General features: G+C 49.3%; 4 protein-coding genes across 5 annotated transcripts; 2 read left to right on the top strand and 2 right to left on the bottom strand.

Moving 5' to 3' along the window:
- The first annotated feature begins 1,811 nt into the window (after window positions 1–1,811).
- CORO2A (coronin 2A) lies at window positions 1,812–57,130 on the top strand. The gene is made up of 12 exons (XM_080940199.1): window positions 1,812–1,899; window positions 26,527–26,727; window positions 43,441–43,557; window positions 46,431–46,580; window positions 47,734–47,913; window positions 48,556–48,672; window positions 49,970–50,074; window positions 50,587–50,683; window positions 51,614–51,726; window positions 51,967–52,057; window positions 52,975–53,246; window positions 54,388–57,130. Exons 2-12 carry the CDS (start codon window positions 26,527–26,529, stop codon window positions 54,517–54,519), a joined length of 1,575 nt encoding a protein of 524 aa, XP_080796325.1. The 5' UTR covers window positions 1,812–1,899; the 3' UTR covers window positions 54,520–57,130.
- Window positions 57,131–57,969: 839 nt separating this feature from the next.
- Window positions 57,970–79,294, top strand: TRIM14 (tripartite motif containing 14). The gene is made up of 6 exons (XM_080940079.1): window positions 57,970–58,202; window positions 59,799–59,894; window positions 68,117–68,350; window positions 69,984–70,146; window positions 74,665–74,757; window positions 77,052–79,294. Exons 1-6 carry the CDS (start codon window positions 58,002–58,004, stop codon window positions 77,585–77,587), a joined length of 1,323 nt encoding a protein of 440 aa, XP_080796205.1. The 5' UTR covers window positions 57,970–58,001; the 3' UTR covers window positions 77,588–79,294.
- Window positions 79,295–81,108: 1,814 nt separating this feature from the next.
- Window positions 81,109–95,072, bottom strand: NANS (N-acetylneuraminate synthase). 2 transcript variants are annotated; one of them, XM_080940066.1, is made up of 6 exons: window positions 94,925–95,072; window positions 91,814–92,029; window positions 85,950–86,049; window positions 84,965–85,119; window positions 82,999–83,265; window positions 81,109–82,047 (listed from the first exon to the last, which is right to left on the bottom strand). In XM_080940066.1, exons 1-6 carry the CDS (start codon window positions 95,054–95,056, stop codon window positions 81,838–81,840), a joined length of 1,080 nt encoding a protein of 359 aa, XP_080796192.1. In that variant the 5' UTR covers window positions 95,057–95,072; the 3' UTR covers window positions 81,109–81,837. The 2 variants fall into 2 exon arrangements, with proteins under 2 accessions (XP_080796192.1, XP_080796193.1); XM_080940067.1 differs by having other exon boundaries at window positions 81,109–82,090.
- Window positions 95,073–104,885: 9,813 nt separating this feature from the next.
- Window positions 104,886–125,620, bottom strand: ANP32B (acidic nuclear phosphoprotein 32 family member B). The gene is made up of 7 exons (XM_080940005.1): window positions 125,210–125,620; window positions 116,825–116,974; window positions 113,302–113,424; window positions 108,819–109,047; window positions 107,017–107,141; window positions 105,939–106,008; window positions 104,886–105,327 (listed from the first exon to the last, which is right to left on the bottom strand). Exons 1-7 carry the CDS (start codon window positions 125,261–125,263, stop codon window positions 105,260–105,262), a joined length of 819 nt encoding a protein of 272 aa, XP_080796131.1. The 5' UTR covers window positions 125,264–125,620; the 3' UTR covers window positions 104,886–105,259.
- Window positions 125,621–141,292: the final 15,672 nt, after the last annotated feature.

The following is a 141,292-nucleotide window of genomic DNA, read 5'->3' on the forward strand; positions in this document are numbered from 1 at the left end:
CACAGATGAGGCATGCCAGGTTCCAGGAATCCCCTCTCATTCACAGGTCCATTTGCCCATATTTCCCAGAGAACTCCTGCCAAACAAGTCTGTCCCAGAAGACCAATGGCCTGGTACCCAAGAACAAGAGCTTTTAAAGAAATGATTCTGAAACAGACCTTCAAGAGAGGATCATGGAAGCTCAGTGGGTGATGTTGAGAGAGGACCACCAGAGAACCCCGTTCTGCCTTTACTGAGTTGGGACATCCAGATGAGTCAGCCTGTTTCCAGATAAAGCCAAGTCAGAAACACCTTAGTGAGCCCAGCATGGTGGCCCCAGCTTTTAGGAGGTAGACAGGAAGATGAGTTCAGGGTTTCTTCTTAGTTCATAGACAGTTTAAGACCAACCTGGGCCCTGTGGGATCCTCTAAAAAAATTAATAAAGCAAATGGGCTGGCAAAATGCTTAAGAGGGTAATAGTGCTTGTCACAGAAGTCAGACAGCCTGAGTTCCGTCCCAAGAAACCATGTAAAATGCTGACTGCAGCTCTCCTACTTGGAGATGGGAGGCAGGAGAACTGCCTGATAGCTCAGGGACAGACAGCCAGGAGTGTGAAGTGTGGCAGAAATAAGATAGGAGGAAAGAACCAGCCTCTGAAAGTTTCCTTCTGACCTACACAAAGTCACATACACAGACACACATACCAAAAAAAGAAAAGTTTTAAATGACCCTACACAAAGGCACATACACACAGACACACGTACAAAAAAAAAAAAAAAAAAGTTTTAAATCACCATGAACCCTTGTGTGCAAAGGTTTGTACGATTCGTGCAGCTCCACGCAGGCTAGTTTGGGGATGCAGTGAGAAATTTGGATGTGGGAAACGGCCCAGGGCACTGTGGTTCAACAGGAACCAGAGGAAGGCTTTAGCGGCCGCTGTTCTAAACGGATCAAGGACTAACCAGAGCTGAATGTGGTGGTGTAGTCCTATAATCCCAGCTACTAGAGGCTGAGGCAGGGAGATGGCTAGTTCGAAGTCAACCGGAGCAATTTAGTGAACTGCTTCAGAAAAAGAGGAGCAGCCTCACGGTGTGCCTCAGTGGTAGGATACTTGCCTAGCAAGCACAAGAACGGTCCTAACGCTCAGTCCCATCGTCACAAATGCATATATACACGTACACATTAAATCAGTTATAGAGCCTGCTAAGAACTCAGCTTTGTTCTTATCTGTGAAATGGGAGAATCATGACTAGATTGAAGGCGGTGGTAGCTCAAATGCAATAAATTGTGTACACAATACCTACTAAGTACCGTGCTAGCCCCACCACCACCACCACCACCAAACACATCCCTACAAGACACGAAGAACTCTTTCCAAGACTGTGGCGTGGTTATTATGAAAGACATGACGTCCTGGCTTCCACAGTCACTGAGCACCGGGCTGAAAGTGGGAGAGGCTGGGAGGCAGCGCCCCCTGCTGGCAGCAGCGGGAAGGCTCGCCCTCCCGGATGCGCAGCCGCCCTCGCTCTCCGGTTCTCCCGCCGCCTGCGGAGCTGCGGTCGGGGCGCTCGCTGCGGGATCCAGCCTAGAGCCGCCTGGGAGGCAGGCGCGGTGACCGCCTCCATCTCAGCAGGGGGAATAAACTGAGGCTCGGGACCCGAGTCCCACCCAAAGCCTTCGGCGAGAGCGTGCAGGTGACGAGAGCGTGTGCACGCGGGACGGGATCCGAGCTGCGGGCGACAGGCGGCACACAGGCGGGGCCTCCCCGTCCCGCCCCGCCCCGGCTCCGCCCGGCCCGGTCCCGCCCGCCGGGCTGCGCGGGGAGGCGGCGGCGCTGGGCGCGGGGACTCGGCGGGCGGCGCGAAGCGCGGAGCGGGAGCCGGAGCCGCCGCCGCCGCCACCTGCTCGGCAGCCAACAAGGTAGGGCGGGACCCGGCCGGGTGGGACGCTCGCAGCGCCCGGTCTGCGGCTCGGTGGCGGGAGGGATGCTGCCCCTGGCGTCGCAGAGACCTAACCTCCAGACCCACACACGACCTCACACAAAGCTCTGCACCACTCCGGTCCTCAGTTTCCCCAACGGGATAGTGGTGCAGCCGCCCCCTAGGTGCAGGGAGCCCCAGGTTCGGGCTCCAGAGGTTAGGGGCCAGTCTGCACCGCCCGCGCCTCTTGCCGCGGTGAGCGGCCCGCCCTGGGCGCGGCAGCCAGTCCCGACAGGCCCCGGTGTGGCCCAGGTGCCCCGTGGACCCGAGTCGTGATTGTTCCTGTCCTGGCTGTGTAACCCGCGGGGCTGGGGGGGGGGGGGGGGCTTCTGCTTCCAGTCCCGGGAAGCGGTGGAGGAGGAAGCATCCCAGCGTCCCTGCCGAGGCGACCTGGGCGAGCGGGTGGGGCGAGCACTCTGCTACCCTGACCAGCCTCACCGCCTGGAGCTGGAGGAGGAGCCCCGCTCTGGTGGTGGCCAGATCTTAGCCTCAGACCTGCCTGGACCCGAGCCGAGCAGACACCCACCTGCATTCGGGCAATAGGGAAGGACATCCCGGTCCTCGCCCTGGCCAGCTGCAGGGTCTCAATTCTGTGTACCAGCCTGGTGGGATAGGGTTGGCACTGCCACACTAGAACGTCAGAGAGTTCCCTTGCCAGGAGGACAGTGTCTCCTGGGGTTGAGGGACTGAGCATGTGGCTAGGGGTGCAGTGGCACAAGGGTCTTTGAAGACCTCTGGTGTAGGGCTGGAAAGTTCTATGAGGTGCCTCTTGATGAAGATCCCGTGTTGCGTTCTTCTCGAGATGTGGAATCTCACTAGCTGAAACTTGGGGATCTGTTCCCACAGCAGCTGCAATCCTGCTAGTGTCCCTTCTGCCTCAGAGCCTGTGAATGGTCCAGGGACTTGTTCCTAACCACCTGTGCCTCGGCATGGGAATGTGTCCTCACCCTTCCCTCACCTGCGGACATCTCTTGAGGGATGTGGAGGGAGAGGAAGGCCTGGGCCCATCCCTGGACACTTCTGCCTCATTTCCTGACATCTGCCCCAATTAAGGAACAGGTTCAGCACCTCCTGGCCCACTGTCCCCCTCCCGCTCACCCAAGGGTTTTCTTGGGTCTGAAAGAGGAGAACCCCCTCCTTTCCCCAGCCCCAGCAGGTGGTGAGCCCTGTATCACCTAAGTGTACAGGCAGAGGGCTGTGTGGGCATTCTAGGGTGCTGTGGGGTTCCAGGGGCGAGGCAGAATGGTAGGGACCTTGCCCAGTGGCCCCAACCTGGGGCTTCACTGCAAATGAGTGTTATTAACCCCTCATAAAGGGAGACTAAGTATAAGTGTGGCTGCCAGAGCCCAGCGCAGGCTTGAAAGCCTAAGTACCACCTGAGTCCCCTGTCATTGTGTTCGTTTGTGATCTGGGAGGCTGAGCAAGGCGGGTTCTGTTTATTACAAAGTCATCCTGTACTTTTAAAATGTACTGTGGAGTTGTGGATTCTCTGACCTGAACGAGTCTCTAGAAACCATCTCGTCCAACCTCCTTAGTCTATCGCCTGTCCCCGAGGGGGGTGTGACTGGTAAGAGGCCACACAACAAGCCAGCCAGGAATCCTGGTTGCAGGAATGGCGTGCCGAGAAGCCAGGATGCAGCTCAGTTGGCAGAGGAGTTCCGTCTCCAAACCTGAATACACTGAACCTGGAAACTCAGGCCTGGAATCCCTCCACTTGGTGGAGGAAGGGGGATGGGGATTCATACTATCCTCTGCTACAAATGGAGATCAAGTATAGCCTGGGGTGTATGAGACCCTGTCTCCATTTTTTAAAGGGGCGGAGGATAGAAGACATATCATAAATGAAAGTCTCCCGTTGCTTTGTGAAAGTAGCATAGAAACGTAGAAGGTCAAGAACTGTGCTGGCAAAGTTGCATGCTTTTACCTGATGTGTGTCATCTTGTAGGGTAATCTGCAAGCCATAGAAACAGAAGTCTATGAAATGGGTCTGCCTGCCCTTTGCTCCGAGGCCTCTCCTTCAGAGACTTTACCCTAAGGAGGTGACTAGAGAGACACGGGTGTATTGTATTCCTGACTGAGGAAGTGTGCTGAGGCTTCTAGGACATTGAAAAAAGGCAATGGCTAAGTGACAAGACTACCTCCCTGCCACTGCCCAAGTGGCCTGGAAGAAAGACCCTGAGGCAGGGTGACACACGTACCCCTGAGATCCCTGCCCTGCTGGTCTCCACCTTGCTTTCTCCATCTGGGAAGTGACTGAGTCTACACTGCTCAGCAACGGAGCCTTCCACACACAGAGCAGAGGGCTCTGGACATCCAGAGACGGCTGCCCTCGTTTCCCTAGAGATAAGTGTGCTCCCCAGGGGAGGGCGGCCAGGTCCCCCCAAGAGGCTCTGCTTGAAGCTTTTACTCTTTTCAAATAACCCTGAATCAGACCTTGGAGAGCTTTCCCTCCTCCCTGCCAGTCATGAGAAGACCCCAGATGATACTACAGTGTTCATCCGATACAGGGGCCTCTTCAGAGTATTGGGAGGTATTTGACACACTCCATCTGAAGGGCCAGGAGACCCCTCTCTCTCTCTCTCTCTCTCTCTCTCTCTCTCTCTGTCTCGATGCCTTCTGAGCAGCTATAAGGTGCTTACACATTAGCTTAAACCACTCCAGAAAGGCTTATAGCAAACTTTTAAAAATAATAATTATTATTATTATTATTACTATTGCTATTATTTCATGTGGTTCAACCTAAGTGGAAAAGGACATAATTAAAAATGTAATTACGGTTCCTTACTGTAATGTGAGTGAGCCATGAGGTGTGGTAGGTGTGATTAGATTTGAAGTAAGGAGGCTCCAGAGGCAGCCTAATCAATAAGAGTGACAGCCACCGCCGGGCTTTGCTGAACACCACTTGCACCCCCGGGGGTCCGCGGTGTTTACCAAACACCTTCACCAAAGAGTAGCCAGAAGGAGTTTGCCGTCTATCGATGGGGAAGGCAGGTGACAAAGGAAAGGAAACGTGAACAGGAGGGAGTAGAGGATGCGTGACCAGAAAAGAGGACAGCCATTCTAGGCCGGTGGCTTAGGGACTCTTGAGAAGATGGCTTGGCCATACAGGGTTGAACTGTGGGAGGGAGAGCCAGTGAGAAGCCCCTGAGGTAGGACCCTGCTCAGAAGAGCAGGAAAGCAGGAAGAGGTGAGAAAGGGCAGAGAGAGGCTATGGTCTCTCTCTGTGGTGGATTACCCAAACCACCCCACCCATGTGCAGGGTGCAGTCCTACGAGTTAGTGAGGGAGGTACTATTTTAAGTCTTTTTCAGTCAGAAAGCTTGAGGTGCAGAGGCTCAGAAACTTGCAACACTCACTGTCTGGCGGGGGGGGGGGGGAGCCAAGGCATCTGACCCAAAGCCTCCCCCCCCCCGCCATGCTGTTTCTTGAACGGCCAGGGTACAGTCACCTCTGTGTTCTGCTGTTTCCCCTGGGATTGCTGTGGTTTAGCTGTTCCTGTCGCTGCCAAGTTCATTGGTTGAAACCCCTAGGGTGATGGCACGAAGGGGCCGGTTGGATCAGGGAAGCCGAACACTTCTGAGGAGGGTTCATGTCCCTGCAAAAGAAGTCCCAAGAGACACACCCCTTCTACCCTGGGGACACACGGACCGTCAGACACCCTTCCCTGAACCTGGAAGCCAGCCCTCCTGAACCCTCCTAGTCTGCAGCCTTATCTTGGACTCTAGGCTCCAGTAACAGTGAGAAGTACATTGTGTGATTCACAGGCCACCAGTTATAGGACTCAGGTGGCTGTCACAGGAGTCCAGACCTAGGCGACCGGGGTGGGCCTGTGAGGTGTGTTTGCAACTCCGTGTTTGCAGACCAGTGGAGGGGTCCAACTGGTACACAGGCTGGCCCAGCTTCCTGACTCTGTTCTGTTGGTACAGCCTATGCCCTAGGCAGGTGAAGGGTTAGACCCCTTAACACACGAAGCCTTCTGAAGCCATAGGTGCTTGGACAGGTTGGAGGGTAGACACCAGGACCTGTTTATCTTTCCCTGTGTTTCCTTTGTTTTGGTTTTGATTTTTTTTTTTGGGGGGGGGGGGAGAAAATGTCTTACTCTCTACTCCAGGTCAGCCCTAAACTCAGCACTGCAGCCCAGGCTAGCCCTGGACTCACAGCAGGCCTCCTGGCTCAAGCCTCCCCAGGATTCACAGGTGTGAGCCACCCTGTCTATAATTTCATTTTAAAATGGATCTGTTATGTTGTAGGTAGATTGTATCTCAATAAAGTTAACTTACAAAGAACATGCGCTTGGTTTTTCTGCTATGAATATTTGGTGATGGGGGATAAAACTTTAGAAAAGGGCAAAAAAATAGAAAATTAATGTTTCATGTCCTCTTGTCCCAAAGAACAGTGTGAGCACTTGGGGTAGGGGAGAGCTTCCTTCCAACCTTTTGGACACCACCATCCTTGTTCTGTGGATGAGAAGCTCAGGCCCATGTTGGTTAAGGCCTCACTTTTCGTACCTTGCCGTCTGCCTGCAGAGTTCAGATATGTCGCTCTTCTCTGTCTGTAGGCAAACCCCAGAGTACCAGAATGGGTGAGTTTCACTGAGTCAGCTCTACCACCCACATACCCACCCTGCTCCCATCTGGGGAGGTAGTGGGACCTTGTCCAGGGTTTCAAGAATGACTGGGGTCTCGTTCAAAAGAGGAATTGGGGCTGGGAGAGCCTTTATGGGATTCTCTTGACAGCTGCTTCTAGCTTGGCCTTGGGCCCACAGCCTGTAGACAGCTGGCTAGTGGCTTGATCCCTGGAAGTACTGGGGTCTAAAAAGAGGCCCAGGCCAGAGTCTCATCCCTCAGCCTCGTTAGGAAGTGACAGGTGACAGGAAAGAGATGGGCTTTGCCAGGCCACACTACCCTAACCCCCAGGACTTTTCTCCTGCAACCTGACTGTACTCTTTTCTCTCCGTACTGGGCCAGCACGTTCTGACAGACAGCCGCTAGCTGGCCTCAGGCCAGGATCTTTCCCTTCCCACCTGCAAAGTAATATAATGGCACCAGCCACTGGCTTCCGGGACATGTGTGGCAAGTGCTCAGCAGGGCATGGTATGTGGGTGCTCCGCAGTTAGGCCACTCCTGCGGGCTACTCTGGGGTGGTGGCCAACCTGGTGGACTGAACTTCCTTCACAGTGAGCTGGACCACACAGGTCCCAGCCTGTGCAAGAGGCAAGCTTGGGCTTCAGGCTGAGAACCAGAGTTCAAGGTTGTAGATGAAGGACCCGTGGAATGGAAGGAACACTTACTCTAAGAAAGAGGCCTGGCCTTGCCTCTGTTGCTCTTTGAACAAACCCTGTCTTTCTTTTTGCCTGTGTCCCTGCCCATCAAAGGAGGACTTTTTCCCTCCTGTCTTATTGATCATGTTACCGCCATCCCAGCAGACATCCACTGGGGGGTTCTGAGTTTGGAGGGAGGGAGGGATAAACCAGAACCAATATAACCCTCAATGGCTTATCAGTCCAGGGCGAGCCATAGCTATAATCAAAAGGCTGGGAATCTGGGATCCTCCAGCTAGGACCTCCCACCCAGCCTGGGTGGGGTGGGAGCCTAGGGAGACAGCCTGGAAGAGGCAGAGCCTTTTGAGCTGCTTGTGGGGTGTGGAGTCAGTCAGCTACCTCTGAAGGTCAGTACCTCACCCATCCCTCCAGACTTTGTTCTTCCCTTACAGAAAGGGGGTGATTGGGCTGGAATGTGGCTTAATTGAGTGCTTATCTAGCTGGAAGAAACTCTTAGTTCAATTTCCAGCACCCCATAAACCGGGTGTGGTAACTGTGTCACTAATCCCTGTACCTGGGAGATAGAGGCCGGAGGATCTTAAGGTTCAAGGCTGTGTGGCAAGTTTGAAGCCAGCTTGGGATGCACAAAATTCAGAAAATGAGAGATTGCTGCCCAGTGCCTGCTCTGCCAAGTATACAGGTTTGATTAGAGCTCCAGACCCTAAAGGACATGGAAATACTTTTTAAGCACCAGGTACCCCTCCATTGTGATTGTGGGGCATCTGGGCAGGAAGTGCTTCTAGTCTGTTGTGAAAAACCAGTCAGGGATCAGACCAGCCAGACAAATAGCCACCACTGCCCTCGCACCACCCGACCGAACAGTTCCAGGGGAAGTCAGCTTACCCTTCACTCGGAGGGGACCCTGATGGCAGCCGCCACTCAATCATGGATCACAGACCCTCTGGGGAAGAGAACCATCTGTGCCAACAGGACCCATTAGGCCCAAAGTACTGCTTCCCACCCTTCCCCCACCCCCTGCACCCACCCACCCCACTCTGGTGAAAACCTCTAAACCCTGCCTGAGGAGGTGTAGGAGCTGCCAGGTTCAGGGGTGAGGTGTCATCTCCCCACAGTGAGGACTGGTCTACTAAAGAGAGGCCCAAGGTGGCGTGCCACTGGGAACAGAACAGTCTTTTCTGGGGGCAGAAGGGGCGTGTCTGAGTTCGGACACGAAAAACACAGTGCACACATAAATACAGAATGTTCAAGCCAAGCTTGGTGGTGCAAACTTTAATCCTAGGTACTTGGGAGGCTGAGACGGGGATTACACGTTCAAGATCTGCCTAGACATTAGATCCTGTCTCCTAGAGGTAAAAACTGGGCTGAACATGTATCAGTGGTAAAGAACGCACCTAGCCTGGAAGAGGCCCTAGGTTCCATTGTTACTACGAAGGGATGGAGGGCAGGAGACTGTTCACACATCTGTCTGGGGCTCTTGAGTGGCTAGTTTGTGTCTCTCCAGCTCTGTACACATTTCCCCACTCCCCTTGTGGTGCTGAGTCTGTAAGGGTTACAGTGTAAGACCCAGTTGGTATCAGCAGACCAGAAGGTGGAGTACCCTTCAGGTCAGGAGGGGATGGGGCACATGGAGAGGTTTGGGTGCCATTCCCAGGGACAGCTTCATGGAGATACCCAGAGGAAAGGTCTCACGGCTCTGGGGCTACAGACACAGTTGGCACTAAAACAAGACTGGCCAGAGCCAGGAGGTGAAGCATCTGCCACAGTGGGGCCCTCCTCTGAGTGGTACTGAGACAGCTAACACAGATCCGGGGACACCCAGGGGCAAGCAGGGGCCACAGCCTTGGGGTCTTTGATGCATGAAGAACCCAGGATGACATCAGGCCCACACCTGCTCATACTAGGTGTCGTCTCTTCTTCATCCAAAGCAGACTCCAAGCTAGGCAAAGGGGGATGTCCACACCACGGGGCAGCTCAGGCTACCCAGTGGCCTGAGGAGTTTGGAGAATTTGGAGAGCTTGCTGGCCACTCGTTAGCCTCAGCCCTGTTGTAACCATTACGCACAGTGGCTTGGCCACTGGCCAGTCTGGAGAAAGGTACAGAGCTCAACTTTCTACACAGTACTGCTGGAGTCTCAGCCCGGACCAGATCAGCTGTTTGCTCCCTAAATCGTTACTGTTTTTCTTTTCTGGTTTTCCAAGACAAGACCTCATTTCTGTGACCTCAGCTAGCTTGGAACTTGCTAAATAGACCAAACTGGCCTTGAACTCAGTAATATCTTTGCCTCTGTCTCCTACGTGCTGGGATTAAAGGCATGTACCGCTGTGCTTAGCTACTTTTTCTTTTTTATTTCTCTTTTGTTTGTTTTGTTGTTTGTGTTTGGGTGTTGTTGCTGCGCTGAATACAGAGTTTCTCTGTGTAACCCTGACAGTCTGGAACTCGTAGAGATCCTCCTGCCTCTGCCTCCTAAGTGCTGAGATAAAAGGCGTGAGCCACCCAGCTGCTGTTTTTCTTTTTCTTTTAAATAGTACTTTTCAATATTAATCTTGAATAGAACCTTTGTTCCTATATTCACAGCTTTCTGGGTATGAAGTACAAGCCCCAGAAACACAGTGGATCAAACAGGTTCAGGTCTTGCTCTCATAGACTCATGGTCCAAAGTTGTCAGGAAGAGTCACTGCACAGGCCCACAAAATCTGATGTAGGTAGAGGTCTGCAGAGGGAAGGAGATAAAGAGCGGACGGAGCAGAGTGGCTGGCCCTTCACCAGAAGACTGAAGGCTCCCCTCAGGAAAAAACTTTACTACCAAGCTGGGAGTGCTGGGGCGAGGGTGGGCAGTGGCCCTAGTGGACAGTGATACATACTGTTTTCAGGGGAAACAGCCTGGAAAGTCCTGAAGCAATGGGAAAGAAGAGGATAAAAAGAGGTATAGGTCTGCAGCCCAGCTCCCTGAGCAAGGTAGGGCTGGAGGGTGGGAGGCTTAGAGTCAGGCATTTCAAAAACCAGAGGGACAGAGGGAGCCTCTGTGGGGCCTTAGGCTCAGTACTCTTACTGTGTAGGAGACCCAGCTTGAACTACCAGGGGCCCTGTCTCACAAAACAGAACAGAGGACAGGTAGGCTTAACACCCGGAGTGGAAAGTTAGAGATGTTGTAAGAGGTGTTTCAGACATGAAATGGGAAGTTGGAGGCCTGCCCATGTTGGGTTGGCTCCTGGAAGTCGGTGAGAAGCATGGAGGGTGTTCTGTTCATCTGGGCCGTTTAATACAGTTCCTCGTTGGCCCACTGACAATAAGATTATTTTGTCGCTACTTCATAACTGTCACTTTATTAGTTATGAATCATAATGTAAGTATTTTTGGAAATAGAGGTTTGTTGAAGGAGTCCCAACCCACCGGGTGAGAACTTCTGGCCTAGACCAGGCTTAGCCTGTCTGTGCCTGAGAGATGGGAGGTCAGGGCCAAGAGATTATTCCAGGATGAAACACACTTTGCAGAGGTGAAGAGACTCAGGGAGGCAGCAGGGTTTGTTGAGGCCAAACAGCTAGCAGGGTGCCGCAAGTCCCTTTTCTGAATTTTCCTCTGGGACAGAAAGCAGTTGCTGCCTGAGTCTACATTGTGGGAGTCGGGAGATTGGGAGGAGGGAGACTGATCGGGAATGTCCTGTGCCATGTCAAGCTTGCAGAGCAAGAGACTTGTTCAGCCTGCATGGGGGGCTGAGTTCATACTCTGGTTTATCCCGGGCAGGAAGGAGGGTTGGGCTGTTCTGGCAGATAGAGGTTCTTTGCTTGTTTGTTTGTTTGATTGTTGTTATTATTTACTTATGGTGTTGAGAATGAACTCAGGGGCTCTCGCAGGCTAAGTACAAGGCTCTGCTATGAGCTGACCCAAGGGCAGCTTGCCCACTGGCACAGGCTAGAAATGCACTAGCACACGGAGCCAGACTCCGGTCAGCACTGGCACTGACTTGACTTCGCTGTGGAAGACTCTTTCGGGCCGCTGCCTCCTCTCCCTGATGCTCTTCCTCCTAACCCCTCCCGATATCCTCATAAGCCACAACTTGGCTTTTGGTGCCCAGTGGAGAGACAGTGGGGAGGTTTGGAGCAGGACACTGCCCTGACAGCAGCCCCCAGGAAGGTTCAGAGAAGCAGAGGATTAAACAGCCCAGACGGTGCAGGGAGGAACTGAAGAGAGCCGTGGAAACAGGCCCAGGGCCATAGCTGCCCAAGCCAGAACCCCATGGAGACTCTCAGGGTTTCCTGATGCAGTTGGCAGCAGAAAATGATGGTCTGCGTCCTGAAGGCACCCTGGTTCTCAGCCCACGGATGTCACAAAACATCCTATGCCCCCTGACAGCAACCCCAGCCCGCTCTGATGGGTCCTATTTCACAGGTGAGGGCTCACAGGGTGTTCAGGAGATTCAGGGATCCACCTGCAACGCAGCAAGAAGGCTAACTCAGCAGCCTGAGCCCCAAAGCAGGGCAAGGGCTGCCATTTTGGGTCTCTGTTCGTGGAAAAGAGTGTACCTCCCTCCACACGCACCACACACATGAGCTTTTGTCACACGTGAAGTACAAGAAGCAGCCTGGTCCGTGTGTCCTGTCGTAGCATGAACACCCTCTGTGACACTGTCATCTACCCCAAGGGCTTCCCAGAGTGAGGTATGCAATATGAGATGCCTGCAAACAGGCAACCTATAAACTGTTTCAACAAGAACAGAGCTTGGCGCTCTGTGTGGGCGCCGTGGAAGAGCACCATGGCTTGCACAGGGCCCTGGGTTCCACTCCCATGCCGAAAAGGAAAGATTTAGGGTCACTTATGATTGTCAGATGTGGACCCGTCTTTCCAGTGAGTATCTTGCAGATCTGTCCTATATGACCCAGGAATCTCTAGGGGTGACTGGGACTCCTACTCTTGGTCTGTTTAGTAGGATATCCCAGTTAGTTAACCTGGTGGATCCAAACTAACCCAGCAGATTGACAGAGTATATTAACTTCCCATTATATAACTTAACTAACTCTTCCCCAGGGGGGGCGAGTTTTTCTACGTTGTTTAAATGTATTTTCTTTATGGTTTTGGTGTGTATAGATACACATGTGGGGCTCACAGGACAACTTGCGGGAGTCAGTTCTTTTAGTATGGAGGTCCCAGGGCTTTTAAACTCTGGAACTCAGATTGTCAGGACTGGTGGTAGTCACCTTTGCACGCTTAACCATCTTGCTGGCACCCTAAGGGAGAGTGATTTTAAGATAGCTGAGTGTGATGATGCATACCTACAATCACAACAGCCAGGAGCCGGAGGCAGGAGGATCACAAATTTGACGCTAGTCTGGGGCTACATAGTCAGATACTCTTCCTCTCCCCCTCCCTCCTCCCTTCCCTTCTGCACAAACAAAACTAAAAGTAGGTTAATTGCCCCGCCCGCCCACCCATGGGGGCTTGTAACTTAGGGACAGCATTTGAAGGGCAGATTGGCAGCCACTCTGAGTAGCTGTGAATGTCCCTCATATTTCTGTCTTGTCTTTTCATATCTCCTGATGGGCTCTGGAATTTAATATAAAATACTGGTTGCTGGGTGGTGGTAGCGCCAGCCTTTAGTCCCAGCACTTGGGAGGCAGAGGCAGGCAGGTCTCTAGGTTGGAGGCCAGCCTGGTCTACACAGAGAAACCTTGTCTCGAAAAACCCAAAAAGGGCTGGAGAGATGGCTCAGTGGTTAAGAGCTCTGACCGCTCTTTCAGAGATCCTGGGTTCAAATCCCAGCAGCCACATGGTAGCTCACAACCATCTGTAATGAGATCTGATGCTTTCTTCTGTTGTGTCTGAAGACAGCTACAGTGTACTTAAATATGATAAATAAATAAATAAATAAATAAATAAATAAATCTTTTTAAAAAGAAAGGAAAGAAAAACCCAAAATAAAATAAAATACTTGAGTGCAGTCTCAGGGGTTCTGCCCTTTGGAATGATGAAAATTCGGAAGCTGGAGCTCAGCAGTTAAGAAAGAGCACCGGCTTCTGATGCTGAAGACCAGGGTTCAAGTCCAGCATCCACATAGGAGTTACAGACTCACAACTGCCTGTAACTCCAGTTCCAGGGGATCTGACCCCCTCTTCTGACCTCCGAGAGCATCAGGCACATACATGATACACAGGCAAAACATCTGTGTATAAAAACAGTTATTATTTTAAAGTTTGAAGGTGGAGTGGTACTCAAATATAATTCCAGCACACAGGAGGAGCAGAGCTTCAAAGTCACACTTTCCTTCACGGTGAGTTTGAGTCCAGCCTAGGATGTATGATAACGTGTTTCAAACAAACAAGAAACTCACAGCCTGTGCTAAACCTCTGGTCTCCTCTTGGCTTTGCCTCCATAATTGAGATGGATCTCTGTTACATACTTGCATACGTGTGTGCAAGTGTGTGAATGCACATGCAGACACACATGCACTGCCTACTGTGAGCATACAGTCCTTCCTAACATTGATCTATCAGCCTTGGGAAGATGCTGGTTGAAGCAGTGTGTTCAGGTTCACCCCATGGCACTTAACGCTGCTGGCCCTGCCAACAGGAAAAATCCTTGGTTTTGTCTTCTCTCCTGGCCCAAGAAACCCCATGTTTCCAACCCAGGCCACTCATCCTTCAAAGGCCCAAGGGCAAAGCTGGGTGAGGTGGCACACACCAGCTAACCCCAAAATGGTGGAAGGCTGCAGCTAGAACAGTGTGTGTTCAAGACCAGCCTGGGCCACATAATGAGGCCCTTTCTTTAACAGGAAAAGAAGCCCTGACCCCTGGGAGGATTCTGATAATGTGAGTGACCCCTGACCTTTCCACATAAGGCCTTTTCTCCTTTGCCAGCCATTCCTGGAATTTGTCCCTCCACAAACAAGTTCCCCTATTACTTAGAGTGGTAGAGATAAGAGGGAAATAAATATTTGGTGCTGTAACCAGGCACAAGATGAAAGGAAACTCTGTTTGCTATCTTAGTAAGACTTCCAGGCCTGATTTCTATTCCTGCCCTGGTAGTCACTAGCTTGCTGACTCAGTTTCCCCCTCCTGGATCTTGCTGTGTGATCATTCTGAGTTGTGGAGAGCCAATTGCATTGAGGGTCCTCAGCCCCCACCTAGGGTATGTGGAGCCAGACAGGGTGAGGTGACAGCTTGACACACCACAGGAAGACAACTAGAAACCGGAGAGGAACCAGGAACCAGTCCCACAAGGAAGTGTCCAGCCTACATCCGAGCCATCCCAGTAGTCCGTGGTCAGGGGCCTCCGACGTCGGTGAAGCTGTTACTGTGGAAGCCACAGATGGCTGCTGGGGCTCAAGGGACCGATGGCAGCAGAAGCCAGAAAATTGCCCTCCCAATGGAGTGAGTTCTCCATCACTGGCAGGATGCACACTCAACCCCTCTGAGTTGGGCAGAGGAAGGTGTGGAGAGGGAGGGAGCCAAGCTGGCCCCGACTGAGCCTGGTTAACTCTGGGACTCTATGTGCCTTACTCTTGGGAGGAAGAGATAGTGGGTCTGGCAGGGGATTAAACTCAGCAAGAGTTAGAGGTTCTGAGTCAGCAGTGGTGGGCTGCAGGATACAGCAGACTTTCTCTGATTTCATCCAGTGACAGGGACACGTGACACCCCACCCTCAACACAGGCGCATGGTGACATACTGAGTCCTGGTGGGATCACCGTGTTTCCTAAGTAAGTCAAGCCCTTTTCCGCCTGGTCTCCCTTTACAAGACTCCCGGCAGGCTCAGGGGGGCATGCTGGATGCTGTTCGTTCTCTTTCGTTAGATGGGGTACAGGAGCCAGGGCTTGCCCTTCTCCCAAAGTAGACAGTGGTTAGGATGAACCATTACTGCCTGGACCTGGGGGAAGGTTCCTCTGTTGTGTCCTGCAGACGCCTCAGCCACCAGGATGCATGTGCCAAATTCCCCTGCAGAGAAAGCCCTTAGTAGCTGGGAAGACAGAGACAAGAGCAACCTCAGTGGGGGGCGGCCTGTGTAAGAGCACATTAGGAACCGGCTCAGAGGCCCAGGAAAAGCTGGATGTTGGGAAATTCTCAGGGGAAGTGGGTGGGGAGACCGATGCTGTCTACTCCACGAAGGAAGACTGGGTGTGACCCAGCTCTCTCCCAGAATGGCGAAGAGAAAAACGGACGTCTTAGATCCTAAACAGGACGCGGAGCAGCCGTCCTTCAAGTAGGGTTCCCAGACCAGCTACTTCATGGCCGCTGGAACTTAGAGATGTGGGTTCCCAGACCCCGAGTCAGAAACTGTAGGGTGGGATGTCCGTATGGCTAGAGTCAGCTCTCCAGGGGTTTCAAATTTCAGACCCCAGAAAACACATGTAAAGCGCTGTCTCACACACCCCACACACACTTAACCCGCTATCCTGGGACAGAAACACCTCCTCCTGGCCACACTTGTATCTTTTTCCTGAACTCTTCACCCTCAGCTTCTAGCTGATAACAATTATAATCTGGCAGGAGACGCCACCCCGTTTGGTGCCTGTCCTCCAAGCCTCCAGGCCCAGCCTGTTCAGAGGATCTGGGCGGAGCTTGGGAGGCTGAAACAGAAGATGCTGTCTGTCAGCTGTTGCAGGCCTGCCTGAGGAATTAAGTCTGACCAGCAGCATTTATCACCATGGTGACAAGCAGGTGAGAGAGAGAGAAGCAGGGAAGAACTTCCCACCACCTTCCTTGTGGGGGCTGAGAGTTGAGGTGTTTGGATCTGGGGTCTGTGGTCGCAGGCCACTCCGAGCATAGCCAAGGATGCCCTCAGACCTCTGCAGCAGCTGGAGCAGCCGGTCCACAAAACCTGCTGCTTTCTCCTTAGACCAGCCTGGCTTGAGGAAAGACAGTCCCCTCTCAGCCTCTGAAGGCTAGCTGGACAACACCATATGACATCTACTTACAAACCTTGATGACCCCTTCCTCTCCAGCCAAGCCCCAGGCTGACCTTCAGCACCTTGGCCAGCTGCAGCACTCCCTGCCCCATTCTCTAGATACAGGCCCAGACCCTCCGGCTTCTCATGTTCACCTCCACGCCGTGACCCCTACACGCATCTCACATGCCATTCTGGGCCAGGTGGCATAAGCCCTACCTCTCACCTAGGATCCTTCCATTTCTGCAGGGCAAGCTTCTGCCTTGAAGCATCTTCCTAATGTCACTGGCTCCTGCTTCAGGTTACAGCTTAGGGACTGGGGCTGTAACTCAGTGGTAAGGCATTGGGCTAGCATGCTTGAAACCCAGGGTTCAGCCCCAGGGAAGGAATAAACAGATTTCAGCTCAAGTCACTTGTTCACCAAGAATACGCTTGACGGTTTCTGGTGTCTCCCACACCCCAGTCAACTGGACATCCACAGTTTGATCATTCCTATTTTGTCCTTACCTCTGGCCCATAGCTCAGTGTTCAGAGGGCAATGACAACCTCCCTGATTGTGGACCACTGATCCCTACACCAGACAGTGATGGCTGACTTGTGGATTCATAGGGGGCTATGGCTCAATCCCCGCCTTAGAGCGGAAGCTACAGGATCTCTGCCCTTCTCTGTCCCATGCAGGACCTTGAGCAAACATTTTCCCTGTGTAGACCTGTGGCCTTTTCTGCCCAAAGGTAGATCTGGGGGATATGTGAATCGTTAGACAGGATGCAGAGGGTGGGGCCTGTAGGTTTGGGCCTCCAGGAGACAATCTACGAAGCTTCCTGGTGGCCAGAAAGTCCCAGATAAAGAACTTGAGGGCTAGTAAACCTGCATGGAGTTTGTCTTGGGGGCTCCTTGGAGTAATAAAGAGGAAAAGGTTCTGTTCTGGTTTTCTAGGAAGTTGAGGCAGCAAGTAGCCAGCTCTCCGTGGGCTGGGGTGTCTGACGGGCAGTGCACTGTGTTCATGGGCTTTGGGAGTACCTGGCTGTGTCACGGGCTGGCTCCAGACTCCGTACATCGCCCTCATTGGTGGGCAGGTCAGGCGTAGAACAACTGATCGCATGAATGGAAAGACAGACATTGGATCTGCCCAGGGTCATGGAGTACATCAGTGTGAGAATTAAGCCTGCCTAGCACACATGCTATAAGAGACAGTTCCAGCCTCTCTGCTGAGAGGGCCTGTAAGAGTGACCTTCCTGGCCAGGTTTCAGCAGCCTCTGCCTGTGGGTCCTTCGGTCTGTGGGAGAGAGGGAAAGGGCAGGGAGTTTTCTCTTTGAGCCTGGCAAGACAGTTTGCTTACGTCACCCTGGTCCTCCAGAGCCTTGGGGCAAATAAGGAGATAGGTGTGTCGTTGGCAGTGTGTGGGGTGGAGCCATATGCTTCACACATAGGACACTACAATCAAGCCGGGTCCCCAGGCCTCTTTTAACTTTCTGAGACAGATACACAGGCTGGCCTTGACCTCACTCACTCTGTAGTCCAAGCTTCCTTTTATTATTTTATTATTTTATTTTTGTGGCTGGGTGGTGGTGGTGGTGGTAGTGAACACTTTTAATCCCTGCACTCAGGAGGCAGAGGCAGGAAGATATCTGAGTTCAAGGCCAGCCTGGTCTACAGAGTGAGTTCCAGGATAGCCAGAACCACACAGAGAAACCCCATCTCAAAAATGAAAAACAAAAAAAAAAAATTCTTTGTTGTGTTGTTTTATTTTTTTCTAAAAAGGATATTGTAATTTAATTACCATTTTCCCCCTTCTCTTTCCCCCTCCGGACCCTCCATATACCCATCTCAGCTCTCCTAATTCACGGCCTCTCATCACTAGATGGTATTTCATGCATATATGTTTTCGTATACGCCCATTTGCATATATGTTGAGTCCACGTGATGTTCCTTTGTGTATGTTTTCAGGCTGACCATCTGGCACTGGACAACCAGTATGCCCCTCCCTGGGAGGACCACTCCCAGCTCTCCTCCGTTGCTATAGTTCTTTGTGTAGGTCTGAGGTCTCATGGGCTTTTCCTCCATTCCGTTTAGAATGTTCACAGGTGTTATCTTCGTCTAGTTTATGTTTGAGCAGTCATGTCGAAGCGAGCTTATGGGTGTAGCTTCTAATGTTACCAGGAGACATAATCTTAGAACTAAGTCCCCGATCCTTTGTCTCATAAGATCTTTCTGCCCCCTCTTCCACGATGATCCCTGAGCCTTAGGTACAGAGATGTTTGGTAGATGTATCCATAGAGACAGGGCTCCACAACTTGGCATTTTGATTGGCTGTGGTTTTATGTGGTGCTCTCAGTGTGTTACAAAGAGAAGTTTCCTTGATAAGGAATGGAGAGTACTCTTATCTATGGGTATAAAGACAAGAGTTAAAGATTGCCGTTAGAGAGATTAGGCTGGGTCTGTAAATTAGTGGTTGTAGATTTGCCTCCAACAGCAATATGCTACTTTATCTATGTAATAACAATGGTTTCTATGTAACCAAGTATCTGTGTAATGACAGTGGTTTCATTAGCACTGAGTAGTTGGCTAGGTCTCCAGTACCAGGCATCATTTCCCTTTTTTTAACCAGGTAAGTCCAACTAGAGAGCTGTTGGTTACAGCCAAGGTATCTGTACCACTACTGCTCAGGGTACGCTGTGGTGGTCATTGAAGTGGTTCATAGGTATCCTAACTTGGTAGGAATGTTTGTTGCCCTAAGTGGTGTGTGTGTGTGTGTGTGTGTGTGTGTGTGTGTGTGTGTGTGTGTGTGTGTGTCTGTGTGTGTGTGTGTCTGTGTGTGTGTGTCTGTGTGTCTGTGTGTGTGTGTCTGTGTGTGTATGTGTGTGTTTGTATGTGTGTATGTGTGTGTGTCTGTGTATGTGTGTCTGTATGTGTCTGTGTGTGTGGAGAGAGAGAGAGAGAGAGAGAGAGAGAGAGGCAGCTGTCCCTTGGAGCTACAGTTACAGACTGTCATGAAAAGTGGGTACTGGGAACTGAACTCAGATCCAGTGGAAGAGAGCACACATTCTTAACCCCCGAACTATCTCTTCAACCCAAGTTCTTGAACTTTTGATCCTCTTGGCAAGCAGTTGAGATTACTAGCAGGGTTCGTTTTAGAACAACCTGTTGAGAAGCGAATGCTAAGCAGGGCATGATGGCGCTTCCTACTGAGAAGAAGGCAGAGGCAGAAGGATCTCTGTGAATTCAAGGCCAGCCTGTCTAAGTAGTAAGTTTCAGACCAGTCAGGGCTACATAGTGAAAACCTGTCTCAAAAAAAAAAAAAAAAAAAAGTGTAGGGGTGTAGGGGGCGGAACAGAGCAGGGAGATGCTAAGTGTAGGCCAACCAACAGGTACTTCTCCTCCTGCTTTGGCTACCCCTCCCCCAGTATGAAGATGAGTGCTTCATACAATAGAGTGATCTGGAGAGGGGGGTGCTATGTTGGAACCTGGAGCAAGAGAAGGACAAGAGGCAGGGGCATCCTCAGAGCCCAGGGAGTGCCAGCCAAAGACCTGGCCCTTGTGTTTTTACTCCAGACCGTTCAGGGAGAAGAGGTATGTGCCTAAGACATAGTGCTCAGGGGTATGGGGAAGACAGCACAAAAAGTGGGGGTACATGGGACCCACCACCCAAGTCCAGCAGCCTTTGAGGAATAAGGGGGATTTGTGGTGAGGTTTATGGGAACTCACATGTGAGAGAGACAGACCCCAAAAACACAGCAACTAGAGCTGCAGGGAATGAATAGCCAGACTCAGCTTGTGGAATGCCTTGGTCATCTCTGGAGCTGCACTGCCAGCTAACCCCAGCTCTGGGCAGTTGGGAGGGGGAGGAGGAAGAGGCTCTCTCTCCAGATGAGCCTAATCAAGAAGAAAGGCTCTCTCTTGGCTGCCGCCAGCTTCAATCTGAGCTTCCTATGGGCCTGAGGGAGGCATCTGTGCCAGACCAGAAGGATGGAGGGGGAGGGGAGGCAGCAGCCAGACCTGAGAACTGGGCTGGGTTCTGTGTGCATTTGCTGGCTGCAGGATGCCTGTACCTGCACTGGGATGCTTGGTATCATGGAGGGGTCCCAGAATCTGCCCTAGGCTGTGCTGATAGACAGGCCAGGGAGCTTCCCTAACCGGGCATCTCCCAGAAGCCCTCAGGGCACAGGCCTCCATCTTTGAACTCTTCCCCACCAGTAGGCTTGTTCCTTTGCTTTGAACCTATGTGTGTCTGTGTGTCCATACTTTGGTGGAGTGCCAAGGGTCAAACCCTCAAGCTGTTCATGCATCGAGGCCACTTTTCAGTCCGAATATTCTCAGATCCGAATGCTCGGCTCTGGACACCTGCCTTTCCTGAACAAAGTCAAATAATTGGCCTGTTGCCCAAATGCTGCGGTTTCCACTAAGGTTTGTTAGATGAGCGCCGGTGTGTGTCAGTCAGTCCTGTGCTGTGATTCATGTGTGACTCTCAGGCCAGCACTACGGAAGCGTTGGATCTGTTTCTGAGCGGCTTCTCATTCCAGCTCAGACACCATCGAGAGCCTTAAGCTCTCGGTGTCTTAATTTCCTCATCTGTAAAGTGAGGGCATCTCATTACCATGGGTTGCTGCAGGGTTGTGTGTATACCTGGACCATCCCCAACACACGGCACGAGGGTAAGCAGTAGCCTCTCACCACAGGGTGTTGGTGTTACTGATGAGAAAGAGATGTGTCTGTAAGCTGCGAGGAGGGGGCAGAGCGGTGTCATTAGACAGCAGGGTGGTGACATCCTACGATCACTCTGTTCAGAGTCAGGCGTGGTTACTAAGCACTGGAAGACTGGTATGTCTGCCCAGTTGAATTTTAGGTTTTATTTAATGTGAGTTTTCACATTAGTGTAGAAGTTGTATGGTTCAAGACCCAGTGGTCTTCAGCCTTCCTGATGAAACCTCGTGTTTCAGAGCCCCCCTAACCATAAATTATTCTTGTTTGCTACTCTATAACTGTAATTTTGCTGTTATGAATCGTAATGTTGTCTGATAGTCTCAGGTGACCCCTGTGGAAAGGTCTTTTGATTCCCCAAATGGGTCACAACCCACAGGTAGAGAACACCTTTCTAAAGGCCTCTGTTTTCGAGTCCTTAGAGTCAGGATGAAAACCTTACAGTCTGCTGGTTCCCCTCCCCACTGGGTTACTTTATTACACTTTGTGGGGATGGTGCGGATTGAGCCTGGAGCCTTTATTTCTTTTTTATTATTATTTTCTTTTTACCCCAGGCTGGCCTCCAATTATGGTTTTAGCCAAGGATGACCTTGAACTCCCAATCCTCCTGGCTTTACCTCCTGAGCACTGGGAACGTTGTTGTATAGCACACACCAGGTTTTATGTGGTGCTGAGGATGGACCCAGAGCTTTGTACATGGCAAGCCACATCTCCAGCCCCCTGGTCTATTCAGAGTCAGCCCCGGTGCTGTATTATTTAAGCTGTGACGACTACGCATATATTTCTAAGATCAAACTGACAGCCATGATGTGTTGCCATCACCCCTAAAGACAGCTACTGACGTCACTTAATATTGTCATTGTGGTTTCTCAGCTGCTACAGTCTGGGTTTCTGTGGCTGAATGCTGTGAATCAGGATTCTGGCTTGCCACGGAACTCCATGTCACCCCTGAAGTCTCTTACAGTCTGGACCGGTTCTGTTGGCCTTATCTCTTGTTGAAGAAACCAGGCAGTTTTTCACATTTTTGTTTTGCTTTATTGAGACACGGTCTCTTACTCTGTAGCCCAGGCTAGACAGGGTCTCTCACTCTGTAGCCCAGGCTAGCCCCGACTCACAGCAACCCACCCCCCCACCTTCGCCTCCCGAGTGCTGGAATTACAGGTGTTTGCCACCAAGCCTGGCGGACTCTCTGTCCTCTTTGTTGTTGGGCTTGAGGGATTCTGTTTGTTCCCTTTGTCATGCCCTTTCCAGGCCCACATTCCAGAGATCTCTGTCCTTCAGGCTGCTCTTACCCGATTGATACACGAATGTTTTCCATCTTCATTAAGCCCTTGAGTCCAGTTTGGCTTTTCTCTTGTTGACTGATTTTGGTCACCACCGCATCTAGTAGCTTGAGCTTCCTCTCTCTTCAAAGCATTTTATAGATTGGGTCCTTCCTTTTGGCTCTTAGTCTTTTTGAGTCCTTAGAACTGTTAAACTGAACACGGGGATTTCCTGTCTTCTGGTGCTCGACGTTTGCCTCCTGGTGAACACTTTTAACCCAGCTTGTTGTAACGGTGTGCAGGGGAACTCTGACTTGCTTGGTGCTGCTTTGGGTTTTGGCAAGGTCTCTTCGTCAGGAGCGGGACACAAAATGCCTGTTGTTTGAGCTCCTGTACAACTGAGACCAACCCGTGTCTTTAGGGCTCCATTATATCTTTGAGCCTCGGACTTGATTACAGAGCATGAGCCCATGGAGAAGACTAATTAAGATACGGCGGGTTCTGCCCTGCATCCTCAAGTGCCAGATTCTGTCTGGGTAGGGTGGGGCAGGGCCCAAGAACCTAGGGAGGGTTTTGGCAAGCTCTCTGGTAATGTCACTCTTTGGAGACTATCATGAGCTGTGGTGTCCCCAGTCCCTATAAGTCTCTTAGCTTTATACTAAACATATACAGGCATCTCCTGGGGACCTGGGGCTGTGCTGGATTTGGTTTTGTTTTTGTTGTTGTGGTTTTGTTTTTACTTTTTTTGGAGGGAAGACGATTCTGTGGCTCAGGCAGGTCTTGAACATGTGTTCCTGTCACCTCAGCCTTCCAGGTGCTGGGATTAGAGGCTTGAACCTCTGTGTCCAGCTGGTAGTGGAATGCAGTCGACCCCGAGGTTCTGTGTCTCCAGCCATGCCGACCCTGTTATCAGCCTTCAGGTTTACCCTCACATCTCAGACCTGGCGTTTCCAGAAAGGGGTGACCTCAGAGAGCAGTAACAAGAGAACAGTGACCCAGACATTCATCCCTTGCCCTCCAGCCCTGGCACTAAGCCCTGAGCCAGCCCTGGGTAGGGACTGGTAATGGAATGAAATCATAGTCACCTCTTTACAAACCTTCTGGAACTTTCTGCTTCAGAATGTTCTAGTCTCTGGTTTAGGATGCTGGGCTCTCTCGTTTCCATAGCTTTCTCTTTCACAGGAACGTTGTCAAAGTCAGGGCTCTCGGGGACTCACCCATCACCTTTGGTTGAGCAAGTACTTGTCCCTGTCTATCTGGAATATCCTCAGGTTTGAGGTTTTGGGGTTTAGTTTTTTTTTTTTTTTTCCAGTCCTAGACATTGCACCTAGGGACTTGCACATGATAGGTAAGTGTCCTGCCTCCAAGCTGCCTCCTCAAACCTTTCTTGTCATTCCGTTTGTTTCCTGAGATGCTAATCTCACTATGTAGTCCCAGGCTAGCCTCAAGATTGTGGCAGTTGTACCTGAACCTCTCTAGATGTCAAGTTGCCACACCCAACCCTTTTCTCCTGGCTTTTTATTTTGAAGCAGACTCTTACTACATTTTCCAAGCTGGTCTTGAACCTGAAATCCTTCTGCCTTGGCTCCTCCTTGTCCAGGGAACCGTCTGTGGTACAGTTGGTCACCTGAGGAACTACCAGGCCTCTTCTTCCTTTGAAATAGGGGGGCAGAAATTGAGGTCCTAGTTGCCTGTGACACTTGAGATCATTGCTGGCCTGGAGACAGAATTCGAAAATGTCTTGTGCCAAGAAGTTGTGGTTTCATTTAGGGCTTGGCCTCAGATTGAGAGACTCCGTATTGAGAAAACGTTTACCAGAAGGAAGCAGGACCTGTGGTTTCTTCCTTTTTCCTTGTGAGCAGAGAAGGCACCATGAGAAAGAACTGGGTACATCCCCTTGACCTGGGAGGAGCAGAGACTCCTATGGTTCTCCGATTGGCTCCACGGGCTAGCTGTGCCACCCCATCTTATATGGATTGGGCCCTCACTAGGGATTCTATGTGTATTAAAAAGAGACTTGGCAAGATGGCTTAGCAGGTTAAAAAAAAAAAGCATCCCTTGAAGTGTGGTGACCTGAATTTAATGCCTGGAACCCACACAAAACACCAGATACTGCAGCTCGCACATGCACAGTGCCAGGACCTCTACGGAGAGGCAGAAGGCAGAGGCAGGAGGAGCCACTGGAAGCTTGAGGGCCACTGTGGCACCGTGGGTGGAATAACACCCACCTCAACAGGCTGGGAAGAGAGAACCATCTACAGGTTCTCTGACCCCCTCGGGGAGATTTCTCGTCAGCTTGCTCATGCACTCTATAGGGTAAGAGCCAAGGGTTTTGGCTCTGTGTGGGGTGACCTTCTAATTGGGTTTTATTGTGCTTCTTTGAAGATCACTGTCAAATAAAGTGGTTTGGTTTGGTTTGGTTTGGTTTGATTTGGTTTGGTTTGGTGTGGTGTGGTTTGGTTTGGTTTGGTGTGGTTTGGTTTGGTATGGTTTGGTTTGGTTTGGTTTGGTGTGGCGTGGCGGTGGTGTGGTGTGGTGTGGTTCAGTTTGGTTTGCTTTGGTTTGACAGGGTCTTGTTGAGTAGCCCAGGCTAGTCTTTGAGTCCACTGTGTAGCCGGAGCTGACTTTAAACTCTTGGCCCCCACAATGGGGTTATGAGCAGCTGCCCCACACCTGTCTTGCCCTTTTAATCTCCTTCTATCAACCAGGCTATGATAGAAGGTGGTGCTTCAGACCCTCCCACAAAGCACTTCCAGGGAGCGGCCTCTGTGCCCACAAGGTCAGATTTTAAGAGGAAGAAACTAAAGAAAAACTTGAGCTAGCAGATGTGGAATGGTGACAGCAAACTCCAGCCCAGGCCACCTGTGCTCAAACCAAACCAGGTAATGTCCTACTCACAGTGAAGCCACCCACAGTGGCATCAGGGAGCACTCTGTTGGAGGGTCCCTGCCCCTTCCAACTTGAGTTCCAGATCAGCTACTTGCAGGGCTGGGAGAAGAAGGGGACCATGGAGAGTGGCAGGAAAATCTGTTGCTTACCGCACACTCCCCACTGGCAGCAGCATTCTTACACACACGTGCACACACAAGGGCACACACAAGTACACACACATAAGCACACACACACAAGCACACACACACTCACACACACACACACCTCACAGGAAGAAGATAGATGAGCTCTGAATTCCCACATTTGCTGCTCATATCAATACACTTTCCATCAGGTAGCGTCCCCTGAACCTCCATTTCCCATCCTCGAATACGGATAGTACTCCCCCACCTCAGGAGGGCTGCAGGAGATGAGACTGTCTCTAGCCAGTCCACAGCCAGACTCAGAGAAATTACTCCCAGAAGTGTTAACCCAGAGCCTACTAGAGCCATTTCAGGGAGGAGATTCCCAGCACCCAGCCTAATCCCATGGCATAAAGCCACAGGGCACACACAGGACGATGGCAAAGTGGAAAGTGTCCCATTGTCACTCCCAGGAGGGCTGCTGTGGAGAGAAGTGGGCCCCGCCTACAGTGCAGACAAGTGCCTGCTAGCACAGGAAGTGAGGCCGTTGCTCCCGAGTGCTGAGTCATCAAAGCCTTGTGCAAACAGGGTCCCTGAGTAGAAGGCACCAGACACTCCTGGGACAATGCCAGCACCCCAAAAGCTCTGTGATGAATGCCAGGCTCATGGCACACATGTCAAACAACGGACACTCCCATGCCCTGACCTTACTAGGTGCCATCCTCCCTCACTTCGGTGACCGCTCCTCCATTTCAGACAAACCTTGGCAATAGAAATAAGGCCTGGGCGGGGCAGATGGGTAATGACAGTCTCGGTCACGTTATTCTGGACTGGGTAGCTTCATTCATGGGGACCACCAGCTCCCTTTCCAGTGAGGAGATACAAGTCTATGAGACAGACTTATGATGTCCCATTCTATAGACAGGAAAATGGAGTCTCTAAGGGCTAAGTCACCAGAGCTCAGCCGTAGTGAGACAGAGACTGGCTGGCCTCAGAGAACACACTGGATCTCACTCAGTTGGTAGGAGAACTTGTCTGTTGAGAGAAGTTGGAGTAGGGGCTGTAGCAAACATTCTGCAGAAGTGGTTTTGGGGATTCATACTTGAAAAAACTGAAAGGCCTTAATGTATCAGCAAACAGATCAATAGCTATGACTAGTAGCCTCCTCTGTCACCACAGTGATCGTCTGCTTACCTGGCTTAGAGTGAACCTTTGTAGAATTGGCCACTATCACCAGGCTTGGTGGCACAACCTGTAACCCTAGCACTCAAGAGATCAAGGAAAAACAGTCATGAGTTCAAGGCCATTCTGGTCTAAGATTGTGCCTCAAAAAGAGCCGTGAAACCAGACCACTGCCCAGACTGTGCCTGTTAAGTCGTCTCAACTGTGTCCCATGATGAGGCAGTGAGCCTTATACTATCGGTCCCTCCATCCCCTGCAGATGTCATGGCAACCCCAGTACCGCAGCTCCAAGTTCCGACATGTCTACGGCAAGCCCGCCAGCAAAGAGAACTGCTACGACTCGGTGCCCATCACACGCAGTGTCCATGACAACCACTTCTGTGCCGTGAACCCCCACTTCATCGCTGTGGTCACTGAGTGTGCCGGCGGGGGTGCCTTCCTGGTCATCCCTTTGCACCAGGTAAGGACCCTATCGATCATGAGGCCCAGCTTCTACAGGCCTACAGACAGATGGACAAGGTAGGAAGCCCAGTCCAGATATGACTGAAGGCCGGGCCTGCTTCAGTTGTGTGAGCTTGTGTTATCCAGTTCTTAGGCTCTTGGTCTCCTTTGGAAAAGTCGACATTCTGAGAGTTGAGCTGGCCCAGCCACTTATAGGACCTTGTCTCTCCCAAGCAAAAATAGTGCTCACTCCAAATTTTCCTCTCTTGAGTGAAATATACTTCTTAGAAAAAAAAGAAAGAAAAGAAATATACTTCTTAGAACAATTAGCTGGGCTCAACTGGAATTGGGGAGATTGCCGAAGCCACCTCCCCTTGTCAAGAGGAGAGAATGGGAAGCTCAAAACCAACAGGGAAGAGGGAGAACACTTATCCCTAGAGCCAGCAGTGAGAACGTGGTTGCACCAGAAACCATTGCTGTCACCCAGTGTTTGGACCTACAGAGTGACATCATATAGGTCTATCCTAAAGGGGACCTTTGTGGGATCCGAGTGCTCAGCCTACCTTCAGCAGAACCCATGCAGAGGCCTGGGGGAGAAGGGATCTCAGGCTGGTCCTACACAAGTAGGAGAGGTGTTTAGGAAGCCTGGCCACGGGAAAGGAGCCCAAAAATTAGTAGGCAGGGAACCTGGGAAGTCACAAAGACTGACAATCAAGAGTCTGATGAAAGGCAAGAAGCAGACCTGGAGCACTGAAGAGGCAGTCAAAGCCCGGAGGGCGGTGAGTTCAGAGCTAGCCCCTCATCACAACGCAGCGGGTATAGGAACCAGTAACAGCAGACCAGCTAAATGAGGCCTCGTGCACCCACTCGTGTGGAATGTTTGCTGGCTCGCTTGCCTGCTTTTGACAGCGTCTCCTATAGTCCAGCTCTGGAACTCCCTGTGTAGCCCAGGTTGGCCTTGACCTCTTCCTCCTAAGTTCACCTCCTGAGTGTGAGTTACAGTTGTACACCACACTTCCAGATGATTTATTAGTCAAAGGGGGGTCAATTGCCTATTTTACTATTGTTGTCTGTTAATTTGTTGTGTATGTGTTCCTCTGTGGGGGAGTTATGGGGGTCATGTACATGCATACCACAGTGCAAATGTAGAAATCCAAGGACAACTTCCTGGAGTCAATTCTCACCCCCAGCCTCATGAAGTGAGGCAGGGTCTTCATTATTGTTTCTAGCACTGTGCAGCTTACGCCAGGCTAGCTGGCCATCCAACTTCTTGTGATTCGCTGTCTCCTCCTATCTCCTAGGATTTGGGTACTAAGATTACAGGTGAGCATCTAGGATGCAGGTGCTGGGGTTACAGGTGAGCACCTAGGAGGCAGGTGCTGGGGTTACAGGTGAGCACCTAGGAGGCAGGTGCTGGGGTTACAGGTGAGCACCTAGGATGCAGGTGCTGGGGTTACAGGTGAGCACCTAGGATGCAGGTGCTGGGGTTACAGGTGAGCACCTAGGATGCAGGTGCTGGGGTTACAGGTGAGCACCTAGGATGCAGGTGCTGGGGTTACAGGTGAGCACCTAGGATGCAGGTGCTGGGGTTACAGGTGAGCACCTAGGATGCAGGTGCTGGGGTTACAGGTGAGCACCTAGGATGCAGGTGCTGGGGTTACAGGTGAGCACCTAGGAGGCAGGTGCTGGGGTTACAGGTGAGCACCTAGGAGGCAGGTGCTGGGGTTACAGGTGAGCACCTAGGAGGCAGGTGCTGGGGTTACAGGTGAGCACCTAGGATGCAGGTGCTGGGGTTACAGGTGAGCACCTAGGATTCAGGTGCTGAGTCATAGATGATCATCGCTACATCCAGCAGTTTATTTGTTTGTGTAGGTGGGTTGTTTGTTTTTCTCTTTGTAGTTTTTGTAGACAGGGTCTCATCAAGTTACAGCCAAGATAGCCTTGGCTTGACTGGTACTTACTGTGTAGACCAGGATAGCCTCAATCACAGAGATCTACCTGTCTGTCCTTCTTGAGTGTTCAGATTGAAGGTATGGGCCATCACACCCTGCACATCGAGCTTTTTAAGTGTCTTCTGGGGATTAAATTCAGGTTGTTAGTCTTGCACAGCCTGAAGCCTCTGGACATTTGTCATCCTGCCTGGATTGTGTTGTTGTAGTTTCCCATTGGCTTTAATCACAGGACTTGGTAACACCAAGAGATTCCCTAATGGGTCTCCTAGCCAGCTAGACCGCAGCCTGAAAGCTACTATATAACTCCCCCCCCCCCATATATTGTAATTCATTCTCTCAGTCCTGTTCCTCTAGAGAACCCTGACTAGTACATACAGGTAGTGAGTGCTTTTACACACTGATGCTCTAGCCCCAATTTCCTTTTCTTTCTTTTTTTAAATAGCTAGATACACCTTGTATGTGCTGGGTAAGTGTTCAGCCACTATGCCTCCAGTCCCTAAGAAAGGCAAAATTTAAAACACTTGGAACTGAGTGACCATGTCCGTAAACACACCTGACACTCGGGGTGTGATCCGTCCAGATCGTCCAGATCGGGAGTCTCAACACTGATGCTTACGTTAAAGGGGGAGAAGGCTGAAGTTAGTGAGGAGACATTCAAGCTAAGAACTTAGGGGGTAAGCAATAGAGCAAGCCCAGAGAAAACTCAAGGGGGAAAAGATGAGAAGAGGCAGAAGTCAGGGTTGGAGAGGTGGCTCAGCAACCAAGAACCCATGGAGGACTCAAGTTTGAGTATCAACATCCAGTTCTGGCAACTCAACCTATGTCTGTGCCTGTAACCAGCCTCCATGGGTATCTAACAGAAACACACACGTAAGCACCCACGCATGCATGCACGCACACATGCACGCACGCACACAATACCTGCTCTCATGCACATGTGCACAAGCAAGTTAAAAAATAAATAAATAAAAAAAGAAACCAAGGAAAGATAATTCAAAGATGCATTAGAAATATATATATATATAAAATGGAAAGGTAAACTGAGCAGTCCAGAGGCAGCTCATCCGTGCAGGAGAGCTGCGGGAGCCAGAGAGCACTGATTGCTGTCGTCAGCGACCTGAAAGTGTGGCTGAAATGGACAGACTCCTTGCATTAGTGATTCAAGTAGGAATGAGCCACCTGGACAATCCTGTGGTCATTAACAGACAGAGCATTAGGGCTGCAGAGATGGCTCAGTAATTAAGAGCACTGACTGCTCTTCCAGAGGTCCTGAGTTCAAATCCCAGCAACCACATGGTGGCTCACAACCATCTGTAATGAGATCTGATGCCCTCTTCTGGTGTGTCTGAAGACAGCTACAGTGTACTTATATATAATAAATAAATAAATCTTAAAAAACACACACACAAACAGAATGTTAAAAGCCCTTCACAGAAATCTTGGAAAGGAATGGTAAATTGTGAAATTAAAAAAGGACATTCTCTTTTTAAAAAAAAAAAAAAATGTGTGTGCTGTGTGTGTGTGTCCATGCACATGCAAACCAGAGGCACTGGTTCCTCTACAAGAGAAGTGTAAACTATGGACCACTGAACCGTCTCTCAAGCACTTCCCCTTACCACATTTCAAGACAGGGTCTTACTCTGCAGACTAAATTGGCCTCAGATTCCCAGCAGTCACCCTGCCTCTGCCTCCAGAGTTCTGGGGTTACAAGTGTGAGTCACCACACCTCGCCGAGGGTACTTGCCTAATGAAGAACTCCATTCTGGTGGTTGAGGATGTAGCTCTGTTGGACATAAGGCCCTGGGCTCCATCCCCAGTGCTGGATAAGCTCTGCATGGTTGTGCACACCTGTAATCCCACTCAGGACTAGAAGATCCATCCTTTGCTACAGAAAGAGATTTGGGCCAGCCTGAGCTACATAAGACCAGTTCGAAAAACAAAACCAAAATTCACTTCCTGAAGCCAGACACCAGACACCTTGGTTCAGACTGTATTCCTTTGCACTTGGAAGACTGCAGCAGGAAGATTAGCACAAGCTTGAGGCTAGCCTAGGCTACATAAGGCCCTGTCCCACTCCCACCCCCCCACAAAAAAAAAAAGAGGAGGAGGAGGAGGAAGCAAGAGAGTGAGTTTAGGAGCATTGGTCCTGTTATTACCAAGCTGGGGAGCCCATGTATTGTCAACAGTATTTCACTTACACAACACATAGCTTCATACAGCCCAATCTCACATTGAGATTACAAAGTACAGATTCCATCATCCCATTCCCCTGAAGTTAAGAACAGTGGTACTGTAGGCTTTGAATAACCAAGTGGGCGTGGCTGTGAAATCAGACACCTCAAAGGTTTGGCCACTAGTGATGGTTCCTGGACCTGGGAGGGCTGTCCTGCTGATCCGTTGATTGATTAACCAAGCGTTCACGAGGCTGAACATTTCCAATCCATGCACTTTGGGGGCATATTTGTTGCATTTACAAAGTCCTACAAAGCTGGAGAGATGGCTCAGTGGTTAAGAGCACTGGCTGCTCTTCCAGAGGTCCTGAGTTCAATCCCCAGCACCCACAAGGCAGTTCACAACTTTATGTAACTGCAGTTCCAGGGGATCTGGCACCCTACAGAGGCATGCATGCAGGCAAAACACCAATGCCATAAAAATATATCTTAAAATGAAAAGAAGAAAGGAAGGAAGGAAGGAAGGAAAAAAAGAAAAGAAAAATGAGGCAACCATTAAAAAAACTAAAAAGAGTTCGAGGAAGTGATTACTCTAAACTGTTATAGACTCTTCCAGAAAAAGAGCCTCTCCCTTTGGTGTTCTGGGAGCTTGTAACCCTGATGCCAAAGCAGGTAAGGACAAAGAGAAACGTGCACATCAGCTGCGCTCCAGGCAGAAATGCTGCCTGAGTAGCAAAGATGGTACCCAGGCAGAGAGGACAGCTGGTTGGGGTGTGGCCTAGTTGGGAGCGTGGTTGCCTGGTGTGCTTGAAGCTCCAGCTTCAGTCTCAGCACCCGGTACCCCAGACACCGCTGTGGTGGAGCATGTCTATAATCCCAGCGCTTGGGATGTGGAGGCAGGCAGCTCATACTTTAAGGTTACATGGCAAGTTCAAGGCCAGCCTGGGATATGTGAGTGAGACAGTATTTCTAAAAGAAAAAAAAAAAGAGAGAAAAGAAAAGAAAGGGGTAGAGGGAGGGAAGGAGGGAGGGAGAAAGCAGTTACATCTGGGTCAAAGTGGGTTTATTCCAGAATCTAACGGTGGCTTGCTAGGAAAATCATCATTTAGCAGCTGAAAGGAGGTACTTACAGCTATCCCCATAGATGCAGAAGGAAGTTGGCCAAAGCTTCATTTGAATGGTTTCAGTCCGTAATTCACTGGCCCTGTTACAAATGGGCCACGGGCAGGTGACTGATTATATGGGAAGCACATGCTAGATAATTCTGCTCACCAGTAAGCAAATACCACAGTCCCACCATCCCTTTCTTTCTTAAGATACGATCTCTCTCAGACAGCAATGTGGAAGTGTAAGCTGAATAAACCCATTCCTCCCCCTGCCCCCAAAAAAGATAGGATCTCCCTCTATAGACCATACTAGACTCAAACTTGCAATCCTCCTGGCTCAGTCTCCTGAATACTGCAATTATAGGCATGCACCACCACTGCTCCCACCCAGGTCTCCTTGCAGGGCCTTTCCCCCAGGACCTGAACACATTGTATAGGGCTCTTCCTCCCCAAGACTCTACCACATCCCAGTCATGGTTCCCTGGGACTTCCTCTTCAGCACAGACCTTAAGGAGCCACTCCAGACCCAAAGTGTAGCCCTAGGAATAAAGATAATTGTGTAACATTGTAAACTACACAAGAAATTCGGAAGTGCGGTTGAATGAACTCCTGGTTTTCTTGTATGGGGTTTCCCAGTCATTAACCTTTGCCAGATCTCGATGAGCACTTGCATGCTTGTGCGTGCATTTGTGTGTGTGCTTGGAAAAGTTACAGCTCTAACCTTTCACCTCTAATAGTACCCATCAATCATATACTGTAAGAACAGGACCGTTCTTTTGTATAACTACTTCCTGGAAGTTGAAGGTGCCGTGGTAGAAGTGCAGCCAGTCCTTACACCATTTTTCAGTCTGATTGAGAACAAGACCCCAATTCCAGATCACACTTCATATTTAATTATCGTATCTCCTTGTCTTCATTTAAAGATCTTAAATGTTTTATGTTTAAGGAGCAAAGGATAGTGACTTTGTGGAACGTGACTAAATTTAGGTCGTCAGGTCGTTGCCTCGTGGTGGTTAGACTCCTGTGTATGTGGAGCAGGAAGACTAGACAGTCATGTTGTACCCTTCTGGTTCATTGCATCATGGAACACGGCTGTCGTCCTCCTGCCGTGGTTGGGCCGTTAGCTTTGATAAATTATACACGGGAATTTTTGTGAGCGTCTTGTTAAAAAGAAATGGCTCTTACTGGCTGATGAGATGGCTCAGTGGGTAGAGGTGATGATGGCTGCCTAGCCTGACAGCCTGAGTTCAATCCCTGGCACTGAAATCCTGGAAGGAGAGAACCCACTCCTGAGAACTGTCTTCTGACTCCCACGGGTGGCGTGCACTACAGCATGCGTCCAAACACACGATACATTTGTAAATATAATTGTAAATGTTTAAACAGAATGTAGGGCTGGAGAGATGGCTCAGTGGTTAGAGCACTGACTGCTCCCCCAGAGGTCCTGAGTTCAATTCCCAGCAACCACATGGTGGCTCACAACCATCTATAATGGAATCTGATACCCTCTTCTGGTGTGTTTGAAGACAACTACAGTATACTTGTATAATAATAAATCTTTTTAAAAATAAACAGAATATGTAGCCAATTCAAAGATAGCATTTGGAAGAAAGATGAATATAGGACTCAGAATTCAAAAATGAATTCACTTCTACATCACACAAACAACATGTCAGTCACTAAGCATTTCTAGTAGAATAAAAATTGTACGTGTGGTGCACACCTTGGATCTCAGCATACGGATGGCAGAGGCAGGTGGGTCTCTGTGAGTTAAGGTCCATGTGACCTACATAGTGAATTCCAGGACAGCCAGAGCTACTGTGAGATCCTGTCTCCAAAAAACAAACAAACAAAAGCAAAAACAAATAAACAACAACAAAAATTCCTACGAATGGACAAGCCGGCCTTAGAAAATTACGGAGCATTACAGAAGGACTCAGAGAAGGTGATGTGAGAGTTAAGTGGAGACACATCCTGTTCCTGGGTAACCACTCTGTAGCTGAAGTGAACCGTGAGCAGATCCCCCAGCCCCCACCTCCCCTGTTCAGGGACAACATTGTGTACAGACCCCGTTCATTGTCCTTTCCTCAGACACTCGCACAGAATGTTTCCTGCTTGTGTGCCCTGGTGTCTCAATGCTCGTGCTCCTAAAGCGGTCGGGAGAGGCCCGGGCTTTGTCTACTCCCGATTGGGTGGTCGACTCGCAGATTTCCACTGACTGAACACACATTGTTTACGCTACTAAACAGTGTGATTCCAAACGGTAAAGGGAAGGGCCTGCCAGAGTGTGGGGCGCTGAGAGAACAATTACAGCCACAGTCTCACTAGAACACTTGAAGGTGGAGCAGAGGGTTCGGGAGCTGGAGAAAAATGAGTCGAACCGAGACTCGCTGGTCACTGCTGGAAGACGGTGGGCTTGTCAGAGGTAGAGGGGCCCGGATGTTTCTCACCTCCTGCAAGCTTCTCCCATGCTCTAAAAGGTTCTGTCCACCAAAGGAGCCACATTCTTCACCAATTAATGAATTAATTAGGGCAGGGGTGGATCTGGCTAGTCCACACAGCTGTGGGTTTGATTCCCAGAGGTGGACAAAAGAATGAAGTCGTTCATTCCTGGGTTTTCCTACTCATATTCTTTCTACTGCGCGTGAATTGACGATGAGTATCCCAGCGTGTTCAGACAACGGGTATCAAGTGCGTGGGCCCAGTGATGACAGGCCTCGGGGAGGGGCCTGCTTCACACAGGATGCTCCAAGAAGACCTCCTTGGGGAGATACCCCTAGACAATGGCTTCAGCTCTAAAGAAACTGTTCAGGCTGAACCAGAAGCAAGAGCGAAGTCCCTGACCTGGGAACGAGGGGTATTTATGTCTGTTGAGCAAGTGTGGTGGAGCCACTCTGAGACTGTCATGAAGGTACTTTGAGCCACAGAAAGTTTGGGCTTATCTGACTCAAGGAGGAAGCCACTGGAGCTGAAATTCAGCCTGGTCCTCGATAAGATTTATGAATCCTTCGTGCTCTTTTCCTTCTTTATTTAAAACAACCTCACAGCCCACACTGACCTGTACTCTGAACCTGCCATCTCCACCCTCCGAGGTGTTGGAACTATGGGAGTGTAGTGTCACACCTAATGTCCTTTGGGACATTTGCAATCTCACACATAGCTCAAGGACATGGCCCAGACTTCCATGAACACGGGCACAACAGCTGGTGCCACCTGTGAACCTATCACACCTTTGTGGGACCATAAAGATAAAGAGAAGCTGCATTCCCAGCCTACCTCAGAGCTGGCATTGCTCCTAACGCCCAGCGAGAGTGTTTCAGATGAACTGCAAGCACTTTCACACACACACACACACACTTTTTACTTTTTATTTACATTGGTGTTCTGCCTCCATGTGTGTCTGTGTGAAGGCGTCAGATCCCCTGGAACTGGGGTTACAGATGGTTGTGAACTGCCCGGGTCCTCTGGAAGAGCAGCCAGTGCTCTTAACCACTGAACTATCTCTCCAGGTCCCACACTTTGACTTTGTGTGTGTGTGTGTGTGTCTGTCTGTCTGTCTGTGTGTGTGTGTGTGTGTGTGTGTGTGTGTGTGTAGGAAGTGGGTCTCTGGTCTCTCATCCCTTGTGATCCTGGAGGCAAGCAGTTACGTGCCCCCTTCCTTTCTGATACTTGCAGACTCATAAGCATGCGTATGAAATAATCCAGTGGGACCCTGGTGCCTTTTTCCTGATTATCCATACCGACAGCCCTGCAGTTCGGAGTCACAACCCTGATAAGGACGTCCAGGTCACTGTGGAGCCTAAGTGCTGCCCCACAGACCTCTCCCTGCTCCTCCCGTGCACAGCCACTCCTCACCACCCCCACTTCCTCCTTGACCCTGGCTAACTTCGGTCTGTTCCCCATTTCATTGCTCTTGTCCTTTGAAGGCCCTGTAACTGGGCCCCGCACGCCTGTGGCCCATAGAGTTTGAAGCCTTTAGCTTTGGAAGCTCAACCCAGGCCTTTGGCTCCGTCAGCAGGGGTAGCTCTGAGCTGCACCTGAACTTGCCTGTCTTCACTCAGGAGTGAGGTTCTCTGGAAACCCATCCAGGGTGCTGGGTCAGCAGAGGCAGGAAGGTACAGGCCATTTACAAGCATCTGAGGACTTCCCTCCCCGCCTCCCCCCACAGAGTTATCTCAGAGATAGCTGATCTCCCTCTCCATCCAAGTGAAGCAGAGTTAGAGAGCTTGTACCCTGTGTAGGCTGGGTGATTACCAGAAGACAGGCCAGCCCCAACGATGTGTGCGCACCATTCAGAGAAAGTTACTTACCCTCGCCTGTCTGCACAACTGCTGGGTATGTGATCTTGTGCCATTACAGCCCTCAAAGGATATAATTTTCAAGGTTTAAAGATGAAGTGAAGCTGAAAATTTGAAGTTGGAAGCTCAGTAAGACATATGAGCTGGGTTATTTTTTTTTTCTTAAAGAATTTTCTCTTAGAAATTAAATTCTGAGGTGTACTGTTTAAAAATGAAGATGGAAGATAAACCAGACTCAAGGCCACGTACAATCTGTCCCTAAGCACACATAACTCACTGGTTGTTGCTCTCTTTTGTTTTGTTTTGTTTTGGTTTGGTTTGGTTTGGTTTTTTGGGTGTTTAAACTGGGTCCCTGTGTAGCCCTGGCTGTCCTGGAACGCCATATGTAGACCATATGCTGGCCTGGAACTCACAAAGACCCTGCCTCTGCCTCCTGAGTGCTGGGATTAAAGGTGTGCACCACACCCAGCTTGTTGCTTTTTAAATTTGGTTTGGTTTGTCTTGAGCCCTGGCTAACCCGGAACTCCCTGTGTAGATCAGACTGGCCTCTGACTAGTGCTGATCTTCCTGCTTCTCCCCCCCAGACTCAGACTGGAGGTGTGTGGATTCTGCCTCCCTCCCTCTCGCTTCCTTTCTTCCTTTTTTTCTATTTGTTGCTTTAACATCCTTATTTGAAATGCTTTCCAGAAAACATACATTAATCTCTACAGGCAGTGTTTTGTCATGCTTTTTTTTTTTTTTTTTTTTAATATTTCTTGACTCTCAACCACCAGGAAAGACAAACTAGATCTTGAAGGGGCTTCGCTGTCTTCTGTGTCCTTAATCTCCTATGTTTTTTGTCTACATTGCCTCAGTCACTGTCTTAACAGGGTATTTCCCATTCACCCACAAAAAGCAACCTACTAGGTAGGAGGTAGGGATAAAGCTAGTGGAGAGTTTTTTCTTATCATACATGAGGCATTGAGCCAAAGCCCTACACACACACACACACACACACACACACACCCTACTTGGTAGTCTAAAAATACTGCCCACACCGTAATCCTAGCACTTGGGAGGCTACACAGGGAGACCTTGTCCCACAACAAACCAAGCAGGTCAAGTGTCTGGTTGATGCCAGTTCAGGGCTTTCTTCGTGAAGCTGTGTCTCTGTGATCACTTCCTGGGCGGCTGCTGAAGACAGCTGCTGGATCATACGGTGGTTGTGAACTCAGTGTTCTCAGAGACTTCGGGTAGGTGTGGTGGCACATACCTGTAACTTCAGCAGTGCAGAGGCTGAGGCAGGAGGATTACTCAGAGTTGAAGGTCAGGCCTGGGTTGCATAGTAAGACCTTATCTGTAAAACGAAACAAACTAAACTTTTCACAACTCATTCTCTTTTTGGTGGGTAGGTGAGTATTGAGAAAAGCTGTACTAGTGTATCCAGCCAGACCACTCACCATGTAGCCCCGGGTGGCCTTGAGGTAGAGGCAGTCCTCCTGCCTCAGCTTCATATGCTTCAGATACAGGTGTATCTGTTGAAGATCTGAAATACAAATTTAACTGGACAGCCTGCTTTCTTTTCTTTTCTTTTTTCTTTTTATCTTTAGGGTAGGGTCTTCCTATGTAGCCCAGACTTGCCTCAAGTTGTCTCTTTCCTTGCCTCAGCCTCCCAAAGTCTGAGATTACATGAGCCACCACACCTGGCCACCTCCAGTCATTCTGAACAGGCACTAAATGCAGAGAAAGGGATGGGAACCCGCCATTGCCCTGCTTCCTAGAACTCAGCAGCATAGCTGCCGCTTTAGGTTAGTCAGTGTAGGGTGTTTTTGCATGTTAGAGCCTCACCCGCACTGATCTGCTTGGAAGAAGTATTACCCCTTGTCCAGATGAGCTGTTGGGGCCCTGGGAGCTATAGATGAGAAGCCCAGAACTGGGTGTGGCTAGAAAGCCTCCTGGTCTCCTAATCCTCCTGCCCTCCCAAGACACCCTTCTCTCCCCCTGTCCCCCAGCCAATCCCCCCTTGCAGGAAACTGGCTGTTTATGCTTGACTCCTCACTGGTTCGGAGACTGCAGCCAGGCCTAGAGAAATGTGGGCACAAGGGTGAATGAAGGCAGCAGAACCCCACTGCCTGAACTGAAAGGGCAGGGGAGAGCAGGCTTGCCCTAGCCTGCTGTCCTAGGTGTTACCAGAGTGTCAGGCTGTCCCGAGCTGAGACTCAAGGCCGAGAAAGGGTGCCACCGTGCCTCTCCCCTGTGCACAGAGCGGTGAGCCTCTGGAAGAAGGCCAGAGGGTAAGTTTCACAACCTACCCTGCAGCCTTGGCAACTGAAGTCTGCTGGGGTACAAAGGGGAATAGCAAGGTGTGTGCAGAAGCTGCCTGAGGCCTCCAAACAGGAGCAGAAGGGATGGGCTTTGAGGCCTGGGCCTGTACCAGAGGCTCCCAGGGCACTGGGATGTGGACTTTGGGTGAGGTGTAGAAAAAGAAAGGAGAAAACAGACAGAGCCCAGGGGTTAGACCCCTGGGACACTGATGCACAGGGGCCCAGAGCCTGAGGTCCAGAGGATCACCATAACAGGCTGGCCTAGAAGAAATGGAAAAGACAGTTCACTGGGTTCTTAAACTGGTATCAGAATGGGGTGTGTTTGTGTGTGTGTGTGTATGTTTGTGTGTGTGTGTTTGTTTGTTTGTGTCTGTGTATGTGTCTGTGTTCCTGAATATATGTTTGTGTGTAGGTCTGTATGCATGTGGTGTGTGTTTATCTCTGTGCATGTGTCTGTCTTTCTATACATAAGTGTATGTTTGTGTGTGTGTATATATATATATATATACATACATACATATATATATATGTGTGTGTATATATATATTCATGTCTATCTGTGTGTCTTCTGTGTGCATGTATGCAAGTATATGCCCAAGTATATACATGTGTGTATGCACACATTTGCATATATCCGTGTATGTGCTTGTGTGTATGCACATGTGTATATTGGTGGGTGAGTGTGTGTGTGTGTGTGTGTCTGTCTGTCTGTCTGTGTTTGTATCTGTGTGTGTATTTGACTGTACCCCCACCATTGGAACAGTTTGTTCTCACACTAAGTATATCCCTGGGCCCTGGAACATACCAAGCAACAATTAAAGTTGGGTGTGTTTTGGGTGTAGCCCAGTGGTAGTAAAGGCAGCTTAGCATGTATGACACCCAAGTTCCCTCCCCAGGGCCCTGCAAAGCTGTAGGTGGATAGTTGTAATGGCTTCAGATGGATCAATGCAGGCTGCTTTGTAGAGCCTTATGCCCAGGCAGGTTCTCAGCCCGAACTGCACATCTCTCCTCACACCCACACTGGGAGTGGATTTTTTGCTCCCCCTATTCTGCAGAGGAAGAAGCCAAGGTCCTGAGCTGAGCTCAGAGGCCCAGCTTGAACAGTAATGGACCGGTATAGAAGAGGTTCAACCCCAGGAAGCAGGAGTCAGCTAAACTGCAGCTATACCGTGTGACTTCTTTGTTTCTTCTTCCACAACCCAGGCTTGGCTTTGCAGTTGAGAGGGGTTTGAAGCAGCTAGCTTTCTTGTTGTAGGTAGAGCCGTGCTCCCCTGGCCCACCATACAGCTCTCCCCCATCTCAGGACCTGGATCTGTAGCTGCCCCACCCCTACCCTTCTTAGACTCCCTCGGAGGGGTCCTAACTTCCCACCCTCTCTGCCTACTTTGGAGCAGGCCCAGTGGGCTTGTAGTCTACACAGGCCTGGAAGCCAGCTATTCTAACCAGCCAGGCCTGGCTGGAGTTTCAGAGAGGCAGAGCTGTCACCCCTGACTTAAAGCTTTAGACTCAATAAACCAGAAGCCTCTTCCTGGCTGATGGCTAATCTAGTGGATGGAAAGTTTAAAAAAAAAAAAAAAAAAAAAAGGCCTCCTAATTATTAATGTCCCTCCCAGACAGGCTTTTAGCAGCCCGGTCAATAGCTTCAGACAACTAATATCACTAATGCCTTGGGTCTTGAGTGGAAGGAGAGTGGGCTGATGTGGCTTCTGCTCTAGGGGCCCCAGAGGAGCACAGCTCTGATGGTCAACCTAGCCCCGAAGCAACAGCCACCACAGGAGGTGAGGGTGTGGTGTCAGCAGCCTCTTGGCTGCTTGCCTAGGGTTAGCCCAAGACCTGCCTGACAATTGGCATTTCCTGCGAAACCTGCGGGGCAGAAATGAGGGCATGGCTCTGGGCCAGAGAACAAAGATAAAGGCCCAGAGCCATCCAGCTTATAGCAAAAGGTTATGTACTGCCATGCCCTTTGACCCAGGAAATGGTACAAGAAAAGGGCAAGGATGTAGGAAGCGGAGAGGCCTAGGACTCCTTGGATCATAAGAAGTCCACCAGGGGTTCACTTCAGTTTGTTGAGCAGAGGCCCAGCTCTGTTTCTCTGAGTGGCAATGGCCTGGGAACATCGGTCCTCTAGTCTGCTTGAGAGTATTGTGATCCATTAGTGATGCCTGCCACAGGTATAGCACTGGAAAACCTGGCCTGTGTGCTCACCATTTCTACACGCCTGAAATGCTTTGAACTCTAGGACCAATTCTCAGGTACTCCTAGAAGGGCCATCTTTTCAGAAATGTCACAGCTCTGATCATATTGTTTAAGTCACTTCATAGTCCTGACTGACCGGGAACTTGATATGTAGATCAGATTGTGTTCAGCCTAGGGACAGTCAGTCCTTCTACCTCTGCCTCCCAAGTGCTCGGATTACAGAAATAAATTTCTTTTCTGTTTTGTGCCAAAAACATGGAAATTTGCTTTCCCAAAAGAATAACAAGAGTGCGGTCATGCCCATAACCTCAGCACACAGGGAGCAGAGTTGAGGACTGAAAGTACATAACTAGGGGCTGGAGGGATGGCTCAGTGGTTAGAGCACCGGGTGCTCTTCCAGAGGTCCTGAGTTCAGTCCCCAGCAACCACATGGTGGCTCGCAACCATCTGTTAGGGGATCTGATGCCCTCTTCTGACACGCAGATGTTCCTGCAGATAGAGCTCTCCTATACATAAAATAAATAAATCTTAAAAAACAAAATAAAAGTAGCCTTGGATATATGATGAGTTGAAGACCAGCCTGAGCTATAAGAGATCCTATCGCAAAAAAGGCAGAGAAAATGATTAAAAGAAGGCCATGTTTCCATTGTCTGCACACAGCTGTTAGTGCTGCCTCCTCCTGCTCTTCCTCCTCCTTCTGCTCCTCCTCCTCCTCCTCCTCCATTTCCCTCCTCTTCCTCCTTTCCCCTCCTTCTCCTCCTCCTCCTTTTCCCTTCTCCTCTTTCTCCTCTTTTTCCCTCCTCCTCCTCCTCCTTTCCCTCCTCCCCCTCCTCCTTTCCCTCCTCCTCCTCCTCCTTTTCCCTCCTCCTCCTTTTCCCTTCTTCTCCTCCTCCTCCTTCCTTCTCCTCCTCCTCCTTTTCCTTCCTCCTCCTTTTCCCTCCTCCTCTTCCTTTTCCCTTCTTCTCCTCCTCCTTCTCCTTTTCCCTCCTCCTCCTCCTCCTTTTCCCTTCTTCTCCTCCTCCTCCTTTCCCCTCCTCCTCCTCCTTTTCCCTTCTTCTCCTTCTCCTCCTTTCCCCTCCTCCTCCTCCCTTTCCCTTCTTCTCCTCCTCCTTCTCCTTTTCCTTCCTCCTCCTTTCCCCTCCTCCTCCTCCTTTTCCCTTCTTCTCCTCCTCCTCCTTTTCCCTCCTCCTCCTGCTCCTCCTTCTCCTCTTCCCTCCTCCCCCTTTTCTCAGTCTTGAGATACAGATTTTCTGGCAAGGGCATAGTTACTATGCTGAGCCTTTACCTCAGCTCCTCCCTGGTTGTGCATCACACTTCCTGTCTCTCTTAACCCTTCGCAGTCCTACAAGGAAGAGACTGTTACGGTTCAAGGCTGAGAAAGGGGGTCGCGGAGTGAAAATTAGGTGCATGACGTGGCTGGATTTTAATTTTCAAAACCTCACCCTGGAAGCCATTGTGCCACACCCCTACAAATGCCATGTGTCCCTGTCTTGTAAAATGTGGAGGCAGAAGGACCAGGAGTTCGAGGCCAGCCTGAGCAGCACAGCATGCATATGTGGTGGGCTGGGGAGCCCAGTGCACTCTGGGACTGTGCACTGAGTGGTCTCCAGACTGAGTAAAGAGCTGCTGACTAAGACTGGTCCCTTACAGGAAGCCTAGGGGACAGGACCTGCCTGTCCTGTCCAGGAGGCTGGTGCTTCCAACATTGGAGGCGGAGCCATCGATAGAGCGAGGCAGCCTGTTCTGCCTCCTCACACATCATCAGCAAACAACACAACTCACATTTGTTGAGTGTGTGTATGTGCATGTCCTTCCTCGGTGGCGGTAAGGACTGAGCCCAGGGTCTTCAGCATGTCAGACATGTGCTCTGCTTCTGAGGTATAGTCCCTACCCTGTTTCCCAATGTGTGTGACCGTCCCACTGTGTGGTCCAGACGTCCTTTCGGTCCCCAGGCCCGAGACGGCCTCCCGTCTCAGCCTCCTAAGTTGCTGGGACAGTGGGCATAAGCCACCAGTACCTAACTACTATCTGATTTTATGTTTAAGTTCAAGTTGGCCTCCCCAGTGCCGGGGTCACAGGTTTGTGCCACCTCACCTGTTAAGTAGCTGTCCATGCTTGTTTCTTTCACTTACACTAATGCCTTCAAGGTTCATTCACCGTGTTCCTTTTTCTAGCTGAATAATATTCCACCGCAGAGCCATACTTGGCGTTGCGTTTTCCACGTGTCACTCGGTGGGCATCTCGGCGGCCTCCTCTTTTTGGTTGTCATAGACACTGCTGCCATGGGTGCTGATGGATGAGTCTCAGTGGATTCATGCTTTCATTTCTCTCGGGGATACAGCTAGGTCCCTGCTGGGTCACATGGTACCTCTCAGAATTTGATGGCCAGGCCGTGTTCACAAAGGGCTGTGCCACATTAGTTTTTGCAGTTGAATGGGCAGGAAAAGGCCCAGACTGGACACCTGCTGGGTGCTGGACACTGGGACAGATCATTCCCATAGTCCTCAGACCAGCTGTGGAACACCACATCCTCCCCTGTGCCGAGGAGGATGGGAAGGTTCAGAAAGGTGAAGTGATTTCCCTGGGGTCACACAGCAGTTGTGGGAAGGCATGCTGCCTTGGCTCTTCCCCTTCTGTCTTCCTGCTTACTTGGAGCCTCCTGTGAGGCTGTGACAGTCTTCTGATGCCTGTGACACTGTTTTACAGACGGGAAAGTTGGACCCTCACTACCCCAAGGTCTGTGGGCACAGAGGGAACGTCTTGGACATCAAGTGGAACCCTTTCAATGACTTTGAGATTGCCTCGTGTTCTGAAGATGCCACAGTGAGTACATCAGGAGGAGAGGAATGCTGGGAGGAGGGTGAGGAATGCTGGGAGGAGGGTGAGGAATGCTGGGAGGAGGGAGAGGAATGCTGGGAGGAGGGTGAGGAATGCTGGGAGGAGGGAGAGGAATGCTGGGAGGAGGGTGAGGAATGCTGGGAGGAGGGAGAGGAATGCTGGGAGGAGGGTGAGGAATGCTGGGAGAAGGGTGAGGAATGCTGGGAGGAGGGAGAGGAATGCTGGGAGGAGGGTGAGGAATGCTGGGAGGAGGGAGAGGAATGCTGGGAGGAGGGTGAGGAATGCTGGGAGGAGGGAGAGGAATGCTGGGAGGAGGGAGAGGAATGCTGGGAGGAGGGTGAGGGATGCTGGGAGGAGGGAGAGGAATGCTGGGAGGAGGGTGAGGAATGCTGGGAGGAGGGTGAGGAATGCTGGGAGGAGGGTGAAGAATGCTGGGAGGAGGGTGAGGAATGCTGGGAGGAGGGAGAGGAATGCTGGGAGGAGGGAGAGGAATGCTGGGAGGAGGGTGGAAGGCAGGCACCAAGTCCCCGCCTTGTCCCCACAGTGCTAGGCCGAGGTGATGTCACAGGAAGGAAGTGGGAGCTGGAGGTGACATCGTGGGTGTGTGGGACTTGGGATCCATGGCACCTCTCTAAGGGCCTCAGTTTACCCTCCTATAAAATGACTGTATTGGCTTCTGCCCATCTCGTGAAGACGTAGTGTTCTTAGGGGAGCTCCACCCTTGGGGAGTTGGACATGCTGTGAGGAGACCATAAAAGATCAGGCCACTCCACATCTCAGTGAATGAATTAAGGACAAGGAAGAGGCTTATGTGAACGAACGCAGACCCAAAACCACCCCAACTCTGTGTGCCACTAGGGGTGATCCCAAACTCCTAGGTTCAAGCAATCCTCCTGTTCCAACCTCCTGAGAAGCTGGGAACATAGCAGTCTTCAATACACCCAGCCCCCAGTGAGTTTGGGCTCAGGTGCCTTGCCAGGAGCACATACTTTGTCCACACAATGTTCAGCATTATTTTTTATCCCTTTGGCACCTACTTCAAAGATGCGGTGCTTGTGACTTAAAACAAAGGGCCCAGTCATAAGCAAATAATTAAAGTATAGATGGTCCTGAGAGGCAGCTCAGCAGGGGGAGGGGGACTTCCTGCCAAGCCTGACAACCCCTTGTATCATATCATGGACCCACTTGGTGGCAAGAGAGACCAACAAGTTGTCCCCAGACTTCCATATGGCCAGTGGCAAATGTGTCATACTCGGTAAATAAAGAAAATGTACTTGGGTATGGACAAAAGCCACCGGCAGCATTTCTTGTCACCCTGCTGTATTCTGACTGTCACTCTGTCTTCCCAGTACCCTACAGACAAGCCAAGGATCAGAGACATACAGCAACTTTCCCAACATTACACAGCACAGGCAGCAGAGCCGGCTTCAGGCTGAGGCCTGTGTGACCTCAGAGCCTAGTCTCTGTCCCCCAGCCGTGCTGCTTCCCTTGTGAGAAATGACCGCATATAGCAGAAGTGAGGGGCTACTAGAAATGTCAGAGATGCAGGATACAGCCGCCAAGTTCCTAATTTAGCTCAGGACTGCCCAGCAGCTGAGGCAAAAAGAGAAAGAGAATTCATTATGGAAGGAAGCGGGGGGGGGGGGGGGGGGGAGGAGGGGGCAGAGAGAATTCATTATGGAAGGAATGGAAGGAAGCAGGGGGGGAGGCAGAGAGAATTCATTATGGAAGGAAGCAGGGGGGGAGGCAGGGAACACTGAGAAAGCTGGGTAGAGATGTACACCTGGAATCCCAGCTCTTAGGAGACTGAGGCAGGAAGATCTCGAGTTCAAGGCCAGCCTCGGTTGTATGCATGGCTTTGTCTCAGGGCCGAAGGTCAGGCCTGAGAACTTGGCTGGTCTCCAATTCTCAGGCTTCTGTAAGGCACGGGTGGGGCAGCAGAGCTGCCATCCTCAAACCTCCCCCTAGAAGGTCTGCTCCAAAGATCCCCTGAAGGCAGAAGTGGGGTGTTTTGTTATCGTTGTTTTAATTGGGGGGATGGTTTTTGAGACAGGGTCCCACAGTGTACCCCAGGCTGACCTTGAACTTACAATCTTCCCACTGCAGACCCCTAGTGTTGGGAATCACACCATACCCTACCAGGTCTTCCTGAAAGGCTTCTTTCTGCAAGCTGGGGGGGGGGACGACAGGATGCTGGTGGGGGGTGGAGAGGGAGCCTGGGTGACAACAACCCCAGTTTATATAAAGTGCTCCCTGCTCCTCCTCCCCAGAATAAAGTAGGTGCCACTTCCTTCAGGACAGACCTCCTCCTCCTCTGAAAGCCCAGAACCGTCTCCCTCTAGACCCGCAGAGAGAGCAAGGAGAGTTCATGGCCTGATGTTAAGGCCAAAACCAGGAAATGTCCCTGAGCTGCAAGCAGAGCCTCCGCGTGGGAAACCTGTGTATCTTAGGGATGGGGTCTGCACAGCAGCCGGGAACCCAGCGGAACAGAAAGAGCTGTACACACAGCACTTCCTGGGCTCCGTGTCCCTATGCAGCTGTCCCTGTGGTTCAGTGCTGTATTTTTCCACGACGGAGACCTTACCCTTTGTCCTGAAGGCCCTTCCGTCTTCAGTGACTCTACCTGCTCAGGTCACAGTGATGGTCAGAGCCCCTGGAGCAGGTTTGAGAGTGAGGCCTGCCTTCTAGTCAAGATCAGCCCAGCTTAGCGGAGGACTTTGGGGAGTCTCCAGTTTCACCTCCACTGGGTTGGAGGTCATCCTGTCCCATTTTTCCCTTTGCACTAGCAAATCTATGGCTTAGGATAGAAACAGCCCCGAGATGCCACCAGCTCACACAGCCCGTGTCTCCCCCTCCAGATTAAGATCTGGAACATCCCCAAGCAGCTGTTGACAAGGAACCTCACAACCTACAGGAAGGAGCTGATGGGCCATGCGCGCAGGGTGGGGCTGGTGGAGTGGCACCCCACAACTTCCAATATTCTCTTCAGTGCCGGCTATGACTACAAGGTGAGTCTGAGGCTCCCATGCACAGGAAACCACACACTGGCACTTCTAGAAGCTTCTCTGAGAACGCTATCAACTAGAAAGACTCAGGCAGCCCGCTACTTCCACAAGCCTGGGGACGTCCCTTTCCACACCTATCACCCTGCTCTCTGCCTCCATTAGACTGAGAGCCCTCCCTCATTTGTTGTGACCTCATGTCTACTAACTACGTCTGTTCAGACTTGGCTGGCAGACAGTCCCATCTGAGGTTCTAGGTAGAGAGGAGCAGGACACACTTCAGTCCACTGTAGTCAGCCTCAGGTAAGGTTGGGCTGGGCTCACCGGATGCTTCCCTGTCTCCACCTAGTGGCCTTGGAGACCATCCCCAGAACTGGAGATTTGGAACCTGTTGCAGCTCATCTCTGACCTACAAGGGAATGTCCCATGGTTCTCCTTGGGTCTTAGTGTCTTGAGCCCCAGTCTGCAGACAGAGTGGGTTGCACTGGTTTTTCTGCCGACTCTATTGGGGTTGACAGAGGCACCTCAGGAACCTCTCAGATCCGAAAGAGGCAGACACTGTTGGAAGGTTCTGGTCAGAAATGCTTGTTCATCTGTTGTGGAGGATGTATGTGTGGCTACATCTTGGAAGTGCACTCACAGCTTAGGCTGTGCCTATGGGCTCTTAGCATCCCTGGAGACGAACAGATAGTGAGCTGTTGCTACCCCTGACGAAACCTCATGGCCCAGGTCCTCCCAACATAAACATTTTGTTGCTCAAAGGCTGGTGGTGGTTTTCTTCCACTAGACAGCCTGACTCCCAGCAGCAGCATCCCAGCTGTGCGTCCAGCTGTGCGTCCAGCTGTGATTCCAGCTGTGCGTCCAGCTGTGCATCCAGCTGTGAGTCCAGCTGTGCGTCCAGCTGTGAGTCCAGCTGTGCGTCCAGCTGTGCATCCAGCTGTGAGTCCAGCTGTGCGTCCAGCTGTGCGTCCAGCTGTGCATCCAGCTGTGAGTCCAGCTGTGCGTCCAGCTGTGCGTCCAGCACCCCTCGGGAGTGCCCTGGCTGCCAGTGGCATCTCCCCTCCTGGGAATACTGTGTGTCACCGATGCCTGCTGTTGTGTGGCTTTGGGGGCTGGGAGGAGTGACCGCTGTGCTCAGAGCCAGCACTCTGCCAAGCAGGTGATGGTGTGGAACCTGGACACAAAGGACTCTGTCATCTCTGGGCCGGTGAGGACAATCAACTGTCACCAGGACGTGATCCTCTCCATGTCCTTCAACACCAACGGCAGCATGCTGGCTACCACCTGTAAGGACCGAAAGATTCGGATCGTTGACCCCCGGCTAGGGATCGTCCTCCAGGTTTGTGCTGGGCCGAGGTTTGGGGCTACTTTGAGAATGGGGTGACAGCATTGTCAGCGGCTGGGCTCAGCATCATGGGAGGTGGGGGGACGTTGAGATATGCTGTGTCCACTCTACAGATGAGAAAACTAAGTCCAGAGAAAGGAAATGACTAGGCACTGTAGAGAGGTGGGCTGCGAACCTGTTCTGATCTCAGAACTGGCCGTGTGCCTCATCTCTGCACTGGCCAGGGGTCGGGAGCCACCTCATTTAAGTTAAAATGGACAGTTCTAGAGCCAGTACACAGCCACGCCCTCCTGGCTCACTCGGGGCAAGTGCTCACTATCGAGCAGGACATGGTGGCACATGTAATCCTCAGACTGGAAGGGTGAGGGTTCAAGGCCAGCCTGGGCTACATCACGAGCCCCTGAATCAAGAAAAGAGCAGGGGCGGGGGCAGAGGTTTGCCTGACTATTCAGTAGCAGCTCTCAATAGAATGGAAGATTTCACTTGACAAAGGGAAGAACCTAAGACGGCTTCCTGGAAGAAGAGGCCTTTCAACCAAGGTTACAGCAGGAGCCAAGTGGGTTGGCAGGAACCCCACCTGTAGCTGGAAGGCCCTTCCCCACAGCTCTCCAATACTGACCACACCTATCCCTCCAGGAAGCCAGCTACAAGGGGCATCGGGCCAACAAAGTGCTGTTCCTGGGGAACCTCAAGAAGCTGCTCTCCACGGGGACATCCCGCTGGAACAACCGGCAGATGGCCCTGTGGGACCAGGTGAGTCTTCACCTGGCCTCTTGCAGCCCCTCCCCGCTCCTCCTCCCTTCACTCACAGGGGTACCTCTCTCTCCATTCAGGCTCACACTCACCACAGTGGGGGGAGTTGCGGGGGGGGGACAGCAGGAATGGGGGCCAGGGCCAAGTAACAGACATAGGAGAGCCAGCCTTATACATCTCCTTATTCAGGAAAGAGGTGGGGTCCCAAGAGAGGCTCTGGGGAGGCCCACTGTGGATGGAAGGTGAGCGGTGCTGTTCTCTTAGGTGTTTTCAAGTGCTGAGGACAGAAGCAGGACCTCCCACCTACCTGCAATAAATCTGTCTCCTTCTTTTGTTAATAAACGGGAAGCCGGGCCTAGCACTTGGAGATGCGGGATTGAGAGCTACATATTAAGTTCGTTCTGTCATGTGAAAACATGTGTACTAGGAAGCCTCAGTTTTGAGACTAGCCTCAGCACCATCTCTCAGCTCTCAGTATTAAAAGAGACGTGTAGATGTAGCTCAGGGATAGGTGGTTTCCCAATCCCTGGGTTTGACTTTCAATGCTGGGAAAAAGCAAACAAACCAGACAGGTCATGCTTATAATCCCAGACAAGGGAATTGCTCTGAGTTCAAGGCTAATATAGGCCACAGAGTGAATCCCCATCTCAAATATTTTTCAAAAAGATTGTTATGAACAAAATTTCAGAGGCTGGAGAGATGGCTTAGTGGTTAAGAGCACTGACTGCTCTTCCAGAGGTCCTGAGTTCAAATCCCAGCAACCATATGGTGGCTTACAACCTTCTATAATGGGATCTGATGCCCTGTTCTGGTCAGTCTTAAAACAATGACAGTGTACAGTGTATTTACATAAAACAAATAAATAAATAAAGAACGAAATTGTTGACAAAGATGACTCGGGGGCTAAGAGTACTGGTTGCTCTTGCAGAGTTCCAGCGTTCCTAGCACCCATGTGGCCTCTCACAACTATAACTCTAGTTTCAGTGAGTCTGACACCCTCTCCTGGTCTCTTTGGGCATTGTATGCACATAGGAAAGAACACACATAAAAAATGCATAAATCTTTTTATAAAAGGCTGACAAAGTGGGGTGGAACCGTACTGACTAAATATCATTTTCTCCAGAGAATAATCCACAGACTTCATCTTGAGGACCAGGGTCTTTTCCCAAAACATGTCATACAAACAGCCAGTGTTCTATCTCAAACAGCTACACAGGGCAGCAACAGTTAGACGCTCAGGACCAGCAGGGGTTCCAGGGGTGATCCTCCAGAAGTGATGGTCTCCCTTCCCTTGCAGGACAACCTTTCCGTGCCCCTCACAGAGGAGGACCTGGATGGCTCCTCTGGTGTGTTGTTCCCCTTCTTCGACTCGGACACCAGCATGCTGTACATTGTGGGGAAGGTCAGTCTGCCTAGGAGCCAGCCCTCTGGACTCTCAATACAGGAGACGAAATATGCACAGCTTAGCTCTGTGGGTGTTCAGAAGACATCCTAGGGTCCTTGGAGTTTCACCCAACCTTGTTCCTCCCAAACTCCTCGTCCAGGTGGTGGTTCTCCACAGAGAATCTTTAAATTTGAAACTTAATAGCTCTCCTTGGGCGAGCATGTCCTGTATCTAGAATTCCTGTTCCCTATTCAATATGGCAGGAACAGCACCTCCAAGTGACTCCGACGATGGAACATGTCTCAGTGGCTGAGAACCAGGGTGGTATCTGAGGCCAGTCATCCTGACTTCCTCGTGGTTGTCATGTGGGACTTTTCTTAGGGCCTCTGCACTAGAGAAATGTAGGTGAGCCGGGGTTGTCAGTCAGGGACTTAGCCTTGGCAACTGGCAAGGTGAAAGCTTCCCGGCGTCCTTATAGGCTATGGGTCCACAGATGGTCCAGCTCTGACCCTCTGGCTTGCACTCCCCAGGGAGACGGGAACATCCGCTACTACGAGGTGAGCACCGAGAAGCCTCACCTGACCTACCTGACTGAGTACCGCTCCTACAACCCACAGAAGGGAATCGGTGAGTGGCACACCAAGGCCATGTGGGGGGGGGGGGGGTTTCAGGGCACCAGGGCCAGGCCTCGGTGCAGGAAAACATCAGACAGGAAGGGGATGACAGAGGGGTCTGTGGGCTGTATCCATCTGTTTCTTGATACCAGTATCAGCGCTGAAGCTTGGACGAGTTAGGACAAGCAAGTCACATTGGGGCTCTTGGCTCTGGAATTGCAAGGGTTTGGCTCTGGTGGTGCCTCTTGTATCAGCCGATTCAACTGATGGAGGAAGGGGGATCAGAAGGTCATCCTTATCTGTATAAATTTAAGGTCAAGGTAGCCTTATGTGTGACCTTGTATCAAAACAGAAGAGAAACAACGAACTGGAGTAACCATATTGGGAACATTTAGAAAGCCAGGTATAGTGATACACTTCTGTAATCCTAGGCTCATGATCAGCCTGGATTATATAACAGCAAGACCCTGCCTCAAAAAACCAAACAAATGAGGGTTTGTGTTGTATTGGCCAGTCATCTGAGCATTCAAGAGATAGAAGCTGGAGGGTCAAGAGTTCAAGGCCACTCTCTGCTACCTAATGAGTTTGAGGCTAGCCTTGGCTCTGTGAGATCCTGTCTCAAAAATAGAATACAAGACTGGCATTTAGGTTCCAGGCGTATACAGATGTAGGAATGGGATGAGGAAGGAGGGACCTTTGAGCAGAGTAGACCAACTCCAGCTGAAAAAGTTACCCCTCGAAGGCACGTGCTTAATCATGGAATCCTGCTGTGTTCCCTGGCTCAGGGCAGCACAGCTATTGGTCAGGAGCTGTTCACAGAGAGATTCGGGAGGAGGGCGGTCTGTGGTCAGAGGTGTGCAGTCTGCCTTCGCCCTGCCCACTGGACCTCTGCAGCCCCGGCCAGGCCAGGGTCTCTCATCTCTTCTTGCCCATCTGTCCATAGGGATCATGCCAAAGAGAGGCCTCGATGTGTCTTCCTGTGAGATCTTCCGCTTCTACAAACTGATCACAACCAAAAGCCTCATCGAGCCCGTGTCCATGATTGTACCCCGGAGGGTAAGTGCCTGCCGTGGGCCTGTCTCAGGGAGACACCCACCTAGAAGGACACAGGTGATCAGAATCCCAGATCCCAACCCAATACTGTGGGAGCCCTTACAGGGTCAGCATGGACGGCCCTGGGACGTGAAATGCCGAGGCTTGTCCCATCTCTGCTGTGCCGTCCTGGGCTCCTCACAGCAGGTTTGGGGAGAGAGAGACTCCAAGGCTCAGCCCTCACGGTCCCCATTTCTCCTGCAGTCAGAATCCTACCAAGAGGACATCTACCCGCCCACTGCAGCGGCCCAGCCCTCCCTGACAGCTCATGAGTGGCTCAGCGGGATGAACAGAGGTGAGGGAGGCTGGGAGCAGGCTACTGGGGTGGGGGAAGTGGAGTCCCGGAGGTCCCAGGTAGGTGAGAGGTTTGGTCTGGATCTTCATTTTGTTATGTTCTAGGGACAGGTCCTGGTCAGCCAGCCCTGTGCTCCACCCCACCCCCACTTCATGGCTGGTTTTATATGATACCAAGAGAACAGAGGCTTTGCCTACCCGGTCCCTAAACTCTGGTCAAGAGTCTGTCCCTCCGTAGAAACTGCTGTTGTGATTGCAGAGTGTCTGGCTGTCTCAATCCCCCATCCCTCACCATTTCCTCTGGTTATTCTGCGGCCCAAGATTCTCTAAGCAATAGGCCTCGGCCTGGCCGGATTCTGCCCCGTTCTTGTGAGCAGGAGGAAGCCAATGCAGGCTCCGCACCTCCACACTTCATGTCATGCATCCCTAGAGCATGTGAGACCTTCTACTACACGCCTCTTCTCGGTTGTGTTCGGCCCTTCGGCAGACCCTGCCCACCCCCCACCCCCATCTCCTGTGTCTGCAACACTTGCCTGAAGATGTCAAAAAAACAAAACAACAACACCAGTTTGCTTGCTAGATAGCAAGAGATAGTGGGTCTCTCGTTCCAAAGCAAAGCCGGAGCCAGGCAGGGTGGCCTTTGAGAGATCGGAGGCAGGAAGACCGTGTGTACGCAGCCACCCAGAGCTACCGAGTAAGTCTAGGGTTAGAAGGAGAGAAAGGACAGGCGTCTGGAGACAGCTCCAGTGTGCGCTATGCTGTTCCTACATGCTAGCCTCCTTTCCCACACATATAATTCACATGTTGGTACCCGATTGCCCCAGGATGGGTTCGTGCCTGTCTTCCGAAGCCTCTGCCGTGTCCCTTCATGCCCATGGTCACTCAGCCCTCCTCACAGGCTGCTGCTTCCACCCCCAGGGCCCATCATGATGTCCCTTAGACCTGGCTCCGAGCTGCTGGACTCGAAGACGCTGCCGCCAGAGAAACCCCTGTCCAATTCTGTGGTCAAAGTTTCATCTCAGCCCTTAGAACCTGTGACACAGCGGGTTGAAGATGGTGACCAGGCGCCCTTCTCTCTACGGGAAGAGAAGGTACCAAAGTGGGCCACGGAGCGTCAGCTGGAGGAGAAGTCCTGGCTCACTAACGGCTTTGATGTTTTCGAGTGCCCTCCACCAAAGACAGAAAATGAGGTAGGAGGGGAGAGGCCTGCAGGGTGGGAGAGGGTGGTGGGCTGCGAGGGAGATGTGGACAAAGGGCAGCCAGCTGGATGGTCTGGGCTGAGCCTTCATTCACCGGGAGTCCAGTCACCACGTGGGATGGGTGTGTAAACTTCAATGACCTGTGAAGTGCAGAAGGTATGACTGGGTGCCATTATGGTCCTAGTGCCGCACCGAGACTTTGAGACTTGCTCTTTTTCCAGCCAGTGTGCGTTAAGCATTTGCCGTATGCTAGGTGGTGTATTACTTACCCGCTGTGGACGGAATGCGAATGGAGACAGCCTCAGTTCCCACACTGAGAGAGGGGGGACTCACATTGCCACCCTAAGGAGATATCACAGACGTCTTGGGGAATAGAGAGACCCTCAGGGTTCCCAGCCTCTACTGGCTATTTTGTACAGTGATAATTACGGTAAGGGATTAGTTTTCCCTTCCCAAAGCAGAAAACTGACTGAGGACAGGTGCTACCGGTAACTTTTGCCTGTGTATTAGCAACTTTTGATTGTTTCTGCTGCTGCTGCTGCTACAAACACTTGGCAGAAACAACTTAAAGGAACTTTATTTGGGCTCACACCTCCCGCTGTTGTGAAGGAGGCACGGCAGCAGCAGCTTAGGGAAGCAGGTTACGTGGCATCCACAAGCCGGAGGCACAGAGAGATGGATGCTGGCACTCAGCCTTCAGCTCAGGACCCCAGCCCATTTGTCAAAGCTTCCTACAGTTAGGGTGGGTCCTCCTTTCCGCTAACTCAATCTGGAAACTCCAAAGGTGATTCTAGATCCCGCTGTGTTGTTAATATTAACCACATAGTCTTGCGATGGGAAAACCATCCAACAAACAAGCCCAAGTTTTTAGGCTTCAGGTCTCTTTGCTCTAGCCCTCAGGGGTCTGAGGAGGAGGGATAGGACACACACACACACACACACACACACACACTATCTGAGCTTCACTGCTGGATAAAGCAAGCCACGGCTTTTTTGCCACGGCTGAGAAATGGCTGTCCCTTACCAATCTCTTAACCACCGTCACCAAGCCAGAATTTCGTGGCTGAGCGTCTGTGCTATTGCCTGTCTCAGCCACCGAGACGACCTCACCCTCTTCCCTGTGCTTCCACAGCTGCTGCAGATGTTCTACAGGCAACAGGAGGAGATCCGGAGGCTCCGGGAGCTGTTAATCCAGAGAGAGGTCCAGACCAAGCAGCTGGAACTGGAGATCAAAAACCTGCGGATGGTCTTAGGACAGTTCTGAGCAGAGGCCTCCTCTATCCATGCCCTCAGGGACACCGCTAGGCTCTGTGGCGAGGTCCAGAACCAAACCGCAGGTCCCCGAGAACAACCACTATTTCTATATTTTATACCAAGAAAACAAAACTCTCGGTTGCTGAGAGATCCCAGTGGGACACGGTGCCGCTTTCCTGTCGTCTTCTCGAAGCTGCAGTTCCCGCCCTGGCTGGTTTAGATTACACCCTACCTTCTGCTGAATTCTGGTTTTAAGGGTTGGTGAGGAGCTATGACCTCCCAGATGGGAGAAAACTTGATAGATCTGGGAGGACTGGGGAGGCCAACCTGCCTGTGGTTTGCGACTCTGGCCATAGACGAGGAGGAGGCAGTTTTGGTCAGTGGGCTCATTCCAGAAGATAACCCCCCTTCTCCATCTGCCAGCTATGCTTTAACCGCTAAATTGTTTTTTAGAAATTTGAAAACCACTGCTCTGTTCATTTTATAGTGAGGAAACTGAGACCCAGCGAGAGACAAGTAAGATCTGTTTCCTGGCAGGGCTGGACTGAGGTCCTGTGTGCCTGGGTCTGTCTGACAATGCTGTTCAGTCCCACAGTAAGATCCGCTGGTTTTGCCTGCATCCATGTCTGGGTTTATCTGGCAACTTCTAACCGAATACTTCTCTCTGGTCTCCTTCTTCCATTTGAACAAGGGGAAGGTTCGAATGAGCTGCCCGCTCTTGTGGCTAGCGCCAGAAATTTGACTTTGACCGTGCCCTTAGAAGTGATGGCCCAAGTTGAATGCAGAAATTCACTCTGGTCCAGGGACTCAATCTGAGAGGAATGAGTGAAGATTTGGCTCAATTCTAAACCACAGACAGGCGTTCAAACCCATCCTTCCAACCAGAATCAGCCATGTGTGGGGGGACTGTTCCACAGGTGGGGGGGACTGTTCCACAGGTGGGGACACAGGTCTAGGTTGTGTCCATATCTGTTGACTCCAGGAGGGCAGAAATGTATTCCACCCAGGGTACCTAAAGTCCTCTGGGAGGTAGAGGGGTCCAGCACTGGATGTGGCAAAGCCCTGCCACCACCAGCCACCAGTAAGGGCTCTGGCTAACTGCACTGGGTGGGAAAATGGGTCGAGATGGCCTGGTCTGAGAGCCTGTGGCCCTCACTTGTGTGTCTTGTGCCTGCCGGTTCTGAGGCTCTTTTCTTTCTTGGTGTACAACAAGCCCAGCTGGAGCCTGAGAAGAACTTGAGACAAGGTTTACCACAGGAGATAACCCTTCTCCCATCCCCCACCTCCGTCACTCAGGGTCATGCTGGAATTCAAGCAAGAATTGCAGGGGCCGTCCAGGCTGACAGGTTTCGATCCACGTTGTCCATTAGCACCCCTCTGGATGCACATACGGGTGACCAGACCTGCTGACGAGCGAAGGGCGTGGCCCTCCGGACAAGCCGAATAGGTGGCTTCTGTACAATAGGGACAGGCACACTTTGGGCTCACATCCTGTTCCTGCATTGGCAATGGAAGCAGTACACATGACCACATCACTCGCTGTCGCTGGTATCTGCACACACCAGAGAGCCCTGTGCCCCTTGGTTTCTCCATCGCTGTTCTACACTAGGGCTCTACCCAGTGATGAGCTCCTTATAGTCCTCTGTGCTTCTGAGTAAGAGGCTCCAGGCCTGGAGCTCCTGGGATGGGGTTCTCTCTCTCTCCTCTCTCTCTCTCTCTCTCTCTCTCTCTCTCTCTCTCTTTTTCTCTTTCTCTCTTTCTCTTGCTCCCTCCCTCCTTTCATTTGTGAGCAGTATGTCAGTTTGCAAAGCTCCAACACCATGTTCAGAAGGCAAAATGGCCTCATAGTGAAGAAACCAACCAACCCCAAAACCACTAGCTGCCACTTAGGTGTGGCTAGGGTGTGGTCCAGGGAGCTTCCCACCACATCTGTACAACACCATCGCCTCAAAAAAGCTGTCCCCACTGTAAGGAACCCAAACCCAGACCTCACATTCAGGAACAGGTCACAGGCGGCTATGAACAAATTTGTTTTGTTTTTTTTGTTTTTTGGTTTTTTTTTTTTTTTTTTTTTTTTTACAGCTAGAATAAATTATTTAAATTATTTCATAGCAAGGGGGAGGGATAGGTAATTTTTATCAGATATTTTTTTAAGTCATCTTTTTCTTTTTTTAAAGATTGTTTTTTATGTTCTTGAGCTAATGGAGCAACACTTCCCACTAAGGCAGTGTCCACCCAAGCAGTAAAGAAGCCCTCATCTCCTTCCTTCATGCCTTGGGAGCTCCCTTTCTGCTGACTCAGGAACTTTGTGTGGATGAAGAGAGTGCTTGCAGATGAGATTGGACCCACCTAACTCTAGAGTAATTCTGCTTCCTGGAGCAAAACTTGAGGTCGGGTCCAACAGGTGAACGGGAAGTAAGAAACAGACCTACACTTTTCGTATGAAACCGTGCCTGAAGCCGTTTGAGTGATTGTCTTAATGTCTCTTAAATCCCTTGTACCTTTGTAAAAGAAAATAATTAAGAAGTAAAAGTTAAAATAGATACAGAATCGTGCAACGGAAGAATATGACAATCATCCGTGGGTGGTAATTCCCACCTGTAACCCCAGCACTTGGAAGGCTGAGGCAGAAAGACTGAAAACTTCAGACCAGCCTGGGCAAAGAGCCAGAGACCCTGCCTCAACCAAAATAATCATAATAAAACACCAGACGCAATGTTGTAATGCTTGGCGATTTTCTTTTGTTAATTCGTTCTATACAAGTATCAGTTTATCACTAGGTGTCTGGAACCCTGGCTGGCAAACCCTTGGATTTTCACCCGTGGTTGAGAGAATTCGCGAGGGACTGGATAGGGCAGGGTAGTAAGACTGCTCTAGAAAAGTGAAGCTTCCTGAAGGCCACACCTCCAAGTGAATGGTGACAGCACCAGCTATACCTCAAGCAGCAACTGCTGGAAACAGGGTGGGTCGTCCACCAGTCAGCAGGAGAGATCAGAGCATCTTTAGGCCTGGGGCTTTGAAGTTTTAGCCTGAAGGTAATTGGGGTTTCCTGGAAGTCTATTCCAACCTCACCCCCACCCTGTCCCCTCAAGGCTGACCACGGGGAGGAAAAGGCCAATGTGGGGTGTAGGAAATATGGGCCCTCTGGGCAGGCCACACCACGCATCTCCTCAGTCAGAAGCCCAGCATCACCAAGCGGAAGCTCACCTTTTCCAGGGAGCCCATTCGTGCAAGCACCCGCGTTTCTATCTATAGTGGGTGGCCTCCTCCTCCTCGGGATGAAAGAGTGGAAGGATGGGGCGTGGCGAATCCATTAATAGGCGGGACCAATCATCAATTCTTCCAGCAGGTCATTCTTTGCCCCTTCAGCCTGCACTTGAGAGCTGGGTCGCCCGCCCCGCCCCGCCCCGCCCCGCCCCGGGCAAGGTTTCGATTTCTGCAGCAACTCCACACAGGACCACGCTGCACAGAGGACAGCGGTTGCCACTGAGAATGGCGAGCGGAACTGCCGAGGCGCCGGCGCCCGTTCAGCCCGACGGTGCGTTTGGCTGGCGCTGTCCCGAGCACAGCGAACGCCCGGCCGAGCTCTTCTGTCGCCGCTGCGGCCGCTGCGTGTGTGCGCTCTGTCCCGTTCTGGGTGTGCACCGCGGCCACCCGGTGGGCCTGGCCGAGGAGGAGGCTGCGCGCGTGCAGGTGGGAAGCCGGGAGGGCGTGCACCGCGGGTCTGAGAGCCAGTCGAGGGAGAGCCAGGTCTTACCGCCAAATCCCGTTAGGACCGGGGAACTTAAAGAGGCCCTGAGGTCCCCTAGATAGTAGATGTAAGGTTGGGAGGCAGAAACCCACGGAAGAGCAAAGGTTCCTCAGACCGCCAGCGAAGCTTCCCAAGATTGCCTTGGGGTATTGGGAGGCTCAGGTTGGTATCCACACGTCCTTCTGCCAGGGCAGCTCCCTGACCAGAGTCGAGGGGACGTTCGCCTAAAAGAGCACCAGGGAGGATGAAGTGGGGGAAATTGAGGGTTTAAAGCCAACCTGTGCTATGAAGGGAGACTATCTCAAAAGACCGGATTGTAGAAAAAGAAAAATGGATGCATGCGTGTGTTCCGCGAAGCCTGGAAATGTCTGGCCTCTGGAGTTCATAAAAGGCCATTCTGAACTGGGGCCTGGTGGCCTACATTATTCTGCAAAGTCCTCTTCCTGCCATGAATCCGGCTCCTCCCTCTTGGCAAACATGTCACTGTCCCCTCCCCATTCCACCCCCAGCAGCTGCGTGTCAATCACAGGCTTATCTTCTATAGCTAAGGAAAAGCAGAAACTATCCTCAGCTCTATCTGAGGAAGGCAAGCTAAGCAGAGCCTTCGGAATCCTCAGGACTGATTTTATCATGTTTATCTCCCAGAAGTCTTCTTAACTGCCCGTAGCACCTTCCTTCTGCTCTCCCCAGACTTAACCCCCTTGACAAGTCCCCAAGCTGAATCGGGCCTGCGGGAGGACAGTCTGGCTAGTGGAGTCCTTCCAGAACCTTCCTTCGGTACCTATGAAATGACTGTTAATAATGATCCTCAAAGACTGCTACTCGGAGATGGAGATCCAAGGCTATTTTCCAAAGATGTAGCTCAGACGTCTCCCTCTGCCAATGCATTGACCTAGGCACCCTTCCTCTACCTACTGACACCTACTGACACAGCCATTCCTTCATCAACACATTCAGCACAATGCCCTGTACCGTGAGCTAAGTCCTAAGTCAGGAGGCCCTTCCCCCAGCCTCCCACCTCCAAACCCCCACTGCCTACCCCCTCAACCCACACCCCCATCCTCTAAATTCCAACTCCTACCCCTAACTCCCCACCCCCATCCCCTCAACCCCCACCCCTCAACCCCCTCCTCTTCAACCCCCCACCCCCAATCCCCTAACCCACCAACCCCCTACCCCCACCCCCACCTCCCAACCCCCATCTCCTCAACCCCCACCCCCCACCCCCTATCCCCATCTGGAAGAGTTGCCTGGCTGGTCAGGGAAAAGGTAGTAACATTGTTATGTACTAGATATCATACTCAGGAGCCCATGGTGGTGGTCAGCAAGGGCAGGAAGCCATGCAAGCCTTTCCCAGGAAAGCACCATTGCTCAACCCCATGTCACCACACGACTTTGGGCAAACTACTGACCTTCAGAACCCCAGGTATTCCTCTTAGTCACGTGGCTCAGCAGGTGGAGTTCAGTCCCTGGTAGAAAGAAAGAGAGCTTGATAGCTTGAAAGTGAGTTTTCCTTTTTCTCCTGACCCTTGTCACAGAAACTAATCCAGGACTGTTTAGAGTGTTTGGCAACCAAGAAGAAACAATATGCTGACAACATAGCCCAGTTGGAAGACGCTGGGGAAAGGCTCAAGGCAAGTGGACACATCTGTTTTTCTCAACACAGATGTCCCCAATATCCCCCAGGGTCAGGGGTCCAAACAAGCTGGCGGGGGAGGGGGGGAGTGGTGGAGCACTCTTAAAGGGTCTTGAAAGAACGAAAAACGATGAATTTCAGTACAAGATCACAAAGGAAGCGCGCATGCAGGTGAGTGGCCCTGAAGGTCTGTTTCACGAGCTTTGTGAAGCCTCTGCCCCGAACCTCACTGGGCAGCGGTTCAGCTTCCTCCTGTCCACCAAAGCCAGGACTCTGTCTTTCCTCGGCAAGACCAGAGGAACTTGGCCCTCCATCCTCACACACCCCAAATTGCTTTAAGGAAAGCAAATCAGCTCAGGCAGGCAAGCAACTCTTTCTTGGTTATTGGCCATGGTACACAGAGTGTAAATCTAGTCCGTAAGTACATGCTTCCTTCAGCCTCACCCCTTCATACAACGTTATTTCGTTATTTTACCGTGTGCTGCAGATTGAACCCAGACCCACCCACAGGGTAGGCAAGAGTTTTTCCCACTGGGCTATTCACATTTCCCGACCTCTCTTTACTTTATCTGCGAGTGGGATGAAAATGTGAAAATTTTATTAAAATTGGAGTCTCTGCAAAGTCTCTTTTTAAAAGGGATTTTAGTGGCATGGATAAACTACACACATGAAGGGCTTCCTACAACATCTTCAGATATGTGTAGAATGTAATTTGATCGTATTTACCCATTTCCTTCCCTTTTCCCCTCCCACTGATTTCATCCTTTGTGTATGTAGGTACCAATGAGTTCAGCTGGGGTGACATAAAGGAACATGGAACATGGGAAACATGTCTGTCTTGAGGCAGGGTCTTAAGCTAACCAAGCTATTTCAAACTTACTCTGTCTCCGGCTGGCCTTGAACTCATGAACTTCCTGCCTTAGCTTCCTTAGTATTTGGGATTACAGGCCTTATTTAAGGCCAGGATCACTTGGTTGGTTGGTTGATGATTGATTCAGGATCTCCACTACATAAGCAAGGATTGATAGGGGCCAACAAGATGGCTCAGCACTTGCTGTCCAAGTCTGACAACCTGACTTCAAGCCCCAGATCCCACAGTAGTAGAAAACAGACTTCCAAAAGTTGTCCTCTGACAACTGCAGCTGTCCTCATGCACAACACACACACACACACACACACACGCACACACACACTAATAAATAAAAGTTTAAAAACAGCAGGGTTCTGGGCTCAAAACAGTAAATCCGTTCAAAAGGACCAGGCAAGTGATCGTAGAAAAATGTCTCCCCCGGCTTCCTGCAGGAGGATCAAAGGGAAACGTGAATCGAGTGTCAGCAACTCTTAAACATTTTACCCTGAAACAATTCTAGATTCATGGGTAACTGCGAAGGTCCTGTTCCCTCACTTACTCGGCTAAGGGTTACTTCGATGACCCAACTGTCCCTCAGTGCCGAGCACAGAATCTAATAGTGTCTGTGCCTTAAACCATGTCTCTACATGGATTAGGATAGGTGATGATGGGTCTTGAAAGAAGACCTGCTTTACTGTTCCAAATTTCGGCTCTTTAGCTGGGTGTGGAAGCCCACACCTGCAATCCCAACACCCAGATTCTAAAGCAGGATGTTTGCTGCAAGTTTGAGGCTAGCCTGAGCTATATAATGTGTTGCAGGGCATCCTGGACATACAATGTAAGATGATTCTGTCTTGGGCAGAAAGGGCCAAAAGACAAACAAAAAACCAAACAAGCCAAGAATGGTACTCATTGTTTTAAAAAATTTATTTGTTATATGTGAGCACACTGTAGCTGTCTTCAGACACACCAGAGAGGGCATCGGATCCCATTACAGATGGTTGTGAGCCACATGTGGTTGCCGGGATTTGAACTCAGGATCTCTGGAAAAGCAATCAGTGCTCTTAACCACCGAGCCTAAGGGATGGTACTCATAATTCCACAACATGGGAGGCCAAAGCCCAAGTATCTCAAGGTCAAGGCTAGCCTGAGCGATATTCCGTCCAAATTTATGAACATGGGCTGTCCCTTGGTTTATTTAGGCCCCTTTGTTTGATCAGTGTCTAAGTGTCCCACACATTCAACACATAGTATTCAAACTCAGCTTGTTTTTAATCTATTTTTTAAATGTCTTTTAATTGTGTGATGTGTGTGTGTGTCTGCCTCATGTGTTTGGATGCCCACAAATGCCAGAATAGGGTATTAGCTCGGTCAGAGCTGGAACTGCATACAGGTGCTTGTAATCACAGAGCTGCCCATTGTGGGTGCTAGGATCCAAAACTCCTTGCCAGGCGACAGTTAAAGTCGTGGTTGTCAGTCCCTAGCCCATGCCCTCCGAGGCTGTGTGCTCCCCTGTGGTGGCAGGGGTGACCCTGACCTCACCTGCTGTCCTAGAGGCTCCCTCACACACAACAATGACCCAGGCACTGTTCTCTCTGAGTCTCTGTTTTGGACAGTGAAGTTTACTTGTTTGGAGCCGGGGCTTTACCTGTGTCTCCAGGTTGGCCTTGTGTGTACGTGTTCATACCTGAGTTCATGCAGGTGAGAGTGCAGATATGTGCACGTGATCGTGGGGTCAGAGGTCGGCTCCAAGCGTTGTCCTCAGTCGCTCTCCCACTGAGTGCGGAACTCACAGGTTCAACTGTGGTGACTGCCCTTTGAGCTCCAGGCCTCCAGTGATCTGCCTGCCTCTGCCTCCTCGGTGCTGGGCTCACGGCTTATTTTTAAAACATTATCTTTGTTTTATGTGTGTGAGTGCTTTGCCTTCATGTATGTCTATGTGCCACATGTGTTCATTGTCTGTGGGGGTCCTGGAAATGAGCCACCACATAGGAAGCAAATCCGGGCCCTGTGTAAGAGCAGCGAGTGTTCTTAACTGCTGGGCTGTCTCTCCCGTGCACTCGACGTTCATGTTAGTCCTGGAGATCCGAACTCAGGTCAAGCCTGAGCAGCAAGCTGTCTCCCCAGACAGTCCCTATACTCCATTTTATTTCTTTAAGCAGTTTTATTACATTTTATTTGAGAGAGAGAGAGAGAGAGAGAGAGAGAGAGAGAAGGAGTTGGGTCTCTCCTACCCAGTAGATCTCAGGGATTCCATTCATGTTGGCAGACTTTGTCTTTACCCGCTGAACCACAACCAGCCATTGTTTAATCTTTGTGTTGTTCTGAGACAGGGTTTCTGTGTACCCCAAGTGTGTGTACCCCAAGTGTCCTGGAACTAGCTCTGTAGACCAGGCTGGCCTTGAACTCAAGAGATCTTCCTGCCTCTGCCTCCTAGGATTAAAGGTGTACGCAATTTTGGGGGGTATTTCTGTAGGATCTAGGCTGCTCTTAGGGTCACTGTGTAGACCAGGCTTGAATTTACGATGATCCACCAGCCTTGGCTTTCTGATTGCTGGAACTGCAAGCAGTTCATCACAGTGCCCAGGTTGCCTCTTACCTGAATTCTCCTGTTTCATCCTCCCAAATGCTTGGGAGTTCAGGCATGTGCCACTATGTCATACTGTGATACGTTTACAGATGAGGAAGAAAAGTAGGAGATGAGAGAGAGAGAGAGAGAGAGAGAGAGAGAGAGAGAGAGAGAGAGAGAAAGAGACAGAGATTGTGTGGGTGAAGCTGACATTGCCCGCTGAAGCAAACCCAGGGATTTAGAATGTACAAATGAAAGACCCATAAAAGATTCATGTCTGAGCCAGACAAAGAGCTCTCACTCCCTGTAGTCGAGGCTGCATGAGAAGCTGAGGCAGGAGTTCAAAGCCAGCCCAGGCAGTTTAGTGAGATTCTATCTCAAAAAGAAAATAAACAGTAATCAAAAAAAAAAAAAAAAAAAAAACACTCAAAAAACAAAGCTAACAAAAACAGTCTTTCAACCCTACCTTTGTGTAGCTGACCAAATGCTTGGGGTAAGCAGGGGATCTGCTGGTTGAGAACTTGGGTTCAGCACCTACAGGCCTCCATCAAAACCAGCCAGGGCGGGGTGACAAATACTCACAATCTCAGAACTGCGGAGGGAGAGGCCAGAGACTCAAGAGTCAAGGTATCCTCAGCCTCAAGTTTAAGGTAACGGAGGGTGGGAGGGACTGTGGGAGCCACCTCTCAGCCATTGCCCCGCTGGGAGGAACAACCTGCAGTTCCCTTGTCCTTCCCTCTAGTTTCTCCTCACAGAAGGGAGAGAGCTGGAAGGGCAGCCGAGGCACACCGTCTGAGGCTGGTGCCAGACCATCATCAACAGGGGCTGGAATGACTCCCCTCAAACCCTGGCTGCCCCACCCATGAGAGCCCCTCAGTGGAGTTGTCCACTCATGCCCCGGAAGGAGCTATCTGCCTTCTCCTCAAAGGCCCCTCCTTCCCTCCTGTAGAGGCCCAGAAGGTGGAGTCACAGAGCAGGCAGCTAATTCCCTCACCCTTCCTTCACCCAGCTTCCTGGCTGGTCAGATTCTTTCCTGCAGGCAGTCCTAAGGCGCCATCCCCACCCAGCCCGTGCAGCCCCCGACTCTGTTCAGCGTGGGATTCCAGTTTCACTTTGACTTCTGACTCCATAGGACCTAAACTGCAGCCAACTTCCTGATTCTTTCTCCTCCCTCCTCCTTTCCTTCTCCCTCTAAGTGTGCCTGTCTCTGTCTATCTGTCTCTCTCCCTCTTCCTCTCCCTCTATGTGTGTCTGTTTCTCTCTGTCTGTCTGTCTCTATCTCTGTCTATCTCTGTCTTTGTGTCTCTGTCTCTTTCTCTGTTTCTATCTCTCTGCTTCTGTCTCTCTCTGTCTCTGTCAGTCTTTGTGTCTCTCTGTCTCTCTCTGTCTCTGTCAGTCTTTGTGTCTCTGTCTCTATTTCTGTCTGTCTTTGTGTCTCTGTCTGTCTCTGTCTATCTCTATCTCTGTCTTTGTGTCTCTCTCTGTCTCTGTCAGTCTTTGTGTCTCTCTGTCTCTCTCTGTCTCTGTCAGTCTTTGTGTCTCTGTCTCTATTTCTGTCTGTCTTTGTGTCTCTGTCTGTCTCTGTCTATCTCTATCTCTGTCTTTGTGTCTCTCTCTGTCTCTGTCTATCTGTCTTTGTCTTTGTGTCTCTGTCTCTCTCTGTTTCTGTCTCTCTGTCTCTCTCTGTCTCTGTCTCTCTCTGTCTCTGTCTATCTCTGTCTTTGTCTTTATGTCTCTGTCTCTCTCTGTTTCTGTCTCTCTGTCTCTCTGTCTCTCTCTGTCTCTGTCTTCCTCTCTGTCTCTCTCTCTCTCTCTCTGTGTCTCTCTCTTTCTCACCCTTGACAGTCTTTGTGACAGAGAGGATCTTCAGGACTACTTGGAAGTCAGCTTAGCTGGAATGAACAATGGCTCCCGTTGGTCTCTCTCCAGGGTAATGGGTCACTCCTAACACGGGCTCATCACTCAAGGCTTTGGGACGTCTTTTCTCCCATTCATGCACTAACCAGGCCCAAGCCACCTGCTTTTTGAGACCACACTGGGTCACACCCATTCGGTATTCTGTGGCTGTGGACAAGAACACAGTTTCTTGCCTTCCTTTGGTCATTCGATAAAGATACACCAGGAACACACTGAGTCATGTTCCAAATAAGGCCACGGATGCTTGACCTGATCCCAGCACCTAACACTGCTTAAAGCCTCTGAAGGACACACAGAGACACATCTCATCTCTTGCCAAAGGGAGGGTACATCTCGGTAGCTAAGGGCTAGTCTTAGTCCTTAGATGTTCAGGACTCACTATGCAGGCTGAGCTGTATGAAAGTTTTCATGAGGGAAGGAGCTGCTCTAGTTTTTAGATTCCATTTTTCTAGATGCTTTCTGCTTTTTCCATTGTATAAGTAGGCCTGTGAAGGCATTCCTTTTTTAAATTTTACACTTTATTCTATGTGTCTGGGTATTTTGTCTGCATGTGTGGCTGTGTACCATCTATGTGCCTGGTGCTCACGGAGGCCAGAAGGGGGCGACAGATCCCCTGGAACGGGAGTTACAGAGGGTTGTGAGGCATCCTGTGGGTGACGGGAACTGAACTTGGGTCTTCTCTCCAGCTCTGAGACCCTTTTATAGTGGCAAATATAGATATAAAAACGGTGACTCTTGAGGAGCCCTTTCTGGGGCATGAACTACATTCACAATGTGTCCAAACTTGAAGGCCTTACTACTTCCAGAACTTGTTTGTGATCTCAAATAGAAATTCTGCCTGGGTGTGGGGGTTTGTGTCTGTGATCTCAACATGTGGGGGGCAGAAGTGTTGTGGGGCATCTACCAGAGAAGACTGTTTGGACACGGGTGTAAGCCAACAGAAATCTTTCTGGCCGGCTGGCAACTACACCGGTGTTTGGGAGCCCAGTGTGGCCTCCAGCCTTTCTTAGGGTGAGCTTTTAAGCACAAAAACATATCCTGGGTTGACATCCTTCAGTTAGCAAGAACAGTTAGCCAGAGGCAGAACTAGAAGCCAAAAAGCAAGGTGAGTACGTTTACAGACTTTCCCAGGTTAGGCCTTGTTTTCATCTTTGACAGGCAGTGCTGTCTGTGTGCTGGGTTGCGTAGCCTAAATGGTTCTTCTATCATGAAGTCTGTTGTGCTAAGGTCAGGGGCCCTAACCTTAAGTCTGTTACAAAGGCAGGATAGCCATGAGTTCAAGGCCAGCCTAGAGTATATATATATAAGCTCCAAGCTAGGCAAGGGCATATATCCTACTGCAAACAAAGAACCCTGCCTAGCAACAAATCCAAAACAAACAAACAAATAGGAACTGAAAGCAGAGCTGGTAGAGGATCTGGGATCTGTCCCTAGCACCTGTGCCAGGTGGCTCCTGGCCACCTGTAGCTCCGGCTGGAGAGCTGATGCCTTTTGTCCTCACCTGCGTTCATATTCGCCAACTTGTACCCACACACAGGCACATACTATAATTATTTTTTAGATCAACTAAATTTTAGAAAAGAAGAGAGAAAGGAAACAAGTCATTACGCAGTCACTACCCAGGCCCCTTCCCAGCCTCGGGTAACCTCCTCCCTACTTCCTGTCACTGGGTGGTGCTTTTTAATGTTTTATTTCATTTAGGACATGTCTTCAAGCTCCCATAGTGTAACACACATCCAAACCACACTGCACTCTGATCACTTTGTGCCTTGTATTGCATACAATTGTATTCTAATGCGATTTATATAATTAGCACACCTGAGTGCCCTATGCTGAAAACACAGCCCAGCTACCGTCCGCGTAGAAACGCTTGCTTGCTCAGAGGCTCAGCACGGAGGTCTTTTCATACATTTTCAGCGTAGTCCCCAAAAGAGGAAGCAGTGGTCAAGGTTCTTTGTGTCTCCCAGTGTAATGTTATACTCTAAGTTAGATGCTGGGAAGCAAACCCAGGGCCTCCTGCAGACCTAGCAAGCTCTCCACTGAGCTGCACTCTAAGACTTTTTACGACTTTGCTATATTTAGTTTTAGACATTTTGCTATCCTCACTTTAAAAAATTTCCATTTCATTTTTTTTTTAGTTTTAATTTTTCATACAGTATATTTTGATTGAATTCTTTCCCTTCCCTCAAATCCTCTCCAAGATTTTTGTGGGGGGGGGGGGGCAGGGGACGGGGTTCCTTTTGTTTTTGTTTCTAGACAAGAGCTCCAGAGACCCAGGCTGACCTTGAACTTCCTGTGTCGTTGATGACAACTTTAACTTCTGCTCTTCTTGCCCCCACCTTTGTGGGGTGTGCCACCGTAACCTCTGTGCCCAGGGCATAGTGCATGTTGGGAAAGCTCTACCGACTGTGCTATGTGCCCAGCCCACAAAGGGAACGTTAAGCGGGCATGGTGGTTACATTCAATCCCAGCACACAGAAAGGAAGCTAATGTAGAAGAATTGGGAGTTAGAGGTCATCTGGGCTACCAAGAAAGACATTGTTTAAAAAAAAGGAGAGGAGGAGGAAGAGGGAGGAAGGCGGCAGGAAGGCTCTTTAGCTGGCTGAGGTGCTGTACACCTTAATCTTAGTACTCGGGAGGCAGAAGCAGCTACTCTGTGAGTTCAAGGGCTGGTCTACTGAGTGAGTCCCAGCACAGCCAGAGCTACACAGAGAAACCCTGTCTCAAAACCATTTGCTGGTGCTTAGAAAAACTTTCTTTTTCTACACGTGGCCTCTTGCTTTGACCAGCCACCTTGCTGGGCTCGTTCCGTAGACGCCGTTTTCCGTTCTAGACTTCCTGGAGAACGTCTAGTCTACCATTGGCTTTTTTTCCCCCCTTTAAGGTTTATGCAGACTCAAGTAAAGCCTGGCTGACCCAGAAATTCACAGAACTCAGACTACTCCTCGATGAAGAGGAAGCCCTGGCCAAAAGACTCGTGGATAAAAACGCACAGCTCACCCTCCAGGTGTACAGGGAGCAAGTAGAGTCTTGCGAGAAGCAGATTGAGGTCATGGATGATGTCGCTACCAGGGTGTGGGGCATCAGCCAGGAACCCAACCCTGTTCAGCTGCTGCAGGTACGGCTGGGCTCCCTCATCTCCAGCTGGTACAGCTGGGCTCCCTCATCTCCAGCTGGTACGGCTGGGCTCCCTCATCTCCAGCTGGTACGGCTGGGCTCCCTCATCTCCAGCTGGTACGGCTGGGCTCCCTCATCTCCAGCTGGTACGGCTGGGCTCCCTCATCTTCAGCTGGTACGGCTGGGCTCCCTCATCTCCAGCTGGTACGGCTGGGCTCCCTCATCTCCAGCTGGTACGGCTGGGCTCCCTCATCTCCAGCTGGTACGGCTGGGCTCCCTCATCTCCAGCTACATCCTGCTACTCATATGGCACCTGGACCACTGCCACATCAAACACAGTCTTTACACACTAGGGAAGTGCACAGGACTGTCCCCAGCCATCCGATAAACTTTATTACCACCACACAGGTAGGTGGTCAGGAAGTACACACTGCTAGGATAATTAATGTATCTCTTGAATTATAAATAGTCCCAGCAGCAGCCTTTCCCAGGGCCCCCAAGTTGCAGGCACTTGGTGAATTGTCTTAATGTTCTATTGCTGTGAAGAGACACTATGACCATGGTAACTTTTTTTTTTTTTTTTTTTTTTTTTGAGACAGGATTTTCTTTTCTTTCTTTCCTTCTTTTTTTTTAATAGCCTCGGCTATCCTGGAATTAGTTCTGTAGACCAGGCTGGCCTTGAACTCTCAGAGATTCACCTGGCTCTGTCTCCTAAGTGCTGGGATTAAACATGTTCACCACCGCCACCCAGCTGATGATGGTGACCTTATAACAGAAAGTGTTTAATTGGGGCTGGCTCAGAGTTTCAGAAGCTTAGTCCCCACTGCCATTATAGCAGAAGGCATGGCAGCCCGCAGGTAGACATGGTGCTCAAGAAGTAGCTGAGAATTCCATACCCAGATCCACGGGTAGCTGGAAGAGAGTTTCTGAAACCCCAAAGCCCACCCACAATGGCACATTTCCTCTAACGAGGCCACACCTCCTAATCCCTCTCAAGTAGTGCCACTCCCTGATGACTAGGCATTCAAATATATGAACTTATGGGGGCCATTCTTACTCAGCCAACACATGAATCTTAGCTCAAATATTTACCAGAGATCTTCATTAAGGCTTCTGGTAGATAAGACTTAGGGGTGGGGAAGGAGGGCTCACTGGGTTCACATTCCAGTAGAATCAGAAACTGTACCTGGCCAGGACTGGTGACATGCGGCCTGTAAGCCCAGCGTAGGAGGTGGAGGTAGGAGGGTCAGGAGTTCAAGGTTCACCTAAGCTCCAGAAAACCCTGTTCCAGCAAAACAAAATAAAACAGAATTTAATTGAGGCCCCCACATATTGAGGTGCGTCTCCACTGAGACAGACCCTCATCATGGCCTGGACCTTAGTGCTGGTGCCTGGTCATTCCTCTTCACTGGGGCCCTCTTAGGCACCCTGTGGGAAGGGCAGAGAAAGGGAAGGAGGGAGAAATAAAGGGAAAGAAGCATGAGAGGAGGCGGCAGGAGCAGCTCTAGCTGAGCAGTCTCCCTAGGGCACGGCTCATCTAGACCATGGTGGCGAGGCCGAGTGGGTACGCAAGGTTAGATGCAGCTTGCCGTCCCTGGAACCATTTTGACCCTGTGCCGGTCCGGTCCACACAGGCATATATAGCCACCAAGCCAGAGATGGGACAGCATATGAGGCCCTCGGAGCTGAACCACCCTGTGCCCCTGTCCTTTGAACCTGTCAAGAACTTCTTTAAGGAGTTTGTGGACGCCATCAGGAACACGTTTCAGACACCAATGGACACTCGCCTAAAGGAAAGTGAGTTGCCTAAGACCGATTCGTGAGTCCCTGCTCCCTGTGCTGTGCACCGGACAAGAGCAACTTAGGGAAGGAAGTGCTTGTGTTGGCTCCGGGTTGCAGCCTGCTGTGGGGACCCATGGCCGCAGGCGCGTGAGGCCGCTGGTCTCTCCGCATCTGTCAGGAAGCAGAGGGAGATGGTTCTGGGGTTCGACTCACAGGCCCCAGCTATGGAGTGGTATTTCCTACAGTTAGGATAAGCCATCCCAGTCTAGATGCCCCCTTGAAGATGCCCAGAGATTTGTTTTATGCAGACTTAAATCCCAAGCTGACAATCAAACCCAGCATACTCCACTAACGCCTTACCCAGAGAAACAGACACAGCTGACTACTTAAGACACAGCTTTCTCACAGGATGCCCTGCCGGGGTAGTTAGGCGCTCCTGGCTTGGTGTCCAAACCACCCCGATCGCCACCCCCAGTACCTGAAAATGGAACCTGGGGCCTCAAGCATGAAGTAAGCACTCTGCCCCTAAGGCGGGGGCCCCACTCTCTTTATTTTGAGAGCTTCTCTGTTAGGTCACTCAGGCTGGCCTTGACCTTTCAACCTTCCAGACTCAGTCTCCTGCGTAGATTACAGGTATGTGCCACCATGTCCCATTCCAAACCATCCTTGACAGCTGATGCCACCTGTGCCTTTCCCTCTTTCCCCAGCCACCATTTCCAGGGCTGATCACAGCAATACCTTGCCAACCTTACCCTCCTCTTCTGCCCAGGGCCAGTCCCACCATCCCTGCGGTGGCTGACACTAGGAGCCTTTTTACTGACTGGCTCACTCCCCTGCCTGCCACTCAAACTCTGCCCTACACCTTCCAAGCCCTCCCCCGGTGACCTGGGGCTTTATGAAATGGACACTTGAGCCCTCCTCAACCACAGTTAGTTCCTGGAGGGCAGTACCCACTTGGGGGTCCAGCTCTGAAAGGGCCCACAAAGCAAACCAGGTCCTCTGAGTGGGAAGTGGGGGGTGGGAGGTGGGGTATGGGGGGCTGAGGGCAGGGGTAGAGATAGGGAGCTGGGAAGGAGCACACAGCTGTGAAGTCACCCTGCCACCTTGTCCAGTGCACCTGGCTTTCTAGGCTCCTATGACAGAGACCCTGCCTGGGAGGCTGCTGTCCAGGGTCAGGCACAGTGTTACATCTAAGTGTTCTCTGTTCCCATTGTTGCTGTGATCCCTGGAGAAACAGGCTCCAGGCACCAGGAAAAACAAACGCAGAGGTCCTGAGGGGAACGGAGAGTGAGCTCAGCTTGCTGAAGGGAGTGTAAATGGTTAGCTCACCGGAATGGGCAGGAGGAGAGGAGGAGGGTCAAGAGAATGGGGTGGGGGAAGGGCAGGGGCCAGGCTTGTCTTGGTTTGCTTTCTATTGCTGTGACAAACACTATGAGCAAAGGCAGCCAGAGGACAGGATTCACTTCACATTACAGCTAACAGTGGGGGGGGGGGGGGACTCAAGGTAGGAACAGAAGCAAAGACTGAGCTGATTACTTACTGCCTTGCTCCCCATAGCCTGCTCAGCCCTTCTTACACACCCAGGCTTACCTGCCCAGGGATAGCACCACCCACCGAGGGTTGGGTGCTCCCACATAAATCTGTAATCAAGAAAATGTCCTCCAGTGTCAGGCATAGTGGATCACACTTTCCATCCAAGGACTTGTGTGGGGAGTGAGGCAGAGGAAGGTGGGTCTCTGTGAGTTTGAGGTGAGCCTGTCTAACATAGCAAGTTACAGGACAGCCAGGACTACATAGAGAGACCCTGCCTCAACCCCCTCCCAAAAAAGCCAGGTGGTGGCAGCGCCTCTAATCCCAGCTTTCAGGGAGCAGATGCAGGAAGATTTCTGAGTCCAAGGACAACCTGGTCTACAGAGTGAGTTCCAGACAGTCAGGGCTACAGAGAGACCCTGTCTCAAAGGGAGAGAGAGAGGAGAAACAAAACAAAACAGACAAGCAAAAACCAAGGAAAATGCCCCACAAACTTGTCTGCAGGCCAATCTGATGGTGACCGGTGACCGAGGTCTTCTCAGACAAGGCTCTTCTTGTGACAGCCTCACAAGAGACTAATCAGGGTGGGATGGAGCGAGTGGAAGGAAGTCGTGTGGAGTGGGGGAAGTGTGAGAAGTCTGAGCTCCCCAAGGCTTATCTCACGCAGGCACTGTCATGAATGACTCCGGCGTTGCCACGGTGATGAAGGAGGCCTTGCGGGCAAGATACAGGGCAGACAGGGGCCCCCAAGGAGGTGTTCCCTAAGGTGCCCTCTTGCTGGAACAACCTCTGCCCTTTGCTCTTTCCCAGCCCTGAACCTCTCTGCAGGCTTAGCTGGGCTTTGTGTGACACACTTTACTCTTTTGAATACGTTATTAGCATGTACTAATTATACATAAAAATGGGTTTCATTAGGACATTTTTACACATTCACATAACATATTATGGGTGTGTGCTCTTGCATTACCCTCTCTTACTTTTTTAAGATTTTTTATTTTATATTTATGGGTGCTTGGCCTGAGTGCGTGATTGTGCACCACGTGTGTGCTGCCTGAGGAGATGAAAAGAGAGCCAACATATGGGTGCTGGAACTGAACATGGGTCCTCAGCCAGTGCTCTTAAAGGATGAGCCATGTCTGCAGTCGCCCGTTACGCTCTCTTATCCTCTCCCATTACCAGTCACTCTAGTCCTCTGCCTCCCATTACCAGTGCTCTCTGCTGCTTTCATGTCTGTGAGTGTGTGTGAATGTGTGTGAATGTGTGTGAGTGTGTGAATGTGTGTGTGAGAGTGTATGAATATGTGTATGAATGTGTATGTGTGTGAATGTGTGTGAGTGTATGAATATGTGTATGAATGTGTGTGTGTGAATGTGTGTGAGAGTGTGTAATGTGTGTGTGAATGTGTGAGAGTGTATGAATGTGTGTGAGAGTATGTGTGAGTGTGTGAGTGTGAGAGTGTGAATGTGTGTGTGAGAATATGTGTATGAATGTGTACGTGTGTGAATGTGAGTGTGAGAGTGTGTGAATGTGTGTGTGAGAGTGTATGAATATGTGTATGAATGTGTATGTGTGTGAATGTGTGTGAGAGTGTATGAATATGTGTATGAATGTGTATGTGTGTGAATGTGTGTGAGAGTATGTGAATGTGTGTGTGAGTGTGTGAATGTGTGAGAGTGTATGAATGTGTGTATGAGAGTGTGTGAATGTGTGTGTGAGAGTGTATGAATATGTGTATGAATGTGTATGTGTGTGAATGTGTGTGAGAGTGTATGTGTGAGTGTGAGAGTGTGTGAGTGTGTGTTAAAGTATGTGAATGTGTGAGTGTGTGTATAAGAGTGTGTAGATTTATGTTAAGTCAATACATGATTAAACAGGGAGAGGAGGTGGGGAAAGGAGAGGAAATGGAAGGGGAGGAGTCAGAGGAGGAGAAAGAGGGGAAGGAAGGGAAACAGGAGGACTGTTCACAAGTGAGAAGGGATCTCCTAGGAGGGGAATAGAGAGTGTAAATCTGCCCAAAATAGACGTGCAGCTTGTGTTCCTAATCACTGAGTTGTGTTTTCATTGAATGGGTTTATTTGGGTTGAAGAGGAAAATGCAACAAATCGACGATTGGGTTGAAAATGATATTGCAACAAGAGTGTGTTCGTGTGAGAGTGTGTGTGAGAGTGTGTGTGAGAGTGAGTGGGTGTATGAGTGTGTGTGTGAAAGTGTGTGTGAGTGTGTCTGTGAGTGTGTGAATGTGTGTGAGTGTATAAGTGTGAGAATGTATGAGTATGTGTGTCAGTGTGTGAATTTAGTTAGAGCAAGGGTAGAAGTTATTTAGAGGACCATGGGCATTTGTAAATAAATGGCTGTGCACTCAATACACAGTGTCCCCAACAACCATCAGTCAGTCACAGATGCTTGGGAGGGAGGGGCTCACAAGGCCCCTTCACAGGTTACAGCACTGCTGAGAGTTCCCGTCAGCTTGCTTTCCTTTTTAAAAGTTATGCATGTATCTGTGTGTCCGTGTGTGGGTGTGTGTACACAAGTACAGTGTCTGCGGAGGGGAGAGGGGGCATGTGCTTTCCTGGAGCCGGAGTTACAGGTGCTGGTAACTGAGCTCAGACCCTCTGCAAGAACAAGAAACACTTTTAACAGCTGATCCACAACTTCAGCCCCCCAACACACCACACACACTCACACACACACACACACACACACACTCACACACACACACTCACACACACACACACACACACTCACTTTAGGCTTCCTGCTGTGCCCCTTCCCTCGGGTTCAGTCCTGTTTTCAGGGAACGTTGTCTCCTGTCCTCCAGGGCTGAGCTGAGGCTCACCCTGCTGCCATCAGTGAGCAGCTTCCTGCCCCCACCCCAGAGTCTGTATGTTCTAAACTTGCATGTGACCCTTGGGAGAGATGTGCAAGTTTTGTCTCACTTTGGTGTTTGTCTGTGTTGTGTATTTGGGCTCCAGGCCCTCACTCCTCAATTCCAATTCCTTACAGACATAAACTGCCAACTTTCAAGCTACTCCAGCACCAAGCCAGGCACCTTGTTGAAAACCAGCCCCTCGCCAGAGAGAGCTCTCTTCTTGAAATGTGAGACCGGGGAGTGGGAAAGGGAGGTTGGGTGGGAGCAGAGGTGGAAGAAGGGGAGGAAATGAGCCCTCCAGCTTCCTGTTAAAAGACTTTCCAAATGAGGTTCAAACAGTTTTTGCTGCGTGTGGTTCCACACAGATTTTAGCCCCAGTGCTTAGAGGTTTACGCAGGGAAATCTCAAGTTCTAGTCTCCCCTTGGCGATGTGGTAGGACCTTGTCTCAAAACCAAAATAAAGCAAATAAAAAACAACTTCTTTTAGGCTTTTAAAAACACATATTCACACAAGAAAGTTATTTATAATTAAAGAGCTATTATTAGCCTCTGTTTTGTTTTTGAGACAGAGCCTCCTGTGGCCAAGGCTAGTCTCAAACTTATATAGCCAAGGCTGGCCTTGAACTCCTGATCCTCCTGACTTTCTCTCCCTAGTGCAGGGACTGCTGGTGATTTCTACCATGCCCAGCTTACTATTACATACAGTGTGGTATCATTCTATACACATAGTTTTATAACCTTTTCATCCTCTGGGAAATTGTGACCCATCTCTGTTTGCTCCCTAAAACTTTACAGAAGCAGAGGGGGGACATCTCAGTGATAGAGCACTTGACCTGGTGTGAGTGAGGCATGTCTGAGAGAGAGAGAGAGAGAGAGAGAGAGAGAGAGAGAGAGAGAGAAGGAAATGATATATGTAGTGCATGCATTGTGAAGAAAATCAGAAACTAAAAACCAAAAGAAAACTGCTATTTTACCCAAAGTTAACTGCAGTCAGTGTTTCCATAGATGGCTCTTTCTGACACTTAAAAAGAGTGTCACCAGGCACTGGTGGCACACGCCTTTGATCCTAGCACTCAGGAGGCAGAGATGGCCAGTCTCTAAATTCAAGGCCAGCTTGACTGACAGGCAGGGCTACACAGAAGAGCCCTATCTCTAAAAACCAAAACCAAAACCAACCCTCCCCAAAACCCCACGTAATAAGCTTTTGTAACTTTATGTAACAGTTTAAGAACAGTGCACCATCTCAGTAATGCTATTGTAAAGGCCGCCAGGAAGCAAGCACATCACACGAACATTTATTTCCCTCAAGACACGCAGCTTTTACAAGGTATGTCTCCAATGCTCACAACAGCCCTATTCAAAGTTGCTGGGTTTTGGGTTTTTTGTTTTGGTTTGGTTTTTTTGTTTTGTTGTTAAGACAGGGTTTTCCTCTGTGGCCCAAATGAGTTTCAAACTTTGTGGGGCCCAGAATGGGTGGATAAATGCGTGTTATTTGCTGCACATTTTAGAAGTAATTTCTCAAAACAATATCATCAAGCACACATTTTTTTAAAAAAGAAACGTTTGAAGAAAATCAGTCAATTCATTTGAAGAGAAGCACACCAAAGGTCCTCTGGTCCGAGACGCCTTCTTCGTGCTCCCACAGTTACTACGCCAAAGGGATGGTAACTGTTTACATTTCTAAGTCTTTAGCTTAGAAAAAAACCTCGGAGACTGGTGGTTTAAGAGCATTAGTTGCCCTGGTTACCCACGTGGAGGCTCACCAGCAGCTTTAACCCCAGTTGCAGGGAATCTGGCGCCGTCTGCTGGCCGCTGCTGGGACTTCACATTACAGCGAGACCGCACATTAGAGCAACTCACGCCCATAAAATAATTTAAACACACACACACACACACAAACTGGTATCACCACTGAAATATGTTTGATATGACTCAAGCACGTTTCATGAATATGCCATTAAGGTTTTAAAAAAAATAGGTCGCCTAAAAGCGTGCGTGGCATGACACCAATATTAAGACCAAGTATAACCCTCAAAATTAAGGGATAAAAAGGTCCGAGGATATGCATCCGGGTCCTAATAGTTTAAGATTTTCTATCTTTCTGTTTTTGAGACTGGGTCTATGTACCTCTCCCTGTCCTGCAACATGCTACCCTGTAGACCTCACTGTACTGGCCTCCAACTCTCAGAACCTCTCTGCCTCCTGACTGGTGGGATTAAAGGTGTGCTCCACCTTCCTCGGCAGTAAGATTTTTTTTTTAATTAGAAATAAACTCCACGATCCAACCCCAAGCCGCATCGAGCGTGTAATAAACCTCAGTTTCCCTCTCACTTGGGTTCCCACTGAGCTTTTTGGCTCAGGCAGGGACCGGCGCACGGAAGATGAGCTGCGCTCTCTTCAGCCCCGCCCATAAATCAGCCTTTCCCCGCCCCTCTCCGCACACGCATGCTCAGTCCGAGGTGGGCGGCCCCGTGTGGCTCCGCCCAAGTTTTCTGACCGCTTCTCCCCGCCCCTTCCGCAGACGCCCGCACGCCCACGCTGGACCGGGACACGATGCACGCGCGCCTGCGCCTGTCGGTGGACGGGCTGACGGTGCGCTGCTCGCTGCTGGGTCGCCTGGGGCCGCGTCCCGCGCCGCGGTTCGACGCGCTGCGTCAGGTGCTGGGCCGCGACGGCTTCGCAGCGGGACGCCACTACTGGGAGGTGGACGTGCAGGAGGCCGGCGTGGGCTGGTGGGTGGGCGCGGCCTACCCGTCGCTGCGGCGCCTCGGATCCTCCGCCGCTGCCCGCCTGGGCTGCAACCGGGAGTCGTGGTGCGTGAAGCGTTACGACCTGGAGTACTGGGCCTTCCACGACTGCCAACGAAGCCGCCTGCGGCCCCGCCGCGACCCTCACCGGCTCGGCGTCTTCCTGGACTACGAGGCCGGCGTTCTGTCCTTCTACGACGTGGCGGGTGGCATGAGCCACTTGCACACCTTCCACGCCGCCTTCCAGGAGCCGCTCTATCCAGCGCTGCGCCTCTGGGAGGGGGCCATCAGCATCCCCCGGTTGCCCTAAGCGAGAGCGTGCTTCCCTTTCTAGGCTAGTCCCCTGTGCCCTCCCCCCACGATACTTTTCTAGGACGCGTTCTTGAAAGAAACTTGTGTCTGGGACACCACCGTGTAGCACCTAAAACCTGCTGACACAGTAGGCACACAGTGTCAGTGAATGTCTCCCTGCAGGGCAAGTTCCTCAAGAGTTCCCATTTGAGCCAGCCGCTTCAGCTTGTCCCGGTCACCTCGATCCAGACAGCACTGAGAGGGTTCTTATCTGGGTCTGCATCCTCTCCCTTTCTTCTTCATCTTTTACACTTAAACCGGGGTGAGCATCCTGAAATTTAGCCTGGCCTCTTGTGATTAGAGGGAGGCTCTCAAAGCGCTACAAAAACACAAGAAATGCTTTTTCCTTGGCTTTTTAAGTACTTTCCCCAGCTTTCCTAGCCCGCCTTTGCTTGTGTCAATCTTTTTCAGACAGGCTCCTGTCGGAAGCTCGTTTCACAGTTGAAATATTGTGCTTCTCAGCATAAATAGGAAAACCCGCTCTCTGCCTGACTCTGTTCTCAGGCTTATCTGCCCAAGAAGTTCCCTCCCACCCCCGCAAAAAAAAAAAAACAAAACAAAACAAAAAACCGATTAGGCCTGCAAATCCCTCCACCCCACGCTCTCAAAACAAAAAAACAAAAGCAAACAAAACCGAAAAAACAGGCCTGTAAATCTAGAACCTGTCGTTCCAGTTGCTTTCTAAGGACATATGTGTCCTTTTCTCCCAGGCACTGACTGCCACTCATTGGAGAGGAAACTACTGAGAATATCTCAAAGGACTATTTGAAGGCACATAGTATGTCCTCCGTTCACAGAGCTTTTCCCACACTCCTCACTGCAGGAGGAGCGGAGTCAGGCATCCCTTACCAGGCATTACGGTACACTCAGACTGTGCACACATGATCCTTACATCCCTGAAGGTGGGAAGCGATCCCATTGTACACAAAGCGGAATTGGTACAGATGACTGCCCAGGATAATAGAATCAGTGTTGTGCTCAGGATCTATGCTGCCCACCAGGCTGGGCTGTACATGTAACAGCTCTTCTCCCTCTTTGTATTTCCTTCAGTTTTCCTTCGGTCAAACCCTGATTCTAAATTACCTTCATTGGTCCCCGAAACGAGGTTTGATAACCTTCAGGATGGGGGATGGGATTGTTTTGAGAGGATCTGATGTGGGTATAAATCAGAAAGATGGATTCTGAGCCAGATTTTGTGCTGGCTGGAAGGCTTAGCTTCCTGTCAGCTGTGTGGCCCCAGACAACATTTTTTCTGCTTATGGCCCCCATCTTGGAAGCGTGGGTCAGTGCCAGGTTCAAAGATGCCAAAGCTAATGAAATTGCCTTAAAAACTCATGTATCAGGCTGGGGTTTGTTAGCATCGCCCATAGATTCTCCCTACCTTGTCACAGTGCTGGACCACAGCAGCTGGGCAGCAGCCAATCAGGGCATCCTTAGCATCCATGTTATTGAAGGTATAGAACATGTCTTGATGCTCTTGGTTTTGTAGACTTTACCTCAAAGGCACACACATTATTTTCCCCTGTGGTGCTTGGTCTAGAACCAGTGGTCTTGCACATGAGCAAGGGTCCCTCAAGCTCTCTACTCCAGCCCCAGCAGGTTTTTGTAAGGAGGAGGCTTGGTCAAGGCCAGGGAAGTGGAGGACAGACCTCTGACAGTTTCTAATACGTGCTTTGTCGAATACAATAGGAATACCCTTGTAACTGTTTCTCATTGGAAGTGGGTAGCATTCAGGCTTGAGTAAAATCTTGTTCACCTGCCATCTCCTTCAGAGCTTTCTTGAAACAGTCAGCTGGTCCTCAAGTGAACATCTCCAGTGATGGGGAGCTCACACTCATAATAACCAAGTTCTTCCGAACACTGCCCTTGTGGGGCAGCGGGGCCCTAAGTATGGTGTATGCATGAGAATGTCAGAGGAACTGGTGGGAGTCAGTTTCATGTGGGGTCAGGATGGTAAACATCTACCTGCAGAGCCACCTCAGAGGCTTCTGAATTCTGTGGAAGCAAACCCAGCTCCCAGTTTGCAGGAAAAAAAAAAAGTGAGGCAAAAAAACTAGTATTCACCCTTTAGCACTATGGAAGCCTCCTAGTCTCTAGCTTCTACAGAATCCAGGGCACTCTCCTAGTGACACTAGCCTGTCCCTGTACAGGTGGGACCAGTGACAGAAGCATTTGTCGTTCTGAGACAGTTGTTCCAGAAAGCACAGGTTATGACAGGAAGCGAGTTTGAGTGCAGGGTCCAGGACAGATCCTACGATGTTCTAATGAGAGGTCTTCTAGCAGGGGGTGCAAAGTAGGGAGGCTGCTCAGATGGCTTAGCAGGTCAAGGTGCTTGCCATCAACCTGAATTCAATCCCCAGGGCCCACATGGTGCAAGGCTAGAACCAAAGTTGTCCTCTGGCCTCTGAAGAGTGCACACCCACCCGTACATATACAAACAAAAATGGGAGAGGCTGGAAATAGTCTCTGGTTCAGAGCACTGGTGGCTCTTGCAGAAGGCCCAAGTTCAGTTTCCAGCACCACGTGGTGGCTCACAACCATTATCTCCGCCTGATTGAACGTTCTCGTCTGGCTTCTGTAGGCACCAGAAACACGTGTGGTGCAGACATACATGTAGGTAAAACAACCATACACATAAAAGCAATGTAAAGAAAAAAAGGAATCGTTGGTTCACCATTCCCTAAGGAACTTGGAAGGCTCTGACCCCTCCCCACACGCCACTCCTACTAAACCATCACTTCCCAGCTTCTAGACATTCCCCAAGCCCTCACACAATCAGTCCCTCAGCTACTGCCCAACCTACAAGGCTAAACTAGCTGAAAGTTCTCGGAGGCTTTCCCAGGTCACTGCCTCCCGGTGCAGTCAGCTCAGTGAGCCCTGTCTGGAGATGCCACAAGTGTTTAGGCGTGCCTTCCAAACCTGAGTTTTCCTACTGAGTCGGGTGGGAATGGGCTACGAACCAGTCCAGCTACAAACCGTACACCCATCACTCCCACCACCCCACAAGTTATCCTCGCTTCCAAAAGAGGGAAGTCCTAGTTCAAATTAAACTGCTGGGGCCAAGTATACATTTCAGATAGGAGTGAGAGTGAGTGAGGCCACTCTGGGCCCGGAGAGGTGACAGTCTGGTGTGGTTAAGGGTTCAAATTGTGCTTACAGGGGACCCAAGTTTGGGACCCAGCAGTCGTATCAAAAGCATCTCACAACTGCTTATAACTCCAGCTCCAGGGGATCTGACACCCATGTCCTGTGCTGTGGACATATCCACACACACAAACACACACACACACACACACAGTGAATACAGGTCAAGCATGGTGGCGCACGGCTTTAGTCTCAGCCCTCAGGTGGCGAGGCAAGCAGGTCTCAGGGTCTGAGTCCAGTTCTAAGGCAGCCAGGGATAGAGTGGGATCCTGTTTCAAAAAAAAAAGTTTTAAAATAAAGACAAGGAGATACTTGAAAAGAACAAAATGATTAATCTCGGCATTGATTCCAAAGAACAAAGTGAAATGTGACAGCGAACCTCTGAGAGTTCATGCACTTAATTGCACTTAAAGAAATCAAACAATGGGACCTTTGTCTGGGATTGTAATCTGTCATATGTGACAAGACACTGGTGCTTACGGTGGGGTTGATTTCTGCATCACCCCCTCATGGTTAAGAAGTGCGAACTCCATGCTCCACCCTGCCACCCCCTTACAGACCCATGTTCCTCCCTGCCTCACATTCCCCTGCCTCGGTGATCAACTGTACTGTGGGTTACTGTGCATCTGCTATCTGAGGACAAGGCCTCTGAGAAAGGGACTGGCTGCTAAGAACCATGTCCCTAGGCCTCTGATGGTGACAATTTGTGCCCTGTCCCTGCCTTTGCTCATAGAGACAGGAGAGCTTGTCCCTGCCCACAGGGCCTCAGGCAGAGTCTAATGCCCACTGTTCGGTGCTCTGTGAGGAGGAACTGAGAGCTCAGGTCCCTGGAGTTACTCTACAGAGTGGGAACATGAAGGCTCAAGATGTCACCAGACCCACACAGAACCACTAGAGGAGCTGCATCTGCTCTGGGCTGCCTTATCTGGCTGGACACCTCAAAGCAGAACAGCCTCCCCAGTTCTTCCTTTCCAATGGGCTGGACACAGGTGGCCACTGTGACAGGGTGGCACCCAACTGGATGGCAGCAGTGGGGTGGCTGAGAAGCTGGAGTGGCGCTTGATTCTAAGCCTTGATTTTCTTGTTCTGACTTTCCACGGCTTCTTCCATGACCGTGTCGTCTTCTTCCACAGTGACCAGCACCTTTTTGCCCACTAGGCTGAAGATGTCTTCAGGAGGATAGCCTTTGGGCTCCCCCACCTTCACAGTGAGCATGTCCAGGGTCAGGACGGTGCCTGCTGGGATTTTCACTTTGGCTACCACGGACTTGCCAAGCTGTAGACAAAGCAAGCTCAGTGTCAGGTCCTAGACGTAACTCCTACACACTTGCCGTCCCTGTAATGGGACCTCACCGCATGTCCCATTTACTCTCACCACCGTACCCACAGCAGCACCTCACAGAAGAAAAAAAAGACACAGCCAGAGGACATTACAGTGGAAAGGCTCAGGCCCTGCAGGCGCACAGATCCAGCTTACACACAAGAGCCTGGGTTCTAATTCTGCTTGGACGTTAGCACCAGGAAGAAGCCTTGCTATGTCTCACTCTCTGCTTTAAGCACCACATCCACATATAACTCCTGCAGCTTCGCACCGGTTTCCCTCCCAACTCTCTCCAGTTCATTTGCAAGGCTGTGACTATTCCTTTACTGCTAACTTCGCGTGTTATTTAAGGGGGCAGCAGGCGGTCTCCCCTGGAATAAAAGACGACAGTGTTCTTCATGTACACCCAGTGTCTGGACTCTGCCCAACCCATACAACTGCAGGTGAGGAGTCTTGCACCCGGCAGTCCTCGGCTCCAGGCTCTAAACGCAGAAAGGACCGGGCCACAGCTTCCAAGAAGCCAGGAGGCATGCCTCAGCTTCACACCCCCCCCGGCCCCCCCCCATCAGCAGCCCTACCCATGCTGGCCCACCCCATGCATCCTTGTACTTCCCCTGCCTCAGTATGCCTGCTCCAAGTGACCCAGGCTTGACCATCTCAGAACTTCACATCCCCTGGGGTCCAGAGTCCTAGGGCCACAGGCTTCAGAGCCTTAGTGGGAAAGCTAATGTGACCAGAAGTGGCTGAGAAAGCCTGAATTTCTCTTCTGGAACACATTTCCCTGCAGCTCACATATGATGATGCTCAGGATGGGTAGGACACTCCTTCAGCAGCTCCACCAGACTCAGACAGGTCACCCGGAGCCCCACTCCTCAGCATAAGGCCAGGCAGTCAGGCAGCACCCACCTTCTCATTGCAGGCCATCTCGCAGGGCAGCAGCTGCTTGGTCGGGGAGCCTAGTGCCCGCTCCACCAGGCGCACAGACCGCACGAGCTCTGCCAGCTCTCCAGGCTCCAGTGAGGCCAGGTGGTCACTCCCCTTCCAAGTCTTGTCCAAGGTGATGTGACGTTCCAACACCTTGGCCCCCAGAGCCACTGCGGCCACAGAGATGGCGATACCCGTTTCATGGCCAGAATACCCTATGGGGATGTCAGGGAAGAGCTTCTGGTATTCCTGTAAAAGAGAAGAGGGAAGTGTCTACCCTTCGGGCTTCACACACGTTCTCCTCGTCAGGGAGATCTGAACAGCACCCCGTTTCAGCCAGTCAAGAGCAGAGCAGCCACAGGCGAGAGGCAGTAAGGCACTCTGACCAATCCTTTGTGAGAAGAATAAAAGTACTCATTGAGGGCTGCTGGGAATTCAGGAAGGGCACTGTACTGGCTAGTCCTGTGTCAGCTTGACATAAGGGCTGGAGTAACCAGGACAGGGAGAAGCCTCAACTGAGAAAATGACCTGACTGTAGGACATTTCCTTCAGCTCCTGCCTCCAGGTTCCCACCCCGTGAGTTCCCGCCCTCACTGCTTTTGCTGCTGGACACTTATGTGGAACTGTGAGAGAGAGACACTTAGCCTCCCCAAGTTACTTTGGTGTCTAGTCATAGCAAAAGGAACCCTAAGACACCCACCGTACTGTAAAAGTCGCTGTTGTCATTGAGAATGCCTTCTGTGGGTCACCAAGATGGCTTAGAGAATAAAGGCAGGCATCTGCTACCAAGCCTGACGACATGCTTGATCCCAGGAAGCCACAGGCCTGGCCTCCCTATACATGCCATGGTACATGAACACACATACACAGATCCAAAACACGTTAACAAACCAACACCTTCTGTGACTGTTCAACCCCGTGAAGACCGAGAACAACATCATAACTGACATGGGGGCCTGAGCTCCCCAGAGAACACCTGCCCCGTTTAATGAGCCTGAATGGCCGAAGCCAAGTGCACCGCACAGAGAAATATTAGTTATGTACACAGCCCAGGCCCAGGACATCCTGCTGGGAAGAATGCTGAACACGTTACCCACAATTCCCTGATGCACCGAGCCCTCCTCAGTTGAGGGGGCACTGCCAGTGATGCCACCAGGCAGAAAGGTGCAGGTGGGGTTAGTAGCAGGTTAGGGACGTTAGGTGACAAAGGCCTGGAGATCTGGCCTACAGGTTGCAAGGCAGGGAATTGTGGGTACTGTGACTGCGTGGGCCAGCAATGCCGCTCTCTCCTTGTTGCAGTGTCCAGAGAGGAGAGATGGCACTTCTGAAGGTGGGGACTCGGGGACCACCCGGAGTCAGACACTAAACGTTAATTACGTTAACCTCTCTGGAGGCCTTTAATCCCAGCACTTAGGCAGAGACAGGGGCAGAAGCCTGGTCTACATAGTGAGTTACAGGCCAGCCAGGGCTACAGAGTAAGGCCTTGACTCAAGAATTAAAAAAAAAAGAAAGAAAAGAAATAAATTATAAGGTATACATGCATATATACAGACACACACAGACACACACACACAAAATGGAAGAAACTAAGGTTGGTGTTATACATTTTAATTTACACTCCCCTTCTTTGGAATGTATATTTCCTTGGCTACGTAGGTCTAATTAGATTCTGTCACACTTAAGACAGGATCTGTAAATTATAAAGTGTTCCGGGCTAGAGAGATGCTCAGCTAAGAGCACTGACTGCTCTTCCAGAGGTCCTGGGTTCAAATCCCAGCAACCACATGGTGGCTCACAACCATCTGTAATGGGATCTGATGCCCTCTTCTGGTGTGTCTGAAGACAGCGACAGTGTGCTTATATATAAGAAATAAATAAATAAGCTTAACAAGAGTTCCACAGTTGGTGAGAACTTTGTTATACGAGAGGCTAGGGCCTCCACGCTCACCGAGATGACACGCAGGTTGGCATCCTCCGGCTGCAGTGGATAGGCGCTGGTGCACTGGAGGAAGCAGAAGTTGGGGTTCAGGGGCTTCACGATCTGGTAGACCTGCTTCATGGTGTCCATTGACTGCATCCCGCTGGAGATTACCATGGGGCGACCTGGAGAAGCCAGTACCTTCTTCACAGCGGCTCAGACGCTCCCCCACCCACATCTAATACTCCGCAGAGACTGAGAAGAAAACGCACTGCCCTCAGCAGCGCTTCAGCAAAGGGAAGCACGCCAAGGGGTCTCAGTCCCGAGGGGAAGAGAGGCGCCTCTGCAGGTCCAGAGGCTGCACAGCACAGATAGGCCTCATCTCATCTCTTTCTACAAATCCAAAGTCTCAAATACTCTCCTGGTCCCAGGCATTCTGGACATGAGATACACAACCTGCAATATGGTGTCTCCCCAGTGCAAGAGCACAGCTGAGAGAGGCTTGCATAGGGCCCTGTCCTGACGGCTTCTGATGCCTTGCCTATGAGACAAGTACAGAACATCCTGGTAATACAACCTGCGTCCATCCTGGGTTTGAAATGAGGGAAGGGAGGTCATTCACATGGGGCGTCTATTTAGTGTCATGTAGAGACATTAGGAAGAGATTCCTCCACCGGCCAGGGGCGTGGCCCCGTGGCTGGATACTCATACAGGTGCCAGGACACTGGGCTCAGTCCCTAGCACTGTCCCAAAAGAGAAGGGTAGAAACAGGTTTCTAAGACGAGTCTCCAAAGCTGGGGTGATGGTGCACATCTTTAACCTCAGTACTGGGGAGGCAGAGACAGGCAGAGCTCTAGGAGTCTGAGGTCAGCCCGGGCTACACAGAGAGACCCTGTCTCAAAACACAAAACCAAAAACAAACAGAGTTGAGCATTCATGAGTACTATCATACTGAGCAGCCACGAGGGGACAGAAACACAAAGCTTGGGGTCTAGTTTTAGGGAAAGATGCTTACCTTTCTTGGCTGTCTTTTCCAGATAGGGAAAATTGTTAGTGTCCCCCGATCCAACTTTGAAAAAGGGAACATTCAGTTCATGTAGAAACTCAACTGCCATCTACAAAAAAAAAAACCAGAGGGAATACATTTCACCACTGTCCTTGGGGTACAGGACTAGTTGACAGAGGAACCCAGTGTAGACCAGAGAACATGCCATCACATGTCTGCACACCCATCTGTCACACCCAGGGCTTGTTCCCCACCATCAATTGCCACAAGAATCTGTAAAAGAAACACCACCTCTGGCCAGACTGTTCCTTCCCCAAGGACTTATGAACAAAAGCAAAAAGGGTTGAGACCTGTGCGTGACCCCGAAGCCAGGCGGAGAAAGTGATTGGCCCTCAAAGGTCAACAACCAGAAAGAAGGCATTGAATCCGACCAGAGGGGCAAGTGGAGAACCTGTGTCCTGGTTTGACCTGCTGATCAGCAGCCGGCCACATTCGGACTCAGTGAACCCTGTAATGTGCGATGCAGTCAGAAGACTCCAGAAGCTGGAGGTGTCAGCAAAGGGTTCCAGGATAATCTCAGGACTGGAGGAAATGGGTAAGCACTTCCCTCGCCTGTGAGGCCCTGGGTTCGAGCCCTAGCACCACACACACACACACACACACACACACACACACACACACACACACACAAGCAGAATCTCGGATTCTGCTAAACTGCAGGAACTAAGGGTAGATAGGAGTTCGAGATCAGCCTGGTCTTACACAGCAAGTTCCGGCTCAGCCAAGATGGCATAAGAACGTGTCTCGAAAAAGAAAGCAAGGGCAGGAGATAGCTCAGGGGTTAGAACACTGGCTGCTCATCCAGAGGACCCAGGTTTGGTTCCCAGCGCCCACGTGGAGGCTCAAAACCATCTGTAACGCCAGTTCTAGGAGACCTGATTCCTTCCCTCTTCTGGCCTCCAACGCATAGAAACGGCACACAGACATATTTGTAAGCAAAGCATCCACACCCATAAATAAAAATAAATCATATTAAGAAAAAAAGAACAACAACCTGAAAAACAGAAAAAGAATCTTTAAACTAATCCATTGCAAAGACCTCCATCTACCCTCCTGGCAGCTTTGGAACCTCTAGCAAAGAGCAGACAAAAACACCTGGTACAGAAAAAAAAATATTTAAAAGGTTTACCTACAAGGACCGTGAAATATAAAGTGGAATTCTATCATCTGCATACTGTTTTTCTTTTTTACTGACAGAAGGAGCGAGCCTCATTTTATAATCCACCTGGGGAACCATCGCCACCTAGTGGCCATTTTGAGAACTGCCACGTTGGTTCATCACCTTGCCATCTGTAACCCTTCAGGTCAGGTCTTGCTGGTTTCCTCTGACAGCCCTACAACTGTGAGACCCCCTTCCCTGGCACAAGCCAGACAGCCCTATCCCTTCCTCTTGTCGGTTTGCCTCAAAGGAATCCAATCAATAAACAGATTGGGCTTAGTGAATGAAACAGGCCACCCCCTGCAGATTAGTGCTAAGGGAACTTTGACCAGTTTGTTACTCCTTAGAGGGTTCCAGGATATAAACCTGTGTGATCTTAAAGCCAAGTCTATCAACCTGACTTGACTTAGGATTGCTTTTCTTTGCTTTCTGAGACAGGCTGGCCGGAAACTTGCTGTGTGTCTACACTGGCGTCTAACTCTTGATTCTCCTGCCTCAGTCTCCAAGTGAGACATGCACCCACCATGCCTGGCTGACTGACTCAGAACTGTTTAACCTTTATTAAGAGCAGGCAGTGGGCATGGCTGTGGTCCAGCACTCCAAAGACAGAGAGAGGCAGGTGGATCTCTGGAGTGTGGCTAACAGAGACTCTGCCTCAAAAATAAACACAGAATAAAGTAAGAACCGGCTGTATGTGCTCTTTCTTGTGTGTATACTAAGAGGCATTGTGCTCCAAGGAGTTACAGAAAGAAGAAGGCTAGGGCTTCTCTTTCTTCAAAGAACACTACCATACGTAGCCTAGGCTAGCCTCAAATTGCCTCCCTCATAGCCCTGCTTTGCATGCTGGGACTGCAGACATGGTCAGCCACACTGGGGAACTGAGGCTTTTCTAAAACCCCTTCAGCTGGGGATCATTCCAGAGAAGAAAAAGAAGCCCATGGTGATAAACTGGGGTGCAGGGGTGAGTGACCACAAAAATTACTTAAAAAAAAAAAAAAGGTATGTCTGGCTGTGAATAAAGCAAGAAGAGAAGGAAGGGGAAAACGAAAACAACTCTTGGGAGACCTGACTTCAGTACTGTGTAAAGACTGGAGTTCTGTAGCTCAGAAGCCAATGACTTATCTCAGGCTAGTTTTAACCTTCTGGAAAAGCCATGCCTTGCCCTCTCTGTATCTGAACTAAAACCTCTTGGTAATACCTAAAAACCTCTTAGACACTGCTAACTTAGCGGAGCACACTAGCTTCTACCAATCCAGGAGCTAAATGCCATCAGAGAGCATCCTGGGCCGTAGGACAGCTCCCCGCCTCACTTTTCCTACCTCTCTGGTATACTCTCCGATGTATTTGAAAGGTACCTTGACCTATGATGCCGTTCTGTAACACTATAAAAACCTTGTCAAACTGCTTCTATACTGGAACATGGAATCTGGGGTAACCTAAATCTGTGCTCCCAGGCTCTTGTCACTCAGAATGGCTCCAGAATAAACTCTCCTTTTAAGATGAGAGCTGTGGTTTTTATATCGACAGAGCACAGCACCAAAAAAGACAGGCCAGCCCTGTCAGAGGCACCAGGCAGCAGGCGGTCAGGGGAGGGAGGAAAGAGGCAGGGGCAGGAGCAGAGTCACCGAGCAGGTCCCCAGCAGGGCCACCAGGCTCTGGGCTTCTCTGCTAGAAGCCTCAGTACTGGGGGGTAGATGGGAAGGTATGTCTGGCTATGAACAAAACAAGAAGAGGAGGAAGAGGAAGAAAACAACTCTCGGAAGACCAGTCTGCAGTACTGCAGCTTTCTTTGGTTAAAGTCCACACCTCTCTGCACACCTTCCCGACACGTGTCCTAGGAACTTTTTCCGTTTCGGGCTCCGTAAGATCCTGCTACACCCTAACCTCTCCTGAGCACACAGAGCCGCCAGGAACAGCTGGAGCAACCGAGAAAGACAGAACTCGTTAAATGAAGTGTGGGAAAGGAAGCCAAGGAGGTGAGCATGGGACCCGCCTGCTTCAGAGACAGGTGGCGGACGGGAGGACAGGCGGAACCCAACCAAGCCAGCTCTAAGGAGGTCTGGCACAGCAAGATCAGTGCGCTCTTTTGTAAAGGTCTCCGACCCATTTCTGCCTTGCTGTCCCAGGCTAGCTGGGAGGCTTGTCTCAAACAAATGAGCCCCCGTCCCGAGCAGGGAGATCAAGCCAGTTTTCGGTAAGGAAAAGCTGTATTACCTCCGGCTTGTAGGCTGTGCTGCTGCCCAGGCTGTCTATGGCTGGGTCTACTCCAGACTCCACGTCCCGACTGCTGGGACTATTGGTCTTTCCAGCTTTTTTGTTTGCTTTTTACCCCATCCCATGATGGAAGGAGAAAAGCAACTCCTCCAAGTTCTACAGATGAAACTCAGTTTGTCAGGACAGGACAGGACGGCTCACTACGTCATCGCATCATAAGGCTTTGACGTGAGCAAAGTGTGGTCTAGCTGATGCCTGAGCTCTCTGCCTCCCTCATCCTTCTGTCCGTCCATCCATCTATCCATTCTTCTGTCTATCTGTCTGTTTTTTGAGACAGGGCTTCTCTGTGTAGTCCTGACCGCTCCAAAACTCACTCTGTAGACCAGGCTAGCCGCAACTCCGCTGGCCTCTGCCTCCCGAGTGCTGGGTTAAAGGCGTGCGCTGCCAGCACCTGGCTTGTTCATTTACTTTTAATTCTGCACATGTGTTTATTCAAAGCAGAGGGGCATGAGGCCCACGGTGCACGTGTAGATTCGTGGAAATCCAAGGACAACTTGCAGGACTTGGTTTTCTCCTTTCACCGTGAGGGGCCTGGAAACTGAACCCTTGATCATCAGGCTTGGCAGCAACTGACATTACTGACCAGCATCTCAGAGGCGCCATTTATTTATTACTGGGATGGATCTCACTTTGTAGCTCTGACTGGTCTGAAACTCACTAGGCTGGTTTTGAACTCACGGCAAATCCTCCTGCCCAAACTTACCAATGCTGGATGACAGGCACAAGCTACCATTTGAGGCTTCCTGTCTTTTTACAAGGACCACTGCTTACAAGTACAAATATCTGGAAGTCTGGAAGACTAACACAAAGGCAGAGGTGTGTTTTAGGTACCAGGTGAGGTAGGGCTCACCTTTAGTCCCAGTACTCCTAGGTAAGACACTGAGACAGAGATGGTGTGTGTATACATGTGTATTCCTGTGTATTCACACATGCACGAGTGAATGCTTCAAAACTCTAAGGAAATGAGGGACTAATCCAAAGGCAGCAAAAGCACGTCCACACAGCTTAGCCTAGGAGCCACTTCTAGAAACAACTCTGAGGAAGCACCCGAGGACACAGGGCAAGGACACTCATCTTGGTGTCTTGTTTTAAGTCAATCTCGTGTATTTCAGGCTGACCTCAAACTCACTGCGTAGCTGAGGCTGGTCTGAACTCATTCGCCTTCTCCACCTCCCAAATGCCAGTTACAAGTGGGGCCCATCATCCCTGGCTTGGCTTCATGGCATAAGAAACTGCAAGTAGAGCTGGAGAGATGGCTCAGTGGTTAGAACACTGATGCTCTTCCGGGCGTCCTGAGTTCAATGCCCAGCAACCCACCACATGGTGGCTCACAGTCATCCGTAATGGGATCCGATGCCCTGTTCCGGTGTGTCTGAATAGCTACCGTGTAAAATAAATAAATATTAAAAAGAAAAGAAACTAAAAGTAAAGCAGGTGGGCCTGCTATGTGTCTACAACGGCTGTACTCAGTATTCTGTCGGAGAATCATGAGGCCAGCTTAGTCTACACCGTGAGTTCCAGACCAGCCAAGGCTGTGTGCTAAGACTCCGTGTCTAAAACAACAACACCCAACATTCTAGTCTATCCTCCAAAAGAGACACTGCTGTGCTATCAGAGCCTTCACACAGGCAGAGTAAAGCTGTGTTCTAACACTAACTGGGAAAAGAGCACACAAACCCAAACGTAACGAGCCAGGAGTAACCAGCCACAACATACACAGAAGACTCAGGGAGGAAATTAACAGAGAGAGTAACAGGAACTACAGGCCAGTCCCTCTTGTTCCTGCTTTCTAAACTTTCTGTACCAATCTCCTGCTTCTAAGACTCAAGTTTTTGACATTCAGAAAAGAGAGAGCACAGAATCAAAGTACAGAAGGAACCCGGGCACTGGTGGCACATCCCTTTAATGCCAGCACTCTGGGAGGCAGAAGCAGAGAGGCCTCTAAGATCGAGGCCAGCCTGGTCTACAGAGGGAGTTCCTGGACTTCCAGGGCTGCACACACAGAGGAAAGAAGTTATATTACAAAACAGACCTGAGGCCCAATACCAGCTGGACCCTTCTAGGATGTCAGCACAGCAAGCCTCTGAGCCACTGGCTTACAGAAGTGAGCCAGTCAGAGCTAGCTAGCAAGGGGTATGTTCCCAAACTAGACGGCTTTCCCACCGTGTGAAGGACCCTGGGGTCTAGTGTGGCTGCTCTGATCCAGACGTAACTTTTTAAACTATGGTACTCTCTTCTCAAAATCCCTTCTCTGGGCTTCCAGTCTGTTGGCTTTCCACTGAGCTGACACAGTACAGGAGAAGGAGAGCTGGAGTCATCAATACACAAAAATCTGCATCCCGTGGATTCCCAAGCAGCTGCTGCATAGCTGAGCGCTCACCTCGTCCATTCCAGAGGCAGTGAAGAAGATGCCGATCTCCTGCGCATAGCTCTGCAGCTCCTTGTACTGGGCGTGGCTGAATTCTAGATGCCGTTTGTGCTCCCCGTAAGTCTTCCCCCATGAATGCTGCGAAGTATATGGTCTCTCCAAGGCCTTGCGGTTAAACTTGAACTCCAGCTCACTCTTCTGAAACTTAGCGCAGTCAGCCCCGCACTCCTGTAACACCGGGTAAGACATTTTCAGTGACCTGGAGCACAGAGCGATATGACATTATTATGTTTAGAGAAAATGGGCTGTGGCCACAGAGATGCTCAGTGCGTGAAGTGAGGTCACAAGGGCTTAAGCTCAATCCCCACCACCCATGTAAAAGAGCCAGTAGCATGTGCCTATACCCATCCCTGGGGCTCGCCCGACAGCCAGTCTAACCAAATTCATGAGCAATGTATTTAGGGAGAAACCTTGTCTCCTCCCCCACCCCCCAGAAAAAAATCACAGAGGGCTTATAAAATGGCTCATAGGATAAAGCTGCTCACTACTAAGCCTGACGAACTGAGTTTGATCCCAGGCCCCACACAAAAGGAGAGACCCTGCCTAGAACCTCAGACCTCCAAACATACACACGCGCGTGTGCACACAGACACACACACACACACAAGGATTATTAGGGTTAGAGAGATGGCTCAGTGGTTAAGAGCCACTAACTGCTCTTCCAAAGGTTCTGAGTTCAATTCCCAGTAACCACATGGTGGCTCACAACCATTTGTAATGGGATCTGACGCCCTCTTCGGGTATGTCTGAAGATAGTTACAGTGTATATGTGTATGTTCAAAGAATCTTTTTATAAAACAAGTATACAGTAAGACACTGCCTCAGTAAACAGCCTTGGCTGGCCTGGAACTTGCTATATAGAACAGTGAGTGACCCTCAGCTCCCTCCCAGCATCGAACAGCTCACATGTGCCTATACCTCCAGCTCCAGGGAGCTCCGACACCTTTGTCCTCCCCAAGCCCCTGCTGGCACAGAAGCATAAACATAGTTTAAATAAATAAATCATAGGGAAAAACACTTTATACTTCCTTTTTATACTGTTGTGTGCCTTTAATCCCAGGCTCTTAGGAAGCAGAGGCAGGTGGATTGCTGTGAATTGGAGACCAGCTTGGTATACATAGTAAATTCCAAGCTATCCAGGACTGCTATAGTCTGATCTTGTCTTTTTTTTAAAAAAAGGTATTTTATTGGACTGGAGAGTGTCTCGGTAACCCACAAGTGTGTGTAGACACTCCAACTATAACAAAACAAACAGCAGACTCAGCAGTGAGCAAGTGAGCTTGTACACTACAGTCTCTAGGTAACAACTCTTACTCCTGCTACGAACGGCAGCAAAGTCAATGTGGGACCGCAAGACACTTTCCTGCTTTAAATTCTAAAGCACCATACAGAGTGAAATAAGAAACATCCGAGGCTAAAAAGCCACTTGCTCGGGACCAGTCAACTCGTAATATCCTGACTCTAGGCCAGGCTCCTGCTTACAACCCCAACCCCATCACTGTGTCCCCCAACCCCACTGCCCTCCGGTAATAAAACCTATGAGAAAAAAACTATAACTCTGTTTGCATGGTTTTATATTTCTAGGTTTTACAACCTCATCATACAAAGAGGTCACGCCTTGGAAAAACAGGCCGTTCCTTTAAATTAAAAGCAGGAATTTCCCTCTTTACACTCCGGAAGGCTGGAAACCTGTGTGTAAAGCGAAGATTAAAAATTATACATTTTCGAAACAAGGTCCCATTATGTAGCCCTGGTGAGCCTCGAACTCATGGAGACCTGACTGCCTCTACTACCAAGTGCTGGGACCAAATGCATCAATGAAGTGCTGACAGGCATTGCAGGAATTAACGTTATAGGAGGGAGGCCGTAAAAGCGCTGAGCTCAGCATCTCAGGAACGAGAATCTAAAACCTGCTAGTAGTTATTACTTCAAAGTCCTTTAGTGGTCACAAGGCCAGCTAGTTAGTTCTGAGGAAGGGTAAGAGAAAAATGAATTTGAGATAGTGTGACGTTAGGTGAACAGCGTTGATAAACAGTAGCAGAAGCTATGTCATTTTGTTTGTTTTGTTTTCTGAGAGTGGTGTGTGTGTGTGTGTGTGTGTGGTGTGAACAGAGATGAGAAGAATGTCAGATCCCCGAGACAGAACTGAAGTTAGATATGGCTGTGAGCAACCATGTGGGTCCTGGGAACCAAACTGAGGTCCTTTGGGAAAGAAGTCAGCGTTCTTAACCACTGAACCATCTTTCCAGCCCCAGGAAATGCCTATACTCACTCCCAACACTATGAGACTATGACAGGAAGACAGCTCCAAGTTTGAGAGCCTAGCCTGGTCTACAAAGTAAGTCCTAAACCAATCTACAATACGGAGTGAGACTCTGTCTCCAAACACAATAACAACAATCAATCCATTAACAAGATAGCAAACCAAAACTTCACAGGGCAGACATTGTGGACATTTACTAAGAGAAGTGAGCGCATAGTCATAAGTTAGTGGTCACCTAAGGAGCCCTGGACCAACTCCTGTGCTTGTCACTTATTTCCTTCTGGCTCATCACAACTCCATGAAGCCAGGTTTTCATCACAACTCCATGAAGCCAGGCGTCGAGATTCCCTAACCGGATCTGCACTTTTTACCGCTTAGTAATCCAAACACCGGCACTGAGAGGTGGGGAAAAAGCCACATCCACTTCCAAGGACTGTAGACAAATGTCACGGGAGGATCTCTGAGGTAACACATGACAAGCAGGAAGGGGCTGGGTCCCTAAGATTCTGGTTAGGTAGGAAGCCACCGGAGCGTGCCAGACCAGGGTAGAAGTTGATGTAACCAGAAAGGAGAAGAATGACGACGGGTCGAGCAAGAGCAGCTGGAAGACTGAGTAGGGGAGTCGGGGCAAGAGACACGCGAAGCACAGGACGAAAGGCAATCGCCGCCGCGCTCTCTCGAACCCCTCCGTGAACTCTCCCAGGCCCCTCCGTTAACCTGATCCCCATCCCCCCATCCCCGGGCTCCCTTCAAAGTCCTCCGCTCCCCCTCGGCGGAGCTTCCCGGGCCCCGCCCCTCACCTTGGCAGTGCGGATCATGCGCTTGGCCACTTCTAGGTCTCCTTGGTGGTTCTGGCCGATCTCCGCGATGATGAAGCACGGGTGCTGCCCGCCCACCCAGCGCCCGGGACACAGCTCCAGCTCCAGCGGCATGGTGCTCCCCGGCGCCCCTCCGCTCTCCGAAGCGTTTCCGCACCCGCCGCGCAGGCCCGCAGGTCTCGGCCCCGCCACGTCAGCCGGCGGCCGCGGCGCAGCCAATCCGCTCGCCCCGTCTCTCTCCACAGCCAATCGGAGCCCTCCTCTGCAGAGAGCGGGGATAGCAAGCCCCGCCCCCCCAGCGGCGCGGAGCCCTTGGCAGGGTTTCTGCCTGTGCCTCCAGATACAGTTAGGTCTATTCTCCAGCTGGATAAGCAGGGCGAGGAGAGTGCAGCTCGTGGCGCAGACAGGAAAGTAGGTGTTCTAGAGTTCGAACCCTATGGTTGCCGGGTCTGAGACGGAACGGAAAGACACGGAAATCTTGTGAGCATAAGACGGAGAGGACCCCCCCGCTCAGGAATCCGAGTGATGGATTTCAAACCTGGTTGAGACCCACGAGTTAGTGTTGAGCAAGACTGAAGCTGGCCCCACTGACGATGGAGAAAACAGGAGGGATAGGGAGTGGGGTGGGCGGAGTGAGCAAGCAGAGAGCAGACAGTGCCCACAGAGAATTAGTGAGTGTCCCAAAGAGGCCACGTCAGCACAGAAGGCCTGTTGCTGGACAATGAGGTGGTACTACAGGCCTTTAATCCTAGCACTTAGGAGGCAGAAGCAGACAGATCTCTGTGAGTTCTAAACACATCCCTACATAAGATCCTGTCTCAAAAATAAGTAAAAAAATGTTTGTGTGTGTGTGTGTGTGTATCCCACAAAGAGCCAATATGGCTGGTGTTACTAAATAAAATTCTGGAGTGAATTAAAGGCTTACCCCACACACACACTACAGTAAGCAGTAAAGGATTTTGCTTGTTTGCTCTCTGCTTCTTTTTGCAGGTGACCCTAGCACCCTGCCGTGCGAGGCAAGTGTGTTAGCACTGAACACTAGGAGGACATTCGTCCTAGTCTTGGACTTGCATTTCAATAGTAGTTTCTGGTGCTTCCTGTGGCTTTTCTCCGGTTGGCTGATGAATCAATGTTTAATCTGTCCGAACCAGTGAGAGTGCGTGGGAAGAGTTTTCAAAACAAAGGGAGACTCAGAACAGGACCTTTCCTGTGCCCAGCTGAGGAGGGCAAGCGAGAGCTTGCTCTTGAGGAAACTGAAGAGCCCGGACACTTCCCACATGAGACCTCTGAGGCCCAGGGGCTATCCAAACCATGCCAAGTTTCTCTCGAACTTGGCTTTGGGCAAAGCTTCCTCCAGCTGATGCCTCCCGCCTCGCGTGTCGCCGCGGCGTGTCCAGCCACACTGAACTATTTTGAGTTCCCTGAGGACCATGTTCTGCCTCCTCCAGGCCACAGCCCAGGCTGCTTCCTGGTAGGGTTCACTCCACACTCCCCTCCCCCAGCACTCTAAGCCTAGCCATCTCTGCTTGCTCCTCAATCCCTTCTCTGAGGGAACTGTCTTCTTCTACCCTTGCCCTTTAATTAGCTGTCCCTCTCTGATGACCCCTACTCCCCACCCCCAACCCCGAGATCATGATCAGGGACCACTGGGACATGTGTATAACACCAACCCCGGGGACAAAGCCCTGAGCAGAGCACAGAAGAGACTGGCTGCTCTGCTTTATATCCTGTGCAGCCATGATTTAGAGCCAAAGTTGGGAGGGGGGCGCAGGATCTTCATGTCCCTGTAATACCGGAACTCCAGAGCACGCCCTGGGCAGTTGGGTGCTATGTTCTGGAAGTCTGAAGATTAATTCACCACATCCATTTTCTCTCCTAACCTCGTCCAGCATCTTGGGGGAGTATGACTGATGTGGTTATTACTGAAGTCAGTTCTCTGGCAAGTTCATCTGAGGAAGAAGTGAGTTGTCATGGGTCCCCACCCGAGCTGCTAAAGACCTGCCCTGATGTCAAGTGGCCAGAGTCTGATCTCCCCGTGTTCTGTGTGTGTTACACGTACAGCCGTCATTACCAGTCGAATGAATGCCTACTTCCTGCTTCCTTTGCCTTGGGCAGCTCCTGGTCACATAAAGCTAGTTTCTTAGCCGACTCTGGGCAAACATGTCCCCATTCTACCCTGGGATGACAGGGGAGCTGTGGTTATCCCTGCTTGTATGATCTGACCTTTAACAACTTTGCCTGCATTTGTTTCCTGAAGGTACATCACACCTACATCCAGAAACTCATTCCAGAGTGCCTGCTCTGCGCCAGGGAACCAAATGGGCAGCAAGGAGCTGTGGTCCTTTCCTATAAACTGCAATAAAATGAAAGGCATTTGCAGTGCAAGGGAATTATATTCACACCTAAGTGTCTGACCACAAATTACACAGAAGGCAATGAAAAACACACACTTAGTCTGCATGAGAAGCCAGCAAATGACAGCAAGCTTGTCAGCAAAGATTTTAGAATGTAAGCCCGGCACTGGCACCTTCAGCAAGGCCAACTTGGCCACTCTCCTCAGTATAGCAGTGAAGCAAACATGAGGCGCACCAGAGATAGCTCAGGGGTTAAAAGTACCAGCTGCTTTTCCAGGGGACCTGGGGTAGATTCTGACATGGCGGCTCACAAACATCACAAACATGGTTAGGCCCTTCCTAATGATTTTTTTAAAGCTGAGTTTTCATTTTGTGTGCTTAAATTCTAGTCCTTTAGTCAGCTGTGTAGGTTGTAGGTGTTTTTTCCTAGTTTGTACCTACAACTGTTTCTTAGTCTTTTGCAAAACAAAAACTTTAATTTTAATGAAGTATAGTTAGTTTATTAATGTTTCCCTGTAGGGATCATACCTTAGGGCTGCATCTAGTAATCCTTTTCTGGACCTAGATGCTAAAAGTTTTTCCTAATTAGTTTTTTTGTTTTGGGTTTTTATTGTTGTTTTAACTGTTTATTTTTACTTCATGTGCACTGATTGGTGTTTTGTCTGCATGAAAGTGTCAGATCCCCTAGAACTGGAGCTACAGCTGTGAGTTGCCATGTGGGTGCTGGGAATTGAACCCAGGTCCTCTGGAAAAGCAGCCTGTGCTCATAACCACTGAGCCATCTCTCCACAATTACATCGTAACCTAATTCGTGTGCATATATGTGTGTTTATGTGTAAGTGCACCCATACCAGACACTCCTGTTGTGGTCAGAAGACAACTTGCAACAAATGATTCTCTCTTTTCATCTTGTGGGGCTCAGGGGTTGAACTCCAATGGCCATGGTTAGGATAGTACGTCTAACCACTGGGCAATCTCACTAGTTATAGGCTGGGCTTTTGGTTTTGTTTTAATACAAGCTCTCTCTATATCCCAGGCTGGCCTCAAACTCACAGAGATCTAACAGCCTTTGTTTCCCAAAGTGATGGAATTCAATGTGGGTCCACTACAACCCTTTCTGAAATGTTTATGTTTGTAGTATCACTAGAATTAATATGGTTTTTAAAGTTGGGTGGTGGTGATACACACCTTTAACCCCAGAACTTGGAAGTCAAAGGTGGATCTCTGAGTTCAAGACTAGCCTGGTCTATGGAGTGAGTTCCAGGATAGACAGGGCTATAGAGAAACCCTGTCTCAAAAAATAAACAAAACAGTTAAACAAAAAAGAATTAAAATGTTTTTTTAATTGTTTTTGTTGGTTTGTTTGCTTTTGACGCAGGGTCTTGTTATATAATCGAGGATGGCCTCAAATTTATAATGCGCTACTTCCATGTCTTGAGTGCTGGTATTACAGGCGCCACCACATGTACCTGCTTTCTTATTTTGTATCTTTTGAAAGTCTTACTGTGGTTCAGGCTAGCTTCACCTCACTATGTAACCAAGGTTAGCACTGTCCTTTAAGAAATTCTCCCACATAAAATCCTTAGTGCAGGTCTGAGCACACATATTCGATTTGTATAAAGTGTGAGGTGAGGGACTGGAGAGATGGCTCAGTCAGCAAAGTGTTTGCCACCAAGCAGGAAGACCTGAGTTTTAGGTCCCCAGCACCCATGAATAAAATCTGTATGGACCACAAAAAATGGTCTGAGTTATCGTGAGCCAAAGACTAATGGGAACTCCTGGGGTTCATCAGCTGGCCAGCCTATCAGAATCGATGTGCCCTTGATTTAGTAAAAGACCCTGACATAAAGATAAAATGGTTGAGAGCAACTTAGGAAGCCACCTGACCATTTACACACACACACACACACACACACACAAGATAGGGTTAAAGTTGCCTAGTATCCCAGAGGGAAAAAAAATTTTTTTTGACAATGGATACTTAATGCATAAGGATATGGCTCAGTAGGAAACTGTCCAGTCATGTGCCTTAGTTGGGGTTAAGGCTTTGAAGAGACACCTTGACCAAATCAACTCTTATAAGGACAACATTTAATTAGGGCTGGCTCACAGTTTCAGAGGTTCTGGAGAAGATGCTGAAGGTCCTTGATCCACAGGCACCAGAAGGGGACGGATTGCACACTGGGTGGAGCTAGGCATAGCCGACCATGATGACACCCTTCTTCCAAGCCCACACCTCTTAATAGTGCCACTCCCCACAGGCTAAGCATTCATACACTATGAGGGTCTATGAGGGTTATATCTATTCAAACCACACCGTCTGAGGGTGTGTGTGTGTGTGTGTGTGTGTGTGTGACACAGCCCTGTGGTGAGTACCATATGCATCAGCTTACCTGCTCCTTTCAACACCCTTCACAGCAGAAGGCTAACTTAAGGAAGGTTTCCTGGAGTCCTGTGAGCCACACTAGGGGCCCAAGAAGGGGTTGGAGAACCATGGTTCATTGGAGATGGAGCAGAAGAAAACAATTTAAGACTTGTAAAGGGTGCCTTTTCTGTTGCTGAGATGAGCACTTGAACTTCCTCCACCGTTTTTCTTCTATCATTTACCTAATGAACCACCCGCATCATGCAGAGATCCAAATTCTCATAAGGGCCCCTCGACCACAGCTTCTTTCAGGCTGAGGTATGGCAGGCTTTCACCCCCACCCGCCTCCCCCATTCCCAGATTCTCCCTGGAAATGGCATAAGGTGGGAAGAGCCTTTGCCCTTGTTCTGTGTGTTGGGACCTGGCAGAGGTCTCCGTGAGCTTTCATCCCCTCACCTGGAAGGTGAGAATCCCCACACTACCTTCTTCTCAGTCGGAAAGAGCCTGGCAAACCATAGCACGCCATGGACATATCAGGGACATCATCACTTCTTCAAAATAGGACTCAAGCCAAAAAGAGGCATGCACCTACAGTCCCAGCGACTCAGGAAGCTGAGGCTGGAGAACTGTTTGAGTCTAGTTGATTATAACTAACATAGTCAGACTCCAGTTAAAAACAGAAGAGGCAAGCCTTTGATCCCAGGACTAGGGAGATAGAGGCAGGCAGATCTCTTTAAATTCAAGGTCAGCCTGGTCTAAAAGTGAGTTCCAGGTCAGCCAGCGCTACCCAGAGAAACCCTCCTCAGAAACAAACAAAACAAGGATGACTATACGGCCAGGGAACCAGTGGCAGCTCGAAGGCAGATCAAGGTCCTGTCATTCCCTGAACTTGACCAAGACAATGGCCTGAGAGATTCCCACACCAAAGGCTGTGGCTACTGTTGCCTTGCCAGACTTCCCAATACCATGGCTACTGCCCAGACAATGGCTTCCCTCTTCCCTTCCGCTGTCCTAGGTCCCATGTTGAGGACCTAGAAGTCGTCGGCATTATAGAACTAAGGACTACTCACATGCCTAGGCCCTGCCTGAATGCACAGTAAGTCTGTTACCAACAAAAACCCCTAGGAAGAGCCATCCCCAGCCTTTCTACCCAGTGCCCCTTAGGTATATAGCCTTGTCAATGCACTAGTTCACCAAGGACAACCCCACTTTACAGATGGAGAACAGAATTCGCCAAGATGCCTCTGTAGGCCACCTCAAAGAAAAGTGGCAGCAGCCAGTACTTACACTGAATCACATCCTGAGTGGTCCACGGCTACAGTGCTAGACTTCATCTGTTCTCCCAGCCCTTGACTTTTGGAAACAAGGTCTTGCTAGTCAGTGTGAACACTGAATTCTCGCCCCTTCATGAGGTGAGGAAACTTCACCACACACTCCCCTGGCTTCCACTTAAGGTTCATCAAGGGCCCTGTTTCAACAGAGTAAAAATTATGAGGCCAAAAATCTGAACGCATAGGCAAAGTAAAACCAACCTCCTTTAATTACAAAAAGCCCAACTTTCTCAGCACCACTGAGCCAGATACCTGTGATCTCAGCACTCGGGAGGCAGAGGCAAACGGGTCTCTGTGAGTTCAAGACCAGGCTGGTCTACAAAGTGAGTTACAGGACAGCCAGGGCTACACAGAGAAACCCTGTGCCCAAAACAAAAGAACTGTCCCAGAAGCCAGGAGCCCAAGCAACATGGTTTGCATCACGGAGCACTGGGTTGGAATCTTTGGCCAGTCAGCCATTCCTGGCTGTGCGAAATCCTGTTCCAGCACCTGATGGGAAATGCAAGACTCAGATTACCCCAAGAATCTAACCACCTCCCTCCTCCCAATGAAAGCCAACTTTATGCTAATTCCTGCCCAGAATCCTAACAGACCAGCCCAATGAACTTAACTGGTGTTGCTAAATTCTCTAGAAAACATCTCACTCACTCTGGGGCAGTGCAGGGGTGGGACTGAGTTAGTGTGGAGGAGGGGTGTGGGAGGCTGGGGAGGGGGAGCACAGCCCCTTCTGATCTGCCTTTCTCCCCCATGAGACCCAAGCTTAGGTGACATCTCCCACTAACCCATTTGTTCTGAATGAAGAATGGAAAGGGCACTAGAAATACCCCCACTGCTGGTTAGACAGGATTCGGAATGGTCTACACTGGGAACTGGACAGCTGTGGAGTATCTGCTAGGTAAAGAGGAATTGGTTTGAGCCCAGTGTTCTGACACTGAGACCTTGCTTCACTCTGGGACAAGACAGTGCTCATAAATATACCGTCTTCAAGCCTCTTCCTGTGAGAAAGTAACCCCCAGCCTAACATCAGTTCTCCCATCAGACTGTCTAGCAGGCTGGCTCATCAGACCTGGGAAGGCCTTTCATACTTACTGCAATCTTGGTGGCTTTCCTGCGGCTCCTTGGCAGCCTTGAAGCAGGCTAGTAACTTGACTCCCTTTCCAAACTGTCATCAGCCTCATTAAAATTGATGTCAGCACAACCTGACAGGGCTGGAGAAAGCTGAAGGTCACAGGAAAGGGCAGAGTTTTGTCGTCCCTTGTGATGCTAGGTTGGTACAGCTCAACAAGAATACTAGAGAAGACTCAATCATGCCCAGAAGCCTGAATGTGGCTGACAGATAGCTGTGTTCACTGTATAAGCTTCAAGAGTTAGTTCATCATTATGTGGGTTCCGAGAATCTATACCATCCTCTGAAAGACTGCAGTTCCTAGACATCGCCCCAGAACTGGATTTCTGTAGGAGTTAAGCCAAGGACACAGGGTTTGTGGCAGGCCTCGGTTCTCTTCTCACCTCCGTTGGCATTTCACTCAAGCACGTCCATTAGTTAGATGTCCGGGGTCCATCACAGTTCCCACCCAGGACACTTTTCTAACTGCTGGAAGCAACACCACGCCATGATGGTTTCGCCATGACTCTTCTAGAAGATTGTGGCATTCTTCAGCAAAGGGTAGCTGCACCTTAAGTCCCATTCACAATACAAGCATGTCAGAGGCTTCTGGTAGACCTAATCTTAAGTAAAACCAAGATAGAAACCAAGCAATCCCCAGCCTAAGGATTACTCTATTATCTTTTTTTATATATTTAAGATTTATTTATTATATATAAGTACACTGCAGCTATCTTCACACACACCAGAGGAGGGCATCAGATCTCATTCCAGATGGTTGTGAGCCACCATGTGGTTGCTGGGATTTGAACTCAGGACCTCTGAAGAGCAGTCAGTGCTCTTAACCACTGAGCCATCTCTCTAGCCCTTACATAGACACTGAGGCGAATACCATAGTAAATGCAGGACAATCTTGGCCAACAAGTGACAAGGACATGGTCAGGTCCCTGGCCCCACCTCCCCACCCCCTCTATGCTAATTCCCTGGTCAGCTCTGAGGTTCTCACCTCACTGCCTCCTCTCATCTATTTGCCATGGCTCTTCCTTGTCCTAGGCCTTCCCTATGATTTCTAAGATTGTGTCTGAATGTTCTGCCTGCTTTGTGTACCTAGTGTTCTGGGGACCTAGAACTGTAGTCATAGGACAGTTGTGAGCAACTATATGGGTCCTGGGAACCCAACACTGGCCCTCTCCAAGAGCAGTCAAGTTCTCTTAACCATGGAATGAACCATCTCCCCAGCCCTGTCACTTAATACTGCGAACACTGAAGGCTGACTTTCTCTGTGAGCTAACAACTTTTTGCTGTTAGCCTGGCACATCTCAGGACAGACACTGGAAAGTCCTATAAACTTCTACAACAACCATCCAGTTACTGTGGTGCGGTAAGCATTATAAAGCGACTTAGTCTTTTATCTTGCCCTTTGCTGGGGCCATCTGGCACCACAGGGATCTCCATCTTGATGCCCCAGGATGCCTCTGAGAATTCAGGCACGGTTCACTCCACCAACCCTGCTGCTTCTGTCCTGGTGTTCCTTTTCTCCACCGCCTGGTAGCCTCAAACAGGTTCATGTATCAAATTCTCAATCCACAAACCCTCTTTACAATAAGTTTACAACCAATAGACAAAGATATAAACTGCCCATCTAGATGAGATAAATAGACCCATAAAAATCCTTAGAAATAATAACCTTATCAAGCCAGAGATATGCGGAAACACACATGCCCATCTCCTCAGAATCTTTTCCTCTCCTCTTTCGGTTTTCCTACCCCCCCCCCCTGCCTGCTTCTCCACTGTCCAATCATGTATCACCTTAACATCAACCCACATTACTGACTTTGGCATTTGACTGGGTCTCCAAAATATGTGCCTGAGGATATGTATGGAGGTGCTGGGGAGGAAGGTTGTATACACAGTCCAGAAGAGAGCATCTAATACCTTGGGGCTGGCATCCCAGGCACTTTTGGAGGAGTCCCTGCTTGTTTATGTGGGTGTTAGGATCCCAACTCCGGCCTTCATGATTTTGCAGCAAGCATTCTAACACTACAGAACACACTCCTTCTTCCTCAAGCCCCCCAAAAAGGGAGCACATACCCACCCTCAGAGTCACTGGGCTGAGTAAGGACCTGCCTGCCCGTTGGCAAGGCCTTTTCAGAATTCCTGCTCAGACGCCTGTCTTGAGCTCAGGTCAGCCATCAGTCTAATACAGATGCTCCTGTCTTGGTGTGAAGTCCATTAAAAAAAAACAAAAAAACAAAAAAACCTAGAGCATTTCCTGTCCGTGGAATCACAGGCCATACACACTGAGGCTCGACAAGTCATCTGGCCTTCGCCCTTCAATTTTAGATTAAAGGGACCCAGACGTCAGCATATGGTTAAGGTCTTCCCCGACACATAAACTGCATTACTTTTTCTGATGCTGCATGGAACACTAACCCAGGGCCTTATCCATGCTAAGCAGGTGCTCTCCCACTATTTCAGATTCCAAACCATTTTTAAGTAGTAGCTCACTTACTCTCCCGGTCACTAGTAGTGAGGATTCAAATAGTGATGGTCAAAGATCCTGCTTCCTCATCACTATTATACCAAAGACACCACCCCACCCCAAACTCTGTACCACAGACATAGCGCAAGCTAGTAAAGAGCCTACTTAGAAATGTGAAGAGTACAACTAGGCTTTACCAAAGAGTAATGCATTTATTTTGCTTAGTCTTAGAAAATACGGTTTTGGCAGTTATCACACAAAATGTCCTAATGTCTTAAAAAAAGAAAAGAAAAGCATGAGAAAACAGACCCAAAATGTTAAGATTTTATTTACAAAGCTTTTCCTTGTTGTACAGAAAGTAAAAATGTTGTTACAATCGCAGTGTAACGGCAGCCAGGACGGTCAGCTCACCAATCACAGCTGTCACGATACAGCAAGAGTCTTACACGAAAACCTAACAACGTTTACAATTTTGTTGGGGCAGAAGTCCCCAGGCTTGGTGGTGGATTACCAAGGGGCTAAACGGAGGAAGGCGGAATGTCGCGGGAACTATTCTTTGGCTCTTTGGGTGGGGGTGTCCTGGGGCTGGGATCACAGCTACCTTTTGAAAACAGCTACCAAATCCATGAGCAGTCCAACCAATACTCAACAGTTCTGCTTCTTGCAGGTTGTTTCGGGTCTTAGTCGTCTTCTCCTTCGTCATCTGTTTCTCTCTTTCTCTTTTCACCTTTCCCGCTTTCTTCCTCCTCTGCAGTGGGGAGAAAAGAGAAAGGGCGCTGTACAGACACCGCAGCGGCAGCGACTGTCTGGGGCCATCCCAGACAGCAAGGTATATGCTTCCCCAAATAACCAGGCCACCAAGGCCAGACAGGGAAAAGGCATGGCAGCACCTCAGCTGGTACAGTAACGAATCGAGGCTTTTCATACATAACCAGCCTGTTAAGCCATACCAGTCACAGCTAAACCTTAGGCAAACCACATAAAAACTCCAGTCCTAGTCCCTCACTGTTAGAGACACAGTAAGTTACTCTGAGATAAACAACACACGGCACCGTTACACTGCTCCCAATAGAGAAGGTTTCTACACAGGCTGGTGTTCTATGCCTGCTGCACTCAGAGCTGGATCATTGATACCGAAAGAGCAGAATGGCCAAGGGCACTTCAGTGTGACCGAAGTCTAACAGAGCCACAAATCTCACACCTCTGGAAGGGGAGGCAGGAACACTGAATTTAAGACAAGCCCAGCAACACAGTTAAGATACTACCTCTAAAAACAAAAACCAAACCAAAATCTACCTTGAGAGCACTTTTATCTAATTTTAAATGAGAAGGAAACCAAAGTATATGCATCACACCCACCTTCATCCTCATCTTCATCCTCATCTTCTTCATCTTCATCAACTTCTCCATCATGTCCAAATTCTTCTTCCTAAACAAGAGAATAGCTTAACATTAGGTTCTGCTAAAACACATGGGCTGGCCAAGATGGCTCAACCAGTAAAAACAGGCCTCAAGAACACCCCAGCAACCTAAGACAGTCACTGGAAGCTAGAGATGAAAGGGAGAATCAAGAGAGACTAACTCATTAAAGCTGCCTTCCTGTGTCTCCATGCAGCTTGTGTCACGGGTGTGACCACACATGTACAAACCAACCACCCGCCACGTTTCACAATTGTAATCCTAGCAACTGAGGAGAGGAGGGTCAGTGCCTCAAGGCTAGCCTGGGTTACAGGAATCCCCAATCACCAATTCCTCATTAAAAAATGCTGGCTGAATGTCTTTAATGAGTAAAAAAGAAAAAAGTGCCAGAGGGCTCTGCAGTCAAGAGCCTTGCCTTCAGGTTTGAGTCCCAGCACCTGCCTGGTGGCTCACAACCACCCACTACTCCAGTCCCAGGAAACCCAATACTCAATGACCACCAGATGTGCATGTGGTGTGTATAAATGCATGCACAGATATGTACACACAGACAAAATAAAAACATTTTTTTTTTTTTAAAGGAGTGCGTAGCCCAAGGACAGAATACCCACAAGGCTCTGGCTTAGGAAAATTCAATACACGTTTTTACCATCTTACGTTTCAGGATTGGTTTGGACAAATTTTTCGCTAGAGTCTCATACTTTATTTGTAGGGTGCTGACGTAACCCAGGACCCTGTGCACACAATTTTGAAGACAATCTGGTTTAGCCCAGGATAGAATTGAGGTGGTGCTTATAGGCATGCACTCTTTTTCTTACACAAAACTTAGCTGCTCTCTCAAGGGAGAAGTATATTTAACTGTGAACCACAACTCAGAGAGGAGTGTTGAATCCAGGCAGCACTCAGCAGTCATACCTCTTACCTCAGGACAAAAGCTACCAACCAGCCTTTGCCCGCCTTCCTAACCCATGGCCATCTTTCCCTTTGCACCAACAGGGAAGAAAACAGTTGTATTCACCTCCCCGCTGACTTCATCTTCATCATCTTCTCCTTCTACATCCTCGTCTTCATCTTCATCCTCTTCATCTTCATCCTCTTCTTCTTCACCATCCTCATCTTCCTCCTCTTCTTCATCCTCTCCTTCTAAAAACAGCCCAAGAAAGAAATGACTAAGGATGAGCATTAACTAACCCCAGCATTACGGAGGCAGAGGTGGCCAAGGTTAGAGACAAACCCTAGAAAACTGGAAATAAGGGAGGGAGGGAAGGAGGAAAGGACAGATAGCCTTGGTGACCCACAGGGTCCTTTCTACCTGCAAAGGTGACCAAGCCCCAAGTTGACCTACAACAAGCTGGTCTCCACAACACCAGGAGAGACTTACAGCTGATCTTTTCCACCCCAAAATCAAGAAGCTTCAAATACTATACCCCTCCTTACTGATAAAATCTGTCAACTGCACACAGGAGGCTTTCCACTTCTGCTATGCCTGAAAATTCCAATACTTTTTTAAAAAGGGAAGCCTGGTATGAAGGCATAAACTACCAGAGACACTGTCTTAACTCCTGCCCTTCCCCCCCCAAAAAGCAAACTGTGATAGTTTGACTAAAAATGGCCCCCATAGGGCCATAGGGAGTGACACTAATAGGGGGTGTGGCCTTGTTAGAGGAAGTGTGTCACCGAAACAGGTCTAACAGTTCTAAAGTCTTTCTGCTGCTTTTTCTTTCCGCTCCTTCTCCAGCACCGTATCTGCCTACATGCCCACCATGTTAATGGATTAGACCTTTGAACTGTAAGCCAGCCCCAATTAAATGTTCTCTTTAACAGTTGCCATGGTCATGGTGTCTCCACACCTCAGTAAAGCCCAAAGCCAGACAACACCGAGCAGTGTTTTTCCTTCTTTGCTTTCTTGGCCATTGATATCTTGTATGTTCTAGAAAGTGCTGTGATGGGCTGGAGAGATGGCTCAGTGGTTAGAGCACTGACTGCTCTTCCAGAGGTCCTGAGTTCAATTCCCAGCAACCACATGGTGGCTCACAACCATCTGTAATGGGATCTGATGCCCTCTTCTGGTGTGTCTGAAGACAGCATCAGTGTACTCATATAAACTAAAACAAAACAAAACCAAAAACCAGAAAGTGCTAAGATTAAAGGCATGAAAGCTGGGTGGTGGTGACACACCCCTTTATTCCAGCACTTGGGAGACAGAAGCAGGTGGAATTCTGAGTTTGAGGCCAAATCGGTCTACAGAGTGAATTCCAGGACAGACAGAGCTACAGAGAAACCCTGTCTCAAAGATCAAAACAAGCAAAAGATTAGCTTTCAGTTTCAAAGACTTTACCCAGACTCACTCAAAAATATAAGACACTTAAGCATATGAAAAATAATGATTAATAAGAGCAGCCTCCCAACTTGTGAATCTGACTCCCATCTTTGGAGTGCTGAGATTATAAACGTGCTACAACACACACCTGAGAAACATTTTCCCCATGAATTCCATTATACTTGAGATCATACTTTTTATAAATTAAAAAAAAAAAAGCTATCTAAGAATGTATCTTGAAGTTTGTAGGTCAGGCACTGAACTTGAGGGACAATAGGCAGAGCCAGGGAGACAAAGAAATATTGAACTCTTTAAGCACATAAAGGATTCCAGTGGCTTGTGTGACTGAATTAGCCACTGACCAAAGAGACATATAAAATCCACTTACTAATAAAACCATTTCATTTCTGAGCATTCTAAAATGCCCCAGAGTTTATAACACACACACACACACGCACACACACACACACGTCAGGTCACAAGCTGCCCAATCTACCCACCTTCATCTTCCTCCTCTTTGTCAACACCATCCACCTCTCCATCTGAGTCAGGAGCTTCCTCTACACTATCCACCTCCACATCGGAGTCGGGTGCTTCCTGGTCCTCTCGGTCGTAGCCATCCAGATAGGACAGCTGGGGCAGGAGCCTGAAGACAGTTTCTCGGTAATCACTCCGGTTAGTGACCTCACAGCCAAACAGATCCAGGCTTTTCAGACAATCCAACCTTTTCTAAAGTGAAGAACCAAAAAACACAATTCCTAAATAAAAGCAACATGTCACCGTTCCATTTTCAAGAGGCAAAACTCTAGGCTTCCCACTGATTAGCTGCTACCTAGTCATTCCTGTACATAGGAAAACCTTGCAAAGTTTTGTCACCTTCCTAATAACCAAGTCCCCTCCTGCTCTGGCTCCCCTTGAGAACTGTCTTTTCCTGGTAGCACTAGGAGTTTAAGTGTGACCTAACTGAGATGTACACAGAGCCCGCCCATGAGGTATGCCAGCACGGGTAGAAGGGCGTACAAGAGCTTAGATTTCAGGAAGAGAAACCCCACACTCCTGTCTGTAAGATCTCTAGAAGGTTAACATTACCAGATTCTCTAGAGGAAACTTCAAGGCCTTGTCATACAGACATCCTCCTGCGACCTTCTAGAGCGCAGAGTGCACAGCACCCCCCCCCCCAGTTTGGTGCTCTCTCAAAATTAAACAAAGCTCATGGACATGAGGGCAGGGACGTATCTCATTTGGTAGAGTGCTTGCAGAGCCACAGATCTGATCCCCACACCATGTCACAAGTAGCAGTGCAGGCCTCAGTATGTAGAAGGCTGGATGATCCAAAGGTCAAAGTCATGGTCAGCTCCACGAGACCCTCATTTAAAAACCCTGAATGAAAGCATTTCTAACAACCCAACAGTATGCTTCATTTGCAAAGTCACCGCCACATTCACATGACCCAATAGGTATGCAACACAACTTTGCTGTTAGGGCCAAAGTGCCTCTGTGATTCTCTTCCAAAGTTGGCTTTAAAATTCCAGAATGGCAGCAAGCAGTGCACTGCCTAATTGGCTCATTAGCTATTTTTGTAAACTAAAATTGTTTTTTTTTCTCTCCAATACTCCCTGAGATCCTCCTCCTGCCTTTGCCTCTGCCTCTCCAGTGCTAAGAGTAAAAACACACACTACCATGCCCAGCTAGAATAGTTTTACTACCACTCAACTGTCCACCTTTCACGCACAGCTAGCTCCTTTTAGACTGTACTGACAGCAGCTGTGATCCAGACTAGGGCCCACAAAGCTTCGTGTGTTTATTAGCTGACCCTTCAGGGAAAGGCTGCTGGCCCTTCATCCCTCCATCAGGAAAAGGCTCAGAGTTTATTCTCAGAGTAAAGCACAGAACCAGGGAGGGCCCAGCAGCAGAAACACAGACAGATGTCATACCCACCCGAACATACAATGTATAATCACAAAAGATTTCCATCAAATAATGTGCTTCCAACGGCCAGGTCCCGAATGTCTCAAGGCAGGTAGGCTAGGCCCAGCCCTGTCGGTTCTAGGGTGGCTGGTTTTCTAGCAGGTAACCTTCATATTAGGTTTCCTACTGGGCAAGTCTTCACCTTAGAAACTCAGGTATGATTTCTTGCCAAAAAGGAAAATATGCTGTAATACCACCCCAAATAATCAGCACAGGTTGTTTACGAGCTTTCTGTTTGGAGACAAATCCTTTCTTTGCTGCCCAGGTAGCCTGGAACTGATGCCCCACCCCCCAACTCAAGATCTAACCCAGTAAGACATACCAGAAAGTAAGTTCAGGCAGTTTCCTATTATTCTAATGTGTCCTCCACCTTTTCCTAAAGCGTATGTCTCACCATGGAGCCTTTGTAGGTTGCCCTTCGACTCAGTTCTCTTGCTTTGACCCTTCAGGAAGCTGACAGGACAGCACACACTACCATCTCTGGATTGACTAAAAATTATTTACTTAATGGACTGAGGCATTGCTTAATCTACTTACTGTACAGGGCGACCAAGGCTGTCCCTTCTCTGAGCTGCAGAAAATTTAGATGTTTGCTTACTTCTTGACAAAGCACCATTATCAAATAATTTGAATATGCCAAAGAGTATGGCAGGAAACAAAATAAAAGCAAGTGCACAACAAGCCCACATAACTACAGTACTGTGCTATTGTTCTAAAGCAATGATGTTGAATTTACAGGCCAACAGGCTCAGAATACAGATTATACAGGATCCCAATGTAATGTGTAAACACTGCTAAAAACTTAACAACTGTACCATGCTGGAAACTTGACCTCAGCTAATAGGCTAGCCATAATAAACATTAAACATTTTATTAACAATAATTTTGCTTGCCTTCTTAGAATTTAGAAGGGCTTTGGGGGATGGTTTGGATGGCCCAGGTCTCTTAAAAAAGGTGTCCCAGGAAGTTTGAACTGCTGCCTTCTTTGTCTCTCGTTAATGTCCCTGTAGCAAGCAGAGGCATTCACAATCATTGCATTGACTGTCAAGACTGGGCTCAAGGCAGTGTTCACAATGTGTGGTGATGAGGATGAAGATGGTGTTTTCCCCACTCTAAAATGTTCAGAAGTCCACACTGGGTACCCCACCATCCCTACGGGTGCTCTGTATTCCAAGTGGGAACCAGAAATCCAACCTAGCTCAGGCTTTTCTTTTCTTCTTATTCAAGACAGGTTTTTTCCTGTGTGTCCCTGGCAGTCCTGGAACTAACTGTAGACCAGGCTGACCCTGAACAAAGATTCTCTGCCTCCCAAGTGCTGAGTGAGCTTACAGGTGTGCACCATCACAGCCTAGGCTCACTCAGCAGCTGGTGTGTACGGGGCATGGCAGCTCTGCCACATGGTGTCGGTGTCACCAAGCCTTAGGTACCCCAATATAAAGAAGGACCACACTATTTCTATCCACTTGGCAGGAGCTTTGCTAACAAGTACTATAGGAAGGACGCACACCTGCTGCAGGGGCATGGCCACACAACCCCTCTTTCATGGTATAGATCAGGAACACTCGGGCAAACAATGTCTGCACAGCATTTATCTGCGCTCACACCAGTGCTAAACACCGACACTGGCTTCCCAGAGGATTGAGGTCTCCAAGACACTCTGGAGCAGCTGGTTATCCAGCAAGGAAAGCTACTCTCTGGTCCTGTTTAACACACCCACCCACACACATACACACTTAGGGGATGCTATTCTTCAGCTTGGCACAGACCCGGCAGAGTGTTTGGTATGAATATTCCTACAGGAATTCCATTTTACTGAAGTTTAGTATGGAGTCAACTTACATGTACAAACACACCCCAAAGGCAACATAAATTTCAGCGAATTTGAACTTGATCCTGATATTAATTCTAAACAATTATTTAAGCTCTCTAAACTCAGTTTCTTCTAAATAGGATAGCCATTGTCTATTCTCTAGATTGTAAGCCTAAAGTGAACAAATATTAAATGTACCCGATAAAGCCGATTGCAATGCAGATATGTTTAACTTGGAAACAGGCTACTCTACACAAAGACTAAGACTAGAAAAGCTGAGGGAGGGAGCACGTGGCAACAGAAAGTAAGACCTGCATGACAGAGGTGACAAACAGGCTCAAAGATGGACATAGAGGAGCCCAGCAAGGAGATTACAACTACTTCAATATTAATTGTTGAAGGGGACGGGAGACCACTTCAATTCTACCAGGACATCGTCACTTGTGTGACTTATGGAACCCAGGGCTTTCTGAGCAAGCATTTTGCCAATTGAGCCAAACCCACAGCCCCAACAGAGCATTCTTCCAGTGAGGTAAAGCCCTTTATATTTTCATATTCTACAAGGTGTGTGAGGCTGCCTTTCTCCTGCACTAGCCGTGACTCCTGAGCTTCCACATTGCTGAGCTCTCATTGCAACAGCTGACCAATTTACAAAACAAAACCACGTACTTATTGATTATTCTCTAAGCACTTAAATAAGGCCAGGGATAAAGTCCTGTCTGATCAGTTTAAGGTCACATACCTTGCTTATAACCCAAAAGGCACTTAAAATTTGATCTCTTTAATTTATCTACATTAAGACTGAGGAAGATGTTTCCACCCAACACAGTGATGCAGGGAAGTCTAACATCACCAAGCACAAGACCCTTGTGCCTCAAACTGTTCATCCCATCTACCGCTCTGAAATGTAACCTAAGACAGATTGTTCTGCTGGAGTACAGAATAGCCTGGTCAGTCTAGTAGGAAAAATTAGCAGACACGATTAAAGCTAAGATAACCACATTTATGTTTAAAATTCTCCATGAATGACACCAACAGTTTCAGTAAAGAGAGCAAAGCCCAAAGAACAAGGAGACTTTAAAAGCCACTCTAGGAAGAGTAGAAGGGCAGCACTTTTCCAGCTAACTATTCTTCCCAATCATTTTCCCACTGGAAACATGACAATGAGATGACAACAACCCCACTCTACACTCCCGACCACTCACCAACGGCTCCAGGGTATTGATATCTTTCAGGTTATTTCCACTCAGGTTCAGATGTGTGAGGCTTGGAAGTTCTTCTGCTAGTCTGTCCAGACCTCTGATGATTCTATTTTCACTGAGCTCAAGCTAACAGAAACATAAACAAATAGAGAATCATTTACTACTGAATTGAAGTAAAATGCAAATTCTTCTAACAAAAGCAAAGTTTGTTCTACAAGAGCTGGTAAAGTGATTCTCACGTAAAGACAGCCGCTGCCTGCCAAGGCCAACAGGTCCAGTTCAACCCTGGGACCCACTTGGTGGAAACCTGAAACTGCCCTAGGCTGTTCTGATTTCTACACACGTAGCATGTATAGAACCCCTCTCCCAGAAGACCTGTTTCTATTAGGTTATAAGCATTGTTTTATTTGACTAAATCTAAATCAAGTAGTTTATACATTTCAGAAACATCTGGGATGAGTTAGGCAGATATGCCAAAGATGAGAATTTTTGTTGTTGTTTTAAATGTTGTGTTATGTGTGCATGCAGTGCCTGTGGAGGCAGAAGAGGGCACCAGATCCCTTGCCTTGTGCGAGGCCTGAGCCTGTAAATTCCGCTCTCCAGAGGCTGCTTCTTCTGTAAACTGGCACTAAAAAACATTCCCAGTGTCAAGAAAGCAGAGACTATGTAAGTCGAGCTCTTCTTTTTGCAGCTAAAGCCTCAGGCCATGGGACTCAAGTTTATTCGAGGCATTGTTCTTCCAGAAGACAGAGTTCAGTTCCTAGCACCCATGTTGGATTGCTCACAATCCAGAGGATCCAACGCCCTCTTCTGGCCTCCAAGCCCCATCCCGATACATGTATAGTAAACAAGCAAACAACCCTTAGACCACATAGGTGGTTCCCATTTGTTATTCCCGTGTCACGACACAGGTAGCCAGCATCAACTCTACCCATACATGCCTACTGTGCTAAAGGTGGGAGCTTCACATGGCTGACACAGTGACAGAGGCTTGGGTCATACCAACCCACGAGGCGAAGGTAGCATGCCACCCTATGCAACTTGAGACCTTGTCTCAAAGTTTAAAAAGGGTACAAAAGAGCTGGGAATACAGCTCAGAGACAGAGTGCTTATCTAGGACCCATCTGACCCATGAGTCCAATTCCCAACACACAAGTCAGAACACCCCAAAAAGCTAAGACATAAATTAGGAAAACCCAAACAAACAGCACTGGCTTCATGAACAGTCTTTAGCATGCCAAAAAATACTCTGATACAGAAGCAATGGCCATGATTTTGGAATGCTAGCCTAGGAAGGCAGATGAGCGGTAGCTCTATAAATAATGGCATGCCTCAAGCCTGGCAACCAGTCTCCAGGAGAATGGAATTCCAAGTTGTTCTTTGACAGCTATGAATGCTGTGGTTTTACCCCACCTACCACAAGTAAATCTTTAAAAAAAATAATAAAAAAAGCAACAAAAATCCCCGCTTGTCTATAATTAATAAAGATCCAAGCACTGGGTTTCGTGATTTTTAAAAACTGTTTACCTTTCTGTGCTGAGACCATGTTGTTAGAATATCACCCACCTCTTTCTAGAGGAAGACAGTATGACAACACACCAAAGCATTTACTAGCATAGAACTTTACTGAGGTAGGAAGAACATACACAGCCCCTACCAGCTGTGAGAATATTCAATCTGCCTTTTAAGTATGATCACCTTCTTATTAGCCCTGTGAGTGATCATCAGTGTTTACATTTTTCAGAAAAAGCCCAGTGTGGAGGTGCAAGCTTGCAACCTCAGCATTTGGGAAGCTGAGGCAGGACTGTGCGCTCGCCCAGCCTAGTCGCACTGTGAGACCTTGTCTCAAAGAATCTAACATTTGAGGAAGATTCAATACAGCTACTGTGGTGCTTAATCTCACTGTGGACTTGATGTATCTGGAATTAGCTAAGGATATACTGCTGTGTTTAAGTGTTTCCAAAGAGGGCTAACAGAAGGAAGGAAGGTCACTGATGGAACATCACTAGCATTCATGTCTCTTCTAACTGCACACACTACTGTCACCCCATCTACCACCCCACGAGTGCTACTGCCTCCATCAAACTTCTCCACTGGGAGAAATGACAACTGTGCCCAAACCCACTCCTATTCATTTATCAGGATGGTTAGAAAAAAAACACTAATTTAGGGGTCAAATTTATGCAGAACAGATGCTAAAATCTTTCTATGAGTCCTAGATGACCCATCGATCTTACCAGTGCCACCACTGACCTATATATAAAACCGCTTACATTTCTATGTATGAGAGTTTTGTCTGAAGGATGTCTGAGCACCATTCCCGATTGGTGCCCATAGAGTTAAGAATTGTGAAATGGGAGGCTGGAGAGATGGCTCAGTGGTTAGAGCACTGGTTGCTCTTCCAGAGGTCCTGTGTTCAATTCCCAGCAACCACATGGTGGCTCACAACCATCTGTAAAGAGATCTGACGCCCTCTTCTGGTGTGTCTGAAGACAGCTACAGTGTACTTGTATAAATACAATAAATAAATCTTAAAGAAAAGAATTGTGAAAAGAGCCACTCCTTTTCTTCAACAAGACAAAGGGCTCTTATTTGACCCTAGCACTACCCAGAGTTCTGTGGGTGGCTTTAGGAAAATTGCTGTTCCTTTCTGAGCCGATGTCTACACCTATCAATGCACAGGAGCAAACCTTTTTTCCCATTTCCTTGACAAATAGAGACAAGAGAAACCCTTTCTTAAGTATTCTGCCCTTTCTGGGAATAACTAGGACAGGACAGGGTGGCTGCAGGGAAGGTAACTATGAACAATGGGTTAAACCAGAGAGAGATGCAGAAGGCTTGGTTTTTGTGGGTTTTTTCTTTGGGGGGTGGGTGTGGCTAGGGGGACACACAGACACAGGAGGCAGCAACTGTCTAGTGAGATCCCACAGCCCTTCACGTGTTTCTGCCTAAGAACTGATTATAGGCAGATACTACCAGATCTGGCCTGTAGCAAGATTTTATAATTATACAGCACTTTCTAGCCACATCACAACACTTTTTAAACTAATTATTAAGAATTACACGACAAGGCTGGAGGTGGTTCAACAGTCAAGAACACTTGCTGTCCTTGCATAAGACTGGTTTGAATTTTCACTACCCATGGGGGCAGATGTAAACTTCCTGTAACCTCACCCCCATATCCGATGCCTTGAGCACATACTCAACCCCACAGTCTTCATTCAGCATGGAAAGTGAGAGGCGCCGGGAAGACCGGAGCCTAAGCACAAAACATAGCTAACGAAATAAAGCTTTTGACAACTAGTCGATTATTTATGGCACCGCTCTGTAATAATGAGGGACTATTTCCAAAGCACTGCTGCAGCACTGCAGGCCAAGCGTAACCACTAGTGATGACAACCACGTTGAGCCAGCTTAGGATGGAAGACAGTCCCCAAATCTCAGTGCCAGACACTAAATCGTGATCACACCACACGGAAAATCCTCCTTCCCAATGATTCTCTTTAAAAAATTAAAGAATACTTACCTTTTTCAATTTAGGTAGCTTCGGGAGGTCTGAAACTGATGACAAGCCCACATTTATTAAACTGAGGAACTCTAAGTTCACAAATTCATCTGTTAACCCCTCAATTTTTCCATCATTTGCTTTGCAATTGTCCAAGACAAGTTCTCGAACCTGTGGGTACAAACAAAAACAGGAATAAGTTTTAACTGTAACAGGAAACAAAAGCAAAAACTACATACAATCCTGTGAAACTTCCAAATTCAAGAATAGCATTTATGTAAGAGCAGGATCAGCTACAAATATAGAAAGCATGACTAGCCTTGTAGCAGCACAGTATTCAGACCAAAGATCAGTTAGTTCGTGCAAAACACACACACAGGCATAATAGTTCTCACAACATAAGTGAACCGTGCATGCCCCGGTTCTTTCCATGGCTATGCCTTGAAGGGGCTTTGTCTAAGTTCAAGTACAGGACCAAGAAGTCCTTTCAGGCTTTGTCTCTTTAAACCAGGAGGGGCGCGGGCATGGCCACAGGGAGAAGTGCTTCTGCCACAAGCGGCACTGGGCACTTGAGCCCTCGAACAAGGAGCCTGCTGCTTGAAGCAGGGTAACTGATCCCACCAATCAGATTTTCAATAAAGTCCCCTGCCATTTTTGTTTGTCTTGTTTGAGACAGGGCCTCTCTCTACAAAGCCCTGAGTTTCCTGAAACTCACTATGTAGACCAGGCCGCCCCCAAACTTACAGACCTCCACCTGTCTTCTCTGCCTCAAGTGCCAGAATTAAAGGTATGCACCATGCTTGGCGTTTCCTTGCCATTTTCAAAGAAAAAAGTCCCAAATAAATCCTGGTAAGGATTTTTGCACCTGCACACTCTCCGGTTTCAGATCTTTTCCGTTTTAAAGAGGCCCGTACTATGTATGCAGCTCTGGCCGACCTCGAATTCGAGATGTCTGTCTTCTCAGACTCTGACTGCCTCTGCCTTCTGAGTTTTGGGTATTGCAGGCACACACCACCATGCCCAGCTAAGATTTTCGTTTCCCATGTAACAATAAAATCAAAAATATCGTAAGATATGACACTAATAACATGTCCAAAACAAGGGGGGGATTGAACTCACAACACTGTGTTAACGAGTCTGCTACACTGCCTCCTGGACTGGGATAAACAATTTCCTCCGTAATACTTCTTTCAATTGCTAAGATTCCCGTTTTAACTACTGTGAGGAGTGCTGAGCAGCTTCCACTGGGAGTAGAAGGGACACAATACTACGGTAGCTCCATCACTGGGTAGGCTCAGGCGCATTCTAAATCTAAAGCAGACACTGCTGCTATACAAAAAAACCCTATCGTGACAAGCACCAGGCACTCAGATATGGGCTAAAATACACCTGCTAAGGCCAAGAGCAAAATGAAGAAAGATTATAAAGAGGGAACTGGGGAAAGGGCCCAAAGTGGTTGACAACATGCAGGACTGAGTCTGGCTTTGGAAGTCCTACAAGGAAAAAAAGAACAGCACTTGAGGAGCAACAATGAATACCACAGAGACACAGCAGACTCAAGAGTTTCAATGGTGGTCTGAATTTAGGCCTGTATTTGTGAGTCATCAAGGAAGGTGCCCAAAGACAGTGTTTCTCTGTGTGGGCCTGGCTACCCTGGCCTGCCTCTGCCTCCATAAGAACTTCATTTTAAACACCAGGAATGTTCATAAACTGCGGTGGGCATGGTGACAAGACTCCTGTAATCCAGGCACTTAGGAGGCTGAGGCAGAGGGCTGAAAGCTGAAGCAGTGACCGAGGGCTGAGTCAGTTCCAGGTCAGCCTCAACCACAAAGCACACCTTCGAAAATAAAATAAATAAAAATAAAAATAAGATGACCTGGGACACAGCCAAGCATGTTATGTCTCACTTGTGAGGTGAAACAGGATTTCAACAAGCCTTTCTGTTATGGCAAAGAACCTTAATATCATTCCATGGGAATGCACTGTGTTGCGAGTTCAATCCCCACTGCTCATACAAAACATCGCGGAGAACTGACTGTACAACTGGCCCACTCCCACAAACACTGAGGCTCGTCATGACCCTGCACACCATACACTCACAAATATCTTTTAAACTTTAGAACAAAAGCGAAACAGGCTGGTACAACACTGAACTTCTTGGTGAAGGTGCACCGCCCCCCACGATGAGCACAGGTATGGGCTATGCCCCCAAAAGAAGGACAAGAAGTTCAACAAACATTCACGTGGTGGTTTCCATAAACTCATGTCTTTGAATGTTTGACTATTATTAGAGCAGGTGTAGCCTTGTTGGAAGACAGTGTCACTGGGGGCAAGGGAGGGAAGAGGTGGCTGAGGGCTCAATAATCACAATCAAGCCTCAACTCCTTAGGCACCCGGTCTGCCGGCATAATGCCATGTTTCTTGCCATGACTATCAATGATAGACTAAAGCTCTCTGCATTGTAAGCCAGACCCTTTGAAAATGGTGTCTCCGCTCAGCAATAAAACCCTGAGAGTTTTGATTTTAGGCAGGAGTAGCATGGCTAAGAAAAGACAGGTCCCTAACTTCCAGAAAAGCCCTGATGAGTCAGTTGGAGCTGCCACATCAGGCCAAGCCTTAAGGTTACTCAAAGAAAGGTCTCAGGTGCCACTGGCTAGGTGCCTTCAAGTCTATAAAGCTCTCAACAAAGCCTGAGCTAGTGGACAGGCCAGGTTCCCAGGAAGCAGAGGCAGTAGAACCACAGGTTTCATCCAGATCGTCTGAGAAGCATTAAGGCACGGCAGTAGTGCCTGTCAGCAGTCTTAGAACACAGCTAGACTATGGGGTAGGCAGGAGCTTGAGATCAACCTAGATGGCACTGAAGTTGTAGGTAAGCCCTCAGCTCAGAAGAGTCTTGAAGAGAACAGAACAAAACAACAACAAAAAAATATGCCCGAAGAGATGGCTCAGTTTCAAAGCACTTGCTACTGCTGCTGAGTTCAGCCTCCAGTACCCACATCGGGCAGCCTACAATTAATTTGCCTGTAATTCCAGCTCCAGGGGATCTGACATCCTCTTGGCCTCTACAGGCACTTAATGTATGTGGCAAGCGTGCAGACACACAAATAAAAGTAAAGAGAAACCTGGCCCCCGACCTGTACACCTGTGTGTGTGCCAGCTAGATGAAGTCCAAGACAGCAAGGTAGTCTGCTCAAAGATGGAGCAAGTTGACTCTCATTGGTCATTCTCAACGAACTTGCTTTTTTTCTCAAATGTGAATAAAGTAAAGAAGCAAACCACAGTGCCTCAGGCTCGTGATGCTAATGCTCTGCATGTGAAGGGACATCCTCAGCTAAAGATTAATGGCTGCCTGGGATATGGAACGCTTGCTGTTTAATTATTATTTTATTTTTAGGGCAGTGTCACCGTGCAGCCCTGTTCCCTTTCCAGCACTAGGTTTAAAGGTGTACTCCACCAGCTTTCCTTTGACTCTTGCACTGGGTTTCTAGTTACGAACAATGCCACATACTCAGCACTCTCTCACTAAGTCGGCTTCCACTCCAACCCTTTCTTGACTGCACTCCTTCCTCTCTTCATTTCCTTCACTGGGAAATAACCAATTCTACCTATGGTCAGAGTCGGCAATCTTTCCAATTACATACTTGTCCTAGAAGGGAAAGGCACAGAAAAATAGAATTTTGAGTCGTAGTGGTTTGAGTATGAAGACTCCCGCAGGCTTGGTCACCTCACTACTTGAGGACTAAGAGGCGGGACCTTGTTGGAGGAAGTGTGGCCGTCACCAACCTGTCTACAGCCCAGTGACACTCCACAGGCTAATTTCCAATCCTTTTAATTAGAAAAGCACTAAGTAAACAGTGGCTTGTGACTGCCATGCCTGCCTGTCTCTGCAGTATACTAAATAAACCTATTGTATGAAAGAAACTGCCCTACACTAAATACCCCAAAACATAGCCTCACACAGAGAAGCTTAAGATTCCCCCAGTTGTCCTCTGACCAAGAACTTAGTGGGACACACATTATTTCTTAATTTCAAAAATAAAGAATTCAAGGGCAGGGGGCAGAGCTGAGTGCTTACTAACCCTTCCTGCTGGGAGCCATGGGTTCAATCCCAAAGCCACAATAAAACGACAAGGCTAGCCAGTCATAATGGCGCACACCTTTAACCCTAGCACTCTAGAGGCAGAGCCAGGAGGAGACCCTGTCTTGAAAAACAAAGCAAAACAAAACAAACGGGCTGGGAAAGGAGCTCTGTCAGTAGAGTGCTTGCGTAATGCACCAAGACCCTAGGTAATGCTGACCTCTGATCCCAGAATTTGGAAGAGGAAAGGAATATGGGAAGCTAAAGGTCATATCTCCAGCTACAAAACGAGATTAAGTCCAGAATGGTGGCAGAGGCAAGAGAATCTGAGTTTAAGGACAGGCTAGTCTACACAGCAACTTCTAGAACTTAGAGCAGCCAGGGCAGAACTTAAGAGTAGAAATGCTTGCTGCCAAGTCTAACTATCTGAGACCCACACGGAAGAGAGAGAACTCCCACAAGTAACCTTCTGACTTGCACATGTACACATGCAAACAAAGAGTTAAAATCCAAAGATAAATAAAGCACATTGGGCTCAGATAGCAGCAGCCCCTCAACGTGCTCTGGTGGAGAAGGCACTCTACCCCAGAACAGAAAAACGCCTGTGCCCAAAGGGTGGATAAAAGAATCTAGAAAGCAATTTAATATAAAATATTAAGTAACAGATAAAGGCAGTCACTGGGGCTCTTCTCTAGGCAACCAATTTATAACATGGTCCAAGCAAAAATAAGAAATTAAGCAAATTTGTGGACCAACACCAAAAAGCACAGACATAGGTTAAGTTTATGTTGTATATCTTTACCTTTTTTTGCTAGTCTCCATCCACTTTTCTTTAAAGATGTATTATTGTACAAAAGAAAACAATCCCAATTAGTTGCTATGCAACCAATTAGAATATCCCATTGAGCTCAGAATTATATCACACTAAACAACAGATGTCAAAAGTTGGGGTGGGGACCACACAGGACAACAAGACAGCTAAGGAGGTCTGTTTATCCCCCGTGAGCTTAGTGGAAAGACAAGACTAAGGAGCAGTTGTTAGCACACAGCGTATCAGGGTTTCACGGGTGGAGGTGGGATTAAAAAACAAAACACTCCAATAAGAAACCACTTGGTTCCCTAACTCTGCATGAAAACTGTAGACAGCTGGCCTGAAGGCTAGCTGTCAGTGGCTGCAGGGTTAAAAGGGCACACAACCCAGCAGCCACCTGAGTGCCTGACGTTACTCACACCTTGCTATTGTGTGCCAGCATTTTTTTATGACATGAATAGTATGTTCAATTTATTCTCAGTGAACACCCCCCAGGTGCCCCACCCAAGGGCTTTGAGCTTACTCGGCAAGTGCTCTACCACTCAGCCAACCCCTAACCCCTGAAAACCCCTAATACAATCTGAGAAATGAACCAATGGCCCATATGATACCAAGGCAGGTCTACCACTGAGACAACCCTGTCCATTATATATTTTCCACAAACTAAAACTTACTAGAGGATAAGACTAGAAGGTTATTGATAGAACACATGCCCTTGGTTCAATCTTCAGCACCCCAAAATTCTATTCTTGCCCATAAAATCTTTCAAAATGGTATTTACTTTTGCTTTTTTGGTGCAATGTCATTTTATGCCATTTCCCGTACTGTGAAAACACACTGCTGCAAGAGCTGGTTTGGACTTTGAAAAAAATAAATTAAGTATTTAAAAGCCTCCCCTAAGGAAAAGAACACACCCAAGTTCATCAGCAACAGAGCTGTAGCTGACCTTGACCTTGTTGTCTTGAGCCTATGTACTTAGGAGGAAAGCTAACCAGAGAGTATATAAGGATGTGTCTAAGACTTAGAACACCTAAGCATACACAACCAATGAGTGTTTAAATTATCAGACCTGCACTCTTATCTCTGACATGTAACAGTAATTCAACTGGAGGTTGAGATCTCTTTCCAGCACCCCCACAAGTCTGTAGGGTCCCAAGGGCCAACCTCTCAATTTTAAGTTCCAAAGGTTTCTGCAGTAAGTTCTAGGACGTTACAGTATACAATCAGCTGAGTGTTGTTTTTGAGGCAAGGACACACTGCAGAACCCTGTTGGCCTCACACTGACTGAGATCCCCCTGCCTCTGCCTCCTCAGTACCGAATCTGAGCATCAGCACACTCAGGAGGGATGAAATCATTAAAAGGAACCATCTTTGTTGAACTCATTGCCTGGCACTGCATACATACCAAACACAAGACCTCCAAATTGTCTGGTGTGATGGTAACAGTACTCTGGAAGCCAAGGAAGGGGATCAGAAGTCAGCAGAGACTGCTCAAAGACCATGTCTCCACCACCCCCAGCCCCCAAAAAAAGGCAAGAACAAATTATCTGCAGCAATTTTTCCCTTCAAGTAAATCTTTCAGTTTTAGGACAAAGTATTTCTAAATAAGCATTTACGAAATGGCCTGGCTCCCTCTAAGTAGCTTTCCTCCACAGCCCCATAATCTTGGTGGCTATCTCAAAAAGAAACTTCCCCAAGGCCCATCTAACCTACCAAGGTACAGAAAGGAGGTAGCGTGCCCTGACACCCCTAGCCTGAGGCCCAGGAGGGCAGGAGACACTTGTTTACACAGCTTCCATGGTGTAAGCTAAAAATGTAATAAATCAGTAGAGGCCAAGGGTGTCCAACGCTTTATCCAGCAACCACTTGTTGCTTGCAGGCGCTTTAAAGATGTAGTCCTTAATTCACTTATAATTCCATGGCTTTGGCCTGACTTTGTCAAGAGGGTTTAAGATGAAAATGGGTACTTTAACCTAAATTTAGTTACTTCATACTCTATTGATTTTTGAGGCTAACTGGAGTGAAAAGCCCAAGGCATTAACTCATCTTTTCAAGTTAATGGAAGAGGATGGTCTAACAACTCAATTTCCCAGCACGTGGTGGGCACAAAATGTCTGACTCGGGGATGGAAGGGACACGTGCCGGTGAAATGCTCAGGGCCCCGGGAACAGGGACACCACCCAATCAGTCCTCAGGGACCGCCCCACACTTCGGCGGGGCCGACCTCGAGGCCTGTGACAGGAACACAAAGCCTCGGGCACGCCAGGCGCACCGAGGCAGGGCATCTCCACAAGTTCCCAACTAGTTAGCCACAGTCACCTGCGCGCGCCAGGCCAGGCCGCGGGGCCGCCCGGCCCACACGACATCTCGGGCCCGGGGTCGCGGCCACACGCGCCGCGGCGCACGAGGGCGGCGTCGGGCCCGCGGCCTGCGCACGGTCGGCCGCAGAGGCCGCGTGGAGCACGTGCGGGGGCCCAGGCCGCCCCGGCCCCGCGTCGGCCACCGTTGCCCTTTTAAGAAAGGGGAGGGCGCCCGCGAGGGGACGAGGCGGCCCGCGGTGGCCGAGAGCCGCGCTTCCAGCGCGCGCGGAGCCGAGCCCGCGGGGCGGGGGCAGCCCGGGGACCGACAGGCAGCGCGAGGGCGGCCGGCTCACCCGGCGGAGGAAGACGGCGCCCGCCAACATGGCGCTGTGGCGCGCCCCGGCTGGCGCGCGGAGCCGCCGGCCGCCCACACCGAGGGGCCGGCCTCCCTCTCGGGCAAGGCCCCGGGCGGCGGCGCGGGGGAGGGCGAAGCCACCGCGGTGACGGTGCCCGGCCGCCCCGGGAAGCCCGCGTGGGCAAGGCCGAGGGCGAAGGCGAGCCGGGCAAAGGAGGGGCAAAGTTGTATTTTTAGGCTTGAAAAATGGCGGGAAGCGCATCCTTTTTTCAAACTTGGCCTCGGGAGGGGCGGCGGTTGCGCCACCTCCGCCGCCAGGCCCGCCCCTCCCCCGTTCCGCCGCCAGGCCGCGCCCGATGGGGGGCTCCGCGCCCCCTCGGGGACCCGAACCCCCTTCTCGGCGCGGCCCGCGAGGGCCTGCGGGCCGCAGGGCGCGTGAAACCTGGCCTGGCCCCGCGGCGGGCCTGGCGGCGCGGCTTCCTCGGCAGGCCCGGCCTCCGCCCGGCCGCGCATCCCGGGAGGCTGCAAACATGGCTCCCAGCGTTACACAACCCCCGCGCCCGCCCTCGCCGCCGGCCACACGCACAAGCGCTCCCTTCGGGAGAGGACCGGGCGGGCGAGCGGCTCAAAGTTTGCTTTTTCCACCCGCCGTCCTCCCCGTGGCCACGGGGGCCCGCGGGCGCCAAAGAGTTAATGCCCGCGCGCTCGCTCCCCCCTCCGCGCCTTCCGCCCGCCTTCCCTGTCCCCGTCCGAGCTGCGAGCAGCGCCTTCCCCGCGCCGCGGCCGGAGCCCGGTGGCCCGCAGGTGGCCACCATTACTTGCAAGTCATCGGGGGCGCGGGCGCCCGAGGGGTTCTGCTTACAGCTGCCGGGGTCCGGTTCCTCAGCTCCAGGTGGATCCTCCTCTTCATGTCCATGTTCCCCTCGTCCCCCCTCTCCAAACTTAACTTTCCGCGGCGGGGGCGGAGGGGGGAGAGGCGACCCGGCCTGCGCGGCGAGGGCCGTCGGAAGGAGGCGGCTGGAGGCGGCGGCGTGGTCCCGGGCGGCGTGCGGGCGTGCGGGCGAGCGGAGCCCCCGGAGCCAAGTTACTCGCGGGAGCGGAGAGAAACCATGGAGGGAAAAGGGGGCTGGAGCGCGGCGCTGGCCTCACTACCGCCGCCCCCGGCCAAGGCCCCGCACTGCGCTTAAACCGGCGACGCGACGCGGCGGCTGCTCGGCTCCACTCGGCCCTGCGCGGTGCCGCTCGGCTCAGGAGCCCGGGCTGCAGCGCGGACTGGGGAGGCGCACGGAGGGCGGGGCGGGACCCGCCTTAAGCTCAGCCCGGACTGCGGCGCCGCCTCCCGGGCCGCGCGCGCCTCCTGGCCCTCGGGTCGCACGTGGGCTGGCTGATGTAAGACCTTCCGGTGCCGGGACCCCCAGCCCCCACCCGCGCTCGCCTGCACGTCTACGGACCGGCCCAGCCTCGCGCCTTCCGGGCTCTCCGGGACCCAGGACGCCCTCCGAGGCTGTGGCTTTGGGGTTCACCCTGCTCCCCCCGGTTTGAGGCCCACAGCTCGACCTCACAGCCTTTGGGTGCAGCGATGGTAGAAGCGCCTTCGGGGACCCTCGTGAGGCTGTGCTTCTGCCCCGCCGCGTTGTACCGCGTAGTACCTGCTGCTTGTCCAAGCCATGCCCCATCTGAGCATCCCCAGCTCAGGAGTTTCCCTCGGCGCTTGTTGGTTTGTTTTCTAAAAATGCTTTTTAATATACTTCAAAACTTTATCAGTACGTAAACTACAAACTGGTCAAGGAGACACAAAACAACTGTACATAAACACTTTGTTTTTAAAACTTGTGAGCTACTAGCAAAGGAAGCCATTAGTAATTTTAATGAAGCCTCTGTCCCCACCCTCTGACTTTGATCTCTTGGGGCACCTGTGGAAGATGTATACATTCTTGGTCTTCATTAGGGTGAATCCTGGCCTGGCAGCCTTTGTCAAGGTCTAATTTTAAGGGTCCCTGGATTTAAAGCAAACAACATGTTAAATTAGAAGCCTATTTCCTTCTGATACTTACCAGCGGTACCAAAGACTACTGTTTACTGGAGAAACAGTATTCTAGGTATTACCCTAAGATTTTTATGGAAGAAGCCTCTCCCTATCCCATTTTGCCTTAGAGGCCCAAACTTTTTTTTAAAGATTTATTTATTTAATGCAAATGAGTCCACTGTAGCTGTCTTCAGACACACCAGAAGAGGGCATCAGATCTTATTACAGATGGTTGTGAGCCACCATGTGGTTGTTGGGATTTGAACTCAAGACCTCTGGAAGAGCAGTGAGTGCTCTTAACCACTGAGCCACTTCTCCAGCCCTGAGGGCCAGACTTTTAAATGGATTATATATCAGCTTCAGAAATAACAATTCAGGAGAAAAAATGTGTAGGTTATGGGGAAAGGTGAACACTTATGGGTGTAGATTCATTCGTAACCCCTGTGGCAGTCTGGAAGGCCACAGGAGAATGTGGGGAAAGGAAGGGAGTAGTGTGCTCCTTGTCACAAACGATCACTATAACATGATAGGCTTCACTGAGCTGTGCAAAAAGACAAACAAACAAAAAGAAAAAGAAAAAAAAAGAAAAGAAATGTACTGAGACGCTGCCATAAACAAGCACTGAGCGTTGGTTTTTAAGAGCTCACTCTGTTATGTCCCATTTAACTTTCAGGCAACCCTAAAGTCTGATATCGTAATTGAAAAAATGAGGAATTAAAGCTTAATTGCCCCAGCATAGTTAAGGTTTATAGGTCTGGTCCAAATCTGCCAAATTTTTGCTCCTCCCTGGTCTAGAGTGAGTCACTTTTGAGGACTCTTACTTAGGTACACTGGGTGGGTAACAGTTGAGGCCCCTCATGTGCTTCTGGTGGCAGATATAGTCTGTGCTAGAGTGACTTGGGAAGTCTAGAATGTTGAGATGGTCAGCTCATGTAAACAAAATCTGTGGTTTAAAAAACCCTTTCCCATGGTAAACAGTCCACAGGACGAATGTATATTTAGTAAGATCAAGCTACAGAGAAATTAATAAACACGGCCACAGCATGCAACAAATAAAAAAGAAGGCAAGAGTGTCAAAGGAAGAGCGACTACAGACAGGGCACTGTGCCCTCCTGCACAGCCGGTGCTGGCGTCCACCTCCGAACAAAGACCGTGTGTCCCAGTGACATACTTCTTTGTCAGGGGCTTCACTGCCACAGGCATAAGTAACACAGGCGGCTAAGGGTGTGTCTCTTTGCCCTGCCAACGTCTATGGGACTCTCAGGCCGAGGACCTGAAGGGGCTGTTGTCACAGGGCCTGGTGTTAAATATTGCTGTGCTTAACATCACCAATGGATCTGTGAGGAAGAGGGACAGCATGCAGTCATATCCGACCTGCGGTCAAACGTGAATTTATGGTTTGAGCTATAGGTGGAAGAAGATAAGGGATAGTGGGAAAGAACATTCTGGTCTATTAGAGGTGCCTGTGCACGTGGGTTTCCTCCCAACTTCTCCCTGCTAATGCCCACACACGGTAATGTTAACAGTTGAGCTGGGGCGCTTCTTTAGTCTTAAAACCACCTGCACATCAGAATGTTTGTGAATTCTAACAAACTCTAGCAATACGGAGGGAGAACCGGAAGGAGGGAGAGAAAGGAAGCAGGGGGGACTAACAGGTACACATTTCCCGATTCTTACGGTGAGGAGAAGCTTGGAGGCCAACTTCAGAGCTCAGCAGGTCCTTTGCAATGTGCAAATACGGAACATGCAAATGTGCATGTTGCAACTGATGTCAGAAGTACTAAGAATTAGGCAGCTTAGGCTGTTGAGGAAAGGGAACTGCACGCCGGTGTTAAGAACTAGTTTGAAGCCAGCCTGGTCTAAGAGCAAATTCCAGGACAGCCTGGGCTACACAGAGAAAACCTGTCTTGAAAAACAGAGAGACCTCTCCTCCTGTGTGTGTGTGTGTGTGTGTGTGTGTGTGAGAGAGAGAGAGAGAGAGAGAGAGAGAGAGAGATGTATGTGTGAGAGACAGACACAGAGAGAGAGGTCCTATTACTCACCAAAAGGTAAAAGCAGAAGAGGGAGGGTGGTCAGAATGCAGGCAGCCACATCCCACTCTAGGGCCCCTGTGAAGGAACCAGGTTCCTTTGGGAGTCGCATCTAATGAGTAAGCGCTGTCCTTGTGCTGAGTGAGGTCTTGGGGACTTCTGTATTGCTCCACCATCCCAGCTGTGGGTCCCTGGGATAGAACCACTTTCCACTTTTTGTTGGCCTTGGGATATGGCGGCTCTGTCGTTGAGGGTTCGCTGTGGTCATTATTATCATTATTATAGTGGTCATTATTATAGTCCCCACACCTATTTCTGAAAACTCCTGTCATTCCTGTCCCCCTTTAAGATTTGCATAAAGTCATACATAATAGCACACCTCTCTAATTCCAGAGGCAGGTGTACAGACCAAGCCATTCCTGGCCATACGGGTTTGTACAGTGAGACTTTGTCCCCAAAACCAAAGAACCTTAACCTGGTGGTGCAGTTTTAAAGCCCAGCACTCTGCAGGCAGAAGCAGGCAGGTGGAACTCTGAGTTTCTAACCAGCCTTCTCTACATAGCATGTTCCAGACCAGCCAGGACTACACAGTTAAACGTTGTCTAAATAAATAATAATGTGTTTACATTTTATTATATATGTCTATATGTATAAGGGTAAAAGCAAAAATAATAAAACAAAAATCAGACAGGCCAGGCTGTGGTAACATATGCCTTTAATCCCAGCACTTGGGAGGCAGAGGCAGGGACAATCTCCATGAGTCCAAGGCCAGCCTGGTCTAAAGAGCAAGTTCCAGAAGAGCCAGGAATCCTGTCTTGAAAAGCAGAGGGAGGGGGGGAAAGGGAGAGGAAAAGAATAGATTAATCAGCCATGTATAGAGAGGCACTTGAGAAACTGAGGCAGGAGAATACCAAGTGTAACCAGTCTGGGTAATTTAGTAAAAATAACCCCCTAAAAACAAAAGAGCCAGGTGTGGTGGTGGCACCCACCTTTAATCCTAGCTCTCCGGAGGCAGAGGACCGCTGTGAGTTCCAGGACCTTCTGGTCAACATAGAGAGTTCTAGGATAGCCAGGGCTACACAGAGAAGCCCTATCTCTAAAAAGCAACAAACAAACAAAAACCCACCCCGATCTCCCTTCCTGCCATGAACATGAATCAAAGCTATTGAGAGGGAAGTATTCCAGCAAGGTGGACTCTCATCCCATCACCAGCTGAGTCTCAGGTTACCTGTAAAAAAATGTACTTTGTACATATAATTTTCCACATGTATTACTTTGTATGTATGGGCAGCCATGCTCCTGCCTCAGTGGAGCCTATTATACTTAGACATGTCAGATTTAATGGCATCACCGTCACAGGTTAAGCCATCTCACTAGACCTGTTTTTGGTTTTTGAGACGGTGTTTCATTCACTATGTGGCCCAGGTTGGCTTTGAGCAATGATACCCTGCCCCAGCCTCCTGGGGTTCCCCGGCTCTTCTCACCTCAGACTTGCCCACCTGGGTGCAGCTCCTCTCTAGCCCCAGGTCTGATGCACCCTAGCTACAAAGCAAGCCCAAGATCCCCCTCCAGCCTCCAGGTTTCAGAGCACTCTGGCTTCCTTCGGGCTCCCATCTCTCTGCTGGGGCCAAGTGTGGCTGCGGCTGCCTGTACTTACCTTACCCCTTTGGCAGAGGACTCACCTCAGAATGATGTTTTGGATATCTAAGATGTCAGACTCATTGTCAGTTTCAGTCCCTGGTCTCTCTTGAGTAACTTGGAATGTGCCCCTAAGCTAGACTGGAGAAGAGCTCAGCGCCCTTCCTGCCAAGAGCGGCCGCATCATACCATCTGGGGCCTCTCGTAACACAGGGATTTGCTTGACCAGGAGGGCTGAGGGATGATGAGTCCAGCTCCTGCTGGTTGGAACCACCATCTGTTCCCCAGCTCTCCTTACCTGCCCCAGCCCAGCCAGGAGCCACTGCAGTGGATAGACAGTTAGTTGTCCCTCCCTCCAGACTCTTGACAGCTCTGGGGTGCTTTACCTGGCTCCTTAAAGCCATGGTCTCTGTGATCATAAAGGTCAAATCCGAGATAACTGGGCACTCTCATTCTCTGAACCAGGTCAGCCGGGCTCCTAGCCTGGTGTCATGATTATCTGTACACGTACTGTGGCAAACTTGGGAAATAAAGAGAAGATGAAAAGGTCAGCCTGGCCTGGTGAATTAGGCCTGTAATTACAGCCACTTAAGCTGCAGAAGCAGCGAGATCATGAGTTCAAGGCCAGTATGAGTTACTTACTGGATTCCAAGCCAGTCTGGACTACAGAATGCTACCTTATTTGAAAACAAAAGGTTAATTAATTTTAAAAAATAGTCTTAGAGGGGCTAGAGAGGAGGCTCAGGGGTTAAGAGCACTGACTGCTCTTCCAGAGGTCCTGAGTTCAATTCCCAGAAACCACATGGTGGCTCACAACCATCTGTAATGGGATTCAGTCCATGTTTTGGTGTGTCTGAAGGAAGCAACAGTGTACTCACATATGTTAAATAAATAAATCTTTTACAAAAATCGTCTTAGAAATATATCTCTGGGGTTGGAGAGATGGCTCAGCAGTTAAGAGCACTGACTGCTCTTCCAGATGTCCTGAGTTCAATTCCCAGCAACCACATGGTGGCTCACAACCATCTGTAATGAGATCAGACGCCCTCTTTTGGTGTGTCTGACAGCTACAGTGTACTTACATATAATAAATAAATACATCTTTAAAAGTATTTATTCATTTAAAAAGTTGTTTTAATCTTCATTATGTATGCATGTGAGTTTGTGCCGGCAAACATGCACACCACCCGGCTGCATCTTTCCTATTGAACTATAAGCCTTTCATCCAGTCTCTTAATGCTAAGCATCTATGTTCCTTCTAGTCTGCCCTTAGCCATGTCTTTGTACAGTTTGCTTCTTGAAAGAGATTCCTGAAGGAGAAGAATGAAAGGAAATACATCTCCTCGAGCACAGCACTGTTGATGAACGTGGTGGCAAAAACCCTTAATCCTACTGCTCCGGGGGCATCTGAGTTCCAGGCCAGCCTGGTCAGCATAGCCTGTAAGTTCTAGGCTAGCCATGGCAGTCTCAAAAAAACATAGAACAAAGTGGCAGTTGCCGGACAGGTGGACCAGCAGTAAAAACGGGAATGAATCTTCCAAAGGATCCGGATTGGCTTCTCCTCACTCACAGAGCAGTTCACAAGGGCTCGTGACTCCAGGAGGGCCTGACTCTCCTGGCGTCCTTACACTCACATTTACACACCCACACACAGACCCAGACACACATGCACACTCACTCACAATTTAAAATCTAAAAAAGAATCAACTGTCCTATCTGCACACACTGTCACTAACAACATACAAGATTCCCTTCCACCTTTGCCTAAAGTCGAGGTTAGTTTGTAAGAGTTTCTAGCACAACAGGCCTTCCAGTGCAGTCAGGGAGGCTGAGGCAGGAGACCCTGGGTCCCCGCCCCAGGACTGCAAAAACCAAACAAGCGAATAAATGGAGGGCTGAGTGTAGCCCCGTTGCTCTAGTGCCTGCCAAGCATGCGCAAAGGCCTGGGTTAGCGCTGCAAACGGCACACCGCTAACCACGGTGTGTCCATCTACTGTTGTCGTCGCCCTGGAGGTGAAAGTGTTACTGCTACTGTTGCTGCGCGGTACTGGGGAAATCGGGTTTCCTTCTGGGGGGAACTTAGTCTCACTAATAAAGTAATCTGGGAACAGACTCAAATGGCGGCTTGAGGCCATCTTTATTAGAGTTTAATAGAAAAATCTCAGGACGGGTGAGTAGGGAAGCTTGGTAGAAGAATGAAGAGTGGGGGAAAGTCGCATCCTTTGTGTTAAATTAATGGGGGTCAGACACAGAGTAGGAAATGGGGCTTTAGGGAAGGAGTAGAGAGGAGCTGGACAGATGGCGCAGAGGTTAAGAGCACTGCCGCTCTTTTAAGAGGACCCAAGTTTGAATTCCCAGTACTCGGGTGGCGGCAAACAGCAAATCTGTAACTCCAGTTCGGATGAGACACACTCTCTGTGTGGAGGGCAACAGGCATGCATGTTGTCCACAGACATATATGCAGGCAAAACACCCCCACTCGTAAACGAATAAATAAATAGATAAATAAATAGATAAATAAATAAATAAATAAATAAATAAATAAATGAAAAAAAAGTGGAGAATCCCCATGTTTGGGGAAAAGCGCCTGGAGGCTGTCATCAGCCTGAAAGAAAAGGACAAAAGGGGAGAAAGGTTAGATGTCTTAGTGTGGTGGACAGGTCCAGATGCTCCGGTTGGCTTATGCAGACTGTGCAAGAGGCAGGGATTCTGGAGAAGGTGTTTCCCAGAATATTTGTAGTGGTAGTACATGCCTTTAATCCCAGCGCTGGGGAGGCAAAGGTAGGTGGATCTGTGAGTTCAAGGCCAGTCTGGTGTATAGAATGAGTTCCAGGACAACTAGAGGTACACAGGGAAACCCTGTCTGGTAAAACCAGATAGATAGATAGATAGGTAGATAGATAGATAGATAGATAGATAGATAGATAGATAGATAGATAGATAGATAGGTAGGTAGGTAGGTAGGTAGATAGATAGATAGACAGATAGATAGATAAGGAGTCTTTTTTAAAAAGACTTATTTATTTAATGCATATGAGTACACTCTCTTCAGACACACCAGAAGAGGGCATTGGTTTCCATTACAGATGGTTGTGAGCCACCATGTGGTTGCTGGGAATTGAACTCAGGACGTCTGGAAGAGCAGTCAGTGCTCTAACCACTGAGCCATCTCTTCAGTCCCCCCTCCCCATATATGTGTGTATGGGTGTGTGTGTATGTATATATATATGTGTGTGTGTGTGTGTGTATGCATACGTGTATATATGTACATTATATATATATATATAATCTTATTAAAGCAATAATTATTTCTCATGTCTCCTTAGCATACATAGCTTTTGGCCTGGTGGTTGAGCATCTGAAATGGGCGAACTCTTACAGGAGGAGGCGCTGGCCTTTCTCCACTGAGAGGTAGCTTTCATTCTTTGGCTAGGCAGCAGCAGATCTTCCCTGATGCATCTTCAATGCTTTTTTTTTTTTTTTTTTTTCCACTCCAAAGTGTACTCAACAAAATGAAAAGCTGTCTCCCTCAACTTTGTGCGCAAGTACTCACAGAACCATTGGCCGTGGTGGCTGCAAAAGAGAGACAATGCCACATGAATCTGTGTGTCCGTTCGGTGGAATGTTACTCAGCCACAAAAAGGTGTGAAGCACTGAACCAGCCTGCAGTTTAGGGGAGCCTGGAAACTGTCCTGCTGAGTTAAACAAACTACACAAATGCCCATATATTATGACTTATTAATATCAACAGCCAAACAGACCATAGAAATAGATGCTAGGTCAGAGGTACCAGGGGTTGGGGGAACAGGGAATGACTGAGAACTGGGGCTTATTTAGGTAGATAGCATTAGAACATTCTGGAACTTGGTAGTGATGTTGATTATGCTGACAGTAATTTGGGTATACTAAGGAGGGTGAACTCTCATCACATGAATTGCATCTCAGTAAAACTATTAAAAAACTTATTGGGCTGGAGAGATGGCTCGGTGGTTGAGAGCACTGACTGCTCTTCCAGAGGTCCTGAGTTCAAATCCCAGCAACCACATGGTGGCTCACAATCATCTGTGGTGGGATCTGATGCCCTCTTCTGGTGTGTCTGAAGAAAACGACAGTGTACTCACATTAAATTTTTTTTTCTTTTAAAAAATTTTATCAGTTGTTAAGTTTGCAATGATACATCTTTCTTATCTTAATTGTTTTTCATATTTTTGATGTTTTTATTTTTTTCCCCCTGAATTCCCTAGAATTCTCAAGCTGGCTTTAATTTCCTAAGTAGACTTTGAACTTCTGATCTTCCTAACTCTACCTCCTCAGGGATGGAACATAAATGTGCCTCCACAGCCCCCTTTGCAAATGTTTTATTTGTTTATTTTACTATTTTTGAAACAGGGTTTCAAAGTTCTGGCTGGCCTGGAACTCACTATGTAGACCAAGCTAGCGTTAAACTCACACAGTGATCTTACTTTTCTACCAGTGAAGTGAGCCAATTCAAACCAGATTAGGTTATTAAATGAAGGTTTATTGGGAAGCTGCTGGTTTTGGGCAAGTTTACTGGCCACAAGGAAGGAGAGCAGGGAAATATGGGGAGGGAGGTGGGGGGAGGAAAGAGAAGAATCAAGAAAGGGTTAGCAGAGAGAGAAGCAGGGAGAGGGAGAGAGAGAGAGAGAGAGAGAGAGAGAGAGAGAGAGACAGAGAGACAGAGACAGAGACAGATAGAGAGAGAGAAACAGAGACAGACAGAGAAGGGCAGAGAAACCAAAATGTCTAGATTATATATGGAAGAGACTCTGAGGGAAGGTCAGCCTCCTGGGCTGGAACCCTAGGGTTGGGATAGGATATACCAGGTAAGGAACTGAAGGATTCTGGGAGAACATGGAGGCCAGGTCTGCTTTGATATGTAAAACATGCACCTCAGACCCTTGTCCCAGGGTTGGCTACCAAACACTGAAACACTGAGATCTGTCTGTCTCCCCAGTGCTAAGGGATTTAAGGCATTTGCCACTACAGACATCCTTAACATAAATATTTTATTTGTGTGTGTGTTTGTGTGTGTAAAGCCTAGATGTCATTATCAGTCCCTCTTCCAACACACCCTCTCTCTTTTTAAGTCAGTTTCTGAAGCCCAGGCTGGAAAACTCATTAAGGTCTTCCTGCCTACATCCAAGTGTTGGGGTCACAGGCTTGTGCCACCATACCTGGTGTGTTATTAGGTAAACATTATAATAAACCAGTGTTTTGTCCAGCACCTTAACAGACCAGACCTAAAATAAAAGTGGAACCACCCACTTTTGTGTTGCTAAGCTAAAATTGCTATCTGAGCTTCCTAGAAACCTGGAGAGAGATAGAGATAACAGGCAGGTTTTCCCAACAGACCGGTTTAAACTGGTCTGATAATGAAGTTCCCCAGGCTGTGGGCCTCTAGTAAACAGGTAACTTGAACTAACTTGGCTTCTGCTATAGTTTCTCTGCTTCTGCATCTGCACGTCCCAGATTTATAAGGAAAGTACTTTTGACCTGACTGGTCCCTTTTCCTTCCTTTTCCTCCCTCCTTCCCCTCCGTCTCTTTCTCTCTCTTTTGTTTGTTTGTTTGTTTGTTAGATCAACTATAGCAGAAAAAGAGCTTTGGTGTGAGCACTTCAATTCACAGCTGTAATCTCAGCACTTGGAAGGTTGAAGCAGGAACACCAATGTGAGTTTGATGACAACCTCGCCAATACAGAATGTTCTAGAACAGAGTAAGGCTGAGAAGGAAGAAGTAGGAAGAAACTGCTGTGACAGACACGCCTGTGTTCTTGTCTTGGCTTCCCTCAGCTTTTCTCCTCTGCGTGTTTCATCAGGGCCTTTGTTCACTCTCTTGAAGGCTTACTTGAATCCGAAATAAAAAATGAAGCCAATTAAAATCTTCACAATAAACTATTGCAATTTTGTCTTTTTATCAATGTGATAGATGGACTTGTTCTTAGTCCAAAGATGGAGGGGGGGGGAAGGGAGGGAGAGAGTGAAAGAGAGACAGACAGAGATAGAGAGAGAGAGAGAGAGAGAGAGAGAGAGAGAGGAAAAGAGGGAGAGAGTGAAAGAGAGACACACAGAGAGAGAGACAGAGACAGGACAGAGGAGATGAGAACAGAGACAGAGAAACCTTAGAGATAGAGAAATTTGGGAAGAGGGTACCTGGCTGAAAATGACCAGGATTGAAGGTCATAAGGGATCATCTCCTTCTCTAAAATCAGCAGCTTAGAGAACCAGTGTGGAACTGCAGATGTTGACCACTGGTCAGAAGATAGGGATTTGTGCCATAACTCAGACCCTGGGTGACCGTGTCTACTACCTGGAAGGCCATTGATGGACGACTATCTAACCTTATAAGATTATTGTTTAGCTGTAGGCTTTCCGGTAAAGAACAAAGACCACTGTTGCCTTTCTTAAGAGCAAATCCAGGCCTTTAAGTCAAGCACGTGGGGCACAGGCAGGCAGATCTCTGAGTTTAGAGCCAGCCTGGTCTATAGAGACAGCTAGGGCTGCACAGAGAAAGCCTGTCTTATGAAGAAAAAGTCAATCCAGAGACTAGAAACATTACAAAGTCTGTTTAAGATGCAGACTGCACAGTGGGCCTGTTGGCCACTGTCCTCTTTACAGGCACCAGCTGTCAGCAGCCACTCTCTGAGAGCCCTTCCCGTCCTAGTGAGAGGGGGGGTGCCTGTGGGGTGAAGGTCATTAGGTTTGGACACAAACACCTTTCCCTGCCATCTGTCTTTCTCTATTCTGCCTCCTCCTTCTCTTCTGGATGAGTTTGTTTGTTCAGTAAGATTTATATTTTATTTATTATATAAGTACACACCAGAAGAGGGCATCAGATCCCATTACAGATGGTTGTGAGCCACCATGTGGTTGCTGGGATTTAAACTCAGGACCTCTGGAAGAGCAGCCAGTGCTCTTAACCACTGAGCCATCTCTCCAGCCCTGTTTGTCTAGAAACAGGGCTGCAAGTATCCCAGGTTGGCTTAGAACTGCCCGAGGATGGCCTTGAACTCCTGCCTCCACCACCCCAGTCTTACATATTCTACGGTCTAATTGTGAGCCTGCTTTTCGGCTCCTTTGATTTTCTGTGAATTATCTATTCATAACACTCCGAGAGTGTAGAAAATGGGAAAAGTGAGGAGAGTTACTAGTTCCTAGGACACTAGGGTCACATGGGGGGGGGGAGTGAAGGCTGGACCTTTTCAATGCTGCCACAGATGAGGGTGAAGGCTGGACCTTTTCAATGTTATCCTTGATCACTGTCAACACGGCTCTCATTCCTTTTTTTTTTTTTTTTTTTTTTTTTTTTTTTTTTTTTAAGATTTTTAAAAAATTTACTTTTCTAGACATTGGTGTTTTGTATGCCTGCCTGTATGCCTGTGTGAGGATGTCAGATCCCCAGGAACTGGATCTACAGACATTTGTGAGCTGCCATGTGGGTGCTGGGAATTGAACCCAGGTCCTCAGGAAGAGACCTTAGCAGCTAGGCTATCTCCCCAGCATCTATTGTTTTACTTTCTTAAACTCAGCCATAGCTCTCCTCAGCCAGTCTCATTGGAGACTTATCAACATGGTTCCTGGCTAATTAACACAAGGTGGCCTAGCCAGCACTTAGGAGGCTGAGCTAGCAGGATTACCACAAGCCTGGGCTACATACACAGTGGGCGCCAGGCCAGCCAGGACCCATCACACAGAGAAAACAAGGGGTCAGAAAAATGGCGTGGTGAGTAAAAATGCTTGCTTTGAGCCCTATGACCTGCATTCGATCTCTGGAACCCAGCTGGTAGAAAGAGACAAAAAAAAAAAAAAAAAAAAAAAAAAAACCAATCAACCAAAAACGAAATAAAACTGTCTGGGAGATGATTTAGTGGATAAAGTGTTTGCATACAAGCATGAAGAACAAGATTCAGATTCCCAGCATCCACATAAATGCCAGCAGATGTGGGGACCACTTACCCCTGCTTGTACGGAAACACACACGCACATGCATACATTGAAAGAGTTAAAATTTCAAGTTAGCCTCCACTAACCCTGCCTTGAGGACAAGTATGTCTCAAGGCTGAGAACAAAAACCGCAGACCACCTGGTCTCGATAAGTTCTGACTCCACAGTCCTGAGAAAAACTAGTATAAAGGTCAGTGTGCCCCAAAACAGAGTGGTCTAGAGTTGAATCATATCCAAAAGCAGACAGAGAGTGCCAATTTGAATAAACCAATGAAATTATTATGTGCCTGTTGCTAACTGCTTATGTAATTTTCCCTATAAATATGTCCCCCTAATTGAGTTCAGGGTCGATGCCTCTGTCTCCTGCGTGAGCTATGTATCGGCCCGGAGCTCTGTCATTAAACTACCTCATGCTTTTGCAGCAAGGTCTCTCGAGTTTCATTGGGTAACCCCGTGTCCTGAGATTCGAGTGGGGGGGTCCCCGAAAGGGGATCCTACAACATATGCACGGGTACTCAAGAACATGCATACATGCACAGATATTACCTGTACATGTAAGACAACAACAAAACCCAAAATAAGGCTGGTCCTGGTGGTACGTGACTATAGTTCTAGCTACCTGGGAGGCTGAGGCAGGAGTGTTGTGAATGAGACAGAAAGAGAAAGGAAAGGATTTGACTGCTCCTAGGTGTGGTGGAGGAGAGCTTCATTGTAAACAAGGGAGAGAGCCTGGCCAGAGGCAGACACACCTGGGAGAGACCGGAAGGGTCCTGACCTTGAACCTTGTGGGGGAGAGGGAAGAGGGGAACCAAGTATAGCAGCCAGGAAGCTAAAGATACAAAAGCAGAAAGGAACTGTCCGGATTGTAGAGGGAAGAGCCTCAAGGGGAAGGGCAGCCCAGCCCCTGGGCTGCAGAGTTCTGGGTAGAGGTAGCCATTCCTGGTAACACTCCGGACTAAGGAATGCTGGGAAAAGCTGGAGGCCAGTTCTGCTTTGATATGTTAAATAGGCACCTTAATGTCTTTTGCCCGGGTTTGAAATGTGAAGTTAAGGCCCGCATGGACAACTTAGTGAGATCATATAAAACAAAAAATGTGAAAAAGAAGGCTTGGTTGAGGAGATAGAGTGTTGGGATTCTGTAAACCACCCCACCCTCCGTTACCTGGCAGTAGCCGGGTATGCCCTGCCCCAGTGACCTGACACTATAAAAAGGGCTGCTTGACCCCTTTTCTCTCCCTTCCCTCTCTAGGCCTCTTGGCTTCTTGCATCTGAGCTCTCCCTTCTACCCCTCCTCTTCCCCTTCCCTTCTTCCCTCTCCCTCCACGTGCTCATGGCCGGCCTCTACTCCTTTCTCTCTACTCCTCTCTCCCTCTCTCTGCTGCTACCATCCTCTTAACTCTCCCATGTCCTGAATAAACTCTATTCTGTACTATACCGTTGTGTGGCTGGTCCCTCAGAGGGAAGGGATTCCCAACATGGGCCCCTCAGAGGCATCTCCCTTGCCCCTAGGCCTCTCCACACCTCCATGGGCCATATGCCTCCCATTCTCTTCATCCTTTCCCTAACATTGGTGCTGAAACCCAGAATGTCATCTTTTCACAACATTGGTGCCCCGTCATCTTTTCCTTTCATAGAGGCCAGCACATCTCTACGAGTTCTAGGCCAACCTGATCTATAAATTGATTTCCAGGACAGCAGAGCTCTGTCACACAGAGAAACCCTGTCTTAATAAAAACCAAACCAAACAAGAAAGAAGCTTGGTGGGATAGCACTTACTGAGCAGACCAAACCACAAAGACCTGGGTTCAGTTACACACTCGGACACACACACCCACACACATTCACACACACACTGAGCCAGTAACTGGCTGCTCTCCACATCTTTCCAAATTCTTGCAAAGACTTAAATAAATTTGAGGAAAAGTTTCCAGAAAGTAGCAGAAAAAGAAACATTCTAATGGAAATGTGGTTTTTAATATATGTATATTATATGTTATTATGTTATATGCATGCACATGCAAATTATATAAATTACACATTTATGTTCACATGTGTTGCAGAGTCATATATTATTCATGTTTAAATGTTACTTATGTGTTCAAATACATGATCATTGTGTTTGTGTATATGTAATTTAGAGATTGGCCCAGGAGGCCCAGCACCTGACTAACCAGAGTTTGAGAAAGAGGGAAAGATGAACAGAGGGAGAGAAATAGGTGGAGGTTCACATCCCAGCAACAGCTCTCCTAGCTCCCTTCGTCTCCATTAGCCCCGGGATGTTAATAGCTGGTGTCTAGAGGCGGGAAATTGGAGGAGGAACTAATCTAAGATAACTAAATTTGCCTTAATCTTACTGACCATCGTTTTATTTTCAAGAGCTTCTAATGCCTCCCCTGCTTTTAAAGTATAGAATAGAGTTTATTCAAGGTATGGGGAGGGGAGTGTAGAGGGTTGTAGGGAGAGAGAGAGAGAGAGAGAGAGAGAGAGAGAGAAAGAGTATGTGTATGTGTGTTTTGTCTGCATGTATGTTTGTGTACCACTAGCATGCCTGGTGCCCACAGAAAGGATGTTTGATTCACTGGAACCAGGGTTGCTGACAACTTTGAGCTGCCATGGGAACTGGGAAGGGAACCCAGGTCCTTCACAAGGTCAGTGAGGGCTCTGACTGCCATGCCCTCTCTCAGCTGCTCTGTTAACTTTTGATGTTGTTGTTTTTGTTTTTGTTTGTTTGTTTTTGAGGCAGGGTCTTACTGCATAGCTCTGGCTGCCTTGGAACTCGGTATATAGACCAGACCAAGCTAGTTCAAACTCACAGAATGCCCTACCTTCAGAATGCTGGGATTAAAGACAGGTGCTAGAACAACAGCCCTCTATTAAAATTATTAGATGTAATGTATTTATGTATGTGTATAATACTGTACAGACACACACCACACACATACACACACCACATATACACATACCACATTCATCACACACTACATATGCACACACAATGTACACACATCACACACCATACATACACACCATATACAGACTCACCACACATACCCACACACATACCACACACATATACACAATACACATATACACCACAAACACAACACACACATACACACATACAACAAATACATACCACACACATACATACACTGGCACACGTACCTCACACACACACAGTTTCTCCCATCTCTGACTTGGCTCTACTTTCTTCAGACTCCATGCTAATAGCACAGAATTCCGGAGTGTCTACCGCCCTCACATTCGTATAAAGGGAGGCTCTCCAGAG

The sequence above is a fragment of the Micromys minutus genome (genome assembly GCF_963924665.1).
Source record: "Micromys minutus genome assembly, chromosome: 28".
In the NCBI taxonomy this organism is placed as follows: Eukaryota; Metazoa; Chordata; class Mammalia; order Rodentia; family Muridae; genus Micromys; species Micromys minutus.

What these genes read in the sequence shown, in the direction of transcription:
- ANP32B (XM_080940005.1), bottom strand. Translation starts at nt 125,263, where the DNA reads ATGGACATGAAGAGGAGGATCCACCTGGAGCTGAGGAACCGGACCCCG. An exon ending in GGAACCGGACCCCGGCAGCT is followed by an intron (nt 116,975 to 125,209) that starts GTAAGCAGAACC and finishes TTGTACCCACAG; the next exon opens with GTTCGAGAACTTGTCTTGGA. An exon ending in TCAATACCCTGGAGCCGTTG is followed by an intron (nt 109,048 to 113,301) that starts GTGAGTGGTCGG and finishes TCTTCACTTTAG; the next exon opens with AAAAGGTTGGATTGTCTGAA.
- CORO2A (XM_080940199.1), top strand. Translation starts at nt 26,527, where the DNA reads ATGTCATGGCAACCCCAGTACCGCAGCTCCAAGTTCCGACATGTCTAC. An exon ending in GTGCCGGCTATGACTACAAG is followed by an intron (nt 46,581 to 47,733) that starts GTGAGTCTGAGG and finishes TCTGCCAAGCAG; the next exon opens with GTGATGGTGTGGAACCTGGA. An exon ending in CCATGATTGTACCCCGGAGG is followed by an intron (nt 51,727 to 51,966) that starts GTAAGTGCCTGC and finishes TTTCTCCTGCAG; the next exon opens with TCAGAATCCTACCAAGAGGA.
- NANS (XM_080940066.1), bottom strand. Translation starts at nt 95,056, where the DNA reads ATGCCGCTGGAGCTGGAGCTGTGTCCCGGGCGCTGGGTGGGCGGGCAG. An exon ending in CTGCCTCTGGAATGGACGAG is followed by an intron (nt 86,050 to 91,813) that starts GTGAGCGCTCAG and finishes TTTTTTTTGTAG; the next exon opens with ATGGCAGTTGAGTTTCTACA. An exon ending in CCAACCTGCGTGTCATCTCG is followed by an intron (nt 83,266 to 84,964) that starts GTGAGCGTGGAG and finishes TCTCTTTTACAG; the next exon opens with GAATACCAGAAGCTCTTCCC.
- TRIM14 (XM_080940079.1), top strand. Translation starts at nt 58,002, where the DNA reads ATGGCGAGCGGAACTGCCGAGGCGCCGGCGCCCGTTCAGCCCGACGGT. An exon ending in AGGAGGCTGCGCGCGTGCAG is followed by an intron (nt 58,203 to 59,798) that starts GTGGGAAGCCGG and finishes CCCTTGTCACAG; the next exon opens with AAACTAATCCAGGACTGTTT. An exon ending in GAGAGCTCTCTTCTTGAAAT is followed by an intron (nt 74,758 to 77,051) that starts GTGAGACCGGGG and finishes CCCCTTCCGCAG; the next exon opens with ACGCCCGCACGCCCACGCTG.